Genomic DNA, 142,001 nt, shown 5'->3' with positions numbered 1-142,001 from the left:
TGTGCTCTCGGTTTCTCCTCACCCTCCCTCCCTCGGGTGTGCTGGCTGTACTGCTTCACACGAACGATGAGCTGTACGCTATGGTACATAATATTTATAGAGTATTATAGAGTGTAGATTAATGAAAAACAACTACTACTTTACCTCCTGCGGTGTTCTGTTCAGATCACAGTTGCTATGGCTGGTAAAGTCATATACAGTAGATCTATCCAGCAAAAGTCACCACATTGAGAAGGAAACACTAATGACGTCGGGCGCTTATCTGCTCAGAGTTGAATTTTTTTCAGCTTGAGGCGCTCCTTTAAAAACGCAAAGTCCTCAGCGACGCAAAATGTGGATCTTTCAGATCAGTTTGAGGAGTGACTCTGGTTTGAATGCTCCAATCGAATACTGTGTGTCATGCAGGGCGGGACTTAACTTGGTCTCAACACCTCAAAGTTTAAGTGGTCTTGACTGCAACACTGCAGTTAGCTTAGCTTAGCATAAAGACCGAAAGACGGGGGCAACAGCTAGCCTGGCTATGTCGAAAGCCGAGTAAAAATCTGCCTACCAACACCTCCAGTCGTTTTTACATTCTGTGTTTTATAAAGATGAAACATGAAATATAAGGTGTTAATTCATGAGCTTTAGAGGTGATGGTAGGTGGATTTTTTGTTTTACCTTTGGATGTTGCTGTTTCCCTCCCAGTTAGTATGTTGTAAAACAACCAGTTGTGGTTTTATGAAGGGTGCTGGGAGGTGGATTTCACTACATTTGGACAGAACCAGGCTAGCTGTTTGCCCCGTGATTCCAGTCATTATGCTAAGCTAATCTAACAAGCTGCTGGCTGTACAATAGCGTCATATTTAAAAAGGACAAAGAGTGATATCGATCTTCTCATCCAACTCTCTGCAAGAAAGCAAATAAGTGTATTTTGCACCAAAAAAAAACATCAAACTCTTGTGTTAATGTTGACCTTTAACTGACCTCTGTCCCCACAGAGCAGCGCCCGGGTCAACATCTCAGAGGGCTCCTGTCCGGAGAGGATCATCACCATCACCGGCTCCACAGACTGCGTCTTCAGAGCCTTCACCATGATCACGTACAAACTGGAGGAGGTAGCTGTAACTGTGCTGCGCGCCACTCATTACCAGTGAAATCAGCTCATGTCGTCATGTCCCATAAACAGAGGAAAACAATCCGGGTGCGACGTCATATGTGGCAAGCTTTCAGACGCCTTTGTGGAGCCAAAAAAACCCCAAAAACGATTTTACAACTTACAAGAAAGCATTTCCTGAGCTCTCAACATTACCGGTTATGTGCTTTTATCGCTATCGATTATATTCTAAAGTGAAGAGACGGAGGGCAAAATGTTAGCTTTCAGACACGATCACACTGCAGATGAAGATTTGGTGTAAGTGGTTTGTTGTAAAACCATTTTTGACTTTTTTGATAGAAAATGATGTACTTGTTAGATTACATAGCCGTTTGTTGGGGCATCCACCCATCAATCAATCAAGTGTTATTCATAAAGCACCTTTTAATCAAATTAAATGCAATTCAAAGTGCTTTACAAATGATTAACTATACGAAGAAAAGAGAGAAGGTGAAGAGACTAATGCACACCAAATAAAGTTAAGAAAAATAAATGTATCATGGTAAAACAGTGAAATAAAGCAACATAAAATAAGAAATAAATATGTGTACCTACTAAAAACACTATCAAACCAGGCGTAATAATATGGCATAATAATACAAAAATGATAAAACACTACATAAAAGCCAGACTGAATAGATTTGTCAGGGCCACGTCATATAAAAACAACATATGTTCAGTCCTCTCATACAAAAAGTACAAATCATGCTAATTTGTACCTGTAAATTAGAAGGATTTATAAACCTCGACATCATCTATAATGAGTTGTGGATGGCAGGTTCCTCCTGCTATTAGCCCCCCGCGGTGTCTGTCCATCACTGCCTTAATGAACGTGTTGGAATGCCGTCTTCTCTCACATTTAGCATCACAGTGAGACTCTGCGCTCAGCACACACACGCGCTGGCTGGCAGCACAGTGCAGCATTCATTAGAAGCTCTTTCGCACCCACCTCTGTTCCCAACCCCTCAAACTATTTGAGTTTCCAAGGCAACGCGTCGGCTGACCCACACCGCGCGCCGCTTCCACCGCAGCTGAGTTATTGTACGCGCGACACATTTAATTAAAAACAAAAAGGGGAATAATCTGCTTTTTGTTGGAGTATCAGACTGTCTCAATATAGTCACACGAGTTCTTTCATTTGACAGTTCATCGCTCGTGTGAGCTTCCGTCTGTGTTTTAATGGAGGAAGTTGTCACCGACTGTAGCCGCGAGAGTGCAGAAAACATTCATGCAAATGAGGCGCTGTGATAACCTGAGAGGAATGCTCTAATAGCACAACACATTCTACGGTATCGTACTTGTATTTTGTTCCCAGGTGTCGAGGCGCAGCATGCACGCAAAGCCACATAATGCGTCTGCGCTGGGAGTCCGTATCCCACAAACAACACAATATGAGGATTACAGCAACTCTTTGTGTGAGCAGTGCTCGTGTAACGCGCCGTCTTATTTCCTCTTATTCGCTTTGAGGTTTTTTTTCAAATTCACTGTCACAGAGAAGTATGGGAACGTTCACAGTTGTTAAGACTCGTATGTTTAGATCAAATCAGGAAAATGAAGCCCAGAGCCTGATTGTGCAGACGAGCCGCTCTTCTAATGAGACGAGACGTCAGAGAGCCTGATCCGCCTCCCTAAATATAGACGCGGAGCAGAGAGGCGCGAGAGCCGCGTCACAGGATGCTTTTCAAACGTGGCGTTCACAGTCGTTGGAAAAGCTCCGTAAAGGTGACGCGTGCCACGCTGTCCCTTCTTAAGTCGCACTAAAAGCAAGCAGCGGGCTTTGCCTTCTGTCACGCGGTTTTGTCGTGGGTTGAACTCTGATGGGAAGAGGGACAGCGCAGCGTATTTACATTTCAAAAGGCTGGCAGAGACACGCTGCTCATTCATTAAAAGCTCAATCTCCACCCACAGGAGAGCAGACACGGGATGTTTGCTTCCTGCTCAGTAAAAACATCGACCATAAAGCAGGGTATGCTTTAGGGCGGGGCTACTGTGATTGACAGGTTTCTACCAGAGATATATACAGCATCTCTACATCACTCTTCCATATAGTCTAAATATGGTCGCTTCTGTTCACTGGTTGCAAAAAACCAAGATGGCGACGGCAAAAACGCTGAACTCGAGGCTTCAAAGAAGCTGTCCACCAACCAATGGATGACGTCACAACGACTACGTCCACTTCTTATATACATATTGAATATATATACACATATATAATAGAGTTTATGGTTGATGTGGTAGAATGGCTACTTTGGGATTGGTTTGTCCCAACTCAGCCACTGCTTTGCTCTTCATAGTTTTGCATTTTGAGGTATAAGTGCACATGGTATAATTGGGGAGATTTAAATTTCACAAATGTTCTACTGTTTGATTCCCAGTATTCAAAACACTCAGCAAAGTAACTTAATGAGTAAGGACTATGGATACAAATGTAAAGTGTGCTTATATGAATATGAATCCTAAAGTGGCCGATAAAGTGAAGTGGTTTCAAATTCAAAGCCTCTTCAGTCCTAATGGAGATAAAACCCTCCAGTGGCTTTTTTTTCTCTCCCCATTTCCACCTTGACCCCTGCTGTCTGATCATTCCCACGGGGACTCTCTCTCTCTCTCTCTCTCTCTCTCTCTCCCTCCTCTCTTTCTTTCATTCCTGCCGACTCTCACCACATTTTTTTTCATCTCCCTCCAGGACCTGAATGCCCTGGTGGCCAACGGCACCATCAGCTCCAAGCCACCGGTCACCCTGCGGCTGGTCATCCCTGCCAGCCAGTGTGGCTCTCTCATCGGGAAGGGAGGGGCCAAGATAAAGGAGATCAGAGAGGTGAGCAGCCAGAACACAAATCCACCCCATCCTCCCCGCCCTTGCTGCACGGACTGGCCGAACACTGAAATATGAAGAGAACAAATCTGCTTCTGGAGACGAGGGGAAATTAACTGCAGCTGGAAGGGAGAGATATTTCATTTTCCGCAATTCTGCTGTTGTTTGTTGTTTTGTTTTTCCCCTGCTGCGTTTTGTGCCACATTAATGTAAGTCCTCCTGTTTACACCGATACATTTTAGGTATGCTCTTAATCAGTATCGCAGTATAATTCAGTTAGAAAGGTGGTGATCACATTCATCTACAGCAACAGAATGGTATAAAGTAATAACGCTAGAATACAAATAGAGCTTCAGATGAGTAACATGACAAAAAGAAGAATTAACATTAAAAAAAAAAAAAATAATAATAATATATATATATATGTTAAGATGTTCTGGCCGTATTAGTAAGTCGTAAATAACAAGACAAAGTTTCTTTAACAATGCAAGCAGATCTGTGAGGCTACACTTGCAGCTGCAAAAAACAGCTGAGGCTGATGGGAATGTCATTAGTTTTGTAGGTATTTGATGATCAAGCGTTGCACAAGTTACATTTTTGACCTGAAAAGGCTGCTAGCGGAAAAATCAGGGGATCACCAAAGTCATTAGGGTTCATCCTCTGGGCACCGTGACTTAACAGATTTTCATGTCAATCCATCTAATAGTTGCGGCGATATTTCCGTCTGGACCAAAGTGATGGTATCTGCACTTACATGTAGGTTGGCACCAGAACAATAATGGATATAGGCCATTAAGGCAGGAAATTAGTGAGACAATGCTGTCCGGATAGATCACTTAACCCAACAAACATTATGACTCAGCATTGACTCAGCAACTTTGAAAGGGGAAAAACTCCCGACTACATTTAGTCCCAGTTGAAACAATAGGATTAAAAGGCGTCGCATCTGTTGCCAGAGACGATTGACACTGTAACTTTAGCTCTGTACCGATCTACAAATAGAGTTGCTCTAATTTTACCTTCGCCGACAAACGCCATCCAGCTGATTTTTCTGCGGTTAGACGGATTTTCGAGCCGTGTTTATCGCCCAAATTGGTTTCGGTTACAGATTTGTTTTGTCTTGTTTGGTTGCCACAGGACACACGCTTACTCACAGAAGCATTTTGAGATGCGTGTTGTTCAACAATGGCGTCCAAAAAAACTCAGCATACATCTTTAAAAGCAGTCCTCCTCTCCTGCAGTCGTGCTTTATTGGGAATATATCAGCTAGAATTGGGAAAAGATACGTCTGCTGACCATGGGTGACTTTTCATTTATCTCTAACCTGTCACGGCTCGACGTTAAACACACCACAGCACGGTCGGATCTCCCGTCAGTATCGGTTTAAAAACATAAGGTCAGCAAAGCCATCAGGGAGGCACGGATAGGAGAGTAATAACGACTCGTCTTATCTCTGGAATCAAACTAATCTGTTTCTCTTTAAAACCCCTATCATTTTGCAGAGCACCGGAGCTCAGATACAGGTGGCGGGGGATTTGCTGCCCAACTCCACTGAGCGAGGGGTGACGATATCTGGGAATCAGGAGTCTGTAATCCAGTGTGTCAGGCTCATCTGCACAGTAATCCTGGAGGTAGGAAGAGCACGATTCCTCTCTTCACTCCATACCTACAGCTGACACGTTGTCGGAGCTCTGCAGCTGCAGCTGCATGAAGAGAATTATTGCTGTTGACGTGCATGTTTTAATTTCACTAGTCTGCAGTTTTTTGTCTATTCCGCTGCAGAAGAAGTTAATGCATTTTGAGTATGCTGCGTTGGCCTTCTTGTGTTATGAAACTGTGTGTCGGTAGCATTATCTTCATCTAACTTAGGAAACATGGAGGAAGTGTGCAGCTATTTCCCTGTTTTGAACGGTTTGAACTGCCGGGGCGAGACAAAAGTAAGGTGCTGCTCTCAGGTCGGAGCTCAGTGTTGTTGGAGAGGACACTGAGATGCTTACAGGAAACAAACTGGCCTGCAGCAAAATCCGTCCACCTTTAGACAACGGCTCTCTTGAGAAAATCGAGGAGATGAGATGAGAGAGACAGACAAAAAAAAGAAAACAACCCCAAGCACAGTTTCTCCCTGTGTGTTCGTGGAAGTGCACAAGTCCTTTTTGTTTTAGCGCTGCAGCTGGACCTGACTGACTAATTGCTAGTTTGATCCAGTTTTCCAGGGCTTTCTTCAAAGGCTTGCGAGTTTCATTAGGATTCTGTACCAGCGGCTTCTCGCTTTTGGCTCCGAGATTTAAATTATGCAAAGTTATACAAGGAATTTGCTGTGACTGCTCCCGCAGAAAAGATGCTCCACATTCCGAAAGCTGAAACTGTATCGGCAACATTGCAGTGACTCGATAAGATATACCGTGTCATGTACTCTGGATAATCTCCTTTTCTCATTGGCGTTTGAAGAATTTTATCTTCAAATGTCTCCTCGTCCGTGGATGCTTGATTTATCCAGAGGGAAAACAACTGCAGCTCCGAAGCAAACTAAAGCTCAGAGCCATTATCAACAAAGAGCTCTCGCTGCACTGCTTCAATAATTCAATGAATGACTAATATTATCAAAAGGAAAACAAGGAAGGGAATAATGTCAGTGTCATTAGCAGTTTAGTTCATCATTAAGTGTTATTGTATCTTAATGTACCAAAGAGTTGTGCACCATTTGCACTTAGTGTCTCGCTGTTTGACAGAAGTGCTGTTGTCATTTCGGAGTGGATGTGAGAGTTTGTTCACGTCCATGAGATTTATGATGAAGATGTTGTTTTTTAAGCCTCTCGTCTTGTTTTTGACTACTCAGTCTCCCCCGAAGGGCGCTACCATCCCCTACCGACCGAGCCCCTCACCAGCTGCCCTCCTCATCGCAGGGAACCAGGTGAGAGATTTTGACCACACATGTTGGGAGGATTATCTATGATGGACTGGAACCGCGGTTCTCTATGCCGGCGTATTTGGGCAATTTGAGGTTAAAAAAAGAAATCATTACAGAGCAGGAGAAGGGGGTAATATTCCAAGAATTTGGAAGTCCTACATTTTTAAGACAAAAACGTCTTCTCAACGGCTAGTTGTTAGTGTTAGTTGTGCTGAAATAAAAGAAACGTCTTTGTGGTGTTGGAGATAGAAGTTGTCCATCCCTACTACAGACTGTATATAAGTAGTGGACGTAGTCGTCGTGACGTCACCCACTGGTTTGTGGACTGCTGCTTTGAAGCCTCGAGTTTGGCATTTTGGTCGTTGCCATCTTTTTTTTTTTTTTTTTTTCTTCTTTAAATCAGTGATAGGAATTGATTTTATTTGGAATGCTGAGGAATAACGCAGAGAATACGCCTCTGGTAGAGACCTGTCAATCACCGTGTAGCCCCGCCCTAAAGCATCCCCTGCTTTATGGTCTGTTTGACTCTAAATGGACCATAATGTACTAAATGAACATCATGCTGTATTGAAGAAGACTTGAAACTAGAGATTGAGACCATAAACTCATGTTTACAATGTTTACTGAGGTAATAAATCAAGAGAGAAGTAGAGTCATTTTCTCATAGACTTCTATACAACCAGAGGAGTCACCCCCTGGTGGACACTAGAGAGAATGCAGCTTTAAGATACTTCCTCATTGGCTTCACTCTTCATAACCGGAGATTGCCACACGGTTACAAATCAAAGTTGAAAGACATTTCACTCTACAAATGTCAACCAGGTAGTGGGTGGGGGAATGAGTGGTTTGAGACGCTGCTGTTGGAGAAGGGACAGATATCCTCCCTCCCTCCCACGGAGCAAGTCGCAAGATTAGCAAGCGAGACTGGAGGCCTGCTGTCTCCTCCGAATGCAGCAGCAGTCAGATATTCTGCATAGCTGTCAGCAGTTCTGACGCCGTTTGCGCTGCCTCAGACTCTGGTCAATTTACGGAATGGCTTTGTGTATTTGATATTACCCATAATAAGCTATCAAATTAAACCCGCAGTGAGGTCCTGGTCACTGGGAGATGGCTTTTAATGAAGGCAGCACAGCGATAAGGGATGTTTGTATAATTGGTCAGGGGAGAAAATAAAGTGGAATGGGGAAAGGGACTGCGGATGAGTCATGGCCCATAAGCCTGTTAGGTGTGTTGAAGTGTCAGAAATGCAGCCTCAAGAGCCCACCGCAGACCAAATTTGATCTGTAGTGAAAGAGCAGGGGGGAAATGAAATTGGAAGTTTTTATTCATTATTTTTTTTACATGGAGGGTTCTAGCTGGTAAGAACACATTTAAACTCAGTAAACATCACAAAATAATGAGTGTCTGGACTTCATAAACATGAAGATATTTCAGTAATGAGCTGCACATTTTTCCCTTTTTGTGCTTCCCTCGTGTGTTTGCAGGTGTACGAGGCGTCCGACTTTGCACCCCACCCTCTGTACTCCGTCACCCAGGGAGGCCTGGACCTCCAGCAGGTAACTGGAATAATCTCCATTCTTCTAAATATATAAAAAGATACCTCCAGAAGCTGCTCTTCAGCTGCATTGCAGAGGGCAGGAATGGGTTTTCGGGGGGGCTGTGAGGATCTGAAGGTTGTGCGGTATGTCCAAATTTACACAGTCCATCATCTGGCCTGAGGCATTTAAAAGAACAGCTGAGCGTTAAAGCTGCAGCTATTGTTCTACCCCGTCTGAAGAGCTGTAACCCCTCCTGAAACTCGATGCCATCACACACCACCACCACCACCACCAGTCTCTTTTTTTAGTCCTGCCTCGCTCTGCACCAGAAACATTTCGGCTTCAGGAGTATTCCTCCCATGGCAGCAATAGCAGATACTCTCATTATATAAGAAACAGAAACAGCAGCTTCTGACAAATCAGCCCCAGATTGAGAAAAAGAAAAATAATCGTGGGTAATGATATATCAAGACTTCAGGATTTAGATCACTCGTGCTGTAAATTGAAAGATAATTGCTGCTAATTTGTGGTGTTTCTTTGTGCTCTCCTGTACAAACAGCAGCTCTAATGCATTGTAATGGCCTCTCCCGTTTATGACCATATAAGATGCACTGGTAATAGAAGCCAGACAGCTGGCGTCAGGCAGAATTGAGTTAGAATAGATAGACAGATGGACAGATAGAAAATTAAGTTAAAGTAAGTATCTATGGGTGGAGTGAGAGGGGGGGGGGGCTTAACATTTGGGAGTCTGCTTAAGATAATGGGTGGGTGGGGCGGGTGAGGCAGCCAACAGGCAGGTTTGAACAAATAATTTGTTACAACACAAGAGATTAAAAACTTGAAAGAAAGAAAAATATTTGTAAGTATTAAAAGATTTTAGCAAATCAAAAAAAAAAAAAAAAAAAGGGTCAGGTCTCTGAAATTACAGTTGGAAACATTTCCCCTCGTTCTAGTCCTGGTTTTGAGATATTTGTTTTGAGATCGGCCCATTGTCACCGATACCCAATGCAGCTATCTGCACATTCACAGGTAGAATCTGTAGACGAGGCAATATTTTGATAGCGGTCTGGTTTGTAGTCCGAGTAGTATTGACCAATCGCGTTGGAGCAGGCTTTGTTTGAATGCAGGTAGACGGTCCTCGTGGAGAGCAAACGAGGCAGAACGTATTGGCCGAGATGTGATCTGGGAACCCACTGGCTATCGTCTGATCATGATTTGTAGCTTGTAAACTGGCTACGGTCGTACACGCCGTCTCTCAACTCCAGCCAGTTTAGCAATTGTTAGCAATACCAGTTGACAACAACGCATGATGCCGGTGTTTTGCACATTTTGAAGCACTGTAGCAACACAGATAGAAGCTTGACAGTACGATGTGCACAACTGATTTAACGAGACACAACTAAGACAGAAGTGCTAACAAACAGAATGTTACGACAGCTTGTACGTGAAGCAGCCATCTTGGATTTTGAGGTTGGGGTTGGTGGGGTTCGTCCGACTTTTCTGTGGCAGAAATCCGACTTCGGGCGGCGTTCCAGTTGAAATTTCAGAAATTGAACGCAGCACTAGAGGTCTAACGGAGTTAAACTTCTCTGTGGTCTATTTGAGTCAAAACATCAGTAACGTCACTATGTAGGATAACAAACATATACATCTCTTTTTCTGTGAATTACTTTTTTTGGCAAATAAAAATATTTGGCATATTTTATATATTCTATTTGGCAATAGAACATATAAAACAGGAAATGATTCAGTGTAAAAACAAGTAATTTATCCATTTCATCACCTTTGTCAAATATGTAAGCCAAGTTTAGCAAAGAAAGGGTACTTCAAGAGAAAACAATCCAAAGAAGTGGAACTGTTTGGGGAGGTAAAGGTTTATCAGGGTCGTCCAGCTCACAGGAGCTACTTAACAGTCCGTAGAACTGTTCACACTGTGGATTATTCGGCTCAACCCGTGTTTGGAGAGGGATGTTCTTGTTGAATATTTGATGTCATTTTTAACGTTGTGACAACCACAAGGAAAATTCAATTCACTTTTATTGTTGCGGGGGTGTGGTGGCAGAACTCTCAGAAAGGGATACATCTCAAAGCCTGGACAAATCAGGAAGTGTGTTAAGCTGAACTACAAACGCTCATTTCTCTGCTTCTGAAAAACAAAAAAACATGCGTGTATCGACAGTGAAGCACTTCCATTAAGAGGCTGCAGATGTATTGCCTGTGTGTGATGTTTTATTGCTGTAATTTACCTAATGCAGGATGCTCTCTTCGCAGGCCTACGCTTTGCAAAACCAATACGGCATTCCACACTCAGAGGTACAGCGTGACCATTTCAGGAAATATCATAAAGATGAGTAGTTTATGGTTTTAGTGCATTACGTTGTGCTTTCTGTTTCTTTACAGATGGCCAAGCTACATCAGCTGTCAATGCAGCAAGGCCTGAGTCCCATCGCCCAGCAGGCTTCGACTATCATGCCTGGTATGTAGAGCAGCAGTCTGCGTTTGCTCTGGATGATAAATCCCATAAATTAAGCAGCTTGCAGAGTTTTCCCCGTCTCCGCTCCTCCGTCTGTAACTAGATTTTCAACCTGCCTTTAGACCTGAGAAATAAAAAGCTGGCTGTCGGGTAATGTGCTCGAGGTCAGTGAGGGGGGAGGAGACGAGGGTTTACAGCTCTCCATTATGCGAAATGATACGTTCCGCAGAGTCAGAGGACTGGGACACGGAGAAGAATGAGCGCCGTGTTAGACACCGGTCTATTAAAATGGAAATTAACTGCTTTATTATATCTAGCAGTTCCCCGCTCAAAGGGCTCTCCCCCCCCCCCCGCTCCCCCCGCCCGGCATATCAGTGACAGTTTGTGTGGCTTCACTAAGTAAAAGAAGTTGAATGAATATTCAAATGTCAGATATGTCAATTTTGCTCAGTCGATGCTCGTCTTTTCTCTCTCTCTCTCTCAGGGATGGACTCCAATTGTCAGACATCTCAGGAGCTGCTTATTCCCAATGATGTAAGCAAGAGCAACTTTTTATTCCTCATGGTTTCTTGTTTTATCCCCCCCCCCTCCTTCCGATCTGAACGACGAGAAAAAACAACAAGGAACTCGGCGCTGATGCACAGGAGCAGGTGACTTCGCGTGCGGTAGCTGCGACTGCGGAGACGTCTGGTTGCGGCTTCAAAAAGAGACGAGAAACATGTCGGCAGCTTCCTAATTATCCTCATTATTCTAACCTCAGACTAACCCAAGGTTACAGGGATTCTGAGCCGATATGGATCCCTTTTCGCATTATTGTCGGGGCTGCAGTTGCAGTGTCTTAGAGTGGCTCCCATGGGTGCTCAGTAAGTCCTCTCATGTTCCCTGACCTACTTAGAGGCTGTCTGCTGTCAAAACAGCCAATAAGAAAGCAGACGAGGATCCTCTCCCTCCTCACTTAGCCTCCGCCGGGGTTTGATGAAACGTCTCTCCAAATCTGAGCAGAAATCACGACGCAGAGATTCTCTTCAAAATAAAGTCGGGCTACATTTAACCTTCAGATGATCCCTGTAGTATTTGGTTTGGATGGTTTGGCTACACATTGTGATTCGCTTCTTATTGGATTTCATTTAGGACAATGACAGAAAGACAAAGCTCTCGTTTTAAAGTAATTTATGATGCATGATCTAATTTGCAGCTCTTGTAAAAACATTTTAAAAAAACAGAATGAAACGTCGTTCAGGATCTCGGCATCAACAAATCCTCTGAAAAGGACCAAAACAAAGCAGTGTGTTGGTCCATTTCTCAAATGACTTCCTCAAGCTCATAACCTCCTAACGAGGACGTAAATCCTTTACAATCGAGTCACACATGTAGGTTCATTTGTTAAACAACAGCTGGTCGCTGTAGTTGTAAGCAAAAGTTAAAAGGTAAATGGTGCGTTTGTTGAGGATCATTTTCAAATGCAGGTTTTTACACGTCGGAGTCTTTACAGCAGCAGGATAGTGACTCTAAATAAAACACAGCACAGGAAGCTGTGCCCCAGTGTAGCTCACTGCTGTGTTTTAACTGTTCTTTGGTCTTTTCAAGGGATTTATTACTTATACGAAAAATATAGAAAATTGCCAGTCTTATCCTTAAACCAGTGTGTGTGTTTCTGGGGATTCACTTTTTAAAAATTGACAAACCGCTGCGTCCCACTTCACAACAGGCCGTATAGTTAGAAATCATGAGAAGAGCAAATTTGTGGGTAAATAAATGTTCCCGCCCATTTTTACTGCCATTTCCACATCACCTCATATTATCTTGAACAGGTAAACCAGACATTTCTAAGAGATTAACGTTTGATGAATCACAACTTTGTTTTATGAATGTGTTATTGGAAACCTATACGTCACATATACTATCTCATTCTTTTCATTTTCTCTCGTCTGTAAAAATACCCAGAATGCACACCAGCCTTTTATATTAGATTCATAGACTGAATATAAGAGGTGGACGTATAGAGTCATTTTCTCATAGACTTCTATACATTTAGAGGAGTCGCCCCCTGATGGCCATTAGAGAGAATGCAGCTTTAACACATGAAGCATTGGCTTCACTTTGCAGTTGATTCAATGTTGTACGTTGGCTCCAATCATCAGAACAATAAGAACATCCCCTCCCTCGTGTGGCTCAAAGTCGTACTGCAGATATAAATGTTAAGTAGAAGATGTTGGTAGAAATTCTACTAATGTATTTGGCGACACTAATAAAATCTATGATGAGTCTTTGGGAATTAAACGAAGTTGGACTTCATGATCTGAAATGCTTCTGTCAAATGTGCTGTTCAAAACTACTTCAACTACAAGCATTGGAAAAAAGGAAAGGTTTCAGACGAAGTTAATTTGCCTGGTCTCATCCAGCAGGTTTCATTGTACTGTACAGAATATATAGCCACAGCCCCGTCGACAACATTTCTCAAATGCCTGAAGGCTTTTTTATTAACCAAGACTGGCACAATGCATCAGAGGAATGAGGGAGTCCAGCGCCATACGTGACAGGGACAGCTGTAAGCTCCAGCCATTGTTCCAGAAGAGAGGACTTATAGCCATGACTGAGCCTCCTCAGCCCCCCCGCCTCAGGCCAACCACACAATCCTGCTCTGTGCGTGCACACACACACACACACGCACACACACACACGCACACGCACACACACACACAGATGCATTGAGAAACTGCTTACACCCAGTCAGCAGAACGCACTGCACTTCTTGCGCGAGGAAGATTTAGCCGGAAGAAAAATGGCTGCACCCTCCGCCATCCTATCCCTCTTCCTGTGTGTGTCCTTTCAAATGACTGCCTCAGCAGGAACCCAACAGTATGTAGGCCACTTATAGTTGAAGACCGGTGGTGAACAATAATCAACACAGCAGGCATACCTGCGGTGTCTCCTCTGTCATTTATTTAGATCTGGTTTGCATTTTGTTTTTTTAAAGGTTGTTCACAGAGGAATGTCGTTGTCTGAGGTCATGCACACCAAAGTGTGTGTGTGTGTGTGTGTGTGTGTGTGTGGGTGGGTGGGTGGGTGGGTGGGTGGGGTAGCTGTTGACAGCTGGTGTCTATTGACAGCTGGTGGCCAGAGTCCTCTGGTGAGTCGTATGTCTCAGTGGACAGTGGACACGTTATCTGTGATTTGAGGTGTGTAGTGGCCATTGTCTCTGGAGTTGCTCTTTAGGCTGGCAGCTCTCAGTGTGTGTGTGTGTGTGCCCCCCCCCCCCCCCAGCCCCGAATAAACTGCTGAGCCAATAATAGCCAGGCGGAGCGACCAGGTCGCCGTGTGACAAATCAGACACAGTGGAACAGGCTGCTTACTTCTCAGGATAGGAATGCGAGTGCAGCACCATGTGTGTGTTTGTGTGTATTTCCTACCCATGCGTCAGCCGCTGTTAAGCTGCCAGCACACACGCATACTACAAGTACTTCATCACCGTCTGTCTCACTCACTATAGATCTGGCAGCATAACCCCCATCGCTGAGTCCCGACGCCCTGCACTTGAGCCGATAGCAGCCCCCCCCCCCCCAAACCCCCCAAACCCCCCCGAGCTTCGGCTCTGTTAAATATCTATTGCCGCTAATAGGCCGAGGGTCCAGGTTGGCTAATGAAAGCATGAACAAAAGTGATAATGTATTTGGAAATGCAATAAAAACCCGTGTCATTGTCTCATCCACTCTCGGGGCGGAGGGAGAGCGCTCCGAGCCGACGGGACTGTACCGTTATGAACTGGAGTTATTTTCCCCATTATGTTTTCCATTAGTGCGGAGATGCATCTAGCTGGCATGTGTTTGGGAAGTGATTTGTTTGGGAAGTCATCACCACTCTGAGGAATCAATAACCTTTTAGCCACTCAGATTAATGAGAGGCAAATGTGCCTTCTCTCGTCTCTTTTACCGGTGCACACGCAGTAGCAATTAAGGGAGACTCCGGGGTGGGGGGGGAGAAAAGTGCTTTTGACATGCATGATGGATGACCAATCCACTGAAGATAATGTAAGTGCAATATTCAGAGTGGTCAGCGTTACTGTAAGTCTGCCCCACATCACCGCATACTTTTTTTTTATTATTATTGTTCCAGTGTTTTGGCCTTTTCTTCAGGATCAGTTTCAACCAACAATAAGAAACAAAAGCAGATGATTTATTGAACCCTCTCCTTCCGTCAAAACTGAGCGAAACCGTCTCTGCCTCTTGTTCTTTTTGCAGCTGATCGGCTCGATCATCGGCCGTCAGGGCACCAAGATCAACGAGATCAGGCAGGTGTCCGGAGCCCAGATCAAGATCGGCAGCCAGCTGGACGGCACGAGCGACCGCCACGTCACCATCACAGGAACGCCGGTCAGCATCAACTTGGCGCAGTACCTCATTACCTCCTGGTAAGGCCCGGTGTACGGCCGTCTAATGATCCACCTCATGTGCAGGCCTGACAGAAATGCATAGATTCTAAAAAGGGTCAAAGGTGACGCCGTAGAGCGATGAGTGATTACGAGGCATGTCTTTGTGCTGCTGGGATAATGGGCCTCGGGGGAACGGGTGAAAGCCTGGTGGTATCGACGTTTCTTATTGGAATTCAGTATTTGCAGTAAAGCTCCGGAATCTTTTTCTTAATTATCTTTTTCCAACAATGCAACAAGAGGAAAAGTCTTTTAATCATTTAAGAACAGGTGACAGAAAACGTCTGGGCACATAAAAGCAGTTCGTACTAACGTTTTATATTTGAGGACATTCTACTGGATATCGGTCGCCCATCCTTTCAAACACACAAAATGTTCTGTCACAGCCAAAGGGCACGGTCTTTTCAAAATAAACTTCCATCTTCACAAGACACAACTTAGTTAGGTTTATGCAACAAAACTACTTGGTTGTGTTTAGGAAAAGATCGTCGTTTGGGTTGAAATAACTACTGAGATGCCGTTACTGAACTACACAAGTTACGAGTTAATTCAACGTTGACTTCTCGTTTCACTTGGAGAACAAACCGCCGTCTCCTGGATGGAAGATCACCGTTTGTTGGACCCATCCACCTTCATGCCCGCCGGCCTTTTGAGGTCTTTATACTTACTTATTCATGATTACGTTCATACATTTCTTCGTGTGATACCAACGAATAGCAGAGCGCTATTTTTCTTAGGTATGGCTACGAATGCTGGAGGAGAGCAGCCTGACCACCATAGTTTAAGACCGTCTGTGTGTTCCAGTACCCATACTACCATACGATGTAGTATGCCAGAAACATATTTTGTATGTCTCTATATGTAGTATGTCATGCAATATGCAGTATGCAAAAAATAATACCGGGCTGTACTGCATCCTGTATGAGGCAGAGAGCCCTCTTGTCCAAACCAACTATTTCAACTTTCTATACAATTAAATATAGAAAAGAGGACAAAACACAGACAATAAAAAATAAACAATAAATAAAAACAGCTATGGACACAAAGGCGTGTGCAACAACCAATATTAAGCCACATCGATTAAATAAATAGCCAACGCTTCTTATAGAATCAACAATTAAAGACAGAGGAACAAACAACACAGCTGCTGCAAACGCACGAGGAAGCTGCGCAGTTTTTGCGAAACCCAAACACCGATGCATCACGGAGAGAGCCGAGCTACAACGAACACGGAGTTGTGTTGTTCTCATCGTTTTAAACGTGTGCTCGTACTCACCTGCCTGAACGCACGCGCACCGCGGTGTCCTCCTCAATCTGCTCCAGGTGCGATCATGTCTCTGCTCGTGTTAACATCGAACACTTCCGGTTCTGACCCGCTGCGCAGAAAGTGCAAACACGCCGCAAAGTGAAGGTGAAAATCTCCTCAGTTGGAGGGTCCCCCTGATTAGCATTTAGCATGTTAGCAACGTCCAGCGTGCACCTGTACAGGTGCGTTTGATTTGCCCGCCGGACGGAGCGTTTATCCAGTGATTAATTAAGGTAGATGTATTAATTAAATATATTCACAAAAACAACTTTGTTTCAGTTAAAAACCTACTCCATTCAAATTATACTTAAGACCAAAAGTACAAAAGTATTTGCATCAACTAAGTAAAAATGTAAAAGCAGCCTACTCATTATGCAGAATGGTTTATTTTAGAATCCTTATTATATTATTGGATATTAATGCATCGATCACTTTAACGTTGCAGATGTCTTAAGTCTCATCTTTGCCCAAAATATGTTGATTTTGTTTTGTATCATCGATCTGAATCTGAAAAGTAATCAAATAAATCTAGTGGAGTTTAAAAAAATGGCAATATTTCCCTGGAAATACTTAAGTGAAGTACAAGTACCTCAAAATTGTAATATATTTAGTTGCTTTGATGTGTAAAATCCGTGGAGTTTAAAAATTCCAGACCCTTCACCCAGTGTTGCAGCAACAGAATAATCCTCTAATCTTCGTTCTCTGTCCTTTCCCCCCATGTCTCCCTCGGCCCTCATAGTTTAGAGACAGCCAAATCCACGGCCCAGGCCGCCTCCATGGCATCTACGGTCGACCTCAACATGGCCTTCGCCCAGCCGGCCTCCCCCGCCGGCTCCCCCGCACCCACCATGGCCACCATGGGCGCCCTGACCCCGGCTCACATGCTGGGCAACCCGTACGGCGCCATGCCCCTCTCCGGCCTGCTGGGGGTCAAGTCCGTCCCCTTTCTGACTCTGTCCGGCCATGGCCCCACCGTGGCCGTCACCGCGGCGCCCTCCCACACCACTCTGGCCGCCTACACCGCCAAAATCTCCTCAGCCAACTGCATCAAAAAGCCAGAGAGACAGAAGTTCGCTCCCTACTGATGAGCTCCGGGTCCGGGGGGGGGGGGGGAGTCAGGGGACGGACAGCTGCAGTGTTCTTCCACACATTAAAACAAACGCCCGATGTAGCCATATCCGCTGACTTTTATTCTATGATGCACCAACAGAGAAGAGACCAATGGAGATGTGGACAAAAAGCTGTTCCTTATTTACGGTTATAGATCATTTGTTTCCCATGAATTGATGGACTGCTTTCATCGTCACCTCATCACTGTTATTGATCACTAAAAAAAGTTTAAAAAGTAATAAAAAAACAAACAAGGGCTGGGACCTCACCTGAGAAGCACATGTTTACATCACAGCTGTCACGTGTGCGTCTCAAGTTAAGGATCAGCTTTAAGTATTTATCCGTCAATAAATTTGTAAATTATACTCGGATGACAAATGCTCTACTGTATGATGCTTTTATACAACGTCTATGTTTGCCTCTTGAAGTTTTTAAGAAAATTTGTAAATGTCTTTGGGAGAGGGGGGGGGTTTCTTTTTGTAATAATCCGTGCTCTGGTACTGTACTTTACTGTTCAGTGTTATGTTCCTTTTGTTGGATTTTATTTTGAATGTGCAACTTGTTTAATCTTTATTTATTAGTATTGTTTCATTTATTAAAAATCTTTGTTTCCTGATGTATTTGTCTTCTACTTTAAAAAAGAAATATATATATATACATTTCTACCTTTATTTGTAGCACACTGGTGCTCAAAAGGTCTGTTCATTTGCTTCACAGGCAACTGGATCTGTGTCAAATGAATGCAGCGCCACAAAAACACACATCCAGCCGGGAAACGGTGCACACAAAGAGATGCGACACCAGATACCAGGTTTCCTTTTTGTTTTTCTTCCAAACAAGAAGGCTGCATGGCAGCTTGTCAGTGCAGCAACGTGTGAGAGACGCCTGTCACACTTTTGGCCCGAAACAATAACAGCAGAATGACACCGATGCAACCGGGGGGGGGGGGGGGGGGGGGAGGGGGGGGAAAGCTCTGCTCGCATTGCCACTGACATGCATGCAAGTGTGCACGGATTAAAAGCAGATCCAGTGTGGAGAGCACACCTTTACACTGAATACACTCGCTGTGAGTCCCTCAAGACAAAACACAGTGAGACTTTAAGACGTGACGAAGACGGAGGAAGAAGAAGAGGGGAACAAATAGAAAGAGAGAGCTGTAGAAAGGAGAGGAGCCATGGTGACGCTGTTTAAAATGAAATTCAGTATCTGCATCGGCATGCACCACGGCATCATCATCCTCTGGAGAGGATCCTTTCATCCCAACTCTTCTGCTGTTCTGTATTTTTCTTCTTCCTGTGACTGCGTCATGGATATGCGAGACACGCAGAGAGCTCAGTCCTCAATGTTACAGAAGACGTTTCAGAGAAAAACAGACACACACACAACGCCAACAACGTCAGTGTTAATCAGCTGACGTCCAACAAGTAGCCAGGCTCAAATCTATCTATCCGTCCATCCATCCATCCATCCATCCATCCATCCATCCATCCATCTATCTATCTGTCCATCCATCCATCCAACTATCTACCTATCTATCTATCCGTGCATCCATCTATCTATAGATGGATGCACGGATAGATAGATAGATCTATCTATCCGTCCATCTATCTATCTATATATCAATCCGTCTCTCCATCAAACATAAAATCATAAATAAACAGATAAACAGCTGATATAATCATGTTGTATTATATCAGCTGTGCTCTGATATAAACAGAGTAGTTTGGGATTATTTCTAAGGATCCTACAGGAGCTCTAAATGGGTGACTTGTGCCACCTGTAGGCCACATGTCACTGCTCCTTACTGAGCTCCACCATCTCTGTTCATCATATTTGCAGAAAAATGAGCTCATACATTTATTCCTAACAGAGACCACGCTATTGATTCCCTTCTATGAACGAATAAAACTTAAACTCCAGCTGTATTTTCACAAACCAAAGAAATGTTTGAATGTCAAAGTACAACGTTGGCGACGGTGTGAAGCTGCTCAGAGCAGGAGCCTTAGCTGTCACTGCAGCTGAAGAGGTGGTCTTTCTTCTTCTGTGGTGGACCCAGGGGTTGTGTGACATGCTGTTACCCCCCCCCCCCCCCCCCCCCCCCCCCCCCCACACACACACACACACTGATTTCTCCATATACACACTCACACACCTAGACAGAATCACAAAGTTATAGCTATTTTATAATTGAATTACTTTTTATAAATACACTACATGTATTCTAAATATTTTCCCATCAGCTTATTATCTCAATGCACAGCTACTGTCTTCATCAGTTGCTCTGCTTCCAGCGCAGCTTGTTTTAAGCAGAGCTTTTATCCAATCAGATTCAGCCTCTATGTGTCTCTAAGTAAAAGAAATCTGCCCGAGACCTTCAGACTCACAAGTGAATCTCTTTGCAGTTTAAGTGAATGGGGACGATATTGTTGATTGTCATAGTGTTCAACCAATCAGATCTTTAGTTTGACATGTTGGCGTATTCTTTAACATGTCAGAGCTTCTAGTTGGCCTACAACTACGTCATCATTAATTGAATCGAGGACCTCTGGCTGGAACTGAACCGCACCGATGTACTGAACAACCGCGTCATTAAACTCTTTGGCAACAAAGAAAGAAGGACGGACTTTGTCTTTAAATGGTGAACAGCAGCTTTGGTGAGTGAGCTGCGTTTGTTTTTACATCTGCAGTAGCGTTACTACTGTGTTCATTTTTCTATCGTGTCGTTTCTATGATGTGGTTAATATTGTTCCCTCTGATGTGAATAATATTTGGTTGGCCCGTGCTCTTCAGTGTGTGGCGGAATACGTGTTCCTGGTATGTGCAGAGGCCTGTTGAATCGTGTTATTTGGGTTTTATGTTATTCTACCTGCTTTGTTGTCATACAAATATATGTGACTGGTTCTTGTGAGTTTGTTCTTGTCATTGTGTTAATTACATTGATTTTGACTCTATGCATTGTCCGTTAATGACGCAGCATCCCGTCATGCTGGCGTCATAATGAGGTTATGAGGAGGTGGTTCAACTGTAGTAGGACAGCACTGAAGGCCCAGGTATGAAATACACTGCGTTAAAGCATGCAAACATGTCGTAGTAGAAACCCAAAACACAACCTGGTAATGAGAGTATGTCTCCTTTGCACTTTACTTCATTTGAGGCTACTTTACACTCGGACTCCACTACATTTGTCTTCTTACTTTTGCTGACAAGTACTTGCTGTTTCTTACCTGGTGAATATAAGTCCAATTACTCTCTGTTAGTCCTGTTTGTGGTCTCTGAGGGACATATCTGTCTCTTCAGCTGCTAAGTGCTCTGCTACGTTCACCGGCTAGTGTCTGACTGTCCGTCTGCTGTTTAGTTCTCCTTTTAAGAGCGTTTCTGCTGAAAAAACAAATACATATAGAACCAGAACAAAAGGCTACAAGAGCAAAACAAAACAGTACATTTGTGCTTCGGATTTCTGAACAATGAGCTGAAACTATAGAGAGCTGCAGATTCAGGTGATAACTCTCTGCAGCTTCATGACTACAGGCGACCCCTTTCACATCTGATTCATTGTTGTCATTATGTCGACTGTAAATACAGCTTTAACTAAAGATGAAGCGCGCGCACACACACACACACACACACACGCCTGCCTACATTCTCACCACTTTGCCGTGTGCTCCGTGTATTTCCATGCCCGGCGGCGCCCTCTACCGTCCACTCGACACACCGCTCCACCAATCACAGCACAGCACAAGGTAAGGAGGAAGAGTTAGCGCTGATAAAAGATTGTCTTTAATGTTTGGCATCGTTAATGAATTCCATACCACAGCAGTTATGGGAGTAGGAAAACCACTTTTACAACCAAACACTGTTTGATCATGCTAACACCATATGTACAGGAAAGCACATTGAAAAGTGTATAAAGTATTTATATGAGAAGACTCGAAGTCAAGAACGGTGGAGACCGCCACAGTCTAATGGATTTGTCCTTTTTCAAACACTGATTATAGATATTTATCAATTACACTGATCTCTGGAGTACACGTATATACACAACAAACGACGATAAACCTTTTTGGGGCGTCTGCAATAATTCTCAAAAATATTTCACAATACTGCTGTATGTACAATAACAGAATTTACATTGAAAAATTCTATTGTACCTATATTTTGAGTATCGCTCCAGTCACCAGTTATCCTCAGCGCCGCCCGGCTCACGAGAGATACTCACATATTGTAGGCGATATATATCTGACTTCAGGTTCACCTTCATACAAAGTACAACAGCTGATGCAGTACCCTCCTGCCTTCTGAAATATGTTCACACAACTGATGATCTCACATACAAAAATAGATGTTGTCTAGTCAGCTGACAACTCGATGTACAGTAACACAAAGCATCCACCTGCAAAAAAAACACAAAAAAACACAAAAAAACAACCAGGAAAACAAGTAATTGTTAAAATATTAGCTATATCCTTCCAACCCACTACAGCGCTGTTTCTTCTGCGCCGCAAAAACAAGTAAAACCTCTCTCTCTCTCTCTGTCCGGGCTTCAGAGCTCTTTGTGAAACACATCTTTAGTTTCCACTCGACAGAAGGTGATCGAGAGAAGAGCCGCGGGCAGAATAAGAAATATTAGCGCTATACGAACCAAACGACAACCTGAAACCAAAGCGGGACGAAACCATACAAAACATCACTAGGTAGATATCTTCTTCTTTTTTTTTGTGTTTGTTTGTTTGTTTGTTTGTGTCCTTCGGGGGAGCGTTGAGCAAAGGAGGATGAAAAGGAGAACGGCTTCTCACAGTCTGGATGAGAGGTCAAACTGCATTTGAGTGCACTTAAGGCAGGTAGGCGATTCCAACGCTGTCTGAGTGTGGGCTCCTCCTCAGTGGGGTGGTGGGGGGTGTGGGGGGGTCTAAACAAACAGTGTCCACTGCAGCTGTCCAGGTTCAGCCCTCACTGCTTACTGACATCCTCACAGGGAAGGAAAAAAGATGGAGGGAGGGAGGGAGGGGGGGGAGAGGGAGAGAGAGAGAGAGAGAGAGAGAGAGAGAGAGAGAGAGAGAGAGAGAGAGAGAGAGAGAGGGAGGATGGTGGTTGAGGTGTGGAGAGTTCCTGTTCCGTCTTCCTCCACCGTGAACATGAAACATCGTCCATCGTCTCCTTCCGCTCCAGATTTCTTTGTCACACGAAAAGAGACAAGATGGAGACTTTTTTCTTCTTCTCCCCGACACAGACTGAACTTAAAGCACTTAAACAGAAAAACAACAACAAAATAACCGCGTTGCAGCTTGTGCAACTCAAATAGAACATCTCGTCTGAATACATTCACGAAGGTTTCTCCGTACGCAGCGGTGCGGATTGGGAAATCGTCAGTGACCGAAGTTCATGTCGGCAGCAGCACGTGTTGAGAGTGCGCCATCTGATATGATTCACTATTAAGGAGCACTTAACAGTGTTTTGAAAAACATAATGGACATAAGCCTTTAAAAACACTATAATGTATTTTGTATTATGTATTTATTTATCAAAATAAGGATTCATATATATATGAAGCATTTAAAAGCAGAGGAGTCACTGAGCTGTGAATAACCGGCGGCCGTCGCCTCGCGTTGTGAAAATGCCGTGAAGAGCAGAAATGAAGGGAGTTCAGAGCGTAAGCTGCACCTGGCATCATGTCGGTTGTCATATTTCACAAAACTGTTGTCGTATTATTCTCAAATGAAAAAAGAAACAAACATGCTCACAGACGAGTTGTACAATTGTGTACAATCAACATCAATTTCTGAACAAAGTTAATCCGTCTCATTGTTCGACACGTTTCTTTTAGTAACATCTAGGAGGCCACGCGGAGCAGTGACGGCAGCTGTGCTGGAGATTCATCGAGGTTCCCTCTTCTCTTTCCTTCATGTGCACTGAGATTAAATCACGGGGGCGACTGAACACACTCTGCCTCGCGTGAGACTCCTTCCTGTTGCTGCTGCTTTATCTCAGTGCAAATGAAGGGAGACAAGGAGTAAAAAAAAAAGCTCTAACTGAGATATAGCTGGAGCCTCCTCATCACTGGGTCTCCTCGTGCTCCTCGCTGATGCACTGCTCCCAGGGGTGTTTCCCCTGGTCCTCCCGGTGGCCGTGGGGGGAGTGGAAGATCCTGCGGGGCAGCGGGATGGGCTGGGGCGGCAGGTCCTCCTCGGGGATGCAGCCCTCCCTCAGGTAGGGTTTGGGCGGCACGGTCGGAGGCTGAGGCCTGCGGTACGGGATGTGGTGGGGGCCGTGTATGGGGGGGTGGTGGTGGGGCGGCGGCCCGTGGGAGTGGCCGTCCAGCCCTGGGTGGGCGTGGGTGTGAGGGTGCGGGTGGTTGTGCGGGTGCGAGGCGGGGCTGCGGTAGTGGAAGGGGCGGACCGGGTCCACGGAGTCGATCTCCGGCCCCCCGTAGTGGATGTGCAGGTAGGGGGAGGCCAGGTACTCGTCAGGCGGGGACCACAGGTGGCTGGGGAGGGGCTCCAGCGCGTCGTTCCTGATGGGGCCCGGGTCTGGATACTGGCCTCCGAAGTTGCTCTCGCTCAGGGAGGACACGCCGCTGCTGGCGCTGCCGGACAGAGTGGAGTTACTGCCACCCAACGCTGACTGGGGACTGGTGGGGGAGCCGGGGATCGGGTGGAGAGGAGACTGGCGAGAGAAAGAGTCAGAGAGTGAGTGGGTGTCATTGGTGTCATCTCTACTCGCCTTCACATGCTGTCAGAAATACTGGATTTACAAGTTGTGAGTAAAAGAACAACTACTTCATCATTCTGACGTTGTCCGTATTTCAAACACTGAGGCACTTGAAGATGGCTTTGTAATTATTAGTCGACTACTGGAGTGAAACAAATGTGTGTCTGCGCTCCATCATCAGGCTTTGCTCTGGTGTGCATTCAACAAATTGACTGTAAGTGAAGAAAACGTGTGGGAGTTGACAACTTGGGAAATGGAAGCTTCTGTGAAAACAGGGTTACCATGACAAAAGACTGAAGAGTATCATTTAGGAAATTGGAAATAGGTTTTCCAAAGCTACGATCACAGTGTCATCATCATCTCTACATGAGGGATGCATGTAGATTGAGGAAGAAAAGCCAAATAATCTGGCAACAGAGCTGTTTGCGTCTGATATGTTATGACTACACGTATAATGCTTCTCTCATGGCGGTACCTTTCGAAGGGAGCGGACGGGCAGGGCGGGGGGAGGGTCGCTGTTCTGGTGGTGAAACGCATCACAGTGCATCAGGAAGTGTCCTGCAAATGGAAATTCATATGGAGAGATAATTAATTCATACATTGCTTAAGCTCTTACGTAAAGGTCTCGAAAATCCAGCCGACGTCTCAAAAAGCTCTAAACCCCATAAAAAACGATGAGTGTGGAGTAAAAAGGATAAGGTACCTGGTGGGAAGGACCTGGGGGGGACAGGTGGCATGATTACACCTCCAGTAGAAGCTGGCATGTAGGACACCTGCTCCCTGTTCTCTCCATCCAGACTCCAGCTGCTGGGAGCGTTCGGAAACACTGGAGGGGGAAACAAAAACATGTCAACACCAGGCGGCAACGTCCGGGTCTGAAAAGTGAAGCAAAGTGTCTTAAAGCTGCATTCTCTCTAGTGTCCACCAGGGGGAGACTCCTCTGGTTGTATAGAAGTCTATGAGAAAATGACTCTACTTCTCTCTTGATTTATTACCTCAGTAAACATTGTAAACATGAGTTTATGGTCTCAATCTCTAGTTTCAAGTCTTCTTTAATACAGCATGATGTTCATTTAGAAAATAAAAAAACCTGGTAACCATTAGCGTTCGGTTGTACTTAGCTCTGCAAAAACACAAGGCCAAAATGCCAAGATGGCGACAGTCGAAAACCAAGATGGCGGCGACCAATAAGCAAGATGACGACGGTTAAATATTCAAGATGGCTACGGCCATAAAGCCAAACTCGAGGCTTCAAAACTGTCGTCCACAAACCGGTGGCTGACATCACGGTGACCGTGTCCACTTCTTATTAACGGTCTACGGTCAACACACACTGTGATACGTCTCATGTATATAACACCGAACATGTCCACCTGTTTGCGTTTTCTTACATTTATCTGGTAGATTGATGTGAGGATCGGCACACGGCTTACAGGGGCTAATTTGCTGAAGTAAGGCACGCTGCATGTGGTTGTTCTGTAACACAGAAGTGTATCATTAGAAGGTAGTACGTTTTTTATTTAATGTCGCGTTAAAACAAATGACAAAACCTCATATGAACATTTTAACACCCATTGATTTGAATGATTACCAACATATTTGTCATCTGGTGTGTTTAGAACACTGATCTGTCCCACCTGTCCGTTCTCCGCCATGTTGTAGTACAAGGAGTTGTTGACCCTCTCACGATGAGACGGCAACAGTATCATCACTTCTCGGTTGTGTTTGGCCTTATCGGGCAGAGACGGAGAGCCTGGACAGAAGAAGAGACGTGGAAATCTGAACATTTCTACCGGCAGCGGTTTCTTCGACGTACTTTTTATGAGATATATCTATGAAAGATATTTCCAAATTCTCAAGCATTTCAGTGTGTATCCACCTCTGATGTGAGCTTCTTACTTACCTCTGGCACTCGAGGGAGCAGAGTTAATAATCTGGGAAGAGTTGGAGCGGATCGAGCTCAGGCTGGAGGAGGAGGGGCTCGGCTGCAAAACCAAACATATCTTTAATGGAACAAAAACTTGAAGAAGTCTTTTTTTAATAAATAAAAGTCCCAGTAAAGTTACAGTATCAATGTTGAAATTCACAAAAGGTAATGATCCGAGTAGTTTTATACGTTTTACATCCTGAAACAAGTTAAAGTTAAACTTACAAGTACAACACAGATTTATACCATTTCCACTAGAGCTCGACTAATTCATCAGTTTGGCAGATCGATAAAAGGTTTTACAAACTATCGTTACCGGAGGAACCTTTGCTAAAAGATATCTGTGCACGTGATTAACTCCTGATAATGATCTAAACATTTGTTAACAGGTAGAAAATGTGGACTAAACCTTATTTTTGCGGGAAGCAGTCAAGTGGTATTCATCTCATATCCAACACGTTTACAGTTTATTTCTCATTCAGCTGTTACTTTAACTTACTCGCCAACATGCCATTCATCAAATGAATATGCAGTTTATGATTCTCCTCACTCCAGGAGTATGCACCGACATTAGTGGTTTGTGAGAGTAGCGTGCAACGGGACGCACAACAGAAGCAATAGTCGACCTTTAAGAGTCCACCAATTGTCGACCTCTTGTTTCCACTACATTCATGCCGGTGTGTGTTTGTTGTTTTCCAGTCCTACCTGCATGTGTAACGCCTCCTCGGGGTGCTCCCCCATCAGGCCGTCGGTCATTATGACGAGGTTTCCCGCCTCACTCGACGTGTGGGAGGACAGGGAGGAGGACGAGTGACGGATCGAACCCTGGAGGTTCAGAGGGCTGCGGGACGGAGACGATGTTGGAGACTGTAAATCACTTATCTCCATGTGTTCGTGTGTGTGTGTGTGTGTGTGTGTAGCTAGATTTCATGAACCAGTTTTCAATCACTTTATCAATCATCCATCTATCAGTGCTTTATATCCTAATATATATTTATGTAATATCTAGGCTTTTTTTTGCCCAATAGAAATTCTAGGGTGAAGGTGTTTATTATTTGTATGTGTGCTGTGCTGTATTAGCGCGGCGACATCTCGGCCCAATGCATGCTGGGATATCCAGTTCAGGGTCACCTGAACTGGATGATCAGTTTAGAAAATGGATGATTGGACGTAAAATACTTACTTTTAATTTGAAAACCTGACCACATTTCTTCATGGTCAATTCTGTGTTGAGATTGGACATGCTAGTCTAGGTTTGTGGTTACAGGTGTGTGTGTGTGTGTGTGTGTGTGTGTGTGTGTGTGTGTGTGTCTGACCTGTGTCTGTGTATGAGGCGGATACTCTCGGGGCTCATGTGGCTGTGGGAGGAGAGGATGCCTCTGGGAGAGTTGACCCCTTGGCAGCCCGCGGGGCCGAATCGATCCACGCCGGGCACGCCCTGCAGGGACCCAACCATATACTGCTCTGAATATTCACACTGCTCTCACAGGCATCACAACAAGTTGCACTTTACATCCATCCGTCTGTCTAAAATGTCATCATTTCTTGATTCTATCCTATTAGATGTTTGTGAGAAATTGTCTAATTAGCATATGAATTCTTGACTTATGGTCAAAAATGTGTGAGGAAATTGGCTCAAGATCGCTTCTGAGACGTCGCGTTCGCCGTCTCGGAGGCGTAATTACAATTGATGGATCTGAGCCCCATGCTGAACTACTCACATGATGTAAACCTGTCCTCATCATGTGGAACTGGTCTACAAGCTTTTTGTGCAGGGGACGCATCTCCGGATGCACCAGCTTCTCGTGAACAGCCAGCCCCACTCCCAGAATGTGCACCTGTTGACGTGAAATCAGAGACAAGAAGAAAAAAAAGGAGGAGGATGTTCACACGAATTATCACATGAACCGCATGCGATTCAATTCAAAAGTGAGTCGGACCTGTTCCTGCATCAGATCCTTCAGATGCGTGATCCTCTCCGTGTCTTCTGGGTGACTGCTGATGTAGTCCTTATCGAAGAAGGCCTGTTGGAGCAAAGGAGGAGCCGAGAGATGAGGATCTATCGCAACACCGTGAAACAAAGTCAACACGTCCACCCATTCAATTCTTAGTTCCAGTGTCACTACCTCCTGATATCTGGCGATGCCTCCGTTCACAGCAGCGTCGATGACCCCATTTAGGCACATGCTGAGCGGGTTGATGTTGCCATGGTGCTGTCTGTGTTGGTACTGGCTGATCAGAGTCCGCAGCTCCTGGGTTTTATTCTCCACCACATAAATGGCGTTCTCCAGAGGGCTCACCTCCATCTGGAAACAAACACACGCATGATAGAAGGAAGCATGTGTGTGTGTGTGTGTATAACAATCTACGTGTGCCGTAAAAAAAGGTGACGTTTGAGCTCCTCACCACTTCTCTCCGTTCCACCTCGGCCCAGCGGGAGATCCCGGGGAGAGGACGGGAGAGGATCAGGGTTGTCCTCTCGATCCACAGGCTCTGTGAAAACATGCAGAGCAGAGAACAGAGGTTAACGCGGTCGGCTGTGAACCGCATCTGGCGACATCGCGCAGGTCTGCTGGAGAACTGACCGTGTGTGACAGATAAATAACAAGAATGGGAAAGACAGTGTTTTTAGTGTAGCGTGTACATGTAGGTCAGTTCAGTGAGGAGTACAAATCCTGGTGTGGTTTGATTCCAAATGTAGGTCACTGTGACAGTACAGTGTCATGTCTGGTCCAAGTCTCTGAAGCACTGTGAGCTGTGGACTTGGACTAGATACAAGAGAATGTAAACAAACAGACGTACAACACAATAACTGCTGAAACGTTTAATCCATTCTGACAAAAACGTTGTGATTATCTTTTAATCGTTCATCTCTGAAGGAAAAATGCAAAACATGAATCATTTCCTGCTCCTCAAGATGAAGATGTGTTCCTTATTAGGGCTCAACCTAACGATGATTCTATCAATAAATCTAAATATAATTGTTTTCGATTGGTCAATTAATCTAACAACTAATTTATTGCTTATTCAAAAGATTTTTTTTTTTTTATTCCTGATTAATATAACATTAATACATTGTGTGATTAATATTTCAATATTGTATTCAATCATCTTCTATTAAAAACAAACAAATGCAACAAGATAATATACAGCCTCTCCTCCATTCTCTCTCTCTCTCCCTTATGTGCATGTTCTCCTCGTCTCTCTCCCTCTCTCCCTTATGTACATGTTCTCCTCGTCTCTCTCCCTCTCCCTTATGTGCATGTTCTCCTCGTCTCTCTCTCTCTCCCTTATGTGCATGTTCTCCTCGTCTCTCTCCCTCTCCCTTATGTGCATGTTCTCCTCGTCTCTCTCCCTCTCCCTTATGTGCATGTTCTCCTCGTCTCTCTCCCTCTCTCCCTTATGTACATGTTCTCCTCGTCTCTCTCTCTCTCCCTTATGTACATGTTCTCCTCGTTTCTCTCTCTCTCTCCCTTATGTACATGTTCTCCTCATCTCTCTCTCTCTCCCTTATGTGCATGTTCTCCTCGTCTCTCTCTCTCTCTCCCTTATGTGCATGTTCTCCTCGTTTCTCTCTCTCTCCCTTATGTACATGTTCTCCTCATCTCTCTCTCTCTCCCTTATGTGCATGTTCTCCTCGTCTCTCTCTCTCTCTCCCTTATGTACATGTTCTCCTCATCTCTCTCTCTCTCTCCCTTATGTGCATGTTCTCCTCGTCTCTCTCTCTCTCTCCCTTATGTACATGTTCTCCTCGTCTCTCTCTCTCTCTCCCTTATGTACATGTTCTCCTCGTCTCTCTCCCTCTCCCTTATGTACATGTTCTCCTCGTCTCTCTCTCTCTCCCTTATGTGCATGTTCTCCTCGTCTCTCTCTCTCCCTTATGTGCATGTTCTCCTCGTCTCTCTCTCTCTCCCTTATGTGCATGTTCTCCTCGTCTCTCTCCCTCTCCCTTATGTGCATGTTCTCCTCGTCTCTCTCCCTCTCCCTTATGTGCATGTTCTCCTCGTCTCTCTCCCTCTCTCCCTTATGTACATGTTCTCCTCGTCTCTCTCTCTCTCCCTTATGTACATGTTCTCCTCATCTCTCTCTCTCTCCCTTATGTGCATGTTCTCCTCGTCTCTCTCTCTCTCTCCCTTATGTACATGTTCTCCTCATCTCTCTCTCTCTCCCTTATGTACATGTTCTCCTCGTCTCTCTCTCTCTCCCTTATGTACATGTTCTCCTCATCTCTCTCTCTCTCCCTTATGTGCATGTTCTCCTCGTCTCTCTCTCTCTCTCCCTTATGTACATGTTCTCCTCATCTCTCTCTCTCTCCCTTATGTGCATGTTCTCCTCGTCTCTCTCTCTCTCTCCCTTATGTGCATGTTCTCCTCGTTTCTCTCTCTCTCCCTTATGTACATGTTCTCCTCATCTCTCTCTCTCTCCCTTATGTGCATGTTCTCCTCGTCTCTCTCTCTCTCTCCCTTATGTACATGTTCTCCTCATCTCTCTCTCTCTCTCCCTTATGTACATGTTCTCCTCATCTCTCTCTCTCTCCCTTATGTGCATGTTCTCCTCGTCTCTCTCCCTCTCTCCCTTATGTACATGTTCTCCTCGTCTCTCTCTCTCTCCCTTATGTGCATGTTCTCCTCGTTTCTCTCTCTCTCCCTTATGTACATGTTCTCCTCATCTCTCTCTCTCTCCCTTATGTACATGTTCTCCTCATCTCTCTCTCTCTCTCCCTTATGTGCATGTTCTCCTCGTCTCTCTCTCTCTCTCCCTTATGTACATGTTCTCCTCGTCTCTCCCTCTCTCCCTTATGTACATGTTCTCCTCGTCTCTCTCTCTCTCCCTTATGTACATGTTCTCCTCGTCTCTCTCTCTCTCCCTTATGTGCATGTTCTCCTCGTCTCTCTCTCTCCCTTATGTGCATGTTCTCCTCGTCTCTCTCCCTCTCTCCCTTATGTGCATGTTCTCCTCGTCTCTCCCTCTCCCTCTGTTGTCTGAGTTGTGCCTCTCGTGTGTTTGTGTATTCTGTCCTCTTCCAGGTTTCCATGATGGATAGAAGGTGGTGTGGCTCAGGTCCGATCTGTTCGGTGGCACTTGGAAGTTGTTTTTACGTCCTCGAGGATCGATTCTTTATATTCGTTTGAAATCTATCTTGAATTTTGTCCTCCTGATTGTTGAGACTGTCATTTTATTATGTTGGTCTATTCTCTACACATCCGTTTTGGAAGAGTTAAGTTTTTCTTATCTGGGTCTTAGGAAGTCTTCGACCCCACTAAACTGTGATGCTGAGATGGACTGGGAGGGGCTGCTGGCTCACCGTACCCTGAACTCGTTCTCGCGGTCCTTGGGCCCCTTGTGGAACGGCCTGTCATAGTGGAAGCGGCTGACGTTGTTGATGCGGTAGAAGCTCTTGATCCTCTCGGGCACACGCTCCAGCTGAGGCACATCGGTGATGTCTGACACTGGGGTCACGGCGTAGATCTGCAAGTCTGAGAGGGCCAAGTGTCAAGGAAGTGACAGACGGACGGACACGCATACTCACAGAGGAGGAAGGGGGGGGGGGGGGATATTCACAGGAAATGCTTACAGAGAGCGTTTTGCTCTCGCTGCCTGAATGGAAATCAACCTCGACGTTTCATACAGTGCTCCTCTTTTTTTAACACATATACAAGCAATACATGAAACACATAAATGAACTTTTATCAGGCAATAATGCCAAATATTCAGTAATTTTACCTCCTCAAAATTGAGGATAAATAACCAACAGTCTTAATAAAAATGAATAAATTACACATGACTTTCTAATGAAAATAATTGTTGCTTTTAGCCTTATTAAGCCGAGTCGGATACACTGAGCGTCACTCTGCAGGATGGTGTCGTCCGGTTGGTTGGGATGCTGCATGGCGATGGCTTGTGGAAATTCCCCCAGCATCCTTTGCTGGAAGTCCTCAAGTCGTTCGTAGTCGTAACCGCGACAGACAAACTCCTTGTTCTGCAAAAAAAAAGGGGGGAAGACAACAGCTGGATTTATTCAAGGCTGACAGTGACATGCTGATGAGGAACCGCTGCACATGACTCTGAGGCTACTTGGCTAGGTTTAGGAAACATACGCACTGCCTGCAGTAGGCTACATATACACATACAGTATCTAATGTGTGCCTCCGTCAGCAGTGTTGACATCTTGGTGTCTCTGCAATGTCACATGCATCCGGGTGTATTTCGCCAAGGTGCGAATAGTATTGCTGGCTACGTACTCCCTTGGTGCTAATAGCATCTACCACCATGAAATATATGAGGCCCAATCAATAAAGATATATAATATCAAGGTTTGTTATTTTTCGGAATTGGCTAATTAAGCCACTAACTGAAATGAGATATTTAGACGGTAGTGGGCACATTTTCTTATATTTTATGATGATGCACCGTCATCAAAATTGGTAAATATTTATCTGGAGGTAGATGGATTTCAACGGTCAAACTTTACAGATAAAGTTCTGTTATAATATGATGACATTCATGACATCACCAGCTGAGATGGCTGGTAGAGCTCCTAATTCGACTGCCCATCCCTTCTTTCGCTCTCCAACGAGCTTCTGCAGCGGAGTAACTGCACGCATCGGCAGAATCACAACTGTGTCAGCGCAGACGAAGATGAGACTGGATTTACCCTGAGGAAGAAGGGAAACTTCCTGCCGTAGAAGCCCATTCGGAAGAACTCCGGCTCGATCCTCTGCTGCTCGATGATGTTGTCGTAATACGCTGCCTCCATTTTCTATCACAGAATAATAAAACGTGCAAAAGAGTCATGATGAATAATGCTCTAATCACGCACATTACTGAAGCCTCTGCTTTCCCCCGATGAGTGTGGGTGTGCACAGCTGATCGGGACCTTTGCGTTTGACGCCATCGCACCACATACGAGGATGACGATGACAGAGGGAGCTGAAGATCTCACTTTCCAGCATCACAGAGGACTGCTTGTTCGATAATAACAGGAAGCAGGCAGGACTGTACTTACCCGTATCCAGCTGAGGCTCTGATAGTCGTATAAAGTCTCGTACTGGAACGCCAGCTCCCGGCAGAGAGAGATTCCATATTCCCAGCACTGCAGAGTCATAAATGAGATAAATGAAGCTTAAGTCATCCTGTACAATAAAGAGAATTAATCATTAAAATGACAAATGTCTCAGGAAGAATCATCATTTATGCAGCGTCACCCTAAACACTAAAAGAATTTAAATGAGCCCCATCATTGCAAAGTGAGGGGGGGGGGGAACCTTCTTCAGGGTCTATACGAGTCCTGTTTGCCTGCCGAGCTGTATTTAATAAGAACAAGAATAACAAATATTAAAAGATAAGATATGAGTTAGAAATGATATATCGGTGATGTTAATCAGGGTGAAAAAAGAGAAAGAAAGAAATTGTTCAATAATTTCTTTAAACTGTGGAAAGCTTTTCTTGTTTTTGTTATAATTTTGACTCATTTAGTTAAAAGATGAATCACGTTCAAAGGAGGAGAAACGGGGAGCTGTCACATCACATTCACACTCATCTACTGTTTCAAGAATTTTCTAATAAGATAATAAAATTGACTTCATCTTCGAAAATCTTATCCGAGTTTTCAAAATAAGAAATAACATCTTGCAACTTAATGTTAGAATACTTCTTGCGTGTGCAGTTAAAAGGGAAGCAACACGCTGTGTACTACATACATACTTATATTTTAAAGTCCAGCTTCTACATCATTTTGCCTCCATGAATTCCGCGAGGTCGCCAACCTGCACGTTGCTTTTCAGCACACATACAGATTTCTATTTGTCCTGGAAGAATCTTCACGTCGGTAACAGTAACAGGGGATTCCACCGGTGCAGACCACTTACAGAGCAGCCATAAAAACCAGAGATGACAAAGAGTTAATGATGGAGGCCACTTTTATTTCCTCCTCAGCTGCTCCCAGAGTCCAGAGGGCACGGTCCTCTCCGAAGCTCAGAGACCAGTCCGCTAATTTCATTTTGTTGAGGAAAACCAGCCAGGGAGGAACGATTCGGGGGAGCAAATCACATTTGAGCAGACATCTGAGTATTAGTGTTGTGTGGGCAAAGGCTGCCTGTTTGTGTCTCTAGTATATGATATGCAGGGTTTGCTTTAGTGCAGAAAACTCTTTCCTGATACAAACCGGTATTGAACAGTGTGGAAAGGATGTTACTTTAAAGCTGTTAAACCTGTGGTGTTAGTACATTTACTCACGTTCTGCACTGTAGTTCAGTATTGAGGTACTTACTTGAGCATTTCCATTTTTAAGCTACTTTATACCTATTTCACAATATCTGTCCTGCTATAGTTATAGTTAAGATTTTACATATAATCAAATGATGGGCTTGTAATAAATGATGCAGTGGTGTGGATGCTTTTACTTAAGTAACATTTAGAATGTAATACTTTTATACTGTAGTATTTTATACTGTGGTACTCATACTTATACTTAAGTAACCCTTTGAATGTAATACTTTTATACTGTAGTATTACTTTTATACTGTAGTATTTTATACTGTGGTATTGATACTTTTACTTAAGTAACCCTTTAGATTTTTATACTGTAGTATTTTTAAGTAAATAAAAAAAGCACTTCTCTACCACGGTATAAATCTAGTTTATGTACAAATACTAATAAGTTTCGATGTAAAATGTAATTAAAACTTTGAGAAAGGTTTTAAGAAACACTTGAGGATTCTCTCTCACTCTTAATGTTAATGAAGGATAAATGTAATAAATGTAATTTAGTTTGGGAACAGCTGCAGACACGTGAACATGGTAGAAAAGAAATACAAAAATAAGAAAGCTATAAAACTTCATGTGGATTTTGTGCAGCACGCGCTGGCTTGAAGTCAGTCCAAACAGGAAGTGAGAGACGAAGCCGTGAGGATCCACTTGCCTTGCCCTTGTTGAAGTAGTGGAGGATCTTACGACTCAGGTTCTCCTTTCGTTGCCACTCGCTCTGACAGGGGTAGTGAAGGAAGTCCCTCAGGGGCCGGTCCTCCCACTGCAGCAGCTCCCAGTACAGCAGCAGGGTGAACGCTGCCTCTGTCGTTGGGAGGGGTACAGGTCAAATGTCATCAGTATAAAAGTGGATTATCTGCCGTCTAGTGAAGCTACAGATGCTGAATAGTTTGTACCGTCTGGCCACGGTGATGAATACATTTTTGGGTCCAGTTTTTGTGAAGCAGATGGCGAGTGACACAAAGCGGGTCAGTTGCATGAAGCACAAGTTGCCCAGAGCATGCTGGGTATGTTTTGGTGTATCGGTGTCCAGAGGTGCAAAGTGCACCTGCACAGTTTAAATCACATCAGCTGCTCTCTCTCCTGTTTTCAGTTTTGCTCAGCTGGCCAGTGAACACAGTTTAATCTGCATTCAACAGTTTCTAATTTGTAGTTGTTGTTTTGAGACATTTGTCTTCCCTTTATTTTATTTTTGCATTTTCTGTTTTACATTACGCTCACATATGGAGTACTTACTTTGAAAATGAAGTATCGCTGGACTGATTAATCGGTTTGGCTGATTAATCGTTGCAGATATGACGTTTTACAAACTGTCCTTATCCGTGGAACTGGGCTCCGATAACGGCCGACCAGTCACCGGTTTACGTGATGAGGTGCAATTCTGCTGAAAATATCTGTTTGCGGGATCAACTCACGATTAACTTTGAATTAAGTTTTTTTAATACAGACTACACAAGAGACACTTTTACAGAAAGTAACACTCCACTTCAACACAATATTCTTTCTGACGACAGGATCAGAAATGTGAGCTAAACCTTTGCGGTGCAGGGGAACAGCTGATTAGGCTACAGACATTGTGATGTGCATGTTTCACTAATTTCTCACATTTTATAGATTAACCAAAAAGGTAATCAATAATGAACATAGTCATCAGTTGCAGCCTTAGAATAAACAAAAGATGCCTCTTTCTATGTTGAATTCACATCTTTGACGATGAGAAGAGGTGTTTTTTAGACAATGATTCACACAATAACCACATGTGCGATCACAGCCGACTCACAGCCGACTTCCGAACAATGAAATGTGTTTTCAATTATCTCGCCAGCCGCCTGTTTGTTTGTTTTACGTAACCGGTGAATAAGGTTGCATTTAATTACTCAGGTTTGGCCACATTTACATCAACACAATAAAGCCACCACTGCCAATAATGTGAGTGGAGCAAGAGCACTAAAGCCATTTACACCATTACATTAACTGACTGACTTCCTCTAATTTCCCGTTGACATGATTGAGTGTCACATTACCAGACCTGATTAAAATGTACCATAATCGCCCTCCGAATAACGTATTTTGCCCTTTTCTAATATAAAAATGGACCAATGTGATACAAGTCACCGGAAGCAACAGTGTAATGTCTTCATGTTAAACTACACGCACACATGTATCTGCATCTCTACCTGACATGTGACTAGTTTGCTTGACGGTGCCGTCTCTACACTCTAAGTCTATTTTCATATCTGTTATCGTCCTAATGTACGGCTGAACAGGGCATCCAGTCTGCTGCGGTGGAGTTTCACCAGTTGTAATAAGATGATGCCGCCGGACTCTCTCTTTTAATTTGTTGTACTTATTTTAAAAGAGAACAGTTTGCTAAAAACACTACATTCACCGCCTCGAAGTTGTGTTCCTCCGCCAACCAGTCGTGTTGCAGTTTACACCAACGTCTGGCCAAAGTGTCATCACTTGAACACCAAATTCATCGGCTACAGCTGTCGCCGGTGAAGAAAGCAGGAAAAGATATCCCGGCCTGAACCTTTGAAGCCCCCGCACACTCACACAGTTTCAGTTACTCTCTCTAATTAAACCTCAACTCAGGGTGAAGGTGGGTGGAGGTATGCTGGGAAGTATGGGAGGTCATCGGGCTCCATGTGCTAATAAGAATAATAAAGATTAATGGTCGAGTTAGCATAGCTAGCACGCTAGAAACAGCAATCCACAAAGAATGAATTATACAGCTTCTCATAATTTATCTGTCACTGTCCTTGCACCCACTACAGCCGAGCAGCGCCCCTCTTTCTCGGCTGTTTGTGTTGTTAATATTGTGTCGTGCATTTAAAAAACCGAGGCTGTTAACGATCGATGTTTTCCTGAATGAAAAGTAAATCCCAACCCCTCCCTCAAACTGGCCTTGTGATTTTCAATCAGACTCTGCACGAAGCAAAAGATGGTGTGAATAAGCTCCACCTCGTTCTTCTATAGAAATCAATGGGAAGTGAAACTCTGGTCTGACGGCACCTTGAGAACACGTCTAATCGGCTGAACAGCTGTGGGCCTGTGGACCTGTGTGGGCGGACCATGTGTGTGCGTGGCCTTTAACCAAAAGAAATACAGCCGCGGTGATGCTCCGGGTCTACATATCCTGTTCTTCCTGCCACCTTAAACCTTTCTCTCCCGCATCTATTCTACTACAAAAAAAAAACAATGAAAGGAAGAGGTAAAGAAATGCCACTTAAGGCAGAACAAAGCCAGAAACGCCCCCGAGTCTCTGTTACCTGTGAAGTCCTCTGCTTGGAGATGCAGGTCGCACAGCTTGTGGATGTAACGGATGTACATGTCCTCCTTGTTAACCTCAGATTTGTAGAAGTTCTGGGGTTGAATTAAAAAAATAGTGGTTAACATCTTATTTTATGTGTGGGATTGTTCATGAACGTGTTTCTGAAGTCTGAAAACACCGCCATCAATGTCTCACCATGAGATTGACGGAACCACCAATTTTCTTGTTCTCCATCTCGTCTCCTTTCATGCAGTCCCTAAAAATAAAAAAAATTACATTTTTTTTCTTGTTGCTCTTTCAACATAAGGTTCGCCTTGCATAATAGTCTAAATGAATAAATTCATTGCATGTGCTCATTTGTAAATGATAAAAACTCTTTTTCTCTTTGGAGGACTTCACTGCATTTTCCACATCACTGTCCCGCAAATATTTTAGAATAAAAGCCTTGTTATCAAATGAAGAGATTATGTCCACAGAAAGACGCTGGAGGGCTTTTATTTTGAAACAAAAAACAGGAACCTTTGAGTTAAAAATAAACATGAACCTTTTCTCACATCTGTGACATATTCTACAGACATCGAAACTCATTTTCACAGTCTGTTTTTGCTGTGAAGGGAAAAAAATAGGCAAGACATCAAATCTCTACACAACCTACACACGCCGCTCAAGCAGGCTATGTGGCCCCGGGGCCGGTAAAAGTAAAATAATGTGCAACTAAATGTCATCATACCTGTAATCCAGCAATCGCTCGACAAGTCTTGTGACCGACGTGACGAACGAGATCCCCGTCTCCCTCCAGGTCTCCTGCTCTATCTTCTCCAGCAGGCTGCACAGAGAAAACACAGTAGGATGTTCTTACTAAAGGTGACAAGCGCAGGAGGTAAGTAGATATGAATCGCACGTCTCTTCGCCTCAGCCGTAAGAGCGTTACACCTCACCTTGGATAAGGACCAAAGAGCTGGGTCCTGCGGTGAGACAGCCAAACAACACAGAGAAGAACGTTAGAGGGAAACACGATGAGAGCAGCATCACTCTGCGTATCACTCTCCAGGCTCACTAAACACAGGTTTGATGCTTACAAAAGGCTGAAGAGCTCTCTGTGATTATCATCGCCTTTCCCATCCGACACCATGCTGTCCAGCTTATCCATCAGCTCTGCTTCCACCTACACACACACACACACACACACACACACACATTCAGCCAAAAGATGAGGGTATATTATGTGACAAAAAGCTGTTTTTCTACAGCGGCACACAATCCGTAGTTCATAACGTAACAATGTGACAGTGACCTGTTTGAAGTTGCCGTTTTTTCTCTGCTCCCAATCCATCATGTCGTGGAAAATTGGGATCATGATGTTTCGAACCTCGGTCTGAGGCACCAGGGTGACGCCGAGGAAGGGACCCATCATTCCTGGGATGAAGTGGGGCTTGTTGTCGCCTGGATTACACAGATTCACACAGAAAGGAGACGTTTTGATCTCGCTAATTTCATAAAACATCCAGTGATACGTGTCATGTGTGTGTGTGTGTGGAGTTGGGTTGTCGGACGCACCTAATTTTTGCCACATGCTGAAGAGCTCGTATGCCATCGTCACCCTCATATCTCCATTTCTAAAAAGAGTGGAGAGTGAAGCATGGAAAGATCGTTAAATACTGGATGAAATGGAGAGAATGCGTTTGATGAATATACGGCTGTTCCTTACTTGTCCAGGACTTTCTTTCTCTTAGCCGGGCCGAGCGCCTCCAGCTGCAGACTGGGCTGGTTGATGTACAGAACAGTGAGGCTGAAAAACGAGTTCCACACCTGAAACACACCACAGACCAAAACAAGAGGAAATAAATGCCCCGTTGAACCACTAACACTAGTTCAACAAACTGAATTATGGAGAAGCTTCACCCAGTTTGTGGCTTCGTAGTGTGCTGGGTTTCCTAAATGTACACACACACACACACACACACACACCTTGAAATCAAAATCGACCTCTGAGAAGTTCTTGTGCAGCGCCGGAGACAGGAACTGTGTTGTCACTACAATGATACTGCAGAAAGCAAACGTTACACCGTCAGTTTATGAAATGAGGTAGCAGCCCAAAATAGATGAAAAAATAAAACTTTCAACAGAAGCGTCACCTTTGGAGCAGGATAATCGGAAGAGGCTGATCTAATGGCCGGCTGTATTCCCTTACCGTCGCTGGGACAAAGAAGACTGCGTGACAGAAATGGAAAAAAGCAGACTCACTGACTAGTTAGAAGCCTCATGACGCTCCAGTCTCGGGGGAAGATAGTCAGTTTCATCAGATTGCGGAACACGCAGAAGATCTTCAACAGGAACTCCTGCAAAGGAATATAATAAGAACGCGTATGCAGTCAAGGTATGCAGTAAGCGGGCTGCGGCAAAATGCTGTGATCATGTGACTCAGACGGTTTCACACCTTCAGCTCCTCTTTGCTATGGAAGTTGTTGAGTAGATGGTGGAAGTGGAGCTCTGTCATCTGCCGAAGCAGAGAGAGAAGACAGGAAACATACTCCCCCTGCACGAAGGAAAATGACAGGTAGGGCCACGCGTATTTAAAAAGGTTAATCAACTCATATTCCAGACTGTTTTTACTGCACGTCAAAGAGGTACATGGAGTGGAAGCTCACCGTTATCTCGGCGGTGCACTGGGGACAGCGTTGTCCTCTGGCCGTCTCCACAGAGTGAGACTTGCTCATGATGGACAGCAGAGTCTGCAGCAGCACATCCAGGAGGCTCTCCACCATCATCTCCACTTCCTCCTGAACAGAAGACTCCTGAGGAGACACAGAGATGCAGACATGCTGCTTAATGCTTTAGTGTTTCAGCTGCATTATCATAATCCTATATATTTCAAAAGGAAATAGAAATGATATATATATTGCAACTTTTTTTGCGATGAGATGTGATTTTAAGTCACGGTAAAATGTACTGTACCATGGAGCTAGTCTTAATTATGGAAAAGATGCTGGTAAGGATCCCAGAACAGATGAGCAGCTCCCTCTGCTGGCGCAGGTGCAGGTGGATGTGATGCAGAACCACCGGCAGCAGAATACTGCGAGACTCTGAGGGAGGAGAGTAAAGAAAAAACAAGGAGAAACAGTGAGGATGAAGCGGAAAAGCTTTGTATGCACATTAGGATTACATGTATGGTTGTTTTGGTATCATCAGGGAAAGGAAAACACTTTGCAACGATTGTCTCACCGGGGAAGAAGAAGAGGCGGCTCTCAACTGTGCGAGCAATGGACTGCAGTTTGACTACGTCCATGGACTGGCCGATGTCCACTGTGCTGGGCATGCTCCCCAGGGTGCCCCTGACATATTCGGCTACCTCCTGAACGGTGAACATCTGCAGCAGCTCATCAAAGATATCAGGGAAACTGTTCAACAGCGCTGCCTGGGGGGGGGGTGAGAAACAAAGGACAAAGAGAGGGAATATGTAGTGTACATGAGGACATGTTTCAAATAAGACACACTTACATTAAAACATCACAAACAATATGCTTTTTTTCTGAGTGACACTGATCCAAAACAAAATAGCCCAAAATGAAACCTATTTATCTTCTTAAGAGAGCAGCAAGATCTCAAAAGAGCTCCACCATTTATCTCTTTCCACAGCCATAAATAATCTCAGATTCTATCTAAAGCACTGGCTGCATATCAGTTACTGAGGAATACATCATCCTGGACACGCAGCATCTGCTGCATAGAGGAACCAACACAGGGGGGCGCTGTGACTTACTGAGATGGACGAGAGCCCAGAGGCATAACCACAGAGAGGCATGCAGCTGATCACACCCCTAAACTGTCCCAGAGCAAGACAAGGATGGGGGGGGGGGGGGGGGGGGGGGAGGGGGGGAGCGAGGGATTGAGGCGTCAGTCACAAAATGAAACGTGAAGCAAGTGAAATAAAGAAAAGTGAAATAAGTTACAAACAGTAACAAACAAAAAATAATCAGTGAATCATGAATGCAAATTATGAGGATGGATAAGAGAGAAAATAAAAACATTCATAAGCAAAGATTAAAAATAAATAAGGCTGCAGAGCAGGTGACACACTGTCAGAGCGGTAGACGGCGTTTGTCATGCGGGGTGAACTATCCGACCTGCGTGAACACCAGGTTCTCTGAGCTGCGGCTGTCCAGACTCAGGACGAAGCGGATCGACTGGAAGAGCTCCTGGATGCTGGCTCTGAACTGCTCCTCCTCCATGCCGCAGGTGGCTCTCGAGTACAGGATACGAGACTGGACGATGAACTTGAACAGGTACTCTAGAGCCTGAGGGGAAGAACGGAGACAATCCGGTCAGCGGAGGTTCGCATCATTTCGTACAATAAAGTCAGCATCAAGCTCTGAATGGGTTTGTTCTTGATCATCTGGAGAAAATCAATACATGAAAAGAAATGTTCCTCACATGCTCTCATCAGAAAAGTAAATTCAAAGACCGTGTGGAAAATCTCTTCATGCCTTCGCACGCTGAGGGCGCTTCCTTTTGTGCGATTTATTCGTACATCAACATATTTGTTCAAACTGTTGTTTTTGTCATAAGTACTTCCACACAGAACAAGAAGAGCAGTCATTTATTTTCTGAACTGACAAAAATAATTATAATAATAATAAAAATAATACTTTTATTAATATAGCACTTTTCAAGCTCAAGCACAGAATGCTTTGCGGATTAAAAGATTTACAAAATAAAAATGATGACGTACAAATGAGAGCATCAAGCAGCAGCTTGAGGTGCAAGTGCACAACACAAATAAACGCTTTCATTTACGTAAATAAGAAAATCACGTTGTGCCGGGGTCACTAGGATCCTGCTGGTTGGTCCTCCGCCTGCACAAATCTATTGGAACCTCTTGTTTAAAAACTGTTGCAGCCGTCACAAATTTGCATCGCTGCCGGTATGAATATTTTACATGCTAAATATTCACAGCCGAGTACTTTGCATTGTCGTATCATTTATTCGTCTTGCCCCCGGTGTGTGAAGGCCTGCAGAACACGTCAATATCTGTAGAGACTTTACATAACTTCCTTTCTCTCAGCAGGCGAGTAGGGCCTTATAAGGGCATCGCATAAATCCTTCTGTTACCATCTCCTACTAATGACTCCCAGTAGTGGGAGCCAGGACGGACCAGGAGGAAGTGTGTGTGATACTTTACCCTCATGGCCTCCTGGATGTGGTCCTGTCGGACGACCTCGGCCGAGCGGTCCATGTACCACTTCAGACATCGAACCAGTTCTCTGCAGACAGATGGTTTGAAATTACGAGGGTCAATTCAATGTCAAGTGTGACTCTGCAGGTATCTAAATTCAGACTTTTGCGTTTGCTTTGTTCTCGTACTTGTAAGCCAAAGCTCCAGCAAAGTGGTTTTGGATGTAGGAGTCCATGACAGGTCTGAAGTGGTAGAAACGGCTGTCCCTGAGCAGGTTAATGATGAACACCTAAGCACACACACACACACACAGATGTTAGTCTTATTACCGCTACCAATACACCAGCAAATAAATCACATAGTATAGTTGTTTCATCTTCCTACCAGTGACTGGAAAACTAGCGGCCCATATTTATCAGTGTTGTCATCTAAGAGACAGAAGAGCGTATCCAGGACATCTCGCAGGAACTGTGAGGAGAGAAAGGAACAGCACCCAACACGAGCATCGCATGAAAGGCCCGACTAAAATAGAAACAAAGGGAGGCCCCTTCATCCACCAAGCATGGCAATAAAACCTATTTTTAATTCTGAGATGAAAAAACAGAATCAAATGTGTTTCACACAGTGAAATACTTAAAAGAGTCAACATGCAGTGTGAACATAAAAGCACGTGAACAATTTAAAGCTGTAAATGCTTAATATCTAATCGGGTTAATCAATATATAAGAATAACATTATAGTTTCACCTATTATCAATAAAGTTACACTTAAAGTTTATACGTTAACAAACTGAAAATGTATTACTCAGCTTTTCCTCGTGTTGTTCTAAATGTTTGGTGTTATGGAGTTCAGCCTACAGCCACACGGACGGTAAATACACTCGTGCATCGTTCACATCGACAGATAAATAATGTGATGACAGCGACCTTGACAATCTCCTCTCCGCTAATCTGACGCAATCGACCGAGGATGTCCAACACCCGGTCGGGATGGGCCTTCCAATTCAGGAGAGCCAGAAGGTCCACTGAGAACAGAGTGAAAGCACACAGAGTTGAAGGAAATAGTATGGGGAAGTAGGGCTGGGCGATAACTCAAAAATGATGATTTATCGTCTGTAAATGGATTCGTATGTTGATGAAATACACAATTATATTGTTTAAATTGATAATAACAAGCACATTCTGAGCCCTAGGGGAAAATATATAACAAGAAGAGCATGTAAGGTGCTTTACTACCATTCTGTGTGAGTTTGGTGGAGCAGAGTATCGTGGAGACCCAGAAGGTTTCTTTGGGGCTTCTCTGGAAGGGCAGGTTGGCCGGCAGGTTGGGGCAGCTGTTGAAGTCCTCTTTACAGCAGGGCAGACTCAGGTACAGGCCCTGGTTACTGAAGGTGGCGTTTTCATCACACTGGAGGAAGAGGAGATTTACTAAGACATGCACTGAGAGATATTTGATTGGCGGCAGCAGAATGACCGGCCAGACGCCGACCAATGAAAGAAGTTTGGCGTACCGTTTTAGCATCTTAGCACAATATACTTTGAGTAACTTTCTGGCTAATCTTGCCTGCTAATGTGCTGCGATACCACACAAAAAGGTTTTTTCCTGAGGGTGACGCTTTAGCATGCTGACAACCAGCTTCGTTGATCACACGTACTGCTAGCATGCTAAATGTTAGCGTGTGTGGCAGGGATATGCTAATGAATGTAGGGCAGAGTTTGGGTTCACAGGAGGTTCAGAAGATAGATATATCAATGCTAGTTATATATCAAGCTTGAAATACAGTACATTGTCATTTCAAGTGCAAAGTGAAAGACCTCGCTTCCAAATGCAGACAAAAAATCCTCACAGACGTATTATTTACATCCTCCAAGCTCCATGATGGATTATATCATATTTTAAATATTTTTTAATGAGACAGAGATTTGGTCCTCTGGATTTTTAGGGCCTAAAAACAGGAATTATAGGCCAGAAAAACTCTGATAATTGCCTCTGGACAAAACACTTTTCATTGTATCGGTGGCTCAGTCACTCAGCTATCGCAGTGTAGCTTCTGCACATGTTTTGGTGAAGGAGAGCAAACAAGAGGGATAATGCATTAAATCACATGTTCTCAGACTGTTGAGAAAAGACATTAAAGTCACGGAGACAGCCGGGTAACTTTAATGCACTCGACTTGATTATTTAAAAGGACACAAAAGGTCAAAGGTAAAGAGACAGCGTACATCTAAAAATGTGTGCGTTAACCGGTACATACCTTGTACACATACAGCTCGTGGCTCTCATCTGACAGTGTGGTCCCATCTTCTCTCATCAGAGGAGTGAAAGCAAAACCAAACAGTTTTTTCTCTCCTTTGTCTTTAGCTGAAAGGAAGGAATATCATGCATCATCACGGTGTATCTGTACTACTTGTGTACCTCAGAACGTGACCCGCTCCGTCCTAACAAACGCGTGCGCTGAGGGACGGGCCGCATTAGTGACTCACTGGAGCAGTGTCTGAACTCGAAGCGTAGGTGGGACCCTCTGAAACGATCTATGGGAATGGGCAGCTTGACCATCTCACTCCAGCGAGGGCTGTTGTTGTGGTAAAGGACAAATGAGCGATATTCGCTGTTGCTGGGCTCTCCGCTGCCCAAACTGATGCAGTCCTGAGAGGAAACAAAAAGGAGCACGGTGGATTGTTTTTAGTGACAAAATTTATATGAATGTGTGGGTGAATGGGGAAGAGGGGGGGGGGAGGTGACACTGATCATGACTCATGCATGGCACACGTCTGACTCATGTCTGTGTCATACTTTGAGTGTGTCCCCGTCGGCATAAAGTACATAGAGCGTGACTTCGATGTTCTTCTGGACGCTCTTGCCGCCCCTCTCAAACTCCCCCCGCTCCAGGGTCAGATACAGGTCATTGCGTATGTCACCTAAAACACATTACACAGGAGGAACTTCAGTTAAAGGGAAACTCCACCGACATGTCAAAATCAGTCTACAGGTGGGTGCTACTGCACATTAAGAAACAAGTTGTTTAGAGCCCTTTGTGGTTCCCTCTGGAGTTGCCTGAAGTGTCACTTGAGGCAACTCCACTTGAGGCAACTCCAGTTGGGAAGTTGCAGTTTGAATCTGGAGCCTGGACGTGTTAGAGGAACTGGATGCCGATTCAATCAGTTGCTTGAATGAAAATGATTTGCAAAGAAATGTACTATCCTCCAGGTTTAGCTGTTGTGTTGCTGCCTTAATGCTTCGTGCTCCCTCCCGCTCGGCCCATAGACAACTGATGACATCACACAAATATTTTTTTATTCTTGATTTTGGGAAATCTTTACAGTTATTGTGTATCACGATATCTCGATATATGATTTCTCACAATACGATTCCACTTAAAGAAGATAAATCATCATGTTGAATTATCGCCCAGCCCTAAATGATACCCCTTTCTATAATTTAAATAGCAAATTTAATGTTTATCACATGAACACCTAAAGAAAATCATCTTAATAATGAAATAAAAAAATAAAAACAACATCAAAAAACAAGCGTCACAATCCCAAGAGAGACAGGACTCTTTCCTCATCCCTGTATCTCTCAAAAACCTTCTTTTGTTTATATCTTTACTCTTTTATAATAGTGGTCTATGAGGAAAATAGTCTTTGGGCCTCAGGTGATATTTATAGGAAGGCTATTTGCCCCGCATCCAGCTCTAATAATACATCCATGGTGTGGAGAAAGAAGTGAGGCTTAACCAAGTTGCATTATGGGTCATGTAGGCGTCAGGTTTTGACGAGAACAAAAAAGACTCTCTGGTTCAGCGGCATCAAGTTTTATCCTGTGCGATGCTAATGCTAATGCTAAAGCGGTGGAGCACTCTTTAAAGCTACACACGCCAACTTAGACGTCACGCACAAAGTCATTGCCCTCTTGAGGCTCAAGCTGGAGACAACAACAGGACAAAGACATCTCACAAACTCCCAGACTATGAGAACAAACATGTCCCCCTGCCTCGGCGATGTTAATAAGTTATAATGTACATCTCAGCATCCGCTTCACAGATGAACTGCGAGTGGTCAACATAAATTAAGACCAAGACGTGCACCGCACGTCATCGTTCTCGGCGATGAGAAACGACCCCGCTGAGTCGTAATACACTGTAGCTCATGACTGCCTCGGCACCTTTTGTGAGGTCAGCGGGTAATGCAATAAATATCAGCGGCAACAGTGGAGGAAGATATTGCAGTTATTTATAAAATCAGATTATAGTTATTTATATCCAAGTCATTTCCTTGGGGACGGATGAGTCACAAGAGGTGATATTGGGAGGTATTTCAGGCTAACTGGAGAGGAGAGGAGAGGAGAGAAGAGGAGAGGAGAGAATAGGAGAGGATGAGAGAAGATGGGAGAAGGGGGGATGGGAGAGGAGAGGACAGGCGAAGAGATGGGAGGAAAGAAGAGGAGAGGAGAGGAAAGAAGAGGAGAGAAAAGAAGAGAGGATCATACATTCTCAAAGCAGAACAATGTTATCTGATGAAATCTACTGAAATAAACACACACCTCTTCCGTTCTCTCTCCCTTTCTTTGAGTTATCTTTGAAGACCTCTGCTCTTCATAAGTTGCTCAGCACCTGACCTAAATCCTGATCTCACACAAATAGGGAGTGACACACCTGAGAGCCTCCTAAATACCAGCGGTGGAAGAAGAACTAGCAACAATACAATCATTTAAGAATGCTCCCTTAAAGACATCCTGCATTGAACATCTTAATATGCATTAAGGACTACGTCCACATGCTCGTCTTCCACTACTATTCAGAATATGACAATATTTAGAATTTGATATGGCTCATGTAAACATCATATTCTGTTTGAATATTCTGAATGGAGCATTTTCTGATAAAGACACGTGAGATATGTCGACATTATTCAGGTTTTAGGAGCATTCTTTGGACATGTATACAGCACGTTCAGAACATGAGTCTCAGTAGAGTTATTTATGGCACTTTGCGACACACAGACTCTCTCCTGTTTACGACCAACTCTGTGTGTTGAACACAAACCAACTGGCCAATAGTTTGCAAAGCTGGAGTAGAGATGCATGTCCGAGAGAAAAGAAGGAGAGACACACCTACTTTTAAACATTATGAAGGACTTGGATATCGACAGTTTTTTGTGATATGCACACATATCACAACGTCGACCTTTTAAGAAGGTGGTTGAAGGAATGAGAGAGGGAGGCCGCCACCGGTGGAAAACATATTATTATAAACTTATGAACATATTCTGATGCAAAGGAGCAAAATGGCACACGCAGCTCCTGCTGTTTCACATTTCTATATTTTCGTGTTTGGGCCTCGATTCCTGTCAAACAGGAATCGAGAACGGCGTCGACGTGGGATTCACTGGCCCCGGTGGTGAGGACGCGTCATGGGGTCGTTTTACGTTAATAAGTGTACTCAAGGCTGCATTTAAATGGCAATATTAGTGGAATATTCATAAGCCATGTAAACAGCTTATTAGGAATATTATCATTTTTCAGAATAAGGGCAAAAACTTGAATATACTTGAACGTAGTCACTGTGTAACTGGTATTTTGCTGTTGTAGCTAGTTGCCGTGTGTCTACTTTGAACTACTTTATATGCAGTAGTTTAGTGTTCCCAACCTAGGGGTCGGGTCCCCTCAAAGGGTCACAGGATAAAACAGATGGGTCAGTAAATGAGTTAATTTGCCGTTTAAAATATGTTTACCTCTTTGAGCCTCATGAAGTCGTTTGAATGACATCATCTGAGAAGTTTAGAGGGCGGAGCTTTAACAACTCATCGACATCGATGTGTAACAAGAGGCCACTAGTGTTCTACTAATTTAGTACAAATGTTGTATTTCGTCAGCTTAGTGACTGTTTTCAATGTCACTGAAACGTAACTAGTAACTGTAGCAGTATAGAAGTATAATGTAGCATCAAATGTAAATACTCCAAGTACAAGTACCTCAATGTCGTGCTTAAGTACAGTACTTCTATACCATCTTTAACCCCTATTCTGGCTTTTCCTACATCCTTCTCCCTCTCCTCTTTCATCTGCATCCTCTGTGCCTTCATCTGTGACCGTCTCCTCGTTTCGTATCCTCCAAGCCATCTGGCCTCCGGTCTCCACCTCCTCACCTCCTTGAACCTCCTTGTCCCCATTACCGCCCACTGCTCTTTGCTCCTCACCTGGCAGGATGACATCTGGGAAACCCAGTTTGCGCGTGAGAGCCAGGGCCCTGTTGAACACAGCCTGGTTCTCCCGTCTGATCTGCTCCAGCTCACCCCGCAGCAGCTGCAGGGAGATGATGAGGCCTGGGGCAGGAATGTGGGTGGGGGTTGTGGGTGGAAAGAGGAATGGAAGTAAAGACAGTGAAGGGACGAAGAAGAAGTGAGATGGGAGGGACAGAGGGGGTATTAAAAAGGACATTAGTCAGAATGTGGGGGAGGAGAAGACAGACACAAGAGTGAGATGTGATAAGAGCCACAGAGAAAGGAGGGAGGGAGGGAGGGAGGGAGGGAGGAGAAATGGTGTAGGGGAATTACGCAAAGAAGCAAGAAAAAATAAGGCTACCACACAAATCTAGTGACTCTAGTTTGTTTGTGAGGAATGAGTCACGTATCACACTGTGAGATGCTCATAATAAAAAAAAAGAGAAGTAAAAGTGAATTTGCAGAGTTCACCTCGACAGTGAAGCCATTTTGAAAAACTCCACACGGCGAGATTGTTTCATACCGAAGACACAAAGTGACGATATGCTGTGAAGTCATTTTAATGGATTTTTATAAAAAATCAGGGAGTAGTTTCTTTGCTATCTGGAATTTTAAAAACATTTCTAGATGCATTAATCAGAGGGGACCGTCTGTTTTTGTCTGATCCAATGAATCAAAGACATTTGGGGATTTTAATTATTCGCTTTCAGAGCAGCAACGACTACCGTATTTTCCGCACTATAAGGCGCACTTAAAAGCCTTTAATTTTCTCAAAAAACAACAGTGCGCCTTGTAATCCGGAGCGCCTTATATATGGATCAATTGGTTAATTGGTTGATCCATACTGGTTGTACACGGCGCTCTGTCAAAATGTTTCAGTACGACTGGTAAACTACAAAGCCGCACCGCGGTAAACACCGGTACTGTGCTTACTCCTAGTCCAACACCACTTGTGTGTATAAAGACCCCAAAATGGCACCTTTCAAGAGACACGCTTACGACGCTATTCTATTCTATGCGCCTTATAATCCGGTGCGCCCCATATATAAAAACAGTTCTAACATAGGCCATTCATTGAAGGTGCGCCTTATAATCCGGTGCGCTTTATAGTGCGGAAAATACGGTACTTATTGGTTAATTGGCTAGTCGATCAACAGAAAAATAACAAGCAAACAATTTTGATAATCAATTCATCATCATTTGACAATTCTTAAACAGAACTTCTGAAAGCTTCTCAAATGTGAATATTTGGCTGTTTTTTCAAACAATATAAAATTTGAAGACGTCACTTCTTACTTTTTATGGACCAAACTATTAATTGAGTAAATACTCTGCAGCACTTTTACACTTTCTTGCCGAGCGTTAGATGAGAATATTGATGCCACTCTCTAATTTGTCCTTTCAACACGAAGCGAAGTCGATGAGCTTACCTAAGGACAATTTCTGTTTCTTGGCCGCGAGCAGCGAGCCATGAAATAGTCCCCTCACATAATCCCCCGTAAAACCACAACGTCTTCACGTTTTTGTTTGGAATAAAAAGAAGAAAGAGAAACCATAGTTTAACTAATGAGTCTTAGAGCTGCTGGTAGGTGTACTTGTTGTTAACCTTCGGGCAGATCTAAGCTAGCTGTTGCTAATCTTTGTGCTAAGCTAACCTGCGGCTTTCTCTAGATTCTAGAGTGGTTTACGGATCTCTTCACCTAACTCTCGGCAAGAAAGCGAAAATGCCAAATGTCGAAGTATTCCTTTAAATATCTGGAAAAAGCAAAGTCCTTCATCGCAGCGCACGTACAAAAACCGCAATAAGGTAATACAAGCAGAGATGTGAAGGGAATAGTTTCCTCAGTGTATGAAAATTAGTTTCGTAGGATAGTTAAAGTTAATAAATCTTCTCATGGTGTATATTTTCATGTGAACTCGACACTATTTACTAAAAATGTTATGTTTTTAGGCATATTATTGATCATTGGTAGTCGTCAATAGACACTTTCCAGAAACAATATCCTGTTTTGTCAGAATAACCGACAGACACAATTATCTTTGGAACTAATGTTAACAAAGGAAATAATTCCTATGAACACTGTAGACAGCATGTTGACCATGACGCTGCGTCTAGAGAGACTTTCAATGTTTACAAAAAAAAGAGAAATGAGTAGGCAGGAACATCGAAACTGTCTGTATGTTTAGATACCAAAACATAACTGCACATCCTTCTCTTGAGCCAATATACTGTTTATCTATCAGCGGTCACATGACCCAAGACACTGGGTCATGAACAGGTCGCCGGTCTGTGGAGACAAACATATTCACCATAGTTGGTGCTGGGAGCTGAGTACTTGGTGTTGGACTTGCGGATGATGTTCTCCTGTATCTGGTGCCACTCGTTCTCGTTGTTACACCTGGAGAGAAAAGACAGTTGGGGGGGGGGGGGGTTAACAACGCACCCATTAGTGCGCCCAGATGGAGGGATCGGAATTGAGTGCACGGGGACTACATGAACAGCATGTGTCCCAGAGCCGATTTCCTCCTGGAGAAAAGGTAGCAGCAGGGGGAGGCGCTATCAAGCAGCACATTAGCCCAAATGCACAGCTCACTAAGCAAACCTGACAGCCAGCTCTCTACCAGCCTTTTTCATTACTGTGGGCCCGAAGGCCCCTGGGATGGCATGGGGAAATGCACAGACTGGAGCGTTATAGGAGCCGACAGTTTGGAGGCAGCTCAGCACTGAATCACTGCTTGCTTTTTTTTTTTTTTTTTTTAAGGGAAGAGCTCTTCGCCTCAGCAGAGGAATCCAATAAAAACGACAGCTTTCTATTCTGGAAATCTTTATTTCACACCGAGCTGTAAAATTATCCTGAAAACACGAGAGAAAATTGTCACACACACACACACACATAACAGGATGGCCAAGTGTGTGAGTGACCTCCGACCCGGAGAGGACGCTGAGGAGGACAGCACAGACTCAAGGAGACGTTCTAGCTGTTGACTGACAAGAGAATATGCTGAGCTCGGTGTTTCTTTGTTTTCTCTTCTTCGTCCTCTAACTTTTGCTCCATTATCTAAGTGTCATCTCTCTCTCTCTCTTCCTCCCTCCCTCTCCCTCCCTCTCTCTCTCTCTCTCTCTTGTCCCCTTCTCCTTCTCTGTGTCTCCCTCCTTCACTGGGTTGGCCGGCGTACAGGAGTGTCTCTCTGTGGCGAGGCCTAACAGAAGCAGCCAGATTCACAACACGCCAAGTGCCCTATCTCAGGCCCGGGGTGAGCGGCTATTGATTTTCCAGAGGACACTTCATTATCATTCTGGTCAAAACACACCAGGCATCAACGCTGAAGCGCTAGGTTGTCATGCACGACATTTGCAAGAACATTCCCGCCTCGCTGCTTAGATTCTTTAACTCTAATTCCAGAAGTGCAGAAGCCACGCAGCTAAAAAAACAATTACACCGACAGCCGTAGACAGGAACATTTTTACGACGATCTTCTTCTTTTGACAGAGGAATTCTCTTTTTCTACTGCTGTATTTATAATCGAGGGCTTCGCATGTGTGTACTCACGTGTAAACTTTGAGCACGAAGTCCTTCTCCTCTTTGAGGTCCGTGATGGTGTGGAAAACGTCACTCATGGCAAGAACAGCGCAGCCATAAGGTCGTCTGTACTGCACCTGAGGCGGGCCTTTCTTTGAGTCGTTCAGCAGCATGCGACCTGGAAACAAACAAACAAAAAAAGGAGAGGGACACACTGAGAAGAAGCACTGATAAATAAATAAAGAAACTCTGTTATTAAACACTGTACTTTATTTACCAGTTCTTATGACATGTGCAACAATGTACAGGTCTCTCTTCAAGTCTTTGCTGCTCAGGTCCTGAAGAGAAATGGTATAAAAAAGGGTTGAAATACAGAATAGTGTTTTTATTCAATTTAATGTGGTTTTATTGACATGAAAGTAATAAATAGTAACATAACATTACTAATGTTATATAATTGTATATATATTGAGTATGACAATTACATTTGCCTTGAAATGAATGCCTTCTCTCCTTCTGTATTTCTAATTTTGAGAGGTTGTTAAACCGGGATTACAGAGTTGAATTTGTTCCTTGTTTCACTGCATGTTTTACATTCGAGGAGGACGTGCGACTCCGTCTGTCTATTCATGCCTACGAGGGGGAAATATTTTACCGTGAAGAGAGCACACAGACGATCAACCTTCTCTGGATTCTTTGGTCCTCCGTTTTTGTTCAGTTTCACCATGAACTTCTCGCTGCAAAAAAGAACCGAGTTCACAGTTTCAGAGTGTCTGTCAACCACAGAAGGCCTCGGCCAATCTGCCGGTCAGACACAGTGTGTGGACATACTGTGTGTGCTTGCTCTTTGCATGCACGCAGTTAGCATTGTGGGATTATTGTCCCCCCCCCATGTACCTGATCTGTTTGGCCTCGCGAGTGTCGTACAGAGAGAAGAAGACGTCCGCATCCTCGCTGATGCTGTTGTACGTGAAGCTCTTCAGATTGATGAAGAGGTGGTGCGACACGGGGACACGGCACCCGTCACCGTGCCGCTGTCTCGTGCTGTCAGCCTGGGAAACGGAGAGGAAAGTGACTAGACGGGTCGGTACTGCGAGCCAGGCCAAGTACCTGCCACTCTGTGTACGGATAAGCTTATTTAACAGATCAATGGGGGGTACTGTAAGAGGTGAATAATTCATTGATAAATGCTCTGCAGAGTATTTCTTCCTGTCACATGTACGTGCTATTTACAGTAGACTGAGTAGACATGCACATTACAAGAAGTGATGAATGAATGATGCTGCAGCTCTGGAGGGTCTGTATTTGTTGTTAGAGGAGGGCGCTTTCATTCTGTATTTATATCATGTATGACACTAAGCTTTCAATGATTATGTGCATCCCAATCTTCCAGGGTCCCTAAACGGATCGCAATCTGCGGTACTACTGCCATTTAAAAAACAATGTTATCCTTAATTTATCCTGATTTTAGTGCCATATTTTGTTGGACTATTGGGTATATTGTTTTAAATGACAAAGGTGACAGTTCTAAAACTAATTAAATATTGTTTATTGTTAAATGAAGGAGGAAGCAGTCAGCTTTATTCTGTCAAAATGTAACAAAATCCACGGTTCAGCCTCTCTGAAACTCTCTTATTAACATCTTGTTGTTCAAACGACCCATCGTGGTTCAACAGGAGGCTAATTAGTGAACTTTAGAGGAACTATTCTGTCACCCTCAAACAGAGCCACGCCAGCTTTTCTGTGTTTCTAGTCTTTGTGCTAAGCTAACTAGCTTCTGGTGGTCGCTTCTTCTTTAATAGACAGACAACTATTCTTTAAAGGCATTCTATCAGTAAATGTGAGCTTATGGAAGATCCACTAGGGTCTACATGGAATACTACATCCCTGAATGGATTCAAAATGCAACAACAAGTCTTAAATCCGGTGTTTCCGCACAAATGAAATTCGATCTAAAGAGCCCTACAGCACCATTTGTGAAACATTTTGGGGCGTATGTGGTCCCAGGCGGAGTTAACCTTTACACGCAGGCAGCGTTGGTGTGAGCTTCTTACGGAGCACGGCAGTGACACCTTGTGATTTTAATTATCTATCAAAGGCTTTTAACCCTACAAGCTAATGTGCACTTTCAGTTCCCTTGTCTCAAAGTCAATGGGTTTTTCTAATGTGTTCTTGGTTAGAAGCCTGAGATAAGGTCTGTGTTTAACACAAGCTGAGGAGATTTTAATGTTTTGTTCTATGACATAAAATGTGTCAGCAATTTTGTCAGGAGTTTTGAAGCTTTTACGTGTCTTAAAAAAGGCTAAATGAGGCGACTAAACATCATCACACCGACTATTTTGCCTCTACAGCCTCGTGGTGTGTAGTCACAATGTGACCGTGGTGTAGTTTGCTTATAGGCTGACGTTAACTTTTTACTGATGGGGATTGTATCATAAACCCTTGTTTTCAACAGAGCTTATTTTCTGTAGTAATCTAAAATCCTCATTGTTTATTTGTGGAGGGAACCAGTGCGATGTTAACTTCCGGGGTTGGCCTACAAAAACACATCATTTGTAAATGACCAGGTCTAAAGGTGATGAGTTCCCTGACTTCATTAGCTCCAGAGTGAACAGAGAGAAATACAAAATGAGAGATGAGGAGACTCAGTATGAAAGGTTCGGATGATTATTTCTGAAAAGACGATACCTGGTTTGTGCTTTGCTGACCACAGTGTCTGCTGGATACATGCTAAAAGAGAGCGGAGTACAAAGCAAAGACGTCAGATCAGTCGGTCCATTCTATACTCTTCCCACACAGCATTGAACTCATATACCTTGCAGCAGCTTCAGACACACACCACCTGAGCGACGCCTCTGTCGATGCCTCAAATCTGACAACACTTTCACCTACGCATGCTGCCGAGCGGCTACTCTGCTGCAGCGCTGAAAGGGAAACGTGAGCGTGTGGGAGAGGAGAGGACAAAGCCAGTATCGCCCACATGCACCTCTCTGCTCAGCAGCCTAAAAAGAACTGCTCTACTCCCCTACCTGAAGAGGAGCCAAGGCCCTCGCGCCCTGCCAAAAAACAAGCTCACTTTCATGGACAGAGTCGGGAGGCTTTTTGGCACGAAAGAGCCACGCCGTTGTTTCTGGACGGAGCATTCGGTGCACAAACATTCTGCGCGCAAAGCTGAGAAACACTGCGACGGGATAATGGGAGGCTGTGGGGCGTTTTTGGAGTGTTTTTCATCAGCATATGGAGCTTGAGCTTATGACCAGAAAGGATCTCCCTCCCAGAGAACAGTCTCCAGCAGTATTACAATAGATTTCATAACATCTGTGCTGTAATCACATATTTCTAAAATTAGATCTGCTTCAGTTGTTCTCCTCTCTCCCTGTGTGTGTGTGTGTGTGTGTGTGTATATGTTTGAAAGTCCCATGTTAATGAAGCCAAAATACATTTGAGGTATTATGTATTTATGGAAATACGTCTCCAGTCTAGTTGGTGGATTACAGCAACCAAAACTAAAATATGTAATTTTCTTTCTTTCTTTTTAAACTATAAAAAATAGATTTGTATGTATTTTCCCAAAGCCTCAGCCAGGACTGTAACTGTGCATCATGTCTGCGATCACGCTAGTGAGAGTCACATGCGTGCAAGAAGAAGGACACGCTCAATATGGCGGTAAGATAAGCATAAAGAACAGGTCACCATGAGGCAGCTCCGACAGCTGAATCGCTCTCTTGTGAGTCACCTTCTTATGGATGATTTGATAATCGGTACATTCACACGTCCCTACACATACGACGACACATTCTTATATGTAAAACCAGGCTGTGCAATAATCAAAAGAAAGCTCATAGTGTGTGAAGACAGCATCATTTGGGTCATTGCAATAGATATATGTGGTTCATATAAGCATGCAGCAGAATTTAATTCCATTTTTATCCGCCATAGAATGCACATTTACTTTATTAATTTATTGTATTCAATAATTCATGGCGTGAGTTTGTACAGCATGCATCGGTTGAAGAACATTCACGCCCAACGTACCAGTTTGTGCAGCTCTGATATGCTGATCTGATCGGGATCCACCATCTCAAACTCTTTTCTGGGAACAAGGTCTAATCCAAGGTGCCTGGAGACAGAAGCATCGGATCGGAGTAGTTTTTAAAGATGATGAGAATCGTCCAAACAAGTCTTATTCAACACATCTCTTTATACACATCCTTTTGTACATTCACTGTACTTATAGGTATAATAATAGTATTAATGTTACATGCTAACATTTTTAATATGTTGAATATTGCGCTTCTACTTCACTACATTTATCTGACAGTTGTAGTTAGTAGATTGCATATCAAAGGAATAGTTTGACATTTCGGGGAAATGTATTTATTGATTTCTGGCAGAGGGTTAGATGAAGTTAAATGTTTGTGCTGTAAATAAGAAGCTGCAGCCGGCTAGCTTAGCTTAGCACAAACACTGGGAACAGGATGACGCAGCTAACCTGGCTCTGCCTGAAAGTGGCAAAATCTGCCCACCGACACCTCTGAAGCTCACAAATTCACACGTTATATGTTGTTTGTTTAATTCGCACAAAAACCTGGAGTGTAAAAGTGTCTGTTTGCTGTTGTACTGGGGGTTTCATGTGCCAGACTATCTCTTGGCTAAGCACGGTAACTTCCTGTCGTCTCCGCTGGTTGCCTGGAAACTGCTCAGGGCCACGATTAAGTGGTAATAGACGTATTTCTCAGAATGTTGAACTTTTGTTTTAAGATTTCACATACAAATCACAGGATTTCTTATCAATAACTATCAAACATCATGAATTGTCGCAGGTTTAGCAACAACCCAACGGTATTTAAAGTCGTTGAACGTAGCTTATCCTCGAATAGCTGCAACATTAAAACACTAATATTAATATATGAATGCATCATTTCAATAATTAATGATGTCATGTATATGTAATACTAAAAGGGGCCATTCTGCATAATGAGTACATTTGTTATTATCATAATATATTGTTAATTGGTTTAAACTCCAGAAATGCATCATGAAATTACTATCATTACTATTAATCTATTAATGTAACGCAGTTTTCCACCTCGAACAAACTTGATTTGCAAAACAATTAGCTGTCAGAAGAATGTGATGGGGTCCAGTATTGACACTAGAAGTAAATGTAGTGGAGTAAAAATACAATGGAAAAATAGAAATACACAAGAAAAGTGTTTAAACTTAAAACCACTTAAAGGTTTGTTCATATAAACTCTGTTCTGTATCGGTTCGCTCCAGGACTTTCAGCAGAAATATTCAAACACACAATTCATGACATCACATCTAAAACACGCTTTTTAGATTAGTTTTGTGCATAAAACATTTTTGGAAACTTTGGAAACAGTTGGATCTGTAATTGGGATTCATGGGTTTGAAAAGTACTTCACCACTCCACACATGGGTTTGTGTTAAAGCGACCCATCAAATTAAACAGGGTTAAGTACAGCACCGGAGTAAATGTCTCCTCACACCTCTGGTCCATGCTGCTGTATATCTTACTGTGCAGACTCACATCGTGGAGTACCATCGGCGCTGCTGTGATCTCTTGACCATGAAATTAGATCACTACAGCTCTCAGGTCAGTGTGCACTACAGAGCTTCAACACGCATGGTGGACAAAATACAGTGAATTTACAGACTCTACTTCTGAGTTTTTTTTTACATTAATACATATAGTTCAAGTGAATTTCTGTGTACTTGTATGTGCAATGAATATTACACTAAACTGACATAAAAGCCCTTCCTCGGCCGAGCTGGAGCCATCTCATCTTTATCTCTGTTATGGATGCCTGTCACCGCTCAAGTCGGAGGGAGTGAACAGTTAGAATATGACTTTACACTTCCTCCAGGGAGGATGTGCGTTGACTTTAAGCCGCTTGAGATTCACTCATCTGCTAAATGACCATAAAATGACATCATAGCGGATGCTATTTCGCACCCACTCATCCAGCGCTGTAGATCTCTCTCCAGTGCCAAAGGAGTATTGTATTCTTTGGGAGCCAATCTCGACGCAATGCACTCAGTGCGAGGGTAACTCACTCATTGCCCCAGTCGAGCCGCACGGTGATGTGCCGCTTGATCTCCCGGGTCTGGTCCTGGGCGAGGTGACCCTGGATCAGCTGCCGCCGCAGGTCGATGAGCTCGTTCATCACATGACGCAACTTATGGAACAGATCCACCTTGTGCTTCTATTGAAGCAGCCAAAAAGAAAAGACTTTAGTTAGGACATGTGATCTCCTTCTTCTGCAGCATCTTTATTAATGAAATCCAGAATGTACTTGACTTCATCTGCTGTGTTTAGTGTAAAGTATAACTATTACTACAAAGCTGGACAGTGAGAAAACAAGAGTCTGTAAGCAGGTATCAGATATCAGACTCAGGTGACGTATTTTACATTTAGTTAAAGTAGAATCACATTCTAACCGTTTCTTCCAGCCCGTGCAGAATAAATATGTGTTGCTACAGAGAGTCAGAAGCCCACTGGTTTTGTTAATGAAACCAAAAATAAAAAAAGAATTCCCCTCGCAAGCCCGCTTTGACCTCCTCACGGTAATGAATTTCATCACCGTTCCTCATAAACCAAGGACGACACTTTTAATTCAGGCGTTTTCTGTTCTCTCTAATGGCATGACAAGTCCACATTACCGCCCAGGTTTGTTTACATAAATGCAAAAGATTAAGCGGCATCACAATGCCCATGTAAATTTAATGAGGATAAACACTGCATGTTCTCAAAGGCTGCTGGAAAACAAAGGTTTTTGTCGGGGTTGATGAGCCCTTTCGGGTGTCTATTCTGCGGGCCTAATTACCTACATTATAACAGATACACAGTTATGCTTAGGCCATTGCTCCCTGAAGTAATAACATGAATTGTAATTGGCAACAATAAGGTGAAATGTATCAACATCCAGCCAATGCTACATCCCATTATTATGGAGGCAACTGTGGCAACACGGCCCATATCACACAGGGGGTGAGCACCGAAAACGAGCACTGTCAAATCAGCGCTTCACATTAGTCGAGCTTCAGAGGACGTTACATCACCACACCAATGCCTCGGGCTCCTCGGTTGCTCAGAGCATGAGCAGTCCTCAGTGAGAGGTTATGTAAAAACTGGCTGCCAGCTCTGCAACGTATCCACTCGGCTCCCGACTCAAAACCCTACCAACCACTTCTGCCTGCCCCCTCGACACGTAGCGGGATTAAGGATGCCTTAGGATCCCAGTAATCACTTTTGCCCGGCGAGTAAAGGCGGACTGAAGGTGGCGAGCTGAGCCGGATCTTAAGATGACGCAGAAGCTATGAGAGGCATGGCTTAAAACAATCAGGGACTAAATGACACAGCATGAAATTGCATACGACATGTCTGTAGGCCATTATCTGTGTGCAACCACCACTTCTGTTCCTGCATAGATCTAGTATATGAAAATATAGGGGGGGGGGGGGGACACTCAGAATGCTACGGGGAAGTATCATAAGGAGCTGTCACTGTATCTTTGGGCTGTATCTCTATTCACGATGCTTACTGGTTAGAAGGTGTTGAATTAGGTGCAGGGAGGAGAATCATACTAGAAAAGCCTATTCCACCAAAACCCCCTTAGGAGCATGCAAATGAAACAACATTGGATTCAATTTATTTTTGCGAAAAGCTGTTTTTGTTTTTTTTCCTCCCGTAGAGATCTTGGTAAAGTTAGATTCAGCCTCACATTTATTGCTTGGTGTTTTGTTCTAAGATGAGTGAGATGGATATTGTTATGTAGTGCTACTGACCACGTAGAGCTGCTTCCACAAGACCCCCCATTCCTGAAGTGTGGAGGTGGTCTCTGTGATAATAGGGTCCTCGAGGGGCACCACAGTCTCGCACAGCCTGCAGCACAAACAAACAAACAAACAGGTACATGAGGGTTAGTACACACAAGAACACATGCACAAATATCAGCGTTGGACAGTAATGCAATACTTTGTACCACATAACAGCAAGTAACAGTAGTGAGTAGTGTGAGGGATTCAAATGAGAAATTCAGTAATTACATCACAGTTGCTAATCCCAGTTATGCTCCATTACTTCGGCAATTTGGGGGTCGACTTGTTTGTCGTCTTACTGGCTCATTGACTGCGGTTTGATATCAGTTTGGTCTCTGTCCGTTCGGTGGACAGGTACTTCTGCTGATCCCTGATAGACTCTTTTGTGTATTATTCTAGTCTTTAAAGACTAAAGTGTGTGTGTGGCTCGATGCTGCTTACGGTCAAACTGACACACCGAGAGCTGCACTCAGAACGAGGAACAAATACGGCCACTTTGTATCTGACAGAGCTGAAGCTGGCCTTGTGCACACGGACGTGATGCTTGTGCCTCAGTATCAGACGTCGAGGGTGTAACGAAGCGGCGGTATTGGACGACCTGAACAGGCAGCACACCCTGCACGCTGTTATACACCTCCATGCGAGGCCCAAAGAGTCTTTGATGACACCAAAAAATGTCCCGAACACAGGAAATTGAGAAGAAGTAAAGAGAAAATACAGAGGGCAGGGTCTCTGTGGATACACACAACAACGCACACTTCTAATGCAACATAACTGATGAGTCTATGCATTGTTTTTTATATATATTCCTGCATATTAGTCCTTTAAATACTGAATAACGTAAAAGCTATAACCGCTTGTACAAAGTAACACAATAGGGGAGCCCCTTTGAACACTGTGCTCACAGAATACAGTGTGACGTCAGCAGTTAGCTACGTGCTAGCTTGGTGCGGGGACGCGGTTAGCCGCCTTCAGGACTAGCGTTGAGCTGATGGATGAAAGTATAGTAATAAGTAATGTCACTGGTTACTTTTGCTGTTAAGTAATAGGTAATGTTATCACTTTATTTAAATGAGTAATATGTAAATCATTCTAAATACAGAAATACAAAACCACGCAGATGAATGCCGCTGCTTTACGACAACTTTTTAAAGCAGTAAGAGCTATGAAATAACAAATAATAAAATAATAGCATGTAGAGTAATGAGATTTTCTCTGGCTGCAGTTAGGAATGGAGAGAAAACACCACACACATCCTTCCTGTCACTTTGTGACCACACTCATAGGGGAACATTAAACCAAAGGTTAGATCTCTTGTGAGAGCTTTTGCTCTCCTGTGCTGCAAAGAATTAATACTCTATCCTTGTTTTTGCGACAATGGAAGCATCTCCATCCATTACACAATGAGTCAGGGTGATGCTTTGGGAGAACCACAGATATGCAGTAGGTGTGTCACCTCATTAACTCCACGAGACAGCAAAGCACATTTTCCAAAGTGCAACTCCCGGAGCGCGGAAGTATAATAATGTCAATTTCCAAGTCTGCACTTTTAATTGTTTGAGTGCAATCGAGAGTCCTCCTGCTATGATGTGGTAGCTCAACTGGAGGGTGGTGACATAACAGCAAAACTCCCAATCCACACTGAGCCACAGCTCCCAGTGTGCAGAGTTAAAATCCACGAGCTCAGGCTGATAAAGAGCTCTGCTGCCGGTTTTTGTTCTCGCCTTTATTCTGGCCTCTACAGCCGTGGACGGCTATTGTGACGGGAACTGTAGATGACCGCCACTGTGCGCACATGTGTGTGTTTTAGAGAGTGTGTGTGTGTGTGTGTGTGTGTGTGTGCATGCATGTCAGCAGCCGTCCGGTGGTAATTGTCTTGAAGATTGGATCGTCACAGATCGTCATGCTCTGACATTTGATCAATCTGTATCAGACTCCATGTATGATGAGTGAAGCGGAGCTCCTGACCAGTATGGAATGAACAAAACGGTTTCATCATCATTGCTCATATCATCCTCCAATATGTCTCAATAACACCACCCATGAATCTGTAAAGAGAAACCACTGCTGATGTTGTTGCGTCTGCAATAAATTCAACTTGCTTGCTTGCTGTGTTTACTTAATAATAAATTCAGATAATGGAACGTTCCCTGCATATTTGCGAGGTGTTCCTTCACTCTAATTTTAGTGTGACGGAGACTGGTTGTAGGTGCGACATGTGCGAAATCTATCACATAGAGATGGAGCGCATTGAAGTCCCGCCCACACCGGAGGGGAAAACAATTCATCGCTGTCCATTGACTTTGTTTTGTGTGAAGGTGCCTCCTTATCACTTTCGTCCGCATGCAAACAACAGACAAATGGCGAAAAAGCTGCTGTGTAGTGGGATTCACTACCAACAGGGTAAAGAATCCAGAACTAAGTTTACGGGCAATAAGACGTGAGGAATCAGCAGGAAGACCGGGGGAGCTGTGGGATCCTGACACTCTAATGCCTAATGTTACGTGTGCAGCAAGCATTTTCTCAGTTCTATTCAGCATATCTGGGCATGCATGGACAATTATTTGCTAGTCTGGCAAACCTTTTTCTTTTTTCATCGTATGTTGGATATATGGGGGTAGGGTAGATAGATAAAAAGTAGAAAATAAATCATAAAAAGTTAGACAAGTGCATCCCTAATTGACCCTTTACTAAGTTCCCCCCTCAAAAGCAGACTGGCCAATCGGAGAGCGATAACTAGGCTCCCACAACTATGCGGCTCTGCTTCATAGACGCTCATTAAATCGTTTCAGATTGTCTTCATGTTCAGGCGGGTTTAGTGGATTTGGAGCTCATCGTGTTTAAACGTTGTGTATACTCGTTACCCGAAGAAGTTGGAAGGAGATATACGTCACTAAAACGCCACATAAAAACCTGTGGAGCTAACATTAGCAGGGTACGTTAGCACATCATTAACCGGCGTTAGCCCTTCAATGCTACGGTAGCTACTGAAGGTCTACTGAATGCATTTTAATGACTGTAAGACCGAGCCAGCTTTACAGGAACAGTGTTGTTCTTGAATTTCACTGTCTTCTGTCTGGATGTCCAGGTGATGTGGAGGTTCACCTTTAGCTTTAGCTTCTATCTTTATCTTTAAAACGTGTTTTCACTGATGAATCAGCTTAACATCCTGGATTCATCCTTCAAACAGACATCGTAGAGCCTTCTGTCTGCTTCTCTCTGAAATCACTTTTTTCGTTTCTCCAAATATTAGATCATATTTCTTCAGGGAGTGCAGTTAGTGACAGTGTGGACTCCATGGTAACGAGGCTCTGACAGCTTGACGGAGGAGCAGCGGGGGGCGGGGCTTAGCCGAGGGTCAATTACGATGCTGCGCAAGCTCAAATAAGAACACTTCATCATAGAACTTACCCTCTGTTGGTCACTGTGGATTTCTTCAAGTGGACATAGCTGACTGGGAAAATACCCTGTGGACAGAGAGGAAGGAGCAGAGACGTTACAGAGTGTGACAGGATCACGTTCTTTACTCTCCCGCTACATGGAACCAAAATGTACAGTATTGTGTTTGTGTTATTAGGTAGAAAAAAAACCTAGACCGTCTTCAGTGGAGATTATACAGTTCTGCTGGCGACACATTATGTGCTGAAGAAAATGCAAGATCACGCTTCCTTTATACGTGTTTTTGACAATGTCGGCTTTGCTGTGTGCTGACATTTTCTGCCATGCAAGGGAGGGGGGAAAAAAAGAAGATGCTGTTTGCACAGACCACAGAGACGAGAGGCAGAGCAACGTGCAGGAGCCCTGTTGTGGCTTGGCTTAGCAGGGGGAAGGCCACCAGAGACCGCGTGGTGCCAACTGCCACCCTTGCAGTTCATCTTTCTTATTCTAATCTGCCAGATGTGGAGAATTGGCCACATTGAGCACAACTAATTCCTCTCAGCACCGAGAGAGTACGGGGGCGATGTGGGCAGCAGAGTACATAACAAAATGGAGGGGTGTTAGTAAGAACTGTAAATAGCTGACGAGAGTAGAGGAGGACAGCATGTAGCCACTAACACCTACATTTACCAGGACTGGACAGCTCTTGTGCTTTCTTTGAAAACGTTACAGCAGCATCACATAACACTTCAGGTTTTTTTTGACATTTCAGTTTAAAGCAGAGCGGACCTACGAAATAGCAAAAGATTACCTGCTCTCATGTTTCTAATAATATGCCTGCTATTCGTGTTTCTGACGCTACTACTGTTTGCCTACATGGATATGCAAAGTCTCCAACAGGGTTTAATGACTCGCCAGCTCCGCTACAGGTTATCAGGAATGGAGTCTCTCATAAACAGTCTTTACTGAACAATCAATGCCATGGGAAGCAGATTTGTCAGTCGTATATAATAACCACTTACTGCAGTGCAGAGTATTGATCTCTGTCAGCGGTGATGGTGTTGTATAATTCGGAGTTCTGCACCTATGGTCTCTCCTCTTACTGAGCCGGATTTATCAAAATGATGCTGCATGCACAGACTGTTAAGTGAGAGGTTTGGATTCAATGTCTCCATCCTTCCCTCCACCTTAACTTTCTTTCTGCCTGGATCAAAGATGTACGAGTGTGTGCTGCATCTCGCTTGCAGAAGTCACTGAAGAATACAATTTCTTTGATGTTACGGATTAGAACTAAATTGTAATTTTATTGTATCTTCTTTTTAAAAAGCATTTTTGGTAAAAAAAAAAGAAAAAAGAATAGTTTTCAGATCTCTAACTGCACCATCTGCTGGCTGAAAGGAAAACAAAATCTGGATTTTCCAAAGATTTCTGCACATAGTCAGAGTGGTGGGTCCATGATGCTCTGCATATTAAATGAAATAATAGAGCTGGCATGTGCCTCACACCAAGGTGTGCATGTAATGCAATGCACATACTTTTTAATTTGATATTTTTATTATATTTGCTGTGGAGTTGTTTTTAATCCACCATTTGTGAGTAACATCTTGAAGATGGCACATTAACACAACACATTTTGTGCTTTTTGCTGTGGAGTCAAAACTTGGTATTTTTTTTTTTAAGCACATCTGGAAATACAGGTCAGGAGATTTCTATTTTTGTCAAATCAAAGCTCTATTCAATAAGTTAATCAGTCATTAAGCTCTTTGTTGTCTAGACGGAGTTATTTCTGGGATGCACATCTCTCACTTCACATTATCATTCACAAATATGTATCGTCTCTGATCAAACCTTCCTACCACGGCAACCACTTTTACAGATGTTTTGGTGACTCTTCATGTGTTTAATAAAACACCTTCATTAAATTCTGGGTTGCCCAACAAGTTTTGTTAACAGTCTGTAGCATTATTAAATACAATAGAGGTTTTATTTACAATCCAAATAGTAAATATTGTGTCGACAGTCAACAATGTCTCCACACAATGTCAAACCACAATGTGTTATAATTACCTTGATAGAAGGCTTCTTGGTGGAGAAGCCTCTGTACCAACCTAAAGGAAGAGCAAAGTGCACATCAGAAAACCTCACAATGACAAGTATTAAGGTACACAACATGTGCCATTACACAATGTTGTACTTATCGCGGTATAAGAGGCTGGTGAAGTGCACCAGCCTGGTTTTCTTCACCACATCAAATCCAATTGTAACAGTTACTTTAAATGTCAGTGTGAATGTCGTTCTCTGCTGTTAAAACGTTGCCTTTAACATAATAGCTAACCTGGTTTTAAAATATACACATTTCACTCATGTTGACAGTGCTAGCTTGGACTAGCCTAGCCTAGCTTAGCGGTGCTAAGATATCCACAAAACAACAGCTGAAACTAAATGATTTAAACGTGACTACCAGTCTTTTTGACAAACAAAAGCAAAACATGCCGTTTTAAAAGGATGCTGTGGATACTTCTTAGTCAGTTAGCGTTCATTTATTGGCCACAAACTAACACAGAGATAGTGGCAGCACTCCCGTTAGCCGGGGTTCTGTAAGCTAACCTAGCAGTTAGCTCGGCTACATCACCAGTATGATGGATAAAAAGATAACGCTAGTGGCTTTCTAGATACCACTGGAGGGACTGGGAAAAGTAGTGAGATTACATTATAACAAACGTTACATAACATGAGCTCAGCGTGTCAGAACTGGTGTTCATCAAAGTTTACAGTTTGTTTTGGTTCACCCTGAATTTCCTCGTACTCTTAGAACAATAGTAACCACATCATGTGCAATAGTACTGGTGTTAGTATCACTTCTTATACACTTTAATTGTTTTATTTGTTATCTGTATTTTTACTTTTGTATTTAATCTTGTATTTAAATTGAATGTGTTTCAGAGTATTGCCTCTATTTTACCTATTATTAATACCATCATATAGTTCTTGACAACTATTTTTAGGTTATAAATAAACTACAATTCACATGAGCGCGAGTATAAACACGAGGCGGTGAAGTCGGTGTGATCACGTTTTTTTTGTCTCATTTAGCCTCTTGTTAGCAACCTTCTTTATTAAGACACGTAAAGCTTCACAATCTAAAATAAAAGGGTTATTTACTGACACATTTTATAGAAGAAAATCTCTTAAGCTTGTGTTAACCACAGACCTTATTTCAGGCCTCTAACCAAAAAACCCATCGTCTTAGAGACGAGGGAACCAGAAGTGCAGAAATACTGACTCATCTGGTGTTAGGAAGCACTCTATTGTACGGGACTCAAATGTTTCCGTTTCACAGGAGAAAACTCACAGTAGAGAAGATGAAGACACTCTAACTCCCATTCAGACTTTTAAGTTTTATTTTCCAACACAAATGTTAAAATGCGGTTTCAAAGCCCTCTCCGTGTTGCTAGGAATAAAGTTGTGGTGGACAAGTTCTGGTTGGACAAATACAGAAATCTTTATTCATTTATTTGGCCTAAAAGTAGCCAAATGTAAATACTAGAATGACTTTTTTACCTGAATGTAGATTACCCCCAAATAAAATACGTAGGCGGACGTTGAGGCCCTGAGTGACAACAGTTACGTACCTGATACACAATAGCCGTGCCTCAGTTTATCACAAGTATGCATTCTTATAGGAGATCTTACTGCTTTTACCTTCACTCTTCTCCAGAATCTGAACAGTTTCCCCGATCTCCAGAACCAGGGCCTGGCATATTGACGACCGGAAGTTGCAGATCACTGTGCCAGAAAAAGAAAAAGAAAGAGAAAACAATCATGAGACCAAATATTTGACCTTATAGTAGTCCATGCTCGGTTTAATCTGTGAGACCTCTGATGAAGCAGCGTGCCTCCCTTACACTGTCGTGTCTCCACACAGCTTGTGTTTTTGGGGTTGTGGCTCTTAATAAGCTGTTCAATGCATCTGAACACAGAGCCACACAGGAACCACTGCTTAGCAAACTGTAAACAAGCTCCCACCATGAAGTGGGTAGTCATTTTAATAGGCAATTAATTCTTTAAGCGGCCTGATTTTGTTTTTTCTGCAGTGTGAAGTTAATTGAACTGTCTCCCAAAATAGAGCCCACACAAACTGCTAAGTAGTAAACGCTGCTTTATCATAAGTCGGTATTAGCATAAATCTTCCATGCCACCTGCTTTTGCACATAAAAAAAGATCATGTGACTCTGATTAAGAACATGATTATTCCTTTAGGGATGGACGCCACAGGACAAGGCCTTCGCAATAGCGTTGCCTCTGTGCATCGATGTAACACTCAGTGAAGACAAACTTGTTTAACGACGACAGCGCTCTACTGCCGATTTTCTTTTTTTTAAACCTACAAATGGTGGCCCTTCAAGGAGAGTTTGGTGTGAATCATTATGCTAATGAACTAGCCAGGGGACCCAGCGAGGGGGAGGAGGAAGAGGAGGAGGGGCTTGGGATTCGGCTCCAGTTGCCTGTTTGAGGGTAACGAGTGCTCGGGTAACTGTGGCAACAGATGATCTACAGACTGGAGGGCTTTCTTCACTGTAGCTGCTGCGGGGATCTGGGCTTTTATTTCTTAAATGGCAAAGCTTATTGGATGCTGCATGGCACTGGAGTTCAAGTCAAGCGTATATTGGGCATGTATTAGAGTCGGAGAGACGGATCGACTTTAAAGAGCCTCCTTGTCACCTTTTTTTGCCTCGGGCACCTTTTTCCAGCCAGGGCTAAGTATTTCCTATTTGAGAGTGCTATTCTTTAATGGCCTCTATTTCATTTGAATTGCAAAAAACCTGCACTCACACCGTTTGAAACACTCTTTAGCGGAGGCCACATCAGAACAAGATGAGCTTGTCATGTTTTCTAGAGAGAGAGAGAGAGAGAGAGAGAGAGAGACGGGCGCATCGAGCAGGCTTATATTTTCATAGTCCACCCGCACAAAAAAAACTCCGAGCCGTGTAAACACTCTTTCATTGTGCCTAAAAGCTTTCAGCATTTGCATATTCACACACACGCACGCACACACACACACACCAAAATTCATCTTTCTACTTCTTCAACATGTTGAACGTAGGATGTTGGAAGGACTGACGGGACAGGCAGTGGAAAATGTTGGCAAACGCAAACACTTCTACTTAGCAACGGTGTATCAGTCCAGACTGTCTCTCTATTTAGTTACATTCAGAGTCCACAGAGTCCACATGGCATCTCATGGCCGCTGTTGTGTAACCAGTAACTCACTGGGAGGAATTATGGGGCTTCAGCACAGGAGGAGGCTCCTGCTGTCCTCCGCTTTCCTCTCACCTCACCACACTTCCATTGTTCCATGTATGACAAATATACATATCTATGTATATGTATATGTATAGATATGTATAGAGCAGAAATACAACTTATAGCCAGACAGGTTTCATCACAAAGTAAAAAAGTGTTATTACTTTAAATGTTTTAGATTTAATAAAGTAAACAAATGAATAGCACCAGAGTCCATATTTACTCTGAAAAAGATATAAACTCAAAGCACACAATATTCTCTATTTCCTGTTCTGAATTATTCTTCGGATATCAACCAAACGTTTTTAAAGTCTGACAAAAGTCTCTTAGGAATCCAGTTTTCTGTGTCGGCGTGAAGTGAGACAGCACTTCATAACTATACCACCACCAGCTCCTGTCGGACCAAAGCAGCAACATTGCTGGATTTAAATATGCAGAAGTTATGACATTCAAGCCGTGACGTCTACACAATGTCACTCGAGTCTGACAAATACTGAGAGTCATAGGAGGAAAATTACCATTTCAAGCATCGTGGTTTGAAATAAGCATTAGACTCAGGAGACAAGAGATAAACTATAATTGTAAAATACATTTTAAAATCATCGGAGCAGCATCAGTGAGAATTAATAACACTCCTCCTCTGTTCTAATTTGCTTGCTCTTCACCAGCAGTGCTGCCACGCACGGTGTGTTGGGGAAAGGAAAAACACGAGTGAACACTAAAACCCTCCAACTCAACTTTGTTGATTGAATCCTGCAGTGCTGCGATGTAAAAAAATAACAAAATATAAAGACAAACGGTGATGATTGCGAGAGAAGATGTGGCGATTCAGAGCCCTCCGAGGTGTTAAAACAGAGAGTTGTAGCTCCACAAACATGGCGCCTAATATGTTGAAAGAAAGGTTTGTTAGCAAAGTTTAGAATGTCTTCAAGCCACTTTACTTTGTCTTTGCTGTCTTCCGTATTTCCTGCACATCAAAAAGCACTGATAGAATTAGCACATATGTCCAGAGAAAGCCAGTCTGATGTATTTAAAGACACTCTGTTGACGGTGACCGTTGACCTATTTCCCATGTCTACCTTTCACTTTGCTGTTTCCTGTCCTTCTCTGCCATTATAGTCAGGCCAAATCCAACATGTAAGCTATATCCTGCGTTAAAAAAAAGCAGAGAAGAGACAGGTATCACCTACATGCTGCCATGTCTTGAAAGATGATTTTTGTTTTCTCTATATGTAATATAGTGAAGCTTAAAACACGCATGACCTAGTGGCCGTGAGAGTCAACTGACTGTACAACGGCTCACAGGGGAGAAATATTCTGCAGAGTGAGGGGAGATGTCATCAAAAACCTGCCAGTACAACAGTAAACACTACATATGGATTATGAATTATCTGTTATTGGCTCCTTTGTACTGAGAAACATCGTATTAAAGACGACACTGCGCTCCTCTAAAACCGCAGCACTGAAATTTCCTTGGGGTTTCTTTCCGTCCTTTTTTTGTTCCAGTCTCAATCGTGACTGGTACAACTGTAGCTGAGCTGCTTACCGAGTGAATCCTTAAACCCCTTTCCAGTAATGCAATGTGAGCATGAGAACCACGAAGGTCCTGCTTGAGTAGTCCTGTCCCAGATCCAGCGAAGTTGAAAAAAAATTCACACAAGCGGTCTCCGGGCTTCGCCCACTGAGTCATGTTGCTCGGCACGACTCGAATGCACACTCACTTACTCTGACACATTACTGCGCTGAAGTCTTGCTAACGTAGGGATTCCTGCCACCGACGCACAGGAGACATTTTTACTAAACCTGATCCCAAATCAGTGTCACGGAAATCTAGGCACGCTAACCAGCTGCAGGGGGTCCGGGTAGCAGCGAGACGACGACTTCATCACAAAAGCACTTCTAAAAGGACCAAGTTCACAACTATTACAAATGAAACAATAGGTGTATTTATAGTGCTGATGTGCAGTTCAGGTACTAAGGAACCGTGTGATCCAGAGCCAACGATGAGTCCAAAGAAGTGCTCACCAAAACGAAGCTGAGCAAATTTTCCACTAAAAATCATCGCTAAAAACCCACAAAGAAACTACATTAATCTCTCTAATCCCACCCTCAGTTTGAACATCAGCTCTATCTTTTGTTCTGCCGTGAACACGTTTGATCCTCTGAGCTGTCCAGTTCAGATAACGGTGGCCTACCGCCTGCTTGATTATCTTCATGTGCTGCTAAAGACACAAAAACATCACGGTAGAATATGTGGTCACTGTTCCACAGGAGAGGTCGAGGCAGAGACGCACTTCCTCCTAAAATGTCAAACGGTCAATGAGATAAGGAACATTTATTTTGGACAAATTCAACTCTGTAATTCCAGATTTTATAGAGTTTAATAACGTCTGTATCAACATGCCACAACCTGAGCAGTGAATAACCTAGACACACACGAACAAAAACACGTGTGTGTTTGTTGAAACGTAATTGTAATATTGTATTTAGATATTATTATACAACAATCGTAATGTTGTGTAAATGTTGTGTTAATATTCATACTATTTTAATGTGTATTTTTTATTTTGATGCTCATACAGTAGCAGTTTGCGTCTGAGCCACGTCCTGTGGCAAAACGATAAAGATGGCTGATTCATTTCTCTCTCTCATGTGAGCAGGTATACTGACTTAAAGTCGGAGCGCTCTCCAATAAAGGTGCAGAGAGATTCTTGCAATATTGCTGCAAATATGAGAGAAATCCATCAGTGAGTCATTTGTAAATAAGAAACATCCCAAGAACACTGGACTAAGGGTTTATTATAATAGTTATAATTTGGACAATTTAATAAATTTAATTCAAAATATTAACAATTTATATCACAATCAGCTTATATTCCGTTTTTACTGCAAGGTGAGTATTTACGTTTTGGTACTTTTTGACATTTTAAAGACTAATTATCAAACAAGGGTAATAATAGATTCATTGGTGATTGAAATGATTATCAGTTGCACTTCCGGGGTGGACAGAGCTGGGCGACCTTTGCTGCCACTCTACATGTAATTTACAAACTAATATTACTTTCTGCATAAACCAACACAATAATGAAGAGGCAGCGATTCTAAGAAAAGGCATTAACGTTTCATGAGGTGGTCTCCAGCTGCTTCCCCCGTTTTAGACGGAGCCCATTAAGGCAACATGGGAATAAAAAAACGAAAAGGCCTGGCTGTCTGCTGACACACACACACACACATCGCAGTTTCACATCCATGCGTGGCAATATTGGTGAGAGGGCAATTTACAGGCAAAATAAGCAAAGAAGATGGGGGGAAAAAATGTGTGCAAAATGGTGCCACTATAACAACACAGATGGGGAGGGAGAATAAATGATGGAAGGTTACGTTGGAGAAATGTTGAACCCATGTCAACCCGTTATACGAGGCGAGGAGAGAGGAGGGGGGGGGGGGTTGTACCAGAGTAACGCGGGGGATACTTTTGCAAGGGTACAGTACGTTCTGTGTACACGGCGGCTCTGCTTCCCCGCATTTCAGGACCATGGACAGCGCCGTCTGCACATTTTCAGCACCGTGGACAGCGCCAGGTCACTCCGCACCGACGGACCTATAACTGACGCGGAGGCTGCGCCGAACTGTTGCTCGCTCTCCCCCCCCCCCCCCCCCCCCACCACCACCACAAATACACACACACACAAACTACCTCCCTCCCCTGTTTAAAACCCACCAAATGATGAATTTGCGCTTGAAAAGAAGAAAACAGAGAGAAAGCAGAAACACCTGCAGTGATTCTATGACGGATAAATGGATGCGCGGATGAAGATAAGGTTATACTGCACAGCGCAGTACAAGAATAGGTGCTCTCATCCTGCAGTCTTTATGAAACGGTCATGATACATTTGAACGCCTCCAAAACAAAGTGTTTAAGTGTGTGTGTGTGTGTGTGTGTGTGTGTGTGTGTGTGTGTGTGTGTGTGTGTGTGTGTGTGTGTGTGTGTGTGTGTGCAAGCCAGCGTGAGTAGACCTGCAAGTAACCAGCTGTAGAGCATCTGGACATGACTCACTGCCCTGATGAAAAACCTCTCTTTAGGATCATCATACTTCTTTGTCGTGGCTGTGGGGTTCAGTTTAATAAGACCGTGTGGTGTCTGATGGTGTTATAGTTGCCTGTTTTTTTTTTTTACCTTTAACCCCCCCCCCCCCCCCCCCCATAAGAGGCTAATCTGAGAGGTGAAACACTCATAATGCACTCCACCACCTCTTCCTCGGGGGTGATGTAGTGCGGTGCAGTCCTCCTGTCGTTGCAGCAGCATCAGGGCAGTTTTCCGTCTACAGGTAGACTCCATCTTCACTCCAGCCTACACCTGTTGGAGGGGACGCAGTCACGATGCCCCCTCGTGGTTTCAACACGAATCGCGCCCACCCCCCCTTCAGATATGCTTATAAAAAGAAAAGGGCTAAAATGCTACACTGACGCATATTTTTCTTTTTCTTTTTTTTTTCTTTCTTTCTTTTGTACAAAACCACACAACTCAGAGTGGGAGCCTGATGTAAAGCACCGCCCGCGGTTGTGTACAGACTGCGATAGCATCTCTAAGGTGGTGTATCATCCCACGCAATTTCCCCCCTTTCTATGCAGTCACTGCGCGTGTACACCAGCCATTAGAAGTGTATGTGTTTTGTTTTTCCACTGGGTGTAATGGGCATAATAACAGGAAACATGGGCTGGATGAGCCTATGCGGGTGTCGATGAGCGAACATTGGGTGTTTCTCGTGCAAAAGAATTGCCATCATACACGCTGTATGATTGAAGTCAATTAAAAAACAACAACACTAGAAAACCAGACGTTAATAAAATGAGATTAAAAGGGTGCGATTGACTCACCAACTCCGATTTTCTCCTCTTCCGTTGGTATCCACATATTTGGTTATTTCCCCTCCGGTAGAGCAAGCCACATTATGTCGATATCGTGAGATGATGCTGCTGAAAAAAAAATGGGAGCTGAAGGCTACAAATTCTGCTGGCTGCTCGAACATGGGACTACATGTCTCGACCGGATTCTGGATCCTGACGCTTGTGTGTGTTTGCAATAGGAGGGGAGGAAAGGGGGGAGGAAGGAAGGACCATCAAAGCCTCGATATCTCCGCTCTATTATGTCCCCGGCGTGTGTCTCCAGTCTGATGCAGTCTCCGTGTCCACCTAATGTAACGCACACACACACGCGCGCGCGCGCAAGCAAGCAAGCGGGCACTGCACGCTTTCATGCACGCACACGGTGAGCGGTTTTTCTGGTCTCCAAAAAAATAGAAAGGTGTTATTGCAGACGCGTTTTAAGTGGAACAAAAATGTTTCGTTTTTTCCCCCCTCAAAGCTTGTTCATTTAATTATTTATTTTGTTGGTCCTCTCGATTTCGTTTCTTGCAGCCAATCGCGCGCAAGTCCGGCTGATCCAATACAATAAGGCTGCTCAGCCGGCGTGAACGGGCTCCGTCGGGTCGGTAATTAGTAGGTAATAGGTCGCGATGTCCGAGCTGTCGAGCTGGCGCGAGAGAACCCCGAGAAACCTGCAATATACCATGAGCTGCGCCATCTTTCACGGTCGTCACATGACTCGTTTTGTCAACACCGATGTGTCAAGCATCATTGGCAAATATATGCGCCCTCTCTCTCTCTCTGCGTGGCAGTTGCATGCATCCATCACACACACACACACACACTGCGTTTTCTCCCGCTGTAGGATGCTGGATTGCTGGCTGGCTGGCTGCCACCTCTGATTGTGAATCGTTGCTTTTTGGGGGGGTGTTGGGGGGGGGGGGGGGGGGGGGGGGGGCCATAAAGTAGCTCCCGGTGTTATGGATCAGGCCAGACCATGTGGGGAAGCACCTCCTGGTTGGTTGAGTCATTTCAAAAAGAAACAGACCCACTACCGGCGGTGCTTTGTCATAGTGCAGTCATGCTCCCACACGGATGAGATGCAGCTATATAACTCCTATAAAGGCCAACCGCCAACCACCCCCCCCAGTTTGGATTCAATAAAACTCTGGATTTCCCCATTAGGCTGCATCACAAGAGCACAGGCAGTTTTTTTTTATAGATGCCATTCACATGAAATAACTGATTGAATCTGAAATTTAGTTTAGTCGCCATTTGTTCCTGTTGTAGAATAATTAGCTGCCGGTGGGTGGCCGTGACGTCACTTTGGACTCGAAAATAAAATAATGGGCCTAGAAAACACAAAGAAACAGTTTGCCTGTAAGCTGATTGATGTGAATAAGTTTATATATGTGAACACTGTTTTATCATGAAGTGAGTCACTGCTGTTAAAACTGTTAAGGGGATCAACACAACGTGCATTACTTTGCTGTGAAGCGTCAGACCTGTGGAGTTAAGAGTCATCACTATTACATCCACACAACCTGTCTAATTACTTCAGTACGTCATAGAACACCGTCAATAAACGCAGCCTCACATCTGTGAACGTTTCAGGCCTTGAAGCTGTTCGTCTGTCTCACCGAGACCTTGATCTGGACATTTACACACCAGCGCGCTGTGGGAAGAGAACATGATGTTTGAAACCAGGTGAATATACAGTTTTAATCTTAAAACATCTCTGTCGTGCAGTATCTCCCCCCTCGCATGAAGCTGTCTTGTCCTGTACGGCAATAAGGAGCAGAAAAGAAAAAAAACAGAGTGATTCTGTGAATATTGAGCGTCCAGTGACTTTGATGTAGTGTGGGAGGGAGGGCAGTATTCAGCAGGGTAATTTCTCTCCATCACAGCGACGCTGTGACTGACTCCCATCTGTCTATTACTTCAAGTGGAACACTGTGGGCGGTGTTCCAATCACATACATAAAGCTGGAGGAGTGTGGGGCGTTTCGTAAGCTAAATATGCATCCCAGCTAATAAACATTTGAGGGAGGAAAAAAAAAGAATGACAAATTATAAGCTTCCACCGTACTTGGTGAAAGCACTGCTGCAGAGACGCGTTGAGCCGAGCGTATGTTAAAAGACAAAAGATTTGAAAAGTTCTTCTCTGAGCAGTTGCTGCATTTAGCTGTGATGCAGCAGCACCGAGGCTGAGACGCACCGGTCCGCCTCACACAGTGAGAGCTGCTATCTGTTTCAACACTCCCAGAGCTAGCAGGCAATAAGAGCCGGCCGAGGAGGCAATAAGAGGCATGCCCCCCCCCCCCCCGCCCCAACTCATCCATCACACTGCCTTCACACAAACACACCAATCTTATATCTTTTAACTCCTCAGGATCATGTTTCATGCATCCTGTACGAAGAACTACCGACTGTACACATGGAGACAGAGACAGACACACACACACACACACACACACACACACGTGCCAGAAAAAGCTCATTTGATCCGTCTTAATGTGGTTCTGGTAACTATTTTAAGGTGTTCTATTATTAAACGAGGGGGAGGCCGCACAGGAAAATTTAGAGGCGAATCCCTGCACGCACAATTCTAAGAAACACACGATGCATATAAACACTTTAAGGGCAATAACGGTGGAATTATTCACATGCAAGTAATGTGTAGAAGTGGATGTTATAAGTCTGTGCTGGAATAATAATGTAGATAGAACATAACGATAGCCCAAGCATGAAACCCAACCCTTTGGTTATTAAGAGGGAGGTGCTTTAAACACAAGTTCCGGGGGTTCGATCCCTCCTCCTCCTCGCTCCTCATGTCCGCTTGTCAAAGTGTCCTTGAGCGAGACGCTGAACCCCAAAGTTGCTCCTCAATGCTTACGGTGGCTTGGATGCAGCTACGTTGTGCTGTGTACGATTCTATGTGAAGACAAGTTTAAGTTCCCCTGTGTTCCATCAAACCAGAGTTCACCATCTGGTTCAAAATATTGACCTAAAGGTTCCCTTCAGGAGCTCCTTGCTTGTAGGAACCCGATAGAACGATCACGTTTGTGTGTTAATTTGACCGCTTCCTTCCTCTTAAAGCGGACCCTTAAAGGTCTCATATGATGCTCATTTCCAGGCTCATACTTGCTTTAATATTCACATTTTTCTGATACCGTCAGTCTGAATATTCACCCGTTGACATACACTGTAATAATTTAGAACATTTACGTTTAAAACTGTGACACGGTCTCTATACTGTATAGATGTGATGCTGACGGCTCGTTTAAAGGTATTTCTCTATGGATTGAGCGTTTCAATACTATAATAATAATCACAGTATTTAAAGCACTTTATAATAATCGAAAGACATGAAAATGTCATTGTTTTATAATGTGGAACCTTGATCATCTCAGTCCTGGGTGACTTATAATGTATATTTGAGTGAAAACAAAGGAAATGTACTGAAGAGTTTATCAGTCTGGAGTTGTGTTGTTGATGCGTGACCTTAACGTTTTCACAGTTGTTTGCAAAGTTCCCTTTTTCTTTGTGTTCAATGGAGAACAAACTGACAGCATTTGTTTTCAGGACACCATCATCATAATACTGCAAATACATAAATATTGCAATACTTTCACCAGTGTTACCTCCTTCAGTGACTTAAAATACATTTAATTAAATGAAAATCTTCGAGATTGCCACAAATGTTTTTCACTACTCCTCTGCATCAGCTTATGAAACGTCCGATCATCGTTCACACGTCATCAAAGAAGCACACAAAGATTATTTTCCGTCTTTATTTATAGTAAAAATACTTTAGATACATACAAGCTGTACATAAACGGTCTCAAGGAACTCAACATCCAGGTCTTCTCATGGAAAAAGGAAACCGGTAACATGAACAGAAACAAGGCAAAAAGAACACATGGGAACAATCCAAACGTTTTCAAAAAAAAGTGTGCAAGTGGAAGGCATTTGTTTTTCACAATGTTGGGAGTTTGAAGCCTCCTGTCACTCGGAGGAAAGTCAAGTTTGAAATGAAAATACTCTGCTAAATTTGACCAACGTCTTCTATTTCGATGTGAGCTCTCTTTCAAGGTTTAGCAAGATCGATTTCATCAGTTTTCTAACACGAGATAAAGTCAGATGTTCCCTGTATGATGGACCGACAGCACAAAGCCCCGTCATCTTCAGCTAAGGCCAAATCCTCCCATCGGCTCAGTGAAGCCTGGTAGAATCACACGTGTGTCCGTCATGTGCCGGCAGTGAGCAGGTGTGTCAATAGTTGTTTGTTACAGTGTCCACGTTATTTACGCTTTCTTCAGCAACACAAGAGCAGCAAGCCGATTTCATTTCTCTCCTTACATAAATCAAATCAAGAGGCGACGTTCACGAATGGCACTGCTGTGTGTGTGTGTGTGTGTGTGTGTGTGTGTGGGGTGTTTTTTGGTCGGCGGTTTTAAGAGTAAAACCTGAAGGCGGCTTTGACGCCATCGGCGACGTGTTTGTGCATTAGGTTAGCTGCCTGATTCAAAAGCTTTATTACTTTTTGGTGATCATTCCGGGCGTTCTGGCAAAAACACGGAGAGAGAGAGAGAGAGAGAGAGAGAGAGAGAGAGAGAGAGAGAGAGAGAGAGAGAGAGAGAGAGAGAGAGAGAGAGAGAGAGAGAGAGAGAGAGAGAGAGAGAGATCGCGTCGTCGTATCCTTTGCCACACAGACGCAGACCACACAGCGCTGCAGTGAGCTTTTCCTCCAACAAACACTAATCTGTGACCAAACAGAGGCTTACAAAGTGAGTGAATCAATACCAAATGAAGAGACTCGCTTAAAAAAGCCGTAAATGTGATAAAATATAAAACTTTTCCTCACCGCACATTTTCTCTCCTCATCAACCACACTTCTTTTTTTTCCTTTTTTTTTTATACATATAAAACTATAGCGTTTACAATCATTTTCTGGCCCACCAGTAAGTCAATTTGTGTGAAAATCTCTATGGGATTGTTCTCCCTCGGTCTTGTCACTCAGAGTGCAGACACCTACTGTTTCAAACTGGCAGCGCTCCACGTTATCTCCCACCTCATCTGCTGATGCTATCGGCTCCTCTCGCCTTCCGCTCTGCAGCTCTGCAGCTCAAACGTCTGCGAGGCAGAGGTCTCGACATGTCGTCCGGATCCTCGGGTCCCGGACGCCGGTGGCTCCTCACTCGTTCAGGGATAAGATGATGTCGTCCTCGAGGTCAGAGTTGTCGGAGCTGTCTGTTGGTGCGACAGACAAATACAGATTTTAGAAACATGGGGATACAGAGACATGGGGGGAGGGGGGGGGCACTACATCTCCTGTCATTCTCTGGAATAAACCAAGACAGCAGTTTTCACATTCCGCTGGGAGAGACGACGTTTCCTCGCGGTGACCAGACAAGCATGGAAACACAGAACTGGACCAAACATCGGCCTCGTTGCATCACTTAATCCACCTTTCCCACTGTAGAACGAACACAATGACATCTTGCTTTTGTCTTTAGTGGAAAAGGTCACAGTCGGCATTCATTCATTCCCAACTCTGCAGCAGTCAAAGGTGTTTATTTGTATATTTAGCTCCTGGTTCCAAAAAGTGAAGCCAACGCTGAAGCGCCTTAAAGCTGCATTCTCTCTAGTGTCCACCAGGGGGCGACTCCTCTGGTTGTATAGAAGTCTATGAGAAAATGACTCTACTTCTCTCTTGATTTATTACCTCAGTAAACATTGTAAACATGAGTTTATGGTCTCAATCTCTGTTTCAAATCTTCTTCAATACAGCATGATGTTCATTTAGTAAGTTATGGTCCATTTAGAGTCAAACAGACCATAAAGCAGGGGATGCTTTAGGGCGGGGCTACACAGTGATTGACAGGTCTTTAACCCTTTCATAGTGTGTTTTCACTTCATGAAAGTTAACTGTAGCAGTTTTGGTTTCCTAATAATGTCTTATTCAGCGTTCGGTTACCTGAACTTTAGCAGGTTTGTGCTAAAGGGGCTTGTTGCTCTGACAAGATCTGAATAACAATCTAGACTTGTGTCAAATCATAAACAGTAAAATCAAGCAAACTGAGTTAACCACGTAAAAAGAACACATCCCCAGACTATCAGGATAAAAAAATAAAATAAAATAAAAAATAACAACTGACATTTCAGCTATCTGGTTAGCCATCGCTAAAACTGGTGGTTCTTCATTTAATTTATTATAAAATTATAAACAACAATTTTTAAGGCTTTTTAAAAGTAGTTTTGGCAAATAAAGGATGATAAAGCTGCAGACACGGAGCAAAGAAAGAATAAAATGGAAGTAAAACTACAAATCCCACAATGCAGTGGTGAGGTGAATAAGAACCTGCAGACAGCATCGCTCACTTCGAGCTCTACTCACCGTTGTCTCCATCCAGATCAACGTCGTCATTATCAGAGTCGTCCTCGTCGTCGTCGTCCCCGACGTCAACACCGTCTTCAAGCAGGCGTGACACCTCTTCGTCGGAGGGAGAGAATTCGTCGTTCCCATCATCCTCCTCTTCGTCGTCCTCATCGTCGCCTCCGTTCTCCAGCTCGGCGATGAGAGGATCCGTGTCGATGTCATCGTCCGAGTCCTCGTCGTCGTCGTCTTCCTCCTGATCGTCATCCTCCTGACGACAAAGAAAGAAAATGGTGAGTTACAGAATCACAGCAACCTCAGAGTCGGTACGATATTTTAACCTGAAAAGAACAAAGTTGGAACCTGATCCTCCTCGTCCTCCTCCTCTTCCTCTGCAAGTCTCTGCCGGCCGACTTCGTACAGCCTGCACACCGTGTCAGTGTTCACAGAGTCTTGGTTCTACGGGACACGCAGGACGAAAAAGACATTTCATTGTAAAAAAAGACAAAAAGTCATTGACACCTAAAGCAACATCGTGAAGAGAATTTACCTCAATCACAGCAAGGTAGCAGTCTTTGGTATCAGTGCAAAGATCAAATATATTCCTCTTGACATCAATAGTGGCTGAGAAGAGAGCAAAGAACATGTGGAGGAAGTACATTCTCTGAAAATATTGCAATAAAAAACAAAATATTAAAGCAATCAATCAGGATTACCAACTACCGCATATACACATATACACATTCCAAGTAAAAACCCCTCCATCATCATGGAGGACTTGATAAATGACTTCATTATTTAATCTTTTTAATTGAACTCAATGAAAGGGAGGTGAGGGACACCTACCGATTGGTTTGTAGTCCGTGGCGTTGAAGGTCCTGAACGACGAACCAAACGGACTTTTTATCTGCATCTCCATCATGTCGTCTTCATCGTCGGCCTGCAACATCGCTGCAGAAGCCAAAGAGCCACAGTACGAGTGAGAGAGTGAATAAAAACAAACCGGTGAGGTCGGGGCTCCGCGGTCGTCGTATTGAGCGTGAACCAGCTGGTTCTCTCTGCTGCAAGTCCAACGCTGAGCCTTCTGCCCATATGGCTCTGAGTGACGGTGGTATCAAGCGTGCACACACATAAACACACACACACACGCGCACACACGCGCACGCACCTCTACAGGCTCCGTTCACACCTCCCTACAAACACACACATGCTCACTTTGCTTCATAATTACCCGCCTTTAGCTAAAAACACACCTTTCACACACTCGCGCCGACTGTGGAGCGAGTTGCAGGCTTGACGCCAGGCGCTGTGGATTACCCATCGTGCAGCGGCTTCTGTACGTACCTCCATAGATGACGGTGCCGTTGTTGTTGAAGACTATTCGGCACTGGTCCAGAGCGGGGACCGTGTGGAGGAGGTGGAAGGTCCGCAGATCCCACTGAACCTCCGACTAAGGACCATGACACCGCTTTTCATTTGTATCAACTCAATCTGCTTCGGATTTAATTACACAGCAATTAAAACCATCCACTGGGTTATGAAATCAATTTTCAGTGCAATAAATATTTAATGTTTGGCAGTGAAATTAAAGCTCATCCCATCATTGGAGCGACTACAACTTTAAACACTGATACGATCTTGTGTTTTAACGTTGTGCTGTATATTCATTACTAAAGTCTAATGTTAAACGAGCCGTCTGTAACTGCACTAATGCAACCACTTTTAATTTGAGTAATTAGTTGCAAAGATTAGATGTAGGTCTATTTGTGATGTCCCCTTCAGGATGGATTGTAATAACTCTGATGATCCTTTAATGCTAAACTAAGATGATGGACATGGTACACATTACACCTGCTAACACATCAGAGCGTTAGCATTGTCATTGTGAAGGGACTTAGCATGCTGACGTTAGCATTGAGCTCAGAGAGCATCGCGCCTCAGTCCAGCCACACAGTCGCCCACTGTAGACTCTTAAGCTTTGTTGAAAGCTGAATATCCTGTAAAGTTTAAACAATTTGATTTCTGCTGCAAAATATTTACTCAAATGATGATATTTAAGAGCTCCTGTTTCTAAAGTGTCTAAAGACAAATTATTTGTATAATTCCAAGACTATAAGTAGTGCTTTTATCGGTGGAGTATTTGAGACAGTCGGAGGTGCAGGACACCTCGCCGTGATTATGGCATTTTGTGACGCATTAAGCTGCGTTCCAACCACCACATACCTTTTCTTTGTACTTTTACTACGTACTGCAGCAACCTTTGTAAGGTTACTACGTACCTTACAAAGTATGTATACTATTTAATGTAGTATGCATTCAATTGGGACATACTACATCGTCATTACACTGCACATTTGACTCCATTGCTCATATATTCGTTGTGCAGAGGATTGTGGGTCAGAGAAGCCAGAAAAGCATGCTGGCTTGCATGCTTAAAAATGCAACCGGACATCCGGGTATTGTTGGCGTACTGCATTTGACACTGGGACGTACTAAATAGTATGTAGTATGAGTATTGGAAGGCTTAGTTAGTCTACTCTACTGCATTCTTATCAACCCATGCATTGAAGCCTCAAGGATACAATTTCCGTGTTGACGATGACCTCCAGGCCGTTGGGATGGAACACGCCGCTGATGTTCATGTTGAACTTGTCAAACTTGTGGATGGCCTGAGCCGTGCGCACGTCCCACAGCACGCCGTCGTTCAGCACCAGGTCATCCGTCGGGTTGAAGGTGGCACAGTTCCTCTTGTAGTTGTTGGCCAGGTCCGGGTTGTTTAACTTCAGAGTTACCTGACCCGTCTGGATGTCATAAATCTGGCAAAGAGAAGAGCACAACGTAAGCCTTCACCACTGATGGGTAATGTGGTTTCTTCTGTATTTATCTTTTCATATCATGTTTGGAAACAGAATGCTGACAGACGTACCCGCGCTATGTGTTCCTTCGTCCCAATGACACGATCTTGTGAGAGCTTACTGAACTCCACGTAATGGTCGCCCAGAAAAGAATGCCTGAAGAGCAACATTTCAACATTTCATCAAAAACACGGAGCCAGTGTGAGTACAAACGCCGAGTCGTCATAAATGCCAGTAATGCCTTGGTTATACTGGAAGGATGAACGATGCCAACTGCTTGAGTTCCCTGAACTGCAGACTGCAGCCCTCGGGCTGTTAGCGTGCATAATTAAACAGCATGTCATCTCTTTTCTGCAGCTCCCTCTTAGGTAGGAGGGACGTCACCGAAATGTACAGAACATCGGGTAACTCTGCGGTGAGAGAGCTGTACAGTCTATGTTTCAGACAGAAGCCGTTATCTATGCTCTCACCAGAGCCACCAGACTCTTTTGAAAGAAACTAATTCTAACTTTAAGAACACGCGAGTTGCTGGTCTACCGCCGTCTTTATTGGTTTGTTTGTGTCATTGTGTGACTTTGGTTTGATTCACCAAAGTCCCACAATGACCTAAACAAACTAACCGACGGAGACGGCTGTCGACCAGCAACTCAGCCACGTTCTGGGAAATAAAATGACTGTTTTTGTCAATGGAGTCTGGTGGCTCTGGCGAGAGCAGATAGATAAAACCGATTTAGTTCCCCCGACGGAAACGGCTGTCTCGTGGCAAAGTAAACAAAAATATTATAAATACTGCATACACTTGATGTATACTTTATACAACCTGATATTGATCTTTTTTTTTGGATGGGCCTTTTTAAAGGTGGCTGAAATATATTTTGATGATGTCCCCGTCCACAGCAGTACAGTGCTTCCGTTTCCCACTGCGGGACTAATAAAGGATTATCTTATCTTATCTTTCTCCACACTGGGATAACTGTAGGTAATACACTGAGATATATATATATATATATATATATATATATATATATAAATAAATAAATAAATAAATGTACTGGAGCGGTTGATCCACAGTCTATGGTCAAACTGTATTCATGTCGTACATGCCGTCTTGCAACACTGCAAATGTTTCAATATCTCAGACTTTGTGTGCAGCTGGTAAAAATAACAAATCTGTCTTTAGTCTCTCGTATCAACATCACTTACTTCATGATGAAGACTGATTTCATGCCCCACAGAGCAGACAGCGGGTAACTCCAAGAGGCCGACGTTAAGAGCAGAGAGCCGTCCTACAAACACAAAATGTGATGGTTAAACATCTCCTCCATACATGTTTATAAATAGACTTATGAATATAATTTGAGAACCTGCAAATATTGCAAAACACATTTTCGAGCAGAGAGGGACTTTAAATATCTTATATATGGAGGGAAAGTAAGAATACACACATCAACAACAGCAAGACGAAGCATAAAACTGTTTCTCTACGAACCCGCGAGGGCTCCAGGTGAGTGATGGCTGAACTGTGACAGCTGTAGCTGGCTTCCTCCTGGCCTGTAAACACATTGTAGAGTTTGAGCTGCCCCGTGCACGTCCCGAGCATCAGGAACCGCTCGCGAGCTGAGAAGGCACAACACATGAACCCGCTCTCGTCCTCTTCTGCCTCCCGGAACACGGAGATGGGACGGAACCTGAGAAGAGGAGAAATAAATGTGGAGAAACGTTTGCGGAGGATTGGAGGAGAAACCCCACGTTGTGCTCAAGGAAGGAAACAAAGCGACCCACCTGCTGAAGATGAGATGTCTGTCGAAGCAGCCTCCGTCCACCCCTCCGTATTTAGGATATATAACCCTCCGAGTGTGACGGGATGTAAAGTTGATGGGTGCTTGGCGTCTCTGTTTGGGCTCGGGGCACTGATGGGGGGTGAAGAGGGAGAAGGGCGGGCACGTTGCCACGGGGTTTTTACAGCGCGCATGCTGCTCCCTCAGGTACTCTGTGATGATGCTGTCTAACGCAGGCGGGGACGGCAGGTGACGGTCGAACTGCTTCTTCATGGCCGGACTCTGGCTGAAGGCGCCGTGGTCAGACTTCTGTCTCAGCACCCGGGATTTCTTGCAGCTCACCGTGGCGCACGCGGCTTGCCGTTCCCGCGAGAAAACGATCCGTCCGATGAGCGGGGAGCCGTTGGTGCACGGCGTGACGGACGTGGAGGGGAACGCAGCGGAGGAGGACACGGTGGGCTGTGACGTGGAGGGACGCGTTTGTGGATTGCTGGACCCCGGGGTGGACGAGTGAGCGGGATGGCTTACGAGTCTCAACCCGACACCGTTGGCCAGACGTGGCGTGCGGGGTAACGTGGCGACAGGGGAGCCGGGTGGGGGAGGAGCGACGGGGGGGAAAGCAGAAGCCGCATGTGGTGGGTGAGACAGACACGCCATCGGGAGGTCTGCCTCCTTTGTGAGAGTCGTGGCTGTGTCGTGAAGGCCTTTGGCCACGAGGTGGTTCCTAATAAGCAGCAGCAGCTCTTTCTCAGGGAAGGAGATCCTGGACTTGGCGACCACGCTGGCCCTCTGCAGCCACGCCAGAGACACGTCCGTACCGATCAGCAGCGGCTTCCCGGAGATCCTTTCTATCAGCTCGGCCGCGAACTTGCAGAACTTGACGTGTTCGCTGCGTTTGTCCTGGAGCACGGGCTCCTTCATGAGCTGCTGGATGTGTCCGCTGCTGAACAAAGGCAGCTTGCTGATGATCTGTCTGACGGAGGTGGAGCGAGACAGACCCACCAGAGCCTTACAGGCCAGAGCTCGGATCTGATCTGCATCGGTAATGGGCATCTTCACCGTTAGCAGGGACAGCAGCACCTTCGGGACAGACACGGGAAGTTAAGAAATGATAGTTGACAAAACAAAGAGGAAGTCGCAGTCATGATACGAGCTGGACAAATACTCTGAATCACAGCAGCCCTGCCCTAAAGCATCCCCTGCTTTATGGTCTGTTTGACTCTAAATGGACCATAATGTACTAAATGAACATCATGCTGTATTGAAGAAGACTTGAAACTAGAGATTGAGACCATAAACTCATGTTTACAATGTTTACTGAGGTAATAAATCAAGAGAGAAGTAGAGTCATTTTCTCATAGACTTCTATACAACCAGAGGAGTCGCCCCCTGGTGGACACTAGAGAGAATGCAGGTTTAAGACACTTCAGCTTTGGCTTCACTTTTCCGAACCAGAGGTCGAGAATGAAAAACTTGTATTTGTAACCTTTTTGTGAGGTCACGCTGACCTTTGACCTCCAAATTTTAATCAGTTCATCCTCGAGTCCAAGTGGACGTTTGTGCCAAATCTAAAGGAAACACCATCAAGGTGTTCATGATGAACAAGGACGGACCGGACGGACAACCCGAAAACATAACGCCTCCGGCTACGGCTGTCCCCGGCGCAGAGGTGTAACAACCACAAAGGCTTGAGAGCCTGGAACCGTTCAACGGTACCTTGATGCCGTTGTTGGACTGCACCACGTTCCACATCTTAGTGAGCACACTCTCGCTGGCTTTGGTCTGCTGAGGCAGGCGGCGACGGGGGGTGCCTGCGATGAACTTGCCAATGCTGGACATGCGTTTGTCCGGAGCACAGACGCAGTTGATGACGACCTGCAGAGCAGACTTCTGAATGTCGGCATCATTTACAAATACCTCTCCCTCTGCTACTGCCAGGACTATACTCATTCCTGAGGGAGCATAAAAAACAGACAATTAGAGAAAAAAACCACAAAAATAATACTTGGGAGTTGCACCAGCTGGGCACAGGGTTTATGAAATGAACGAAAATACAAAATACAAAGCCACTGCATGTTATTACATTCTGTGTAGAGTGAATAGGATTTATTATAATGGCGGCTGACCTAACGGTCTGTAAATGCCATGCTGCTTGAACGTGTTAGCGACTATTGGTCGTATACGTTGTCGTTTCATGTAGAATATAAAACACGTAAGTAGCATCACGACCCCTACCAACAGTGGAAACAGAGGATCCTCCCTCATCAAGCACAGCGACGGCCTCCGACAACAACAGCTGGGTCTTTGGAACAACTGTGAGGATGCTCAGGATGTCGAGAGCATAACGCACTGTATCGCTCCTACAGGGCAAGAAACATTATAATATATTATCAAATCATTATACCACCACATAACACATCATGGAATAAAGGAAATGAGAGTTACTTCCTGGTCCATACCTGCCATAGTAGGTCCTCCAGTCACAGGCGATGGAAATGAGCTGCAGGAGGAGCTGGACACATGACAGCTTGTGAAAGAACTCCGCTGGTTCCCAGTAGAGTCTGAGCGGACCGTACTCGATCAGAAACTCCATCATTTCCACCACCTGCTCGCGGCTATAGCTGACCGCCTGCAGGACGAGCACACAAATGATCAGGGCGGGAGTTCAAACGGATGTGCATTTAATTCACGCTGCCATTCCAAAATTTGGGATCACGGATTACTTACAGTGAGATGAGACTCGTTATTTTTGAATTGTCATATCATTTTTACTATTTTGGGGCAGAAATCCCACCGATCGTTGTCTTGCCTTATAGTATGGTTGGGAGTGAATGGGGGCGCCCCCCTCTGTGCGCTGGAGGGATTGCTTCACCTGCTCCACCTTGATGGCCAGGTGGGCCTCAAAGTACCTGCGCAGGGCCATGCAGGTGTGCTTGGCGGTCTGCCTGCTGGAGAAAATCTCGTCATCGCTCAGCAGCGCTCCCTGGTCCTCCGGGTTCAGGATCTCCAGAGTGCTGATCTGGAAACAGTCAGTTCACGTCATACACTAGTACACCCACACCATCAGCATCCGTTACACGTTTACGCGGCTACGGCGCGGATCGCATGCAGCGCACTGCCGGTCCGTCCTACCAGGTTGACGAGGCGTCGGAGCCCGTCCTGCCGGTCGAAGAGCTCCAGGACGGCGCGGAAGGAGAAGGAGATGGAGAAGAACATGGTGGCGTGGCAGCAGCCGGACGCGTGCGAGCACTCCAGCAGCCACAGCGTGTAACCAACCACGTCCGACAGGATGGAGTGAGGCAGCATGCACACCTGGAGAGGAGAGGACACACTTAAGAATACAGATGTGCAACACTGATAATAAACTAATATCATTTTGAAGCAAACAACGCAATATTTATGTCACGATTACTTTGTGAATGAATATATAATTCTTTATAATTATATTAATTACATTATTTGCATAGCAACATTGTTTTCATTTATTTTTAACACAATGAAAAACATAGAGTTGCTGCATTAACTCAAAATAAATAAAGACTCCGCCTGTTTTTAGAAATGCCGGTCTATGCAAAATAGAGTATAATAATTGCAATAGATTCAAAATATAACAACTATTTAGAAGAAAAATTTTAATTCCACAAGCTCGGTAAACTGCGCTGTCCACAGAAATAGGTCCTTCACTTCATCGTCGGTTAAAACCTCTTGAGCACGACGCCCCCAAATTTGGGGGCTCTCGGGCTCAGAACCCCTCAAACTCACATGCAGCAAATAGCCTGATCATTAGCCAGTAGTGTGGACACGGCCACTTTTTATTTTCGATGAACCAGCAACGTGTGGACAACAACATCATATAAGTCACTTATTATAAACTCCAAAGACAACTATAGGCTACTCATATAAGCACAAAAATATCGTGGCATAAAAGCACCAAATCCTGGCCCGAAATCGGCGCTATGAGTACAGTAAATCAATGTTTGTACCCTCATGCTAACGGCTACCCAGTCATACAATGCATTTATTAGCATTAGCACACGTGGCGGAACACGTAACTAACTTCTGTTTTACGATCCGTAGAAGCACTAACCCCGTTGTGGATGATCAAACGTACCTTCATGCTGAACTTCGCCGACAAAAATCGTGGTTATGCGCCCAAGTTTTCTCAAAATATGGATAATAACGTCGCGGAATTTCCGTTCCAAAGCTGTAGTCATTGCTGCCAACTGCATACTGTTGACTTCCGACTTGTTTCCAGAATAAGAGCGGTCAAGGGGGCTTGGGCGAGTGGTCAGACTGCCTGCGACCGGAAATTTCCGCCGGGGTACACGCCTCACTTCTGGCAACTTTATTCTATGAAATCTGTTGACGATCACCACCAAATTTGGCATGAGTCTTCCTAAGACGATGACGCGTCTAAAGAGGGGTTGTTTTTGGAAATCGACCGAGGATAGGCTGAGATCCAGCCACACACACACACATGCAATGAGAAAATCCTACAGATGACAGCCAAAACTGGCTCTGATGATGTTATGAATATGAATATGATTCCTATTATCTGTATTTGGATGTATTGAATCATATGAGTGATAAAGAAAGTGAAATATATAGTTATATAGTGTATAAAAGTACAATGTAAGAGCTGCAACAGCTGGTTCGAAAATGATGCCTCGCCTGACTAAAACCTCTTATTCTTAACTTTATTCCACTTTATTCCACTTTAACCTTTTTTTAATAACTACTGATCAGTTATGCTATGACTTGGGAAAGAATCAGGGAGCTAGCTGCATTATTTCAATAACCTTTTATCACTGAAAGTGCATTTTTCCCAGGCGAGGCTGAATATTTTCACTTTCAGCTGTGTTATGTCTTATTCTCTATATTAACCAGCAACATATTCACAATATGACCAATGTAAACTATGTCACAGGTGTTGTGATCTGATTATATCAACAAAAATTATTAAAATCGACCTTGTAGTTACAGAGCTATGGTCAGTTTTGTAGGGCTATGCTTTTTCGCTCAGAGACCTCAAAAACGGCTCCGAGATTAAGAGGTTAAATCTAAATCCTGAACATAATTAAAGAAGGGCCTGCATATATGTTCATGAATGTAAGCCGTTATCCTTTTATACGCAAGTTATCTTTTCTAAATGAACGCTTGATAACATCCGTCTTATCCGTTGAGTAGTGCTTGCTCTGTGAATATTTTTCTAAACTAATTCATCTTTTTAGCATTAAGCAAGCTGAGGTCTATAAATGATCTTTCACTATAAATCTTTCTCTGGATACAAACCCAACAAAAAGAGCTTCAGATCCAGTTTCATTTGTTTTAAAGTAATCACTTGATCTTATTCCACCGGTGTGTCCACATTAACGATTTATACTGTATACGTTTTTTCTTCCACGCATTCAACTTCACGTTTGGTGCAGAGATGCAGTTTTGTTGTATGCAACACATTTACACTCAAGATATTTTTGAGCAAAAGGACGTATAAAGAGAAAATTATGACCATAAAAGTGGAGGAACTTGGTGTTCATTTAACTTAAATACAACAGACCAGTTCATAATTGTATCATTACATTTTAAAGCATCCTTTAGGTACTTTTGAGATAAATCACACTATCATCATTATCTAAATCGAGACAATATCTTATTTCACAATGCAGTATAACTGCCAAGCTTTCCTTTGACATGTACGGCACAGAGTATAGTGTGTTCGCATGCTGTGGGTCTGTTCTGTACCCTTTCCATGGCGTCCTGGTTATAGGCGAGGTAGTACAGGCACAGAGACACTCCGGTAGCAGCCATGGACGGCCGGGGGATTTCCAGCAGCTTCTGAACTCCTCCGTGAGCCACGAACTCTGCAGCGAACTTCTTGTGCAGCAGCAGAGACGCCAGGTACTGCGAGAAGAGAGAGAAGTCAGAAGAGCTGTGGACCTTCTGCTTCGGCCCCATGGAGGGTCACCGGGAGGGGGGGGGGGGGGGGGGGGGGGTGGTTTACCTTCAGAGCCTCGAAGGTGAGCTGCACGTCGTTGGTCTGCTTTAGGTCCATGTAATGCATGAGCAGCTCACGAGCTCCCATCTGCATGAACACGGCCAGCAGCTGCAGGGAGGAGGAGGAGCATCAAGAACACTGAAATCATGTTTTCACTGGTGAACCCTGTAAATGGCTGGTCACTGGAACCAATGGTGTCTTTAGCTTCTTCCTGTACAGACTACAAATGCACGAGGTGAAGACAAAAAAGCTTGAGTAGGGTGTCGTATCAAACTAGAATATCTATGGAATCGATTGGTACCAACATGTCACGCAACAACCTATAAGTGAGCATGGGGATGGCCATCACATACCTACGTCATAATGTTCTATGCTCTTTTACAGTCAGAAATGATTTTAATGAATTTTATACATTTGATTTACGACTAAAACAACTTGGCGCACACTGCTGAGCTCCATGTTCCCAGCTTTCAGATAGATAACTTCTATGTGGTGTCTACTGTTGACTTTTTATCTCTGCTTATCATCCTCTGTCCCCAAGCCCTCCAAACAAAGGGCCAGAGTGGTGAGAAGTTAAGGAAGACTGACATCTACTGGTAAGTCTGTGACAAGACAAGGAAAATGTATAAGTGATTTTAAAAAAGCACATTTGCATGCTTCAGAACAGCATTTTACTGTACACTTTGTAGACCGGTGGGAAGGGACAAACCTCCTGATATTCTCCCAGAGGCGTGAGATACTGCAGGATGAGCCTCTGCTCGATCTCCGGGGTCAGAGGGTACAGGTGGTAATTGTTGCCGATCACCCAGGGGCTCGTCTCAGACCAGCTGCTGTTGGAAAGCTCACTGAAGTTCCTGTCTGGGTCTGGCAGAGAGAAATTTAGCTTCTGTTTCAGGGTCCTGCCGCTCTCCCTCTCCGCCTTCCTTTTTAGGTAGCTGCTGCCGTCCGACACGCCTTGGTGTATCAGCGACCCCGGGGCGGACATGGGCTTCATCATGGTCTTAACGGCCGAGTTGGCGTGGCTGCTGGTCTTATGGGGGGAGTTGAGTCGGAACGAAAGCTCGTTTTCGGGCTCGATGGTCGAGAAGGGAATTTCGCCGTCCTCCTCCGGCCCCGCCCCCTCCGCTCCGTTTCTCCCCGGTGTGAAGGGCTTCTCCTCGAAGCCTCCGTCGACGGTCTCCTCGTCCAAAGGCAGCAGCGGCTCGCTCAACGTCTTCCTGGGGCTGGGGCGTTTGATGTCCCTTTTATTCTCCGCGTCCTTATCCTGAAGCTCGCGCATCCGGTGCAGCATCAAAGGAACCTGTCAGAGTGAGGCACGAAAAAAAACAAGTTGACGGAACGACGCTCCTTCACATCACCTGGTGACGATGAGCAAACTGCTCTGATGCATTGTGGGATAACACAGCTCTTGTTGTAATGCCTCGTCTGTCACTGTGTACTTTCACATCATTCGTTAAAAGTAAAACGTGAGAGCAGAATTCCACACTGACCAAAACAGAGTTCTCCTCCCTGTAGTTGGCTGCGATGTCCTGGTTCTCCATAGCGCCGGCCAACAAGCCTGTGGCGTAGATTCTGAGGGGCTGCTCGGCCTCCTGAGCCCACTTAAACAGCCTTTCAACTATGCCCTCCTGAGGAGAAGGAACACGGGAGAACGGTGAAATACGTAGAGAAACGAGAACATGAAGACATTCTGTATGTTGTTCTTATTTTCTGATCGCTTCCATCGTTTAGATGTAGCTTTAAATAAAAAGTATTGATATTGTAGGTTTTGTTAACTTTTCAAAATGAACCTTTGAAAGATTTTGTAACTTAAAAAAAAAAGAATCAGGGGAAAGTTTACCTCTGTCCTCACAGAGCGACAGTCAAAGAGTAACTACTCTGCAGGCTGGACTGAGACTCCACAAACAAAAAACTGAATACCTCTTGCTGTGGGACGGTTTACTTTATGTGTGCACGCTAAACACCAATACAAACTGTCCCCAGTAGAAGGTGTGTACACATGTATTACCTGATGTACCTCTAACCTCTGAACACAACATGTTGGATGTGCAGCTAGAAGACTACAAGAACGTTACAGCTCAAATAAACGACACGCGTTGTTTGAACAGAGAAAAAGCTAAACACTGTTATCTCATCATGAACTCAGAAATGACCCACCTTCTCCTGAAAGACCACGGCCGTCTCCAATCCAGGCATGATGTTCTGAAGCAGGCGACAGGCTGCTGCATTGAGGGAGAATTCTCTGCTGGTCATCACATAGCTATTCACCAACTACAGAGGGAAGAAAAGAAAACCAATCACCGTCTGACTCAGACACGAGAATATAAATCCCCCCCTTCTTTTGCATTCAATGTTTTGTCTCCATTGTACTCTATCCATTCGTACCGTGTTCATGAAGTCATCATTCTTGAACAGGATCTTGAGCAGGTGTCCTAACACGCATTCCGGGTCAGCTCTCCCTAGTGGCCAAGAGAGAAATATCAAAAACACACATACACGTTAATAAAATCTCCATTAATCTTCACATGATGTGTTGTTTTGTTTTATTTTCATACCAGGGTGTCGGTCATCAAAGGGGTCAGGGTCCGCTTTGTGGTACTCCTCTGTCTCTTTCTCAACCAGCTCAGAGATTCTGTAAAGTTTCAGCACATTTACCACCTTTACCCACCAAAACACACCTGTCTGTAAATGAGCACAGAGGCACAGCTACTTACTTCGTGAGGATGCTGACCAGCTCCTGAGTGCCGCCTTGCTGCTCCCTCTCCCACTGTTCCAGTAGAGCAGTCAGCTCTGCCTTGGAGTCCACACTGGCAGACGCCGACGCCATGGCGCAGCCTGTCAGGGTGGCATGCACTTAATATCATTTGATTCCATTAATAACACATCCAGTCCAGACTCATCTGCTACTCCAGGGGATCAAAACAAAGAGCGCTGCCGTTTTGCATTTATTTATAATCTTAAAAAAGTCAACATAAACACCCCTGAGACACAAATACAGGGAAAGCGTGATTGCAGTCAGATGATATATGTCGCTAATAATCAGGAGAACAATGAGTTAAGAACAACTCGTGTGTGTGTGTTTAGGTGCAGCCGCTTTCCAAGGACTGCAACTGTCAAAAACATTACTTTTCAAGTTAGCATATAAGATTCAAATATTCTTGCATAATGTCTGCTTTGATTGGCAGATAAAGCGCCAACACTCAACACCACCAGCATGTTTTCCCCTTCAGTTACTTGCAGACATTAATCACTGTAATGGTCTGCCTGTTGCGATGTTTGGCTAGCTACACTGTGGCTAAACAAGGAAGCTAACACACACAGCTCGCTAGCGACACTCTTAAAAGTGGTCACTTTTGTTTTGACTTCCTGTGCTATAGTCCGCAATAAGCCTGAGCTGTACAGACACGTACAGTTTATTGTGTCCTATTAAAATCATACTTGAACCAACGGAAGCTGCCTGTACGCGTAACCACCACCTAGCGCTGAGTTAGCAAAGAGTAGCTAGCTAGCAGCATCACAGGTGAACCTGGCTACTTAGCTAGCATGCTAACTTTACCTCGTTGTTCCGCTCAGTTCTTCTCCGGTTTTACCAAATTTGCCGAGACTTGTATCCACCGATACCGGTCCAGACCGGATGGTTCCTAGGTGACTATCTACGTACCGATCACCGTTTCACAGCCAACGCTTAGTTTGCTTTATTGTAGCTTTGTGTCCAGTTTATTATCATTATGGCGAACACGTTCCCGACGTCATTTCACAAGCGACAGTCCACTTTTAATGACGAAACGACACAACAGCAAAACATTACGAAATACCCATTATGTACTTGTACAAAAAGAAATTTTTTTTATTGAAAGTATGGGATAGTTCAAAATAAAGCATTATACGTTTTTGTCTCATTTGATTATAAACAGTCAATAATTAGTTATATTCACATAAAACTATTAGTTCACATACATATTACCAACTTAACAAAAATACTGCTGCAAATATATCATAGGAAATAGTTTGCGTAACTGATGATAAAAACAAATCATTGGTGCCATATAAGATTCAGGGAATATAGTGCGATTATGGTTTATATTGAGTCAGTAAACAATTCATTCTTCTGTGGCGCATGCATACAAATGGCACGTAACAATACAAATGATTTCCCAAACATTAGTTATCATACAGTCAAAAGGTGAATAGACTTTCTGTGTCGCCTCGAAGGGCGCCGATTTAAGATGCTTCATCAGTTCTACTAACTTCTGAGGCATTCATACTGTTTAAAATGCCCTTGTTTGACCGCCCACGTGTTCATGGAACTACCCACTTCATGGAACTACCCACTAATCAGTAGAACAACTTGCATGTAAAACTTATTTTGATATCTAAAGGAAAGGAAAGGAAAACATTCATACACAACCGTTGCAGTTTACATCACAGTACAGCAACAGGTAGCAGGATAGTTATCTGCATTTACTTTGAACTCATTCCCGTAAACAAAGTAAATGTGTGATTTCCCTTTCCAAGAGTAGGTCACCTTGGTGACGGGGATCAGCTCGATGGTTTGACGCTGCAGACAAAGAGAGCAAATATGAGCATGTTATGCAAACACCAAATTTGGCTTCGATCCCAAGTATTGTCCGGCTTTTTGACATTGATAAGATATTATTTTGCATCCAAATAGAAGGCTTTAAATAAAGTAGATGTTACCTGTTGCAGGATGCGTGACGTCCTTGAGTACTTGCCCTGGTGTTCACTGACAAGGCGCTCTGCAGCATTCACCACCACAGGGTCTGGGAAGCCCATCAGTGGGTAGACCTGCACAGAGAAATAATTAATAATGCTGAATTACTGTTGATGACTTTCATTTATTTGTTGACGGATCGAGCAGGATTACAAAACTTGTGTGGGACACGTATGACCTCTGAATAAATAGAGTAGGTTTTAGGTCCTCTGGCACGAGTCTGTTAGTTGTTCCAAAGTGCAGGAATGAAACCTTTGCTGAATCAGCTTTTAGCTCCTGAAACAGTCTGTTTTATTATTATAATTTAAAACTATTTTACTCCCACCACTGTAAATATAGCTATTAATTAATTATTACATTTTATAGTTTTTTTGACTTGCATGTATTGGTCTAAAGTTGATACATTTTTTTACTTTAATTTTTTTGCTTTATCTGTTGTTTATTCTGTTCAAACTTGTTGCGTCTTATTTTTTTGGGCTTGTCAGTCGTCTGCGAAGCACTTTGAGCGGCACTAAAATGTATGAAAGGTGCTATACAAATCAATGTCAACGCAGTACAAGAGGGCCACATAGTGAGAGGAGCGTGTCAGTAGCAGCAGATCTCCCTCAGTGTCACACAGGATGAGTTTAGCCGCAGATCTTCTGTGTGGTCGCCCACGTTTTGGCAGTGCTCAGACCCCAAAACACAATAACTGTAAAATACACTTGAAGCCTAAAAAGAAGCTCACCGTTAACCTTGTAAAGCACAAGTGTAAAACAAATTGTCATGTCAGCTGTGTAGACCATTGAATCGATCAGAACATTGCATTGACAGCCTGTGTGTGTAGATACTCCACTACATGCTGAAGTCTTACACCAACTTGCAATAAACAAGATTTAATGGAAAAACTTTTCTCGCACTCACTATTAATACTTGTGAATAAATGTGTTTAGTTTGAACAATGAATACAGTAGACTTAGCTTTTAAAAAGACATTTAAGTAAAGGACAATTCTAAGCAATATGCACATTCTCTGTATTAAAAAAAACATAATCCTCCCATGCCCATATCCTGAACCCCCTGAGAAAGTGAGAAACACTCTCTTACCAGGTACTGAGAGTCCCTGAAAAGCTCCTTGCCAGAGACTTTGCTGAGGTTGTCCAGCTGCAGTCCACTTGACTGTTCCACAACGTAGTCATCAGAGTTGTTGGTCCTGCAAGCACGAACATAAAACATATAAACATCAAAAGTTACACGGTGACCCACGCTGTAAAGTAACCATAGAAGTTAATGACTTTCAGATCGTTAAGAAAAGACCATTCTAAGCATCATGACGCACCATTTCACAGTGAGGCTGATGTAGACCAGCAGCTGTTGTTTTCCATGACATGTTGGACATTGCATGGATCCTTGACCGTGGCAGTGGTTGCAACTGTGAACAGAAGACTGTCTATCAGCATCTTTGAGGAGAAGCACCAAAACTGTGCCGTTTATAAACTGCACTTTTACTTCATCAGACTCTTACTTCTCCCTCCCTCTGCCACCGCAGTGGTGGCATCGATCTTCTCCGTGGCGATAACCAGACCCGTTGCACACCCAACAGACTTTCTGATGGGGGCAAGAAAAGAAATCACATGATCAGCTGATGATCACAAAGGTCTTTGAAGTAAACCCTTTTTGAATGAGGTCTGTGGACTTCACTTACATTACCAGCGCCGGCGCAGTCTTTGCAAGGTTTTCGGCCCATTCCCACACACACGTGGCAGGCCTGTACGTGAAATAGATTTCTCATCAGGAACGATCTCTAAAAGCTATTTCAGGAGCTTTGTTCCATCCGCAAACCTTGTGTTGTATAATTCACCTTCGTGGACGACGTGTAGGGAACCTTCATGATCTGTTTGTCTTCCATGAAGAAACTGGGGACTTTGACAGGAACGTCCCAAGGACCCGGAGGCGGTTGGGAGAAGGCGTCCACTGGCTGGCCTGATCCAAATAAAACATACCAGATCATCAGTGAGAATAGCAGACTGACAGCAGACAACAGAGAATTCAACTCATGTATTTAATGCACAAGGTGATAGTCCTGTACCATGGTACGGCTCGTGACTCCACTCTGTAGATCTTGATTCAGTGAAGGTTTCCAGGCGGTACTACAACACCAAACCAACGAGAAATTCTTATTCATGCACTAAACATCCAAAACGACGACAAAAGCTTTTACTACTGATTATTTTCCTGCTTTTCCAAAAACACACACAAACGCGTATAAAAGAATGACTTCCTACCCTGTACGTGTTGAATGCGTCCATGCTGGTGATCACACCGTCCTTTACTGGCGCTGCACTGTAGCAGCACTTGCTGGAGGCGTACAGGGCTAACGCCTCCCGGGCAGTTTCTTCAGTTATAGACGGGATGCTGTCAGCAGTGAGGGAATGAAATGCATTATGAGACGGAGTTTAATCTTTATTTAAACATAGACAGGTTGACAGATTTGACAGGTGAAGAAGCCAATGCCAAAACAAAACAGGAATCTAGAAACACAACGTATTAAAGATAAAACATCGGACCACAGCTGTTATTGTTTGTAAACAATCAGGTTGTAAAAGGACTCCAGGTTGTTTTTGTAAATGAGAAGGTTCCTCTCTTCAATAAAAGCTGAGAGCTGCGAGAGGCATGAACTCGAACACGTTACTTATCCACTGTGTGAAGTTACGGCATTCCTGACACCCACTTCAATAAAAACACATCTCCTAGCACAGAAGAGGATTTAATGAAGTAGGAGGAATATTTTGGGGAATTATATTTAACCAGAATGCCTCATGAAGGGAAAAAAAAGTAATTACATCACTGATTTCAGTTCAATATTTCAAGAGGAAGTGGCTGTTGTAAGAGCGCTAGTACTGCTTTAATGTTACGACACATCATGGAAATTAGTTTTTGTAATATCCTCAGCAGGGATGTTGAGGAGGGAAAAACAGAAATAGTTCAGCTTACTTCCACTGTGGCTGTTCAGGTCCAGGTTGAGGCTGGGGAGCTGGGGAAGCCGGCATCGGAGGGGGCAGATACCCACCTACAGCAGATATAGAACGTTGGTTGTTCCGTTTAATCGATCATCTTAACAGCAATCACTCAGAGTCCTCTTCTTTTTTTACTTACAATATACGCTCAGTGGTCAGTTTATTAGGTACACATTTAAAATCCAACAGTCCATCCATGAGTTCCACCTTTACACAGATGATAATGGTCATTTTTGCTTTACACTGTCAGAGAGGTTTTAATTATGCATGTACTGTATATTTATTATGGTGGTTGTAGTTCCATATTGTGAGGGGTTTCTACTGTGTTGCCTCCCGCATTTGTAAACATGAGGGGGAGAAGTATTATAAACAGATTCCAATATGATGCAGGCCTTGAAAAATGAGATTAAATAGAATATGCAGCAGAGCTGTACTACTGGATCGGGTTTAGATTGTATGGATGTACTCTAATAAAGCGGACAGGGCTTGAACATGACAGCACTGCGTAAAGGATGTTTACTGTACCTCCTCCTCCTGCCAAGGTGCCTTCATAGCCGGGCATGCTGTCAAACATGCTGGACGGAGGAGCGCTGGGGCCCAAGAAGTCAACAGCAGCGGCGGCGGGTGGGGCGAACATTGCTTAAACGAAACCAGAAGAACCAGTTCAGGTAATGGCTGTCGGCCTATGAGTTCCACATTTTAAATCAAGCTTCCATGAATTACACAAACGAGTAGATTACATGTATATACACAAAGGGGGGGTCTCTTTTTCTAAGCGGAATTCTTGAAGGAATTCCCAAGTTGCGAAAATATTGTTTTACAAGTCAACACCAGAAGGCAGGGTCGCGAGAGAGAGAGCGAGAGAGAGAGAGAGACTTACCTTGCCCCTCCGTGTTATAATCCATACTGAGGTGTTTTACAGTTGCTTTAAGGGGTTAAATCCTTCAACAAACTATATAACGTGTGTGTAAGTAGCGGCGAACAGAACACCCGACGAGCTAGGCGGTGACAGCAACCTCAAGCAACCCACACGTAGAAAATGACGTCACCCTTGCGTGTGTGGGTTTGTGTGTAAAGCGGAAGTGTGCAATTACAACACTATTGTAAAAGATTTTGGCTGCCATGTAAAAAAAAAAAAAGGCTTAAAGTTCAGTGCACCCCCACATGGAGCTTACCGGGTGCTCCCTGCGCCGCGGGTGCGTATCCCGGATTGGCCATTCCGTAGTTTCTGTTCTGGTGGCTGCTAACCGAGAAACGAAAGTTAAGAACAAACAACATTCGCTACATTTTGTTTGGAGTAAAACAATAAAAATACACAAAATAAACTAGTTATAATTATAAATGATAAACAATAAAGCGACGCTCACCCCAACACCGGCTGATACTCCATGTCAAAGCCCTGGAAAACAACCACCGCACGACCACACACAACTCTTCATATGGTCTCTAATCACACACAAGTGTTCGTGACGAGCGTAACATCGATTATCATGTGACACAAATGTATTATTAACCCACCTTTTTATCACACCACACACCCCACCGTTTTCGAGAATCTTGCAAGTCAGCAACCGTCTCTTCTCTCAGAAAGTAATACACCTTTTTGTGTGTTTTTTTGGTTCAGCTCGAGGGCTTGATCTTCTGTTAATTAATCTGATAAACCTCAGTTTAGAGAAGTACCAGTTATAGCCTCCCTCCAAAGTAAAAGTCCAATCTGCCCAGGAAGTGCGCACAAATTCCTTTTCATGAGCAGTAAACTGATTTTTTTTAAGTGGGCGTGCAGGTTGTGCGTGAAGCTTAAAATAAAATAACATAAAGCTCACAAACACAACAACAACACACTACGACATTCATGTTGTTTCATTTCGTAGATTTTGAGAAATAACTTCAAATTCCTAGTGGAAAGTACAGTGGTTCTGATAAAATACAGTACCCACAATGCTTTGCAACTGTCACGGAAGTCCTTTTCTTTCCTTCCGCCGTCGTTGAAGTCCCTTTTGGATTTACATCGGCGGGTGAGTCGATGCAATCTACGTTCATCAGCGCGATTTAGGGCGCTATTTCACCATCCTGACGTGGATTAACGATCATAGACGTCCATTTAATATATATCGGATGAAATTGCCATGTTTGTCTTCGTCAACCGTCTTTAATCTGTTGTTTTGGAACGAAATGCTGCTAATACAGCGACCGCTGCGGTGCTAACGCTCTCTGTAGCAGTCAGTGAGGGCCTGACGTACAACGTGGCTCACAGATGAGCATTGTCAAATAAGAACCATCAGTTTCTAACACAATACATATGTAGAATGTTGATTTATGTCTGGACAATACTGTAAAAATGAAACGTTTGACATAGAGTAGCATGGCTAGCTAGCTAACTAAACATTGACTGCGCCGTAGAAGCTAGCTAGCTAGCTAGCTAGCTGACGTTGAGAAACACATTTACCTGAAGCTCACACAACATAAGTTGATGTACACATAGTTAGTTGCATGTATAACAGTTTGTAAGCTGACGTTCGTGTTTAAATGTGTCAATGAGTTGCAGGTACCTCAACGCTAATGAGTCTTCCGGCGCTAACGTAACACGTTGTGGTGTAATGCTGCAGCACTGACATGGACCTAACTTTGGTTTTTAACGTTTGTTTTTTGTTCATCTCCTCAGTCACCATGGCAGCCCTCAGGCCCCTCACAAAGCCCAAGATTGTCAAAAAGAGAACCAAGAAGTTCATTCGCCATCAGTCTGATAGATATGTCAAGATTGCGGTAAGAGTCCATACGACATACTCCCCATGCTCAAACTGCTGCTTTCTCTCGGTTCACCTGCAAGTAATTTAATCCCTGACTATCTTTATCAACAGAAAAACTGGCGTAAACCCAGGGGTATTGACAACAGGGTCCGCAGGCGGTTCAAGGGCCAGATGCTGATGCCCAACATCGGTTACGGTAGCAACAAGAAGACCAAGTACATGCTGCCCACCGGCTTCAAGAAGTTCCTGGTGCACAACATCAAGGAGCTTGAGGTCCTGATGATGAGTAACAGGTAAGTTGTGTGTGTGTGCACTCGCACTGTGAAGTGATGTAGATGACTTTCCCCTTCCTATCAAAGTGATTGGTATCAGGTGTGCACCAAGTTTGTTCTATTTGCAGAGATTTTGAGGTATCTGCTGAGACTTTAGCTGCAACTTCAGTATAATGGAGGTGAATGGAACTCTAAGTTTGAATTATGCATTTTCTATTTTATAAGCTTTGAATGGATCGATTGACGGAAGTGGTGGCAGAAGTCTCGGTAGCGGAGATCTCAAATCTCGGCAAACAGGAATGACTACATGTCTATACACCTCAAGGACAAAGTGGATGAAATTAACCTTAAATAGCAGCGAGACTTGGAACTAGTTAATCCTCTCAAAACTATTAATGACTTAGTAATAAAGTAAATACTCAGACTGTGATCAGTAACACACAGAAACATCCTCTGAAGTGTCAAATGACCGTCTTCCTTCAGGTTAGAGACTACTCTTTTAATATCTCTTAATAGTCAGTATCTGACATCAGATGGGAATAATAATCACATTTTTGGATGCTAGAGGAGCCTCTTGAGAAAAATATTTGGGCTTCATAAAAGCAGATTTTTTTACCAGAAAGTCCAGCATGGTTCAGCTGCCTTCACAACAACCTGATGCTGACAATCCTGGATAACAGGTGTGCCTTTATTTAACCAGAAGCTGCCGCTCTGAGTAGTGAAGGAGTCTGTAAGAGCTGAAGGATTATGGCCGTCCTCGTAGTTAACACGAGGATGTTTTACTTCATGCAGATTCATGTTGAGGCTGGTTAAAGATCAGTATAGTCATGTTTCTTAGGTATGTAGTGACACAGGTGCAATCTGTTAAACTTGTAGAAAATGTTTCCAGGAAACTCCCGTTATTGCCCTTTTGTTTAAAACCACGTGTCTAGTGTTTGACTGCAGCATTTCAGTGAATAAGAGGCGAGATTCTTTAGCTTCTTGTCATTGATTGATCCAATACTACCTCTTTAATCTGAGTCTGACTGAACGCAGACCTACGAAATAGGAACCCACCAGTAGATGGTTTGTAACTGTATTCTGAAGAACTTCGGGGAGATAATGGATGCTCGAGTTAGTTCATGGACAGGGTTAGACAATTTCAATCAATGTGCAGAACTTAAAACCTGTGTAATGTGAGCCAGCTAACACAGTTCACCCTGCAGCTAATGCTCTGTGAAGATGAAATCATTAAACTATGAGAGTCCAGATGTGGTGACCATGACTTTGCTGCAGTACAGTGGGAATGTTTTTCAAATGTAGGCGTCACAATTAAAGTTTTTCTGGCTGTAGTTTGTCACATTTAGTGGCAACTTTGTAGTTCAGGAACCTCAACACACTAAACATTCAGTGAAAACATTTCGTTAACTCTTCCTTCCTTCGCTCTCCTCCTGCAGGACTCACTGCGCTGAGATCGCCCACAACGTCTCCTCAAAGAACAGGAAGGTGATCGTGGAGAGAGCAGCTCAGCTGGCCATCAAGATCACCAACCCCAACGCCAGGCTGAGGAGCGAGGAGAACGAATAAACTCGTTGTTCACAATAAATGTTTAAAAATTCATCCGGGCTTGTGGATCCTTTTTTTTTCTGCAGTTTATTGCTCGGGTCTGGAAAATCTTACGCGTGTGAAAGTTTCATTATCAAGATGATGTTATGAAAGAGGCTCATTTTAGAGTTTTAAATTTAGTTTGTTGCTTTTTGTCTGAGATTGTATTTCAAAGACCCAATAACAGAAATGAGTTTATTCAAACAGTGGTTTTATTTGCCTTAAGTCGATCAGAATCTCCTGTGTGTCGCATTAGTTTAGTAACACTGGAACTCTACTAATGTTCAGATGTTATTGTTTTACAGCTTCAAAATAAGTTTGCTTCTGACCCTCGTTTAAATGTCACTGGTGGAGGGAGATCAGATTTCAAAAAGGAAAGCGTGTGTGAACAGCTGCCAGGGAGTTATGAATAGAAAGTTTGTTTGGGGCATGATATTTAATTGGGAGTTCATTTTGTATGATGATAAAGCGCTGGCGTCTTCATCGTTCTCTCCAGAGCTGGTTGAGTTCTCCCTCGGGTAGATGGAGGGGGGGGGGGTGTAGATGGGAGTTATTCCTCACTTCTCTTCCAGATGACTGGATGCTGAAATGGAACAAAAGGGGCAGAGATGCCTGAAGAAGAGTGTTGACCCACATTGTAAGTTATTACACTGTTTCCCTTCCAAGATGTGATGCGTTGCATCTCAGAGAGCAGCTTCTACAGTCGGTGCGGCTTCTTGCTGCCAAAGAACATTCTGGACCCAAAATATCTTGAAAAGCACAAAGTTAGACGTAAAGATGGAACTTCATTTATTTATCCTGAGGGGAGTTCTTTGTGTAGGTAAGAGTGCAAATAAAAGATCAATAAGGTTTAAGAATAAAATGTACATGAGGCCAGAAATGTAAACTGGACGCTGCAAATTAAAATGCCAATAAGTAAACGGTTAATGTTCAGGATCATAAATGAATAAACGGGTAAATGAGGCACAAATACTACTTAGTCTCTGCTCTCTATCTGTGTGAAGTAGGTGTTGTGAAGGAAGAAAGGATTTCCCATGCTGCACTTTGTGGTGGTTGTAGTTTCTTGCTGAAGCTGCTTCTGTTTAAGTACATGTAGTAATCTTTAAAGAAGTATTAAAGTATAAATGTGTGCTAAATTTAAACAACTTTTAAATACAATTGAACTCCAATACTACTATAGTAAGTGTGGTGTATTTATACACGTGTATCACTTTATATTTATATATCAGAAGAATGAATGTACTCTTAACTCCACGACACGTGTCTTGTAGCTTTTGTTACTTTGCAGATTAAGATTTTAAATACAAAACATGATCGACTTCTAAAATAGGATGCATCAAGATGGACTGAATTATCCAAAGTAGTAAACATTAAATCAATCGGTGCATAATGATACACTCTGAAAAGGACCATTCTGCCCAATGAGTACTTTTACTTTTAATACTTTAAATACAGACATGAGTTTATAGAGTGGTATTGCTACTTTTACTTTAGTTAAAGATGGGATCACTTCTTCCACCACCGCTCATCTGTGAAATGTTTCTGTTACATGACAAGAGAATGGATCTCCAAGTGTAAAATTGGTGGACGACTGCTTTAAATAAGACAAAAGGTTAGAAGGTCATATTCATGTACATTTAAGACCCTATGTTTACTGAGAACGCTCTAGAATGTGGAGTTGTGTTTCAGCATGTTCAGGTGTAACATCGGTAGATTAAAGAGACGGTTATCAGAGGTCGTTGCCTTGAAATGGTCCGGCTCAGATCGTATATTATTTTGTGATGTTCACAGTCGGCTCCCTGCAGAGAAAGTTTCGAGTGCATTCTGGCAGACAAGCTGTGCCCTACAGCCCTGAGCCCTCTGCCATCTGCTCCTGCGGATCTGACATCGCCAGAGATGCACAAAACACATCACATTTATTTAGCCAGTCAGCTTGTGGCTGTTTGGAACTGAAGGGAGTGAGTTACCAATGCACAAATATCCGGCACAGTGATGGAGCTGAATCTTTTCCTCTTTTAAAAACAACAGAGCATGCACCTGTTCTCTGGAGCGGCTTTGGGCGACTCACCTGAGAGGACTGGAGGTCCTCCAGAGAGGGAGGAGACGGTGAGGACAGCAGGACCAGGAAGGGACGGCTGACTTCCAAGACAGACGGGGAGAGTGTCAGGAAGAGAGGACACAGTTCATCCTTTTCCCTCGTCACTGGTCCAGAAGATGAACATGTCATCCAGGGTGATATTTGGAAAGGGGCGCCTCACTCCCCAGCAGCTCTCCTTCGCTTTCCCCCAGACAGACTCCCTGAGGAAAGGCAGCCGGTCCGCAGGAGGAAAGAGGAGGATGTTCTCCTTTTCTCTCAGATGTCGGCTGGGCGTCATCAGAGGGAGAACCGAAGGTAACGAGGAGGCTGAGTGGTCTTTAGAGGGATGCTGATGTGTGCTGCTGAGGTCTTTGATGTGGTAGATATGGAGACTTGAACGTTTTAATTATCACCAATGTGTGCAGTTTTAGAAAAGAAGAGTTTTGTTGCTTTCACGTGATAACTTGAGTTTATCTGTATGATTAATTCCTCCAAAATTACATACATTACCTGAATTCATTTAATAACAAAGTTAAACTTTTAATATAATAATAACAATAATAATTATTATAATGATAATGATAATAACAACAAAAACAATAATAATATTTATAAATAAACTTTATTTATATAGCACCTTTCATCAAATAAAATGCAGCTCAAAGGGCTTCACAAGAGAAACAAATCGATAACACAGGTATGATAATGTTGATAAAGTTGATAATGGTAAAAGCAATTTAAACATATTACAAAAATCATAAAAACAAGTATGAGAAATGTAAAATAAATATATAATACTAAAAAAAATCCACTTTTGTAACCTTGTTGATATGTTCATATAATTTATATTGATTTACTTCAGGCTTATTCTGTAGAGCCAGACCTTCTGTTTTTATCATCATTTCATTTGAGAAGATTTTGTCTCATCCTCTGTGCTGAAAGGCAGTTTGTTTATTTATTTATCTATTTATTTCTGACCGACCTTAAAGGTGGACACTGAAGCATGCGTGTGTGTGACACATCCTTATCCTCTGGCTCTGTTCTTTGTCACACACTGATCCTGCTGGCCTGACGACTGAATTAGTCATTTGGCTTGTCAGACTTTTTTCTATTGCAACTGCACCTGATCGCCACAAGGTGGCAGTGTGGCCAGTTTGATGGGAGGAGAAGGTCAAGATTCAGGCCCCTCCCGCCTAAAACACCCCACGTTGTTTATGTTTATTGGGAAAGTAGGGCTATTTTCAGAAGGGGTTATTTTTAGGAAACATTGGGTAAATATTGAAACCTGCACTAAATAGTGAACACAGGCTATTCTCTTATTGAGTCACTTTTTAAAAATTCGGCTGTACTTTGTTTCCTTTTTGTTTGAGCATTATAACCTCTATTTAGGTTACTGCAAAATAAATAGAAGATTTCTAATCTAATCATTACATTATCACTCGCTCTTCATCGATAATGCTGATATCTAGTCTCGAGGAAGTGCAAAAGAGTCAATATTCATTTAATTAACCCGACGTTTGCCGCCCTGTTCCCGTTTTTTTTTATCAGTCCAACACACCTCTACGTCTCTCTCTCTCTCTTTATTCTGCTGGAAATTAATTAGTCTCGCTCTGAAAGACTGCGCTCGGTCACTTTGTAAATGGGGTATTAAGGACAAAAGTCTCTGAGGAAATTATCTACACCGAAGAGTATTGTGTCCACTGGAACTGCCGACTAATTAGACTCCGCGCAACGGCGGGTAGAAATGTGGAAAATGTTTGTTTGCAATTACTTTACACACCTGTGAAATAAGCAGTTGTAGAATAGAAAGGTGTCATTTCACATTGTGACTTTCAAATTGTGTTTGTGTGTTGTTGTTTTTTCCATTTCCTGCTTCCAAAGTCTCAGTGGTGAAAACAGTTTGTCCGCAGTGACCAAAACAAATGAGGCCTCGGAGGGGCTGCCAGAGAAGCTGGTGGAGGGCATTTGTTGTTGTTGTTGTTGGGGTGGTGGTGGTGGGTGGTGGGGGTCAGGAAGCGACAGGCGTCGAGGCTTCTGCTCGAGTGGCAAATGGTCAGACACGTGTGGCGACGGGTCAGTCGGCAGAGCGTCTGTGTTTGGGTGGAGGGGCCTCAGCGGGGCCCCGGATAAGCAGAGGGTCCCCTAAAGGGGGGGAACATGAGATGTCGGGCTTTAAAGAGGGAATGCATTGAACTTTCACTCAGATTCTAAATGTTCCTTCTTTTTTTGCGTCTATTTCCTCGTCCCAGTCTGATGAGGAGTCGATTCTGTCGTCCCAGCCCTCGTGCACGACAACTGCACTTTTATGAATAATATATTCAACTGACACACATCTCAAACAGGCAGCTGCTCACAGGAATTCCTCATTGTGTGCTCGTGTGTGTCTGAGAAACAGAGATGTAGATACAAGCTCTGGAGAAAAAAAAATGGGTGCAGTGTCTCTACGTGAGAAAAAAAAAAAGTGTTTCAGTGCAGTCTGACAATGAATGTGCAGGTGGTGTTAATTGTGCAGAGAGTTGAGTGTCTGTGTGTGTGTGTGTGTGTGTGTGTGTGTGTGTGTGTGTGTGCGTGCGTGTGTGTGTGTGTGTGTGAATGTGAGTGGGTGGGTTTGAGGATGTGCATATGGAGGAGTGTTTGACTTAGTGGGAAAATGGATAAAGAGTGAGTGTGTGTGTGTGTGTGTGTGTGTGTGTGTATGTGTGTGCTGCTGGGGGAGGGAGTGACGATCGTGTGTGCCTGCCTCACTGAACCCCTCTGGCAGAGAGAGAGAGAGAGAGCGCAAACACACTCACTCCGGCTCTAGAGAGGAGGAGGTTGTGTGTGAGCTCGTGTGAGTGTATGAACAGAGGATGATAAACCCTCTGGAAAGAAAAGGACGACCGATTAGTGAGAACAGCTCAAAAATGGAACCACGTCTGGACGGCAAGAAGAGGACATGAACCACTGCTGCTTTGGATTTTATAGATTAAAAACAAGCTTGTTAGATTTAGATATTTGAGGACTGAGACGAACCCTTGACACCTTTTGTGTGTGTGTGTGTGTCACCAAGTTTAAATAGAGAGCGGAACTATAGAGACCGTCTGAGGGTCAGAATTTGCCATCTGGAGCTCAATTCCTCACTTGTTTTTTTTTTTCTTTCTAAACGGGGGACAACGGTTAAGGAAATGTTTGCGCGAGGAGGGGATGAAGAAACGATGACGGTGTTCCATCTGAGCGGCTGAGACTCTTTGACCTCCACTCCTAGAGATCAGCGAGGTTACTGGGCGGCGCTGACGGAGAAAAAACTACAGCCATGCTGTGTGGTCTGAGGAGAGACACCAAGAACAGCATTGGTAAGAGCGCGCACGACGTGGAGTGGAGTGGGGGGGGGGGGTCGTCGTGCGTATTGGTTGTAGCGGAGGGATTATGTCACTTGGATCACCTGTTTCCTTATCTAATCTGTAATCCATACGGATTTAACGCTAAATCTGACCGTAGAATCATTATGATGCATGAAGTATTGGCTGTGATTGGCTGGGAGAGATTGTAAATGTCAGTGGACTTGGCCACCAGCTCTGCATGCCACCCTGCCATGTGTAATTGGGGCAGATATAGCAACGTAAACTGGGTCTGGCATTGCCCCCCCACCACCACCACGTTTATAAATAAAGTTTCACATCTGAAAATAGCAATGATTTCATTGTCACTGTGAGCGCCGCCCCCCTTATTTAACCTACATTCTCATTGGTTTAGGGGTGGCACACAGTGCCCTGTATTAAACCAGGAGTTAATTAACTCGCCACATATTTATGCAGCACAGCACCGGGTTATTATTGCAGTCGCCACGGCGCTCCGAGCTCCTTCAGATGCGGCTCCTCGTGGAGAAACTCCTCCTCCAGCTGTTAACTGACCTCCTCTATGCAAAAGACAACAGAGGCAGTTTTTTATTTTTTATTGTTGGGGCTGTTTATTAATCAGCTCCGTCCTGATTGTAATGGCCGTTAGGCGTTAGATGGTGATGGGCCGGAGGAGGATGGCTTGGTGGTACAGTAGCGCTCAGTCACGTGCGGAGTGCTGTGCCCTGCGTTACCCAGAGCTAATGTTGCCTTTTGATTGCAATGACAGCTGCTGGACTGTCAGGGCCCCTCAGGAGCCCGCGTGGCTATACGAGGCTTATTATGCCCCCCCACCCCCACCACCACCGGCCCGTTTGTGATGTGTCCCTCACTTTGTTTGTGCCTCCCAGCTACTGGACAGGACATTGGTGCAGGGATGTGTGTGTAAATTAGTGTGAAATACCATATTATGCATATATATGTAAGGTTCCTTATACATCGCCATGACATGCCAAGTCCAGTAAAGATGTTCCATTAGTGGAGGTCTGACTAATGCAGCTGTGTGCACAAGGATTTTCTTCTTCTCTGCCGCTAGTATCCAGGGCCCGCCAAGAGGTTTATGGTCAGAGGAGGTTTGACAAAGGATCCATGCCTCTCAGCTGTCTGAAGGCCTCATCTTCAGATGTAGAAACTTGATGTGGACAGAGAGAAGGCGGTGCGCTTGATGCCCTCCGAGGACTCGGCTCTCCCCAGTTCAGTCTTTACAAATCAGCACAGATAAAAGGCTGAACTGGGGGAATGGGTGATGTCATTTTTCATGTCACATCGATAAACTGTCAGCCCCAGGATGACACCTCCTAAACGATGACAGGTCTAACTTCTTTAGTTGTCTTCGATTGGTTTAGAGCACCCTCCCCCTCCCAAAAAACAAAAAAGTAAAAATAATACACGTGACTTAAGTTATGTTTAGATTTACAGTTTTCTCCCTCCAGTAATTAGTTGTTGTCTTAATTCTATCTGGTAGATTACTACATTTTAGTCAATCTGAACAGGAAGTATATTGTTAGCTGTGGGATGCAACTTACTGTACATTTTTGACAAATTGGCACCGTCAAAAGGATGATGAATTAGCTATTAGCTGTTCCTGATCGCATGGTGCCCATTGGTGCACAAACGACAAGTTTGTGCACCAATGGGCAAACGAAAAGTTAAAAACTGTGATGATTCTCAGGCAAGTTCTGGTGTTGCAAGGAGCGTCTTTTACAATGCTGTCTAAAGCGTTTATTTCGTTGTACATCGACGTTAATGACATCATCGCGAAGTGTCACTCACAATATATTTTAAAATGTCTGCATCATGTCTGTGTGTTCAAATTTGATGTTACAGAAGGAGTACTATTTTTGACGCCAATCGTCGGGTGCTTAAGACTGTAAAAGTACCATAATTACTTGAAACACCAGAATGCACCTGTCGATTTCTACCGACACATCTGTCTCTTGTGCCGAACAGTTTTAAAGCTTCTGGTTTATAAATCATTTGAGAATAATGAGGGGTGTTAGAAAAATACGGTTTTAGCAAGTCTCTGTACTGCATAGTATCAAACCATGAACACTTAAGCTTGTGGTGCTTGCTTATGGCCCCTCCACTCTTTAAAAAGGGAGACCTCTTTAAGTTTGCGATATGATGTTCAATCACTGTGCCGGACAGATAAAAAGGTAATCCAGTGGACAGGATTAGAGAAGTGCCAAGTCCGTTTCCCTGTGACTGCTGACATGCTTGTATGGCTGCATTCAGGTTCAGAGGGCCGAGCAGTGGATCTGCTAATCTGAGGCCCATGCCTGTGCTCTGTCAGCAATGAGTTCCGCTATAAGTAAGAAAAATAAAAAATAAAATAAAACATCGGTTTCCCTGCAGAGCAGATTGAACATTTCCTGGCTTATTTTGTAGCAGCTGCTGTAAATGACATGAAAATGATGATTTTCTCTCTGTGCCTCGAACAGTCCATTAACCGCATGCTGTTCCTTCAGGAAAATTCTCATGCTTTAGCAGCTGCATACATCAAGCTCGTCCTGCAAATGTATTCCAGTGTTAAATTAATGGTTTTCAAGGGTCTCTGCTGCAGACAGAGAGGTGCTTTAATAGGATTATGGAAACAAAGTGGGAAGACCTTCCAGGGTGTTCAGGCTGATCACTTTGATTCAGTTTCGGTTCAGGCAGCAACCTCCGGTTTTGCCAAGTGAAGCAGATGCGGAAGTGTCTTAAAACCTGCATTCTCTCTAGTGTCCATCAGGGGGCGACTCCTCTGGTTGTATAGAACTCTATGAGAAAATGACTCTACTTCTCTCTTGATTTATTACCTCAGTAAACATTGTAAACATGAGTTTATGGTCTCAATCTCTAGTTTCAAGTCTTCTTCAACACAGCATGATGTTCATTTAGTAGATTATGGTCCATTTAGAGTCAAACAGACCATAAAGCAGGGTATGCTTTAGGGCGGGGCTACACGGTGATTGACAGGTCTCTACCAGAGACGTATACGGCGTCACTACGTCACTCCTCCGCATTCCAAATATGGTAACTTCTGTTCACTGGTTGCAAAAAAACAGAGATAGCGACAGCCGTATTCCAAGATGGTGACGGCAAAATCGGAAGGAATAGATGCGGTGTGCATTAATAAAGTTTGCTGTTTTGGTTTGGACTACAGAGCCTTTTTTCTCTGTACTTTGTTCAGCTTACTTTCTGTAACAAGTGTAGCATTAAAGCATGGTGGAATTAGAAAGCTACTTAACTAGCCTGCTTTCCGATAGCTAGCTAGCTAGCTAGCAGCGGCAGCACTGGGTCTAACGGTCCCTCCGCCCCGCTCCCTGCCGCTCCATGAATTTTGATTTGTGCCTATTTAATAGTTTACTACTTCTCAATTTGTATTGACCAATCATGAAATCCAACAGAATGCTTTTCTTTCCCTCATGGTTGGTTTAAGTTGTTTTAATGCTGCAGTGTGTGTCGGTGTTACTGCTGGAGTTCGCTGCTCCGCTCCGCTAACATTAGTCACTCGGTGACGTAAGCGACGCGAAAACCACAAATGTCTTATCTGAGCGACTCATTCTAACATGAGTCAGTAAAAAAGAGTCGAACCTCTACCTCTCATTACCCAGGGTGCAGTTCAAAGCACTAACATGTGTGCAGCTGTCACGATGCGCTGTCAAAGTGGATGGTCGTGTTCATGTCACCGCAGCGCTTGGTAACAGCACCTTTACCTCCCTGCCGTCTCCTCAGATGAAGGGCCGTACTCGAAGGGGGGCAAGGAGTCCGGGGCAGCTGACCAATCACATTCGTCCTGCAGGCGCAGCTTCTCAGGTACAAACCCAGTCAAACCTGACATCTACTTCTCTTTCTCTTGTCTGCGTCATGAAGTCTTTGACTGAGATTTTTTGTCTGCGTGCATGTGTCTGTTTTGTTTGATGTTGCGCTGTTTTGAATGCTTAGATAAGGTGAAAATAAAAACTGCTTGTGTTGCATGCCTGTCATTTGCACTAAACCGCACTTGGTAGACTTTCCGTATTTAACAGCACAGCAGAACGTGGACCACAAGACAGAATGAGTCCCCCCTGTATCTATAGAGCCACATATCCGTCAGAGTCAAGAAACTCAACATAATTCCCTTCATGACCTGATAAGCCTGCAGTTCAATGAGTGCCTCTTTTTTATAATTATGCATTGAATTTCTTTCCTTTATCAGTATTAAAGTGCTATGAATAAAACTGACTCGGTCCTCCTCCTCCTGAATCCGTCACAAAGATTCACTCAGATCGAGAGATTTGAAGGAACCAGGACAGGACAGGGAATGTGAGAAAATAAAGTATGTGGCCGTGTGTCAGAGGGCATTCATGTGAGAGATGCAGGAGAGGAAGATTGAGTCGCCTCTCAGACGAGGTGAATCTGTCAAGCGGACGCTAATGCCGGCTGTGGATCTGTGCCCGTGTCTGTCAGCAGAGGAGCACCGAGGAGTGACCACGGTGGACCTGATGAAAAGGGAAGGCAGCAGCCTCGGCCTCACCATCTCCGGAGGCTCCGACAAGGACGGAAAGCCCCGGGTATCGAACCTACGGCCAGGTGGGCTGGCGGCCAGGTGAGATCCCTGCTCTTGTGATGCGGTTTACGATGAGGATTTTGCACTAAAGTTCTTCAGGAAATGAGAAAATACTTTTCACTTCAAGGGTCATAACGAAATTCAACAGTATTGAATTCACACTGGAGTAAAGTAAAATGGGCTTCACGATGTGTTCTTTTCACATTTGTTTATTTAACTAGCAGAAAACATGCTATTTCTTGATAAATGCAGTTATCGAGACATGAAACCTGAAACCTATATCGCGGTAGAAGACTTTGGCCACATCGCCCAGCCCTAAATTTCACATTAATATCTAACAGGATACAATGATGACGTGATGACATTTTAGATGGACGTGTATATAAACCGCTACGTGAGTGGCTGGTGAAGGTGAACAACCGTGAGTTCAGTGAAGTTAAAAAAATGTTGCTAAAGCATTAAAATAAAAAAGTACACAATAATATAAAATTAACACGACATTAACACAACAATAGTTCACTGTATTGTGGTAATTATTCAATATGAATATTTTGTGAGCTTGCCCCTTTGTCGTTCAACGACTGCTTGATCGAGATTTAATTAAACTAATTTTCCCAGACGTCAACCACACGAAAAGGAAAAAGTGGTGGAGGACTCACGTTTCATAATGATTAAGCAAACACTCACACTCACACACACACACACACACACACACACACACACACACACACTTTTGTAAGAATGACACAGCCTCTTTGAAAATGTCTTGGCCAAATATGTCATTGCCTGTCACATCCAAGGAGTTTCAAAGACAGACACCGTGCTAATTCTTCCAAGCAGCTCGTCTTCCCACAGCCGAGTTCATTGCTCGTGTGGAGGTGCGAGCTAACTCACAGGGAGGGGAGACACGCAGACAGAGAGAGAGAGAGAGAGAGAGAGAGAGAGAGAGAGAGAGAGAGAGAGAGAGAGAGAGAGAGAGAGAGAGAGAGAGAGACTGGCAGCGAGGACACCGGACCGAGTGACAGGCCGGTCAAGACGTCTCTCTCTCTCCGTCTCTGTCTGTCTGCTGTCACTGCTGATTGGCAGTAGCCCAAGGGTGAGGGGGGGGGGGGGGGGGGGGGGCGAGCAGGGCAGAACATCATTTGAATTAATTGGCCCTCCAATGAGCAGTGTGTTGACTCAGAGCGTCACATGTGAGACGGCATGTACAATCATCTGTGTCAGTGTTTGAAGAGGCTCTCAGCCACCCGCCCACTGTTAGTCGACATACTGACTCACAGATTATTAGTGCCGTTCGGACACAAATTAATGACTTGTTAGTTCCATTTCTGCCTCTTTCAGACAGTCGGTGTCTGTGTTGTTGGTGTCGTTTTGGTCCAACTGTAGGAAAAATGGGGAGAGTCCAGTGCGTTTAGAGGGAAAAATGTGAGAGGTAGAGGCAATAAATGAGCTAAAAGTTGCTAAAGAGCTCCGCAGAGTCACGTTACGGATGTTTGTAGACAAATCACAAAACCCAAGTGACAGGCAGTGAAGCCGGAGCTTTTTAGGGGACAGTCAGTAAACCGGCCTTCATCTCGACTGCCTGTCTGTGACTTTTCCACAGGAGTGACCAGCTGAATGTGGGAGACTACATCAAGTCAGTGAACGGCATCAACCTGTCGAAGCTTCGCCACGATGAGATCATCAGCCTGCTGAAGAACATCGGGGAGCGAGTGGTGCTGGAGGTGGAGTACGAGCTGCCTCCGTTCGGTAGGTGAAGTTCTGCGAGGCAAATGTTCTGACCAACAAACGGTCGGATGTTTGGAGACTGAAACAAAATGCCTTTTGTGTTTTCAAATGCAGAAAGAGAGGAAATGGGTAATGAATTAGTGTTTTAGTTGTGGTAGTTTAGTAGTCTAGATGTCGAGGTTAAAACTGCACCAAATTCTGTGGAAAAGTTAAAATTCTTTGAACATCCAAGTTACATGAAACAGTTTTTTAGCATTTACATATTTGCCCGGCCCACCGAGAGTCTGTTTCTGTGTCACGTGGGTTTCACCAGGGCACCTTCAGGAGACTAGCGGAAGGTCCGGAGCATAAACTGTATATAAGAAGCGGGCGGAGTCGTCGTGACGTCATCCATAAATTTGTGCACTGCCGTTATGAAGGCACTTGTTCGGCATTCCGGCCGTCGCCATCTTGTTTTTTTGCAACCAGTGAACGGAGGTGACCATATTTGGAATGTGGAGGAGTGACGTAGAGATGTCGTATATGGCTCTAGTAGAGACCTGTCAATCACTGTGTAGCCCCGCCCTAAAGCATCCCCTGCTTTATGGTCTGTTTGACTCTAAATGGACCATAATTTACTAAATGAACATCATGCTGTATTGAAGAAGACTTGAAACTAGAGATTGAGACCATAAACTCATGTTTACAATGTTTACTGAGGTAATAAATCAAGAGAGAAGTAGAGTCATTTTCTCATAGACTTCTATACAACCAGAGGAGTCGCCCCCTGGTGGTCATTAGATAGAATGCAGGTTTAAGGCACTTCAGCTTTGGCTTCATTTTTTAAACCAGAGGTTTCCGCCTGGTTCTGATCCTATTAACTCCAATGGGAGAACGTGAACACAGATTATAACCAATTCTGTCGCTCCACAGTCACCAAAGTAAATATTGGACCCTTTTTTCACAAGCCACATATCTTCCAAACATTCTGACACTGAAATGGACATTGTTTTAAACACAAATCAGGAGAAATTTAACTTTGTTCGAGGACACACCCTCACGAGATCTGGCAATAGCGTTGGTGAACGCTCCAGCTGACTAATTTTCTTCAGGCTAAATAAGGCTGTTAGCTGAGTAAATATGATAGCAAGATAAAATATAAATACGTTATACAAATTTCAAATATTTGTTGAAGCTAATAATGCATCATCTTTGTCACAGAGCATATTTAGGTTACCTAGACTCTAATCAAGAAATTCTGAAGCAAGTTCATCTCTAATTGGACATCTTTCGACCTGTAAAGCACCAGATCGATACTTATTGGGTTTCCTTGATCAAGGCAGTTGGTCACTTTGGCTTTTCACTGCTCTTGAATCATTAGCGTGTGTCAAACACAAGGAATTAATTTCCCCACTGAGATTAATTTAACATATTTCCACAATGCTTCATTAATTGTCACGATTCAACCCTCTTACAGATGACCCTGTAATCAAAATGTTGTAAAAAGCTTTCTACATTGCTAATAATAATTGTCTGAATCTGTCCTTTCTCAGTCCAGAACCCATCAGGACTCTTAACCAAAACCATAGAGGTGTGTTTACACAAGGAGGGAAACAGCTTTGGATTTGTCATGAGAGGTAGGTGGGCGGGATGTTTCTGTATAAATCCTTCAGTGAAAATAATGAGCTTTTTTGGGTTTCTTTGCACTGATTTATGTTGTGGGTGTTTTTGTTTTTATTTAGGAGGCTTCCACGAGGACTGGCGGAGGTCTCGTCCTCTGGTGGTTACGTACGTCCGGCCCGGAGGTCCTGCTGACAGGTGAGGGCACGAAGGACGAGTTAGTGTTTCTGTTTGTATACAAGTGCTGCTGTGTGTGGCTTGTATGCATTTCTATGTCTCGATCATGCATGAATGAGCCTTTTCAAACGATTGCATGTGTGCGTGCATGCATGTTTCTATATATATTTAGATGTATGGACTAATGCACATGTGTTTTACTAATTGCAATGAACGTATTCAACAGTGAATCGCGTGGAATTATATTATTAACGATTAGGCTTCTAAATCTGTGGTATGTTTCCGTGCATATTATTTCTTTTGCATCAGCCTTCGCTCAGGCCGGCGCACGAAATTGAGGCTGTGACACATATATGTTATCTTCAAAGCAGAAAAGGGCTCTGTCCTGCGGCTAATGCAACATTGCACTTTTCCCCATGAAAAAAATTAAACGAGAGCACCGAAACACTGGAGCAAAGATAATTCACCATCAAAGACTTTTACGGCCGCTTATCTCGTTTATCCTTCGTCTCACCTGGGAGGGAACTCTCATGTGGAACTGTTTAATGATTTACTGTGACTGGTGTTTGAACATCTTGTTGGAGCATCATGTGCCGGATGCTTAATATATTTTGTTCCCTGTCTTTCTCCTCCTGTGTTTCTCCAGAGAGGGCACTTTGAAGGCCGGAGACCGAGTGTTGAGCGTAGACGGGATGCCTTTAAACCGGGAGAAGCACGCTGACGCTTTGACCATGCTGATGCAGAGCAGCCAGGAAGCTCTGTTCCTGATCGAGTATGACGTCTCTGTCATGGGTGAGCACACACACACACACACACACACACACATATATGTGGAGGCTTGGTAGGGCAGCGTTGCTCTGAGGGTAAATAATGTGGCCGTTTGGCTGCGTGGATGTGAGGGTGTGTCTGTGCTGGAGACGCCACCAGGGGAGTCACTCTGGCCCAAGAGCACATTTCAACAGGGAAAGGGTAGATGGGTAATATTCTGTGTTTTATTATAGTGTGTGGATCTCTCTCTCTCCTCCTGAATCATGGCAGGTTTAAAAAAAATAATACTGGTAAATATCAGTAAACAGTAGGGCTGCACCTAACGATTATTTTTTTTATCAATGAATCTAAAGATTATTTTAGTCGATTAATCTAGTAACTAATTTATTTATTATTCGAAATATTTTTACATTTTTTATTTCCTAAACAATAAATGTATCCAAAATCCAAATCCAAACTTGTCTGATTTAATATTTTAATATTTTATTCAATCATTTTCTCTTAAAAACAAACAAATGTAACCAGATGATAGACCCCGATCAGAAAAATACTGGACCTCAAATTCAGAAGGATTGTGTGACATTCATTTAATCACTTTATCTTGCAACCCTTTCCTCTATGTGTACAAAAATACTAGATTTAAAAACTTAAAATGGTGATGACATGGATTTATTTCACTGGAATAATATGCAGCTAAGATAATCAAATGTATTTTTGCATCAGTGTGGGGCAAGGGGAAATAAGTGCAATGATTCATAGACTGCAACAGCAGAATGTAATGTTAGTGTAAGCCAATTTCACACTCACAGTCTACACGGCCGGGGAAGTAAACAACAAACATGAAACGGCCGAATAACAACGTTAGCTGACGCATGGTGTAACACAGGAGTAGCGAACCTCAGGCAGCTTAACCAATGGCACACTAATAGGTGTGCAATACAGAGTTTTTAGGAAATGTTGAAGTGCCCTCTCGTCTACAGGCCAAATGACCCGTTTCACAGCGAATCCAATCTGTTTTTGAGCTAAAAAGCCTCCTCACTATTTGGTCAGAAAGTAGTAAAACATGCTCACTGAAGACAGGAACTCACTACAGATTATAACCTCCATTCGGTCACAGTGACTAATTCTCCATAAGATCACAAACTCTGCTCTTTGCAAACTAGGGCAGGTCACCAAGGACATTTGACACACATTACCTCTCTGCATGTGGGAGTTTTGGGATCCAGACCTCCTGCCTACAGACTGTTCCTGTCAGAGGGTTCACAATAACAAGAGACATTTTGGAGCTAAAATCTGTGAAATATACAAACACGATATTTTCAGTTCAAGCTTAAGTTTTGCTTAATTGCTTAAACCCGTTTTATGTAACACTGCGGCAATTCATAAAAAAACACAAAGAGAAATCATCACATCAGTTTGTACTGAAGCACAGCACTGCACTCGTCCTGCAAAAGACAAAAGGATAATGTCCCTTTGTCCCTTTGTTCAAGTCAAGACAGTTAAACGTCTGAGGAAGTGCAGCAAAGGACAAGACAATAAAATTGTACGTCTTTATGTCATTTCTATTTTCAGAACCGGAGGTTGCCGCATGCTTCAAAGGCAGCATGTATGCTCTGTCCTCCCTCTGTCCGTTCTTCTTCCTCCGATAAAAGTGAAGCCAGTTCTGAAGTCCCTTAAAGCTGCATTCTCTCTAGTGACCATCAGGGGGCGACTCCTCTGGTTGTATAGAAGTCTATGAGAAAATGACTCTACTTCTCTCTTGATTTATTACCTCAGTAAACATTGTAAACATGAGTTTATGTTCTCAATCTTTAGTTTCAAGTCTTCTTCAATACAGCATGATGTTCATTTTGTAAATTATGCTCCATTTAGAGTCAAACAGACCATAAAGCAGGGGATGCTTTAGGGCGGGGCTTACTGTGATTGACAGGTCGTTAACGGCGTTGTCCGGTCTGAGAGTTGTCCGTGTCCTCGTCTTAAAACTTTAACCCTTTTTACAGTGTGTTTTCACTTCATGAAAGTTAATTGTAACATTTTTAGTCGCCTAAAAAATGTCTTATTCAGCATTCGGTTGTACTTAGCTCCGCCCTCTCGTGTCAGTATGCTTAAAACCAGCACATTATATATATAATATTCTTTTATATCTTCTTTTCTGTATGAGGGTCGTGTTCTCTCTCGCATATGATTGTCCCCACCATATTGACTAATTGTGATACCCCACTTGTGGTGTAAATGTCTTTGAAAAATGATTGAGTTGCACCTCTAAACTACATGTTTCATCAGGATGAGGATGAACTCAATTTGATGACTCGTGGCATTATGAAAAATATTAATGCCAGATTAATGACAATACAAATCATTTGTGTTTGAAAGGTTGTGAAGATTGGGTGCAATGTAGATTATTTATACATTGTGTTCTTGGCTTTAGATGCGTTAGATGGAATCTTGCAGTGCTCTCTCATATCTGTGTGTGTTATCTGTTTCAGACGCAGTACAACAAGCCTCGGGCCCTCTGCTGGTGGAGATAGTGAAAGACCCCTCAGCCAGCCTGGGGATCAGCCTCACCACGACAATATACAGGAGCAAACAAGTTATTATTATTGACAAGATAAAGGCAGCCAGCGTGGTGGAAAGGTGAAACCAAACCTCTTAACAGTATACCGCTGCACACACACTTTTACTGTCAAATGAAAGCTTTCCTCACACTCTCTGTCTCACTCTCTGTCTCACTCTCTCCCAGATGTGGAGCGCTGCACGCAGGTGACATCCTTCTGTCGATAGACGGGACCAGCGCAGAGCACTGCTCTCTGATGGAGGCCACGCAGCTACTTGCCAGCACTTGTGACGTTGTAAAGCTGGAGATTCTCCCGGCCAGTCAGGGCAGACTTCCTGTCAGGCCGCAAGACACAGGTACGTCCTGGAGGTGACGCAGCGTAAATACAACTGTGTGAGATACTGCAACAGAACATCAGACGTCAGAAAGAGACAAATACGACTCGAGATCATTTAGGGCGGCAACGGAAAAAACTATCTTAATTTTTGATTGTTTTGTTGAGTTCTCCTTTTTAATCAATTATTTTTTGGGGCCAGAAAATGGTGGAATATGCCCAAGACACGTTTCCAGAGACCAAGCCATCACAAACTAAAGTAGAATCAGTGGTTTCTAACCGTTCGGCCTGTTATCCCCTTACACAAGAAGAGTCACTTTTCAGACATCTATGAACTGTTTAATTTCCACCAAAGAGACATTTCTCTAACTAATCGCTTAGTGTTACATTAACAAAAGTAATTTGTAAGGGTCGACTCTATCTCAAAAAATTGGCCTTACAAGAGTAGTGTTGATTTCATTAGTCGTCCTTTTGAGCCATTTTCAACCCAAAATGACAGATTCTTTAAATCAATTTGTTAAGAAATGTCAATATGAACATCAACATTGATGTGTTTCATCGCAGTAGGTGTGCAGTTACCCTTTTAGTAGAGTTTGATATACCATTATTTAATTAGGATATTGCATGCAGGACTTTTAAGTGTAATTAAGTATTTTTATGTTGTTGTAGTGGTACTTTTAGGGATCTGAGTACTTCTTACACCACTGTATGTAAGATAATATTGAATTATGTGTATGGTCAAGTTTTTCACTATGTTAAAAATACAAAATGTACAGTGCTGTGTGTCATACAAAAACATTTTGTACATGCTTGAGTGCAAATATGCAAATATGAAGGGGCATGCAAATGGTTCACGTGTGGACAATGTTGACTGTATAACTAATAGTCTCAAAATCATTTAATTATGTCGGTGTGTACATTGTGGAGGCTATACACAGTTAACAGGCTGGAGGTGTGTTTGTCCTCACCATATGTTTTGTGAGGAGTCTCAGCTCTGCTACCTACAGCTGCTAAGAGCCTGGCTGCCTCCCAGCTGCTTTCTCCTACTATGAATCGGCCTGTGTGGGTATGTGTGTGTGTGTGTGTGTGTGTGTGTGTGTGTGTGTGTGTGTGTGCTACCTGCCGGCCACAGTCCATGTGCCTTTGGGAACACACTCGGTTGGTAGCAACAAGCCACACATACACACACAAATACACACTTTCTCTATCAGAGATCATGTTCTGCAGACTTATTTCTGGGTCAGCAGCTGCAGGGGCTCCTTAACATGTGAGCATGGGACGAATCAAACAGCGTGACAAAGGGAATAACATGTCGTCTATTCGTCTCTGCCAGTCGCTGAATTCTTCTTTATCCTTTTGTCAGATCCCGTCGGCAGCGTTTCCCTTTTTATTTTTCAAACTTCCATCTCTCTTTTTTCTCCTTATTTACTGGTTTAATTTTACATTCATACATTAACTTATCTGAAGAGGGCATATAAAATGAATCTTTTCCACGACTGCTCTGTGAAATACTTGACCTGCATGTTCCACCTGTTGACCACCGAGAAGTGCAGCACACGTAACATCTTCTCAGGCGTGAGGTCTCGTCTTCTGAAATTTCTATTCAATAACGACTCCCTCCTTGAATGAGGCGCCATGACGTTATGATAATGTGATATTTGCACAGCTCCTTTTTCCTCCCCCAGGATAAGGCATGATTATAAGATGCAATTTGTCTAATCTCCTATGGGGATTTAATAAGACTGATATGGCCACCAAAGAGATTAGGGAGTTAATGTTTCTTTCCGCCATGCAGCGTCGATCAAAAACACCATTTTCTTGGAGAGCCTCCCCTAGGTGAGCTTAACATAAGCCGTCAGAGCCAAAGCTTCACAGGTTTGATTGAGTCCGATAGAAACCTGTTCTCCCAGAAAAAAAAAGGGCCGCGGGGTTCTTTCCCGCTTGTATTCTGATTACATGCGGTTGGATTTAACCATGTTCCCATGAATATGGCAAACGTCTTAGTCCTTTCTGCAGCCCATCCGTATTTCCAGCAAATCCTCCATCCATGTGAGCAAGTTGTTGGGAGATTAAACGCCTGCAAATGAAGCAGCAAGGATTACTGTCACATGTAACGCTCTTTGACAATTTTAGCTGCATGAATCTGGAAAAGGGAAGTCAATTATGTGAGGTACGTGTCATACAGGAGGTCAGTTGTTTCCCTTTTGAGTGCTTCAGAGGCACCGTTTGACGGAACGCTCACGTGTCGACATGAGGGATAAGATGCCTCTCAGAATTAACAATCTGTGCTTTTCCATTTTGTACAAAGTGGGAAAAAGTCAACAGAATTGAATTGTTTTTTTTTAAAGCACGTGAATATGAATCTCACAGGATTAAATTAAAACACATTGAGACCAAACTCTCTGCCAATCAAGTGCAGAAACACATCTGCATGATCAGCAATCAAGCTTTCAGCTGCGCCCAATCAAGCCACATGCCTTCCAGCAGCCGGTATCACTTCCTGCTGAACGCAACAACATCATGCCCAGCGGACAACTTACTCGCACTCTCCTTCAGCCTACTGGCTCTTTTGAAAATTAACTTGTAAAGATGATCTCCAGTTTGCACTTAGCTTTTTGGAAGCTTGCTAGTAAAAGTAAGATGTTTGTTTTTTTAAGACCACAACATCCCATTCAGCTATGTGTGTCTAACTGATTCTCATGAAAGTGCATTAAACTGCAAGGTTTAATCTAGCGTACCGTGACGACAAAACATTAAATATCAATTACTCCGCTCTGAAATCATCCTCCAGGCGCTGTGCGGTTGGTGGTACAAATTTAGACATGAGGATGAAAGCGTGATTTCATGGGTAGAATTTTAACAAATGTGCAAACGGAGTGGATCCGGTCGACTTAATGGATGTGTTTGCCTCCGTGTCGCTGCAGTAAAAGTGCAGAAGAGCAACCATCATCACTGGGACCAAAGCGGCAACTACTGCCATCCCCCACATGCCAGCCACGGCAAGACATGGAGCAGCCCGAGCCACCCACACAACCAGCAGGACCACTGCAAATGTAAGTTATCACTTGTGACAGCACCGCTGCTGGCGAGACGCCATGGCAGGAAGGACTTTCTCTTCAGCACATTTGTTAAATCTTTTTTCTCCAAGAGGCTTACTCCACCACGGTTGTTTTCTTTTAGTTGCATGTTCCCCTCGAGCAGCATGCACGCATCCTGCTGTGAATGAAGAAAATAAAAAATAAAACGTGTGTAATCTAACTGTACCAGCCTGTTCTTTTATACGTGTAGTGCCATTGTCTCCTTTCAGCTCTGGTGAGCGGTGGCTTCTCCCCTTCCTCCACAGCCACCTCCGGCTTCAGCAGCCAGGGGAGCAACACGCTGCCCTGCCCCATCCCTCCGGTCGCCCCCACCAGCCCCCGCGGCTCCACGGGCAAGAGGAGGAACAGGAAGAAGGACCACAAGAGCTCACGTATGACGAGCAGTCTGCCCCCCCCCCCCCCCCCCCCCCTTTTTAAAAAACAAATTAAAGGGTCTTTTCTACCAAATTGACCCTTTGATTTGATTATTTTATCCTCCCCATTTATATGAGCGAGGGTAGGCTGAATAACACTCACTGTATTTATTGCTAGACTGCATAACTTTTAGCTAGAAGTACAAAATAATAAACTGGCAGCTAAGAGTATGTTGATACAATTAGTGCCTTTAACTTGTGACAGTTTCCCCCAAAATCAATTAATTGTATCAGGTATAAAAATGTAAATATGCATTTTCACAACTGAACCTTTCATATCAAAAAGTAACGACAAGGTGTTTTGATTACAGAGATGTCTGGAGAGACATGTTCAGTGCTGATAACATCACAAAGAAATCCCTTTCACTTCCATTATATTAAAAGGGACAGTTCACCCCAAAACTGTAACTTGACTGGTTGGAGGAGGCGTACAACCGTGAGGCGGTAATTCTAGTTATTTCATTTTCTAAATCATGTTTTAGTTTTTTTTGCACTGCAGGAAATATAATCAAACTAATGCTGATTTATGCATTTTAGCCTCAGCTGTACGTTGGCAAATGTATTATTAGCATGTTAGCATTAAGCTGAACACAGCCGGGTTGCAGTGCTGCCAATGAATTGGTGGCACAAACCTCAGAACCGGGATCAATTAAGCTAAAAATCTTTCTGCAGGACGAGATACAGCAAGTGATTAAGTACACCTGTTTTTTTCTTTCTGTAATTCAGACGAACTGGCTCTTAAACTTGTTCTTTGCTGCTCTGTTAAAACACCTTTCCCTCCTGTTTTGCCGCCTCAGTGCGTGAACAGACTCCGCTGGTCACTGACGTAAAACACGACTGACGTAAACTCTGAGAAGTGACTCATTGTCGTCTCTGTGGGTGCATGTCTCTTCCGCTTACCCTCCTCCACTTTTTTTTTTTTTTGTCTCCCACGATCCCTCTCTTGCTCCATTTATCTGCCACCTCTCCACTGATATCTCTTCCCTGATGTGTCCTCTCTCCCCGTCTCTCAGTATCTCTGGCGTCCAGCTCTGTCGGCCCAGGGGGGCAGGTTTTTCATGTGGAAACAAGCGATGTCTTCCTGAGGGGGGATCCGCTCACAGGTTTTGGGATCCAGCTGCAGGGGGGTGTCTTTGCCACAGAAACCCTGTCTGCTCCCCCGGTCATCCGCTTCATTGAGCCCGACAGCCCAGCTGAGAGGTAACGCACTAAGACACCTAACGGGTAAACAAGTATCATATAGGGAGTCACCTTGAATTACACGGCTCCAGTGCTAATCATTCAGCCACATTAAAACATTTTTTTTTAAAGGATCATATTAACCTCCTGTCTAAATGAGTATTTCAGCTGAAGGCATTAGAGCTGCATTTGTCTCATGCTGTGGTTCCCAAATGTGGGGTCTTGACCTACAGAAGGGCCTCGCAAGATGATTAACAGCAGAAAGAATATGGAGCTTTTTCCCTTTTATCTTTATTGAAGAGTGTCTGCTTTCAATTTGTGAGCATGACTTAAGGATTTCACCTGAGATTTTGTGACACTCTCCCTCGATACCCTGTCTTCACACTCAAATAGCTGCTTTTTGCACTTGTATTTCTGCTCTCGCTGTGTGCTTGCACTCAGATATATTATTGCTTGCACAGATTTTCCTTCACTTCAGCTTTTATCTTTTCACTCTTGGGCTGCTTCCCGCAACGATGCAGGGATCATTTTATTGGTCAACACTACACCTGCCATTCAATTGGTTTGGGGAATTTTGAAATGGTTGTTGCACAAAAACAATCAAAGGACATAGGAGAAAAATGTTGAAGCAGATGTTTCACGAGCTGCACGGAAGCAGCCGAAGTGTGAGAACGCAGGAAATCTGTGCAAGCAAAAATGAATCTAAGTGCGAGCAGAAACAAAAAAAAAGAAACAAAGCAAATCCAAGCAGGACCTATTTGAGTGCGAGGACAGAGTTTGTAGGGAGAGAGTTACAGAGTTAGTCTGTAACTCTATACTGTATATAACTGGTAATGTATTCTATGTAGATATTGTTGTGGGGGGGGGGGGGGGGGTATATGACCTGAGCTCCTACTACTGTGGACCTATAATAAATATTTGATTAATTAAATATAATCGTACATTTTCCACAAAACGACGGGTCTTGCGTTACCCTTCAGTGGTAGACTGATACAAAGACTTCTGGTTGTGGGACGTCCTATCATACCAACCAGACATGTATCTACAGGCCCATGAGCAAACACACAAACCACATCAGTTTTGTGTTGATGTGTAGTGGCAGCTTGTTAAAAACCTTCTTCGCCTCGTCTTGCAGAATGTAAAGAGTTCTGACTCACACGTGCTCCTCTGCAGGCTGTACTCTCCGTGGTCAGCTGTCCAATAATGAGGCTCGTAGTGCGTGAAAAAAGTAGTTTATTCCATGAAAACAAAATGAAACAAATGTATCCGTATGCAATAATCGACTATCAAATACTGACCTTCTGCTGGCAATAACTAAAATAAACACTACCATCTGTGATCAGAAAGAATGTTGCTCCATTTAGACTTAACTTGCAGTAAAACCCACTTAAAGGAGTCGCCCCAAAATCATTTTGCAACATGACCAATTACCTTTATTATATATTAAACATTTGATAGGGCATAACACACTTTAGTAAAGAAAATAAACTGTAAACAATAGTCACGCGAGCGTTACATCGCAGCGGTGCATGGCTCATACACATAATGAGGGCATAATCTGACCGTTTTTTTTTGTTTTGTTTATTGCTCTTCAAAAGTCATCTCTTGAATATATAAAACACTATCAGCTCCTTGATAGGTATCTGCAGATTAATCAGCTTTTTCCTTCTTCAAACTGTCGTGTTTTTTTTTAAAGGCTGATATAATATCGGTCTCCTTCTAGTTGGCACCCCTGCGTTGTTGTGAGGGGTCACAAGCCAAAACAACGTCGATGCTTGCCAACCCTCTGCATGGTAACGGTTTATTTGCTTAGCTTAAATGTCATGAGGTCAACAGATGTACTCAGCAACTTATGACGGTTGCTTTGGTCTCGGTTGTGCTTCTGACAAACTTCAAGGAGCAGTAAGTTGTCCCCAGTGTACTAGATGTATTACACATTATACATATTGATGCAGCCAGTGTTTTTGTTTTTGATAAATAGTGGAAACCCCCCGTTATTGGTGCGTAGTATTGATCAAGACTGCATGTTGCAGACCTAATTAACACACAGCTCTGATCGGGCCAGTGTGTTGCATCCGTCCTTGTCCCGTGAGATTAATGATGGTGTCTGTGCCGGCACTGCGGGGCCCATCCGGTGTCCCCCCCGGGGTCCTGTGACACGATTAGTCCAGCAGCAGTTGGACAGCAGCAGCAGCAGCCGTGGTTAGTGAATTAATATCACTTGACAGTGCTTTGGTGTGTGCCCTTGTAATCAAGGGTCTGATTCAGTGTGTGATATGTGATATAGGAATTCTCTCACTTTGCGGAAGTGATTTTTCAAAGTTCAAGTAAGGGAAGTGTTCAGTGTGCTCATGCCGAGCCTGGAGGCCATATCGTGTTAAAGGTGGCATTTGAAACATTCAGCCTATGTGGCATGTGGTGTCACCCAAGCTGCATGTGTCAGAATGCTTTCACCGAAAGCAGAACTCCAAGCCTTGCTGACACTAGTGTGGTCGTATTGAAACCATTCATCAGTCGGCTGTAGTGGTGATTTACCACGTCCGTGTTCCAGTTAACTTAAAACCTTTTTGTAAAGACCCGATGTACTACAGGAGCCAGGGAGAACCTGAATGAGTTTATTTGAGATCTATTACAACGTGACTTGATGTTCCAGTATCGCACGATCACTGTACGCTATAAAAACAAACTCACAAAGGCTCATAAATGTGACAAGTTGATGTGTTATATTTTAGTTTTGTATAATTTTGAATTTTACGTTTTGAACAGTTTGAACAAAACATGGAATCTGGGGGAAAGTTAGACGCTCATTCTTCTGAGGAGCTTTAAGGTTCTACTTCATTATATTCAATATAACAATCAGGAGCTTCTGTTTCAATACAAGCTGAACATTATAACCTTCATAAAGGCACTTAATGCAGAACTGATGCGTTTAACCAGGTGTACCTAATAAACTGGCAACTAGAGTGTATGTATGTAATTTGTTCTCAAGAGACTGCATGAATAAATAAAGCTTAACTAAGTCAAAGACGTTACCTCGGGCTCTGCAAAAATTGTGATCATTTTTCACTTTTTGTTTGGGGGAAAAATCAACAAACAGTATTGATCAATAATTTGAATAATCGTTATTTGCAGCCCTGGTTGAAATGTGACCCGTTTTATTTATTTAATATTTGTTTTATCATTCTGTTGCTTTTCCAGCCAAATTGCATTTCTTCTAAACATTTGTATTTCTTTTATTATTATTGTTATTATATGAACTGTTGTCTTTCACAGCAGCTTCATTTAAACTTGAAAGTGTCAATCTAAAAGATTTTCATTGAAAAAGTCTATGAGGTCACTATTTATCAACACAATGGTGATTGAGCCGATGGCCCACGGATGAAAGTATTGAAGTATTAATATATATTTCCAGTATTATGAACTAGGTGTCTGTGGCGATGTTCCCAGAAACAAATGCTGTCGTGTTTGTTCTCTATTGTATACACAAAATAAATGGAAGCAATTCCTAAAAATAGCTTGTTAGTATGGAATTACAGATGCAAATTTTAAAAAAATTAAGCGGGACTGAAATCTTATTGATTCCCACTTGTGTGTGTGTGTGTGTGTGTGTGTGTGTGTGTGTGTGTGTGTGTGTGTGTGTGTGTGTGTGTGTGTGTGTGTGTGTGTGTGTGTGTGTGTGTGTGTGTGTGTGTGTGTGTGTGTGTGTGTGTGTGTGTGTGTGTGTGTGTGTGTGTGTGTGTGTGTGTGTGTGTGTGTGTGTGGTTTGTGTGTGTGGTTTGTGTGTTGTTTGTGTGAAGGTGTGGGCTGCTGCAGGTTGGGGACAGACTTTTGTGCATTAACGGGATCCCGACTGAAGACGGCACTCTGGAGGAAGCCCACCAGCTGCTCAGAGACTCCGCTCTGGCCAATAAGGTCACAGTGGAGATTGAGTTTGATGTTGCAGGTATAATATTTCGAAGGTAGATTATTCTACGAGTGTGTTTGTCGTCCCCCCCCCCCCCCCCCACACTTACATTTTTACCTCCACTTTAACTTCCAATTAGAGTCGGTGGTTCCCAGCAGCGGCACCTTCCACGTGAAGCTACCCAAGAGGAGAGAAGTGGAGCTGGGCATCACCATCAGTGGTGAGTTTTGTTATGAGCCAGATGTACAGCAGAGGGCAGTGCTGCTCGATAATGCTCCACAGACCTGCACACGGTAAATCCCCATTGAATGAATCAATGTTCTGTGATCCATAAAACCCGGCCTTGCGAGCCCACGAGGGCACATCCCTCATTACCTCTGAATAATACCGGCCTGTCCCGGCATTCATTTGTGCTCTGAATAAACGGGGAGCAGTGTGTGATTAGTGCAGCAAAAAGAAAAGGGTGTTCAGTGCTTTCAAAATGCTTTTATCCTCCTATCATACATCCTAAAATAAAAATATATTTGTTTGTTTTACCAGCAAGTAAGAAACCCGGCAAGCCCCTCATCATCTCTGACATCCGCAAAGGAAGCATAGCACACAGGTATGTCCCATCAGCACACAGAGCTCATTTATTATGCATGTTATTGTTCTCACAGCGCAAATTTAAAAACAATTAAATAACAAAACGGTTGCTTTCGGGTCACATTTGATTCTCAACACTTTACATTTAGGGTGAAGGTTTTTTTTAGGCTTATGTGGGATTACGTCCTCAACAATAACAATATTGTTTCCACTGTGTAATATTTACCTAATTGGATTGCGCTACCAAAACTGGATCAGAAGGGCAGAGCCGCTACATTTCAGAAGGGCTCAGTGTTGATTAGGTTTGCGGGTGAGGTTACGGTCACCCTCGAGGATCCCACTGAGACACTGATGGCTAATAGGATTCTCAAACTGTGTCGGGAGGAGAAGCTCCCTCTGTCCCAGTCGATGGCTGAGATCCTCTCGTCTCTTTGTGTCCCGGTAGAACAGGCACTCTGGAGCCCGGGGACCGGCTGCTGGCCATCGATAGCGTGCGTCTGGAGAACTGCTCCATGGAGGACGCCATGCACGTCCTGCAGCAGGCCGAGGACATGGTCAAGCTCCGAATCCAGAAAGACGAGGACAACATCGGTACATTGAACCCTTAAAAGCAACCAAGCACATTTACTCATTTAGTACTCTTGAGTTTTCCCATTTGATGCCACTTTATACTCCAACTCCACTACATTTAAAGGACATATTGCTCTTTTTGAAAACATATGACAGCTTTTAAAATACACAACATTGTCAAAGATGAAACCAGCGGTTCTCTTTTTGGCAAAAAAAACAACAACCTGTATCTAGTAGAAGCCATCAATGGCGAGAGACAAATATGTTTTGATCTTGTTTGAATTGCGCTCTGATTTACACATAAGTTTGTTGATTTTAAAGATAATTTGGCACGTGTAGAAAGTCACAGTTGTTGTAGGACCATTTTAGTTTTGTGTGAAACCACTCGGTGAACTACATCCATCGACTCGCACAGTGTACGTCACCAACACGACCGTTAGCTCGGCTTGTTCATATAAATGATAGGACATATAACAAAGTCCATCACAGGTTCCTAAAGCCCAAGTTTTGTCACCCAACAGTCCAAAAATGTATCGTAGAAAATTAAGAAAAATACATTTTCCAAAACCTGATATGACATTTAGAAGCTGTGGTTGAGTATTTTAGATTGTTTTATTGGTAATTTAACTTCTTCCATCACTTTATTTAAGCCAAACAATATTCCAAAACAGTAAAATGAGAAATAACGGAGGTATTGATCTGTTATTTGTCCAATTGCACAGATTTTTCTACATATTTTAATATAAATATATTCTATATTCACAGGATTTGTAATGTCTTTATAATCTTGAGTCTTATGCGATCCTGTTCAACCCATGTGCTGTAGATGAGTTGGAGATGTCGGGCTCCATAATCTACACCGTTGAGCTGAAGCGGTATAACGGACCACTGGGCATCACCATCTCTGGCACAGAGGAGCCCTTTGACCCCATCGTCATTTCTGGCCTCACCAGGAAAGGCCTGGCAGAGAGGTGAGGAACTGGTCGGACAGGACAGGTCCGGGAGTAAAGAGTGTTATTTGAGAAGATGGTGACACTTGCATTAGGCATGTCAAATCTGTAGCAGCCCCCTTTGGAAACGATTTTTAAAAATAAACAAGACTATAAACGATGTCTGTCTCATCTGTTTCTATAACAAGGAGCCTCTTTGTTTCCGTCCCAGTCAGCGCCCTGGCAGCCTGACAGGGGACCCGGCTCGGTCGGTCGGTACTGTCTGGTTTACTCTGATAACTCTGTCTCCTCCTCAACCATGCAGGACCGGGGCCATCCACATAGGGGACCGAGTCCTGGCCATCAACGGGGTCAGTCTGAAAGGAAAGCCACTGAGCGAAGCCATCCATCTCCTGCAGGTGGCCGGGGAGTCCGTCACCCTCAAGATAAAGAAACAAGCAGACCGTATGTGCTTTTGTGTCTCAACTCATCACTTATTTCTTTTTGATAACTTGCAGTGGTTTGCAAAAATGATCTTACAAATACAGTTGCATAACTGAGACAAAAAGCAACGGGCATAATAAGAGGAAAAATAGAGAATAAAATCAAAACAAATAAAAGGTGAGTTGATAATAAGTTGCCTTATGACACAACATAAACATTCATATTTCACTTTTTCACATTTCATTTGGATTGTTTCATTGGTTTCATTTGTCATATAGTTTTAATAGTTTTAGTTTGTATGTAATGTCGCTTTGCAGTTAAGAGTTTGATGCCAAAGCGAGGAAGCAATATTCATTTATACGGTGCTTAAAAAGTTGCTCAGCACTTTACAGGAGGAGAAAAAGAAGATGAGCGTATCATAATCAAAGAGACGAAATGTACAAACCACAAAAGATAAGGTTGTTAAATGAAGAAAGCAAGTGTTTTTCTTTAAAGAAATGCGCTTTGGTTGAGCTTCTTCTGAGGCTTTAAAGCAGTGAAAGCGATGTTTTATTTTTGCGTAGGACGTAGTACACTACGTCCTTGTTTTGACGATTTGACTCCCTGTTCATTCCAAAGCGTCTGACGGCCAGCGGCCTGCAGACAGAGAAGCAGGGTTTTTAAGTGACCCAGAGGATGACCTCACCGACTCCCAGAAGACCAGTAAACACTCGGAGGTCTACTCGGCCACTCTGCCCAGCATAGACTCTGCGATGAGCTCCTGGGATAGCTCGGGGTTTGACGCAGGCTACAGTAGTCACGGTGAGCTCCGGCGCATGCCTACTTTCTGTAAATGACCCGTTTCCTGTCTTGCATCCAATGAGGTCGGTGTATTTTCGTGGTTTATTCAGGGACGTATCTTCACAAAGCGTCCGATATATTGCTCAATCCGCACGAGTGGCGACGCACAAAACACAGGAGTCACACCAGTTCCGGCTCTGCAGGTCTAGTCCACCACGCAGCGCTGTATGACGGGAGATTCACTGAGGATGAGTGGGACAAGATACCCGGGTAAGTGCTTCAGCCTGCAGTTTGAATTTCCATAATTGTTACATTTAAAGTTACTTTTAGACTTAAATAGGTCAAAATATCCAATATTTCACAATAAAAGCAAAGATTAAAGAACAGTCCAAACATTGTTGAATTGGCACTTTTACCTAAATAAAGGATCCGAGTACTTTTCCACCACTGTTTAAATAAGAGCTTCTGTGATTATTCTTTCCCCCTCTTTGGGTTCATTGATGAAAGCAAACTGCACTGTCTGAATTGTTTTCAGTTCATTTTGTGTTGTATGCTTTCATGTTTTGTGCTTTTCCAAAACTGTCCTTTTTCTCTTCTTTCTCAGGTATTCTCTCTCTCATCTGCTTTATTAACTGCCCACGAGCTCTTTGGTGTTTCACATAGACGCATCTTTTTCTGTCACCCCTTCTGTCCACAACAAAAACGTTTCCACAAAAAAAAATCACCTAAAGCGCCCAAGGATACATCAGCCTTATCTGTGTCTTCACACTTGACTTTTTTTTTTTTCTTCCTGAACTTTTGTGTCACATGCTTTCAATTTTCTGCTTTTTTTTTGGGGGGGGGGGGGTACAACTCTTTGAAAGGCTTTATCTAATCTAGTGGACTCCTCACCGTTTGCCACAAATTAAAAAAAAAAAAAAAAAAAAACCTCAATGTGGTGCTGGGATTCTCCAGCAGGCGGCCCAAAAAACTACATTTCCCATGCTGCCTTTTGAAAAGCGGGCACCGGCCACAAGACCCGCAGGGCTGCTCTCATGTTCTGGTTCCTGCGTTGTCATAGATTCGTCAGCCCCCCTCGTTGCCAGGAGAACAGCTTCTGGTCCCAGGCTCTGCAGGACCTCGAGACCTGCGGCCAGTCGGAGATTCTCAGGGAGCTGGAGGTAGGCCCGCCCGTCATCAGTGGTCCGCCCCCCCACTTCCTGCTCCCGTTTCCTCTCCTCCTCCATCTGCTTTGTGCTACTCATATATTCATAGACCGGTGTCGGCCTAAATGACCATGCCAGATGAAGCATTATGATAATCGCCAGTGTATAATCTGTTATTAAATCTGACAAGATAGGCTGGGCACCTGCTGCCACACTGACCCAGGAAAGGCTTTGGCGCAATGCCCCGGCCTCTAATCCGGCTCTGTGTACACTTCATCAGATATTATGTTGTGCTGTCCAAATTCTTTCTTTTTTAAATTCATGACACTCTTATAATCCCTTCTGATTTTGTGCTCTTTCAGGCATCCATGACGGGTAGCGCTCTCAGTCTGTACCTCGAGGAAACAAAGACCAATGACGACTCTATGTTTCAGTCTGAGATCAGTCCCATTAAGAGGGAGGGAATGCACGGAGAGTTTAACAGCAAAAGCAACGTGAACATGTCGACTGGAGGCAGAGACGTACCGTCCCGGGGCCGAGGGGACACCTCTGATGTCTTGTCCCCTACCACTCTGGCACTGCACAAGGTAGTGCTCTTCGGGAATGGCTGACTAAACATTTTAAATACTTCTACTAATTGGTATCTGCACTGGTGGGTACGAGGGAAGTAGCACAAGGAACACATTTGCTTTTAAGAAAGACACTGTGTGCAGTAAGTGCTTTTTTAAATTGCCCAGTAGTTACAGGGTTCAGACAGGGGCCAAAATCCTGTTGTGGACAAAAATAAAGTTGAGTATTGTGCATCAGAATGATCCCCCAAACTACATCTCTGTTCCCCAGTATTTCGTCATCATTTTAAAAACATACAAATAGTTTTATAGATACAGTAAAGCTGCACCGCTCTTCCCAGACATAACCTAATGTTTTGTGTGTGTGTGTGTGTGTGTGTGTGTGTGTGTGTGTGTGTGTGTGTGTGTGTGTGTGTGTGTGTGTGTGTGTGTGTGTGTGTGTGTGTGTGTGTGTGTGTGTGTGTGTGTGTGTGTGTGTGTGTGTGTGTGTGTGTGTGTGTGTGTGTGTGTGTGTGTGTGTGTGTGTTACTGTAATCTAAAGCGTTACAGACTCATTCAGATGAAAATGCATTCACAGTTTGATGAACATTCCATAAACAACAGTGTCCTGAGGGAATCTGCCCGTTATGAAGTTTGGACCCGTGTGCATCTTTTATTGGACTCACTGTTCCTGTGTAAGTGGATACCTGGCCAATCAGGACTTGCAGTGTGTGCGTGCGTGTGTCGACAAAAACAACACACATTAAACGGCGTTCCCTCAGCAGCTGCACATGCTGTGACCCGGGTCTGTGTGGTGTTTGGCTGAAAATGAGGCGGCAACAATTGAGTGCGTCACCGTCCTGCAGCTTGGAAATTTGATATGTTTTGGGTTAACACATCTTGCATGATATCATGGAAACTCATCCGATGTCCCACCTTTTTAAAGCTGTTGCTTGTTAAACCTGCTGACCTTGTTACAGCATAGGTATATCCAAATAGAAACCGATGACAGAAAGATGTGGCTGTTAAAACTGTTTAGTGTAAACAGAGGGTGGACAGTGGACACAATAAGTGACACGTTTATACATGTTAGTTAATACGCCTGGTTGTCTTTGGACAGAGCCAGGCTAGCCTGGTGTTTATGCTAAGCTAAGCTAACGGACTCCAGCTTCATAGTGAATGACCAGGTAGCCATCTCCTCATCTAGGCAAGGTGAAGTTTATTTATATAGCACATTTCTCACCCAGAGGCAACCTCAACTGCTTCACAGATTACACAAGAAATGCATGATAAAAAAAAACAATAAAAGCAAACAAAGGTTGCAGGCATTAAGAACTTTTAGTCTCGACTAAAAGTCAGGATATCTAGCCATCTGCTATCTTGATTTTCTGATCATCCTTCTAAATATCTGTCCCTCAAATGTTGAATTACTGGAGGTCATATAAAAACGTGTGTAGAAGCCTCTAAGTATTTATGAATACATGCACTGTGTAACATGAAGGTCCTCTGTGTTTGCAGGTGACTATGAGGAAGGACATTGAGAGCCATGACTTTGGGTTCAGTGTATCCGACGGGCTCCTGGAGAAAGGGGTTTACGTCAACATGATCCGCCCCGATGGCCCCGCCGACCAGGCCGGGTTAACACCTTTCGACCGCATTCTCCAGGTAAATCGAATTTGTTATAGATCACCAAATTCTGAATATTGTCATGTTTGGAATATGAGTGTGCATGTAAACGTTGTCACTCTTCTCATCTTTCCGTAACTATACAGCACTCATCTGTACTTTTTTCTTCTACCTTAACCATCGCAGATTAAAATAATAAAATTAAGATAAAATGCATGTACAAAATTTGTAATACAATCCTATATAACATTAGAAATACTCTATTTAACAATTTTCAAACCGACAACTGCTCATTATTATTGCTTTATTGGTGAAAGTTTTTAGCTTCAAGCAGAAAAAAAAACAGCCTAAGCTAATTTCCCAAAAAGTCAAACAATGCCTTTTTATAGAAAATGTGAATGCAGTAGCATGATGAATGATTTTATTTGATTGCAATCCTCCAGGTGAGCCGTGTCAGGACCAGGGACTTGGACTGTTGTCTAACCGTGCCCCTAATTATAGAGGCAGGAGACGTCCTGGACTTGGTCATTAGCAGGAATCCACTGGCAGTAGCAGACTCCGTGCTGCCAGACGACTGTGACGACCCCTTCAACTCACTGTTCTGCTTTCCGGAGCACAGGACCAACAGCATCGCCCTGTGACCCCCACTAACACAGACGCTAGCCCTTTTGAAGCACTTGGACCACTCTCTCTCTCACACACACACACACACACGCACACACACACACACACACACACACACGGGGTTATGTTTGTCACACTCACGCAGAGCATCCTCACAGAAACGGCTACAAAGTGCATGTGCTCACCGCTGCCGGTTTTAGTCACTGTGCTCACATGATGCAGTTCAGAGGAGGCTCTGGCTTCAGGGCAGCCCCCCCTCTCCAGAGGCAAAGCCACATTTGGGTTATATAACAGGAAGAATCATAGCTTCTGCCTGAGCCAGGATGTCAACGCTCACGCCTCAAACGCTGCACACACACACACACACATGCACGTACTGCATAAATGTACCATCTTTTGCTTTTATGAGCTTGATGCTCACATTGCAAAGAACTTTCTTTTTTTTGCTGCACACAGCTGCACATGCAATTATTTTCATGTATATATAAAACACACCCGTATCTACACACACAGGGTGTTGGTGGACTCAAGGTCCAGGGCACATTGGGCTTATTTGCATTATTTCAGCCACGACTTGGCTCTCTGCCCTCGTTTCCAGTCTCTCCTCCACACTGCTGCCCGCCCCAGAGAGCGGACAGTGCCTCCAAATAGACAGAATGCTCTCTGCTACTTTCCAAATATTCATTAGCTGTGTTTTAAAGCCATTAACGGCTTAATACCAGGAATGCTTGTGAAGACACTCTACCCTTTCTGTTTTTAAAGCGGGCGTCCCTTGAAGGGTCAATAGTTCCAGAGAGACTCCAGAGATATGTTGCATTTTTGTTTTTTTGTTCCTGTCGGTTCAGTTTCACTTTCTGCATTTGCACTTGACACACACTTTTTTTGTCACAGTTCATAACTCACTTTTTTTCCCACGTTGCACTGTTTTTATCTGCATCTCTTTATGTGGCATTACACCGGAATGGCTTATGTGTTGGTAAGTGAATTGCATCCTTAACCAGAAGAGGATTAAATGCCTTTTCAATGTTCCGTGGTGAATGATTTTCTTGTTTTCACTCCGTATCTGTCTCTGGATTGATGTTCCTCTCTGGAGTAGCTGTTTTTCCCCCACCGGTATCACGTAGCATGCATAGGGTTTGTCCTCGGAAAGTAGCTCTTCCTCAGAACAAAACGGTACTGGGAGTAATCTTTGTTTGCTCCGATAGGATCTTTGTGAGAGTGCCCCCCCCTTTTTATCATGACGTTGTGTTTTTATAAAGCTTTTGTGTATTAAATCTGGCCTGCTGATCCAGCTGCCTCTCTGGAAACATGGATGTGAGATGGTTTCACTGTCCCGTTTAGAGCAGACTGATTAATCCTTGGGGCGGTAACCTTTTCTTTGTATGTTTTATAGTAAATGTCATGTTGGAAAAGCCTATTTTGGCCTATTTTTAAGGTTTTGTATTAATTTATTGTCTTTATTTAGCTGTATCATGGGTATGAAGTGTTCTTTTTTTATTTACAGTAAATGCACATTCAGTGTCGTATCTTCATGTAAGCTGTGTGATACTGAATGTGGCCGCACATTGTTTAGTTCATTTCCACATCTTCCCTGAAAATGTCAGGATTTCTTTCAATGGAATCTGAAAGTTATTGGACATGATTTTATTTTTGTTATTTAATTTATTATAAACTAAAATGTATTTCTTTTTATGAGAATAAAATTCATGAAACCATAGTTGATTAGGCTTTCAAAGCACTAATGTTGTTTTATTTGGCTTTTGCCACTTGGATGACACATAGACCCGAAAGTGTCTGTCCACCAGACCGAAATGTATCAAATTTATGGATTGTTGTGAAATTTGCTTAAGTCTTGTTTCACTCTTGTAAAATGTTTGTCGCCCTGACTTTTCATCTAGCTTCATCATCAGGTCAACATTAAACTTGTCAAAATGTTTTGTGACCAAATACCTGCAAAAATTGTGACTATCTCTCATCAGCCTCAGCTGCACTTTGTTTATTGCTACTTAGCAAATGTTAGCATGCTATCGTGCTTAACTTCATTGGTGAACATGGTAAACGCTATACCTGCCAGCATGTTAACGTTGTCATTTTGAGTGTTAGCATGGCAACGTTAGCATTTAGCTACAGCCTCACTGAGCTGCGAGCATGGCTGTAATAAGCAAAAATCTATACTAATCCTATAGTTCTATAGTATGAACTACATGAAGTGTCGCACTGTTTGTGGTGAGTTTTATTTAGTTTTTGGCCCAATTGCATGCATACAGCACCGCTTGATTTTCAGTTTGAATGAAGTGTGTTTTGTGACCTTACAGCCCATTCATGTTGGGGTTGTATTAATTAATTGAATCACCCAATACAACAGTGATCCTTGCAGACACACCTGGCAAAGGTCTGCACTCTACTGACTGTCCCGCTTCTCAAATTTAAACAATACATATAATAGTAATAAATATATTCGAGGAAAATGTTAATATTTAGAGAATAAAGAATTCTTAAAACACATAATCCAAAGAAAAAATGTTTATTTGTAATCTAAATAGAAATGATGCAATGTGCATCTCAAAGGGGACAACTGTGAGACAAAAATACTTTGGTACACTTGAATCCAAGATTTTAACAGACAAAGCAGCACGGTACCGTTGTGGCTACTGCACATGCTTCAGATTTTGTTTCTAACTGTGCAAGTTGTTGAATTATTGAACAATACTCAAAATTTAATGGTGCATTTTGAGCGAGCAGAGAATGCCATTGCTTCAATGAGTAATGCACGCTGAAAAGTGTAATCCTGGCTCACAACATAATTAATATTTAGAAAACAAATTGCTGAGTTTTCAGTAAAACGGTGATGGTGTTCATATGATCAGTATAAAATTGTTACAAAAAGGCATATGTGATTTACAAACAATTAAAATTCTACAATATAAATGCTGAAACCGAACATTAGAGACTAGAATCCAGTGGTAGTTCTGCAGAGCGCATCTGCTTTTGTAATGAGCACAATGGAGAGAGCGTTCAGGATGTTTAGAAAAAGTTACGTTTTTACTTTTAAAGTGATCTTCTCACAGATTCTTCTAAGAATATTTGATGTCAGATTTCTACTCTCTTTGCGTCATTGTCTTAGCAAGTCGACAACTAGATACTGTATATCAAATTTTACAATATCAAAAAGTTAGAAGCTAAAAATATTTCCTCCTGAAATTTGTTGCAAATGCAACTCCACATAACGTTGCAACAATCAACACAAATACAATAAAGGTGAAACGACATATAAAGTGCAAAGAGGGGTTTCAATAAATGCACTGGGACTGACTAGTAGTCACACAGGCTGTGTACAAATACTCTAAAAATGCCATTTCCCTTTTCTCCTTACTTCCTCTTCCCTAGCGTTTTTTTATTTTTCATTTTGTAGTCTCATGTTTTTGAGAATGGATTTCATTTGGATGGATGCATTTCTCACAGTATTTGGCCAAGGCCTTGTTCAACTTGCAACTTAAAGGATGTCAAGCAAAGATTAACTCTTTACACTGCATAATTGCCACTTAACGTGTTACGGATTTGTACTCTAAGAGACGTGGGTGGCTCACGTACATTCATTTTCACTGTAGGGGTGACCAACAACAACAACAAGATATTAGAAGTTAGCTTGGGCAACAAGACTCACACAATCACGTGAGGGTGTTTGGACGTCTTCTACCTTTCACGTGGTTAATTGCTCGATTATTTTACTGAATTTATGTGAAATGAGAATTTCTTCTATTACACCAAAAAAAAACAATTTAAAAAATCAAATTCCTCATCTCTTCTCCGGAATCAACAGAATGGTAGTAAACATTGAACATTTTCTATCTCAAAATATTTAACCGAGATCAGTGCCAACTACAGCAATAACAATTGTAACATCAACAATATCGATATAATAAAAAATAAAAATACAAGAGAAAAATTACAACAATGATATATAACTCTTCATAGAGATCAAACCAGAGTATCTCTAATGTGAATATATTTGACGATGTAAACCTACTATTATCAAAGTTAGCAAATATGATAATAACACAGAGAAAGCACATCAATCTTATTCCTCTCACAGAGAGCGCTCACATCGTTGTTTCTACAATGGTGTGGGTGGGCTTGTTCAAGCCATTGTTCCCATTTGGGTTCAGGGGCTGTGTCAGCTCGCTGGCCTTCAAGTTGTACTCTTTCGGGCGAGAGCTCACGCCTGATTTCGCCGGGGCTGCCACTGCTTTTATCCTCTGAGGGAAGGAGATGACAGATTAGAATAATGATCATCACAAACTGGGGTCGGTTTAAGGCTCAAATTCTAAGTGGAAAACAACGTAATTCAACATCTGGATTTGTGCAATGTACAAAAAAAAAACTCAATGTTAATTTAAAATTGCTCTTGCCAAGACCTGAGAAGAAAAGATCGACACCAGGTGCATGTATGAGGGCTAGATATGAAGCTACAGCCAGGAGACCTTAGCTTCGCTTAGCATAATAACTGTCATAGACAGCGACAATATTGAAGGGGAGGGTCATGTGACAAACGGGGGAGTAGTCTAGCTAGCACTACCGCTTTCAAGCTAATCTGCTAGCATGTTTACTACATTATTGGCTGAAGGTTTGACAATGTGTCTTAATTAAGAAGAATTACAATGGACACATTTCAGTAGAAACATTTGTTGTCTAATAGTCACAACGGCATTCAGCTAATTAGCTAACATTAGCTAACTAACAATTCTGTGTCTGAATAACTACTAACTTTGGAGAGTATAACTAGCCACAAAACAATAGACCCACTGCAGGTCTATTAACAAGATTTTTTTATTGGTAATTGTCTAAGAACAGTTGTGTTATGTGCTTCTTCACTGTTTACCTTCTGCTGTACAAGTAGACGTTAGCTAGCAATGCTACCGAAAACAGCTGTCTCAGTTGCTCATGTGACTCTTTTAAACTTTGATTTCTGTACCGATTAAGCAAACAAGAAGAAATGTGTTAATTTGTGAGCTTTAGAGGTGCTGATTGGTGGATTTTGTCACTTTCAGACAGAGCCAGGCTAGCTCTTTAAGCTAAGCTAACCATCTCCTGGATCGAGCTTCATATTTAGGGTGCTGGTATATCAGAGCAATATCATCTAACTCTCTGCAAAAAAGCAAATAAATGCATTTCTGCAAATTTATATTTCTTTAAAAGTACTAAAAGATCGAGCTCACCTCGATCAGGGGTCCCTCAGACTGTAAGATCTTGATGACCATCACCATGGGGATGCAGATCATGGAGGACAGGGCCAAACACCAGCCTATACCGATGGCCCAGTCCGGGTACTCATACACCTTGTTATAGGTCAAGGGCTTGTACTTCACCAGGGAGAAGACAAAGCAGCCCTGGAAAACAAACACAAGCTTCCATTAGTACAAGTTGTACACAACATTTCTTCCAACAATATCTCGTCCAAGGCAATAAAACGACATGACGAAAAGCTGCCGCTC

At 43.5% G+C, this 142,001-nt stretch overlaps 7 protein-coding genes across 10 annotated transcripts in view; 3 read left to right on the top strand and 4 right to left on the bottom strand.

The window, feature by feature from the left end:
• Positions 1-17,685, top strand: part of LOC142948379 (poly(rC)-binding protein 4-like) — a 21,254-nt gene extending 3,569 nt beyond the window's left edge. The window contains exons 4-13 of the mRNA XM_076090379.1: positions 981-1,097; positions 3,819-3,950; positions 5,450-5,578; positions 6,784-6,858; positions 8,340-8,411; positions 10,665-10,706; positions 10,794-10,869; positions 11,351-11,400; positions 15,105-15,274; positions 17,338-17,685. Coding sequence (XP_075946494.1) covers positions 981-1,097; positions 3,819-3,950; positions 5,450-5,578; positions 6,784-6,858; positions 8,340-8,411; positions 10,665-10,706; positions 10,794-10,869; positions 11,351-11,400; positions 15,105-15,274; positions 17,338-17,683 — 1,209 coding nt within the window. The 3' untranslated portion in view covers positions 17,684-17,685. The remainder of the gene's footprint in view (positions 1-980; positions 1,098-3,818; positions 3,951-5,449; positions 5,579-6,783; positions 6,859-8,339; positions 8,412-10,664; positions 10,707-10,793; positions 10,870-11,350; positions 11,401-15,104; positions 15,275-17,337) is intronic.
• A 3,783-nt stretch (positions 17,686-21,468) lies between these two features.
• LOC142959470 (dedicator of cytokinesis protein 3-like) lies at positions 21,469-74,619 on the bottom strand. The gene is made up of 55 exons (XM_076100752.1): positions 74,199-74,619; positions 67,719-67,802; positions 66,084-66,124; positions 64,050-64,105; positions 60,606-60,702; positions 58,875-59,023; positions 56,829-56,913; positions 55,482-55,523; positions 53,691-53,845; positions 53,449-53,530; positions 53,071-53,131; positions 52,824-52,971; positions 51,583-51,671; positions 49,249-49,374; positions 45,846-45,970; positions 45,536-45,698; positions 45,307-45,413; positions 44,288-44,459; positions 43,979-44,076; positions 43,437-43,520; positions 43,241-43,341; positions 43,059-43,140; positions 42,004-42,174; positions 41,640-41,702; positions 41,102-41,294; positions 40,835-40,962; positions 40,528-40,674; positions 40,317-40,415; positions 40,124-40,218; positions 39,848-39,923; positions 39,588-39,688; positions 39,437-39,495; positions 39,174-39,322; positions 38,959-39,044; positions 38,818-38,844; positions 38,610-38,705; positions 38,075-38,135; positions 37,878-37,971; positions 35,261-35,409; positions 33,347-33,433; positions 32,996-33,100; positions 32,179-32,320; positions 31,651-31,817; positions 28,747-28,833; positions 28,467-28,646; positions 28,281-28,364; positions 28,062-28,178; positions 27,657-27,778; positions 27,046-27,181; positions 26,317-26,398; positions 26,051-26,166; positions 25,805-25,889; positions 25,117-25,239; positions 24,889-24,971; positions 21,469-24,368 (listed from the first exon to the last, which is right to left on the bottom strand). Exons 1-55 carry the CDS (start codon positions 74,233-74,235, stop codon positions 23,760-23,762), a joined length of 6,303 nt encoding a protein of 2,100 aa, XP_075956867.1. The 5' UTR covers positions 74,236-74,619; the 3' UTR covers positions 21,469-23,759.
• Positions 74,620-77,965: 3,346 nt separating this feature from the next.
• Positions 77,966-94,928, bottom strand: dcaf1 (ddb1 and cul4 associated factor 1). Of its 2 annotated transcripts, none has more exons than XM_076100692.1 (25): positions 94,749-94,928; positions 93,907-94,027; positions 93,748-93,824; positions 93,578-93,651; positions 93,350-93,463; positions 92,683-92,820; positions 91,902-92,492; positions 91,199-91,300; positions 90,940-91,098; positions 88,330-88,509; positions 88,007-88,216; positions 87,657-87,826; positions 87,433-87,557; positions 86,914-87,149; positions 85,202-86,277; positions 84,909-85,107; positions 84,623-84,705; positions 83,491-83,575; positions 83,147-83,380; positions 81,909-82,002; positions 81,411-81,515; positions 81,115-81,188; positions 80,928-81,023; positions 80,586-80,835; positions 77,966-79,438 (listed from the first exon to the last, which is right to left on the bottom strand). In XM_076100692.1, exons 2-25 carry the CDS (start codon positions 94,017-94,019, stop codon positions 79,383-79,385), a joined length of 4,641 nt encoding a protein of 1,546 aa, XP_075956807.1. In that variant the 5' UTR covers positions 94,020-94,027; positions 94,749-94,928; the 3' UTR covers positions 77,966-79,382. The 2 variants fall into 2 exon arrangements, with proteins under 2 accessions (XP_075956807.1, XP_075956815.1); XM_076100700.1 differs by lacking the exon at positions 94,749-94,928 and adding an exon at positions 94,631-94,673.
• An 82-nt stretch (positions 94,929-95,010) lies between these two features.
• ssuh2rs1 (ssu-2 homolog, related sequence 1) lies at positions 95,011-100,658 on the bottom strand. Of its 3 annotated transcripts, XM_076100710.1 has the most exons (14): positions 100,438-100,658; positions 100,287-100,318; positions 100,095-100,162; positions 99,445-99,558; positions 98,897-98,972; positions 98,188-98,317; positions 97,992-98,052; positions 97,764-97,885; positions 97,608-97,670; positions 97,428-97,510; positions 97,242-97,334; positions 97,010-97,115; positions 95,891-95,998; positions 95,011-95,750 (listed from the first exon to the last, which is right to left on the bottom strand). In XM_076100710.1, the coding sequence occupies exons 2-14, from the start codon at positions 100,307-100,309 to the stop codon at positions 95,610-95,612; spliced, it is 1,188 nt and encodes a 395-aa protein (XP_075956825.1). In that variant the 5' UTR covers positions 100,310-100,318; positions 100,438-100,658; the 3' UTR covers positions 95,011-95,609. The 3 variants fall into 3 exon arrangements, with proteins under 3 accessions (XP_075956825.1, XP_075956835.1, XP_075956844.1); XM_076100720.1 differs by lacking the exon at positions 100,438-100,658 and having other exon boundaries at positions 100,095-100,159; positions 100,287-100,431; XM_076100729.1 differs by lacking the exons at positions 100,095-100,162; positions 100,287-100,318; positions 100,438-100,658 and adding an exon at positions 99,800-100,021.
• A 142-nt stretch (positions 100,659-100,800) lies between these two features.
• rpl32 (ribosomal protein L32) lies at positions 100,801-103,537 on the top strand. The gene is made up of 4 exons (XM_076100740.1): positions 100,801-100,934; positions 101,582-101,682; positions 101,778-101,959; positions 103,375-103,537. The coding sequence occupies exons 2-4, from the start codon at positions 101,587-101,589 to the stop codon at positions 103,502-103,504; spliced, it is 408 nt and encodes a 135-aa protein (XP_075956855.1). The 5' UTR covers positions 100,801-100,934; positions 101,582-101,586; the 3' UTR covers positions 103,505-103,537.
• Positions 103,538-105,650: 2,113 nt separating this feature from the next.
• Positions 105,651-136,526, top strand: LOC142950732 (glutamate receptor-interacting protein 2-like). The gene is made up of 24 exons (XM_076092322.1): positions 105,651-105,914; positions 112,691-112,771; positions 113,405-113,543; positions 115,108-115,253; positions 116,765-116,848; positions 116,954-117,029; positions 117,655-117,800; positions 120,263-120,410; positions 120,517-120,686; positions 123,589-123,717; positions 123,972-124,133; positions 125,189-125,375; positions 129,152-129,297; positions 129,398-129,478; positions 129,799-129,862; positions 130,289-130,434; positions 131,240-131,384; positions 131,668-131,807; positions 132,405-132,587; positions 132,677-132,836; positions 133,627-133,726; positions 134,074-134,298; positions 135,778-135,924; positions 136,329-136,526. The coding sequence occupies exons 1-24, from the start codon at positions 105,737-105,739 to the stop codon at positions 136,524-136,526; spliced, it is 3,381 nt and encodes a 1,126-aa protein (XP_075948437.1). The 5' UTR covers positions 105,651-105,736.
• Positions 136,527-139,017: 2,491 nt separating this feature from the next.
• LOC142959417 (sodium- and chloride-dependent taurine transporter-like) overlaps positions 139,018-142,001 on the bottom strand; it is a 22,336-nt gene continuing 19,352 nt past the window's right edge. Inside the window, exons 13-14 of the mRNA XM_076100681.1 lie at positions 141,726-141,896; positions 139,018-140,765 (exon numbers count right to left, since the gene is read on the bottom strand). Coding sequence (XP_075956796.1) covers positions 140,610-140,765; positions 141,726-141,896 — 327 coding nt within the window. The 3' untranslated portion in view covers positions 139,018-140,609. The remainder of the gene's footprint in view (positions 140,766-141,725; positions 141,897-142,001) is intronic.

The sequence above is a fragment of the Anarhichas minor genome, unplaced genomic scaffold, assembly GCF_050575085.1.
Source record: "Anarhichas minor isolate MPS153535 unplaced genomic scaffold, ASM5057508v1 ptg000003l, whole genome shotgun sequence".
Classification (NCBI taxonomy): Eukaryota; Metazoa; Chordata; class Actinopteri; order Perciformes; family Anarhichadidae; genus Anarhichas; species Anarhichas minor.
This window is presented reverse-complemented; position numbering and strand designations above follow the sequence as displayed.

Bases quoted from the DNA above. Each gene is read 5' to 3' on its own strand.
- LOC142959470 (XM_076100752.1), bottom strand. From the start codon at position 74,235: ATGTGGATACCAACGGAAGAGGAGAAAATCGGAGTTG. The intron at 60,703-64,049 runs GTAAGTTCTATG...TTTGTGCTGCAG, and splicing joins TCCACAGTGACCAACAGAGG to GCTGTGCGAGACTGTGGTGC. The intron at 45,414-45,535 runs GTGAGTCACTAA...CCTTCCTTTCAG, and splicing joins CGAGTTCAGACACTGCTCCA to CTAAAGACAAAGGAGAGAAA.
- dcaf1 (XM_076100692.1), bottom strand. From the start codon at position 94,019: ATGGCGTCGGCGTCTGCCAGTGTGGACTCCAAGGCAGAGCTGACTGCT. The intron at 93,652-93,747 runs GTATGAAAATAA...CTTGGCCACTAG, and splicing joins CTTTGATGACCGACACCCTG to GGAGAGCTGACCCGGAATGC. The intron at 83,381-83,490 runs GTACGTCTGTCA...TCTCTTTGCCAG, and splicing joins CGAAGGAACACATAGCGCGG to ATTTATGACATCCAGACGGG.
- ssuh2rs1 (XM_076100710.1), bottom strand. From the start codon at position 100,309: ATGGAGTATCAGCCGGTGTTGGG. The intron at 97,335-97,427 runs GTAAGAGTCTGA...TTCTGTTCACAG, and splicing joins GGTGGCAGAGGGAGGGAGAA to TTGCAACCACTGCCACGGTC. The intron at 97,116-97,241 runs GTGCGTCATGAT...TCGTGCTTGCAG, and splicing joins ATCAGCCTCACTGTGAAATG to GACCAACAACTCTGATGACT.
- rpl32 (XM_076100740.1), top strand. From the start codon at position 101,587: ATGGCAGCCCTCAGGCCCCTCACAAAGCCCAAGATTGTCAAAAAGAGA. The intron at 101,683-101,777 runs GTAAGAGTCCAT...CTTTATCAACAG, and splicing joins ATAGATATGTCAAGATTGCG to AAAAACTGGCGTAAACCCAG. The intron at 101,960-103,374 runs GTAAGTTGTGTG...CTCCTCCTGCAG, and splicing joins GTCCTGATGATGAGTAACAG to GACTCACTGCGCTGAGATCG.
- LOC142950732 (XM_076092322.1), top strand. From the start codon at position 105,737: ATGAACATGTCATCCAGGGTGATATTTGGAAAGGGGCGCCTCACTCCC. The intron at 117,801-120,262 runs GTGAGCACACAC...TATCTGTTTCAG, and splicing joins GTATGACGTCTCTGTCATGG to ACGCAGTACAACAAGCCTCG. The intron at 120,411-120,516 runs GTGAAACCAAAC...ACTCTCTCCCAG, and splicing joins GCAGCCAGCGTGGTGGAAAG to ATGTGGAGCGCTGCACGCAG.